Source organism: Cnephaeus nilssonii (assembly GCF_951640355.1).
Source record: "Cnephaeus nilssonii genome assembly, chromosome: 13".
NCBI classification, from domain to species: domain Eukaryota; kingdom Metazoa; phylum Chordata; class Mammalia; order Chiroptera; family Vespertilionidae; genus Cnephaeus; species Cnephaeus nilssonii.
Window position 1 is genome coordinate 32,269,555 of NC_137084.1, and position 144,179 is coordinate 32,413,733.

Sequence of the window (144,179 nt, forward strand, 5' to 3'; positions counted from 1 at the left end):
AATCTCAGGAAAGAGCTGAGTGAGGAATCTCAGCAGGCACATTCACAAATTCCCCAGGAGAAAACTGAAAGACCCTCATGACTCCCTTATAAATGGTGGTGGGTGGTCATCTGCCCCAACATTTTGATTAGCACTAGTCTCTCCATGTGATTTTTCCTTTCTTGAGATAAGAACAAAAATGTGTCCTTTATTTATCAACATTTGGTTAATACTGTATTTATTAAACCATTTAAAGAAGTCACTATATATTTTAGTTGCTTGTTTTTAGGTATGTTGTATAATTCATTAGTAGCAAATGCTTGGAGGATGAAGCTGTTACAGACTCAAGAGAAATGTGTTAGGATAAAGAACCAGACAACCTTTGCAACTAGAAGTTTCTAGGAGACTTCCTAGACTGGGCCTCGGAAGCCAGACGTGTCTATAGAATATACCTTCATAGCCCTCTCCACCAATCTATTTCCACTTTACACAGATAGATGAAGTTTTAGATACAGTTTTCTGGCTGGTTTCTGGTGATACCTAATACATTCTGTTTTATCCAATATGCTCATTAAATTATCATTAGGAATGCTCAGTGAGATGAGAGGAATCGAAGGGACATGCTTGTCTGACAATTTCCATCACATGGAAGAATAGGAGCACAGGCTTGTTTTGTGTGGTCCCCAAAGATGGAACCACCACTGGTGGGCAGAAGCTGCCTGGGGGCAGATTTCAGCTTATCCTCAGGCTGACTGGGGAACAAAGAATCTGTCAAGCAAGGAATGAATGGTGCAGCCCTGAAAAATAGGCTGCACTTTTATTGAGCACCTACTGTATTCCAGGTACTATGCTGGGACTCTCGTAGCCATCATCACTTTGAAACCTCATACCTCCTCTATGGGTTCGGGATGCTATTCCACTTCTCAGATGAGTCATCCAATGCTCCCAGGGATTAAATGACTTGCCCACAGCAGCTAAACAACAGGTCTGGGAGGCAAGTCCAACCCCGGACCTCAAACAGGCTGTCTGCTTGTCAGCCTGATGCTTCCCTGATGGAGGTATGGGTGGCCTGTCCCTGGAACTATACAAACAAAGGCAGAATGACCAAATGCCTGGGAAGCTGTAGAAGGGATTTGGCCTCAGACAGGGTATCAGCCCAGATGAATCCAAACCTTCCTCCTAACTCTGAGTATCTCTGATTCTCAAACAGCAAAATGTAACTGCAATGAATACACTGTGGAGTCCCCATATGCAATAAATGGCAACAGTAACTTGTGTAAAGGGAACGTATCTGAAACATAAATGATTTTTCCCCTTAAAAACATGAGAAAAAAAGCAGAAACTATAACAGGAAGCAAACACATATTTTATAAAACATTTAAGTTCTGTTTTAGGTATTCTTGCATGTTTTCATGTTAAACCGATTTGCGAATTATTTTCTCACTCCTTTTTTTTCACATGAAATGTACCCTCGATTATATGACAAGAAATTATATGGTGCTAATAATTTATTTAAAACCTGATCCATGTCTCACATTCATTCTGCGTTATGAAATCAAGTAGATGCAGAAGGGGAATTTTTTTGCTCTGAACTTTCTGACCACCTCTATTGTGGAAGAAAGAGTAATAGCAGGTATCGAGGGTGCCAATTACATGGTGATGTACAAACCCGCTGAAGAAAAATCTATATGGTATTTTAATGCTAGTCAAACAGAACGATGAAGTTTAAATTAGCTTGAAGCTACTGAAAATTCTAACTATGGCTCTGCCTTCATTGTATGGGAGGATGAAAAATAGCTTTACAGAAAAATATATGTCTATCTTGACTGTGGATGGGCAGCCTAAAGCCTCTCTTTTATTGATGCTCAAGGTCCCAGTTTTTGTTTGTTCATTGCTCTATTTCTCCTTCCATTTCTTCTTTCACTTATTTTTCTCTCTTGCTTATTTTTTCTTACTGGTCACCTCTCTTCCCTTCTTTCAAACATCTTCTCTTCTACTTCGTTTTATATTAAACCATCTATTAGGTTTATAAGCTCATAGAATCAGAGAGTGTTAGAACTCAGAGAGCTCTTATTTTTAATAAAAGGGGGGGGGCTTTGGAAGAAAAATCAAATGCAACCACTGCTTGGTACAAATGGGTGGATGGTAGGAAGGAAGGGTTGAGGTCTAGAGAGAGGATATAGCCTGTTCAAGGCCCCCCAACAATATGTTAAGAGAGTTGTCTAGTCAGGAGTGAGTCACAGAGAAAAGGGTTTGGGCTAAAGTAGGAAACTAGAATTCTCACCACCACAGACCCTGTCCATTATCCAGAAAATCCAGGTGGCATAATCACACTTCCAAAAGACTTTTATGTATGTGGTGGGCAAAAGTAGGTTTACAGTTGTGAGTATGTGAAACACAGAGTTTATCCTTGTATTAATATTTATTTCTTAATTATTGTATTACTTACTATTATTAACCTACTTTTGCCCACCCCACTATACACTCCTCATGCAGCCCAGTCAGAAGGTGAGGCAGGTAGAAACAACTCTATTATATGGGTGAGGAGACAGGGTGGGGCAGGAAATGATGTTTAATGACTACTTCCCGTGGATCAGGCACTGTCACATGTTATTATTATTACTAGAGGCCCGATGCACAAAATTTGTGCAAGGGACTCAGCCCTCACAGCCCTGGCTTCATGCGGAAGGTCGTCCGGAAGGATGTCCAGAAGGTCGTTCAGCTGTCCGTTCTAATTAGCATATTACACTTTTATTATTATAGATTATTGTTATTATTTTAGATATATTTTTTATTGATTTCAGAGAGGAAGGGAGAGGGAGAGAGAGATAGAAACATCAATGATGAGAGAGGATCACTGATCAGCTGCCTCCTGCACACCCCACACTGGGGACCGAGCTGAAAACCCAAAACCCGAGCATGTGCCCTGACCAGGAATCGAACTGTGACCTCCTGGTTTATAGGTTGATGCTCAACCACTGAACCACACCAGCCAGGCATTTCACATGTCATTTAATCTTTATTCCAGATATTAAGTATTTATAATAGTTTTCTATAGACAGGAACCTCTCCAGCTGTGTGGGCAAAAATTTACTGGCCACACAGCTGGAGAGTGACTGAGCTGAAATCAAGCATTTTCGAAAGCTCCATGCTCCATGAGATGTGGTCCATACCCTCAGGTGTCGCAACATGCCCAGGGAGGAGTGAAGGCAGGAGATCCCGCCTTCCAGCCCAGAAAAATTCCCAGAGCTTCTCAGAAAATAAGCGCAGATGGTTGGTGTAACCTCACCAAGGGGCAGAGGAGTTGGCATTGATTCATGATTGATACTGATGCACATGACCAGCAGGACAGAGCTGAGGACAGAGGAGGAAAAGTCAAGTTGAACCAGGGAATTACTGGTAGATATTGTTCACTTTGAAAAATTATCTGTGTGAAGAAAAATCACAAGAATTAGGGTAAAAGTGTTTTGCTGCCCTAGCTGGTTTTGCTCAGTGGATAGAGCATTGGCCTGCAAACTGAAGGGTCCTGGGTTTGATTCAAGCCAAGGGCACATGCCCAGATTGCAGGGTCCATCCCCAGTAGGAGGTATGCTGGAGGCAGTCAATCAATGATTCTCTCTCATTCTTGATGTTTCTAGCTTTTTCTCCCTCTCCCTTCCCCTTAAATCAATAAAAATATATACTTTTTAAAAAGTTAGTTTTGTTTCTTTGTTCTGGTTGGTAGGATTGTAGATGATTTTTTTCACAGAAAATATCACTGTTCATTAAAAAAATCTAACAATATAGAAAAGTTCAAATAAAATGGTTAAAATCACCCAGGATGCCACCACTAAGCAATCTTATACAATAAAGAGGTAATATGCAAATTGACCCTCATGCCATCACAAGATGGCTGAGCCCACAGTGGAGGCGGGGTTTCCATAACGAGCCATAACGAGGGATCAGCAGAGACCTGGCCAGGTCGGGGGACCTGAGGCTGCGCACCCCCCCAAGCCCAGTGGGTCTTGATGGGGGACCTCAGGCTGCACCCCCTGCCTAGCGGGGCTTGATAGGGGACCTCAAGGCACACTTCCTGACCCGATGCTGGGCCAGGGGACCTCAGGCCACGCCCCCCACCCAGTGGGGCTTGATGGGGGACCTCAGGCTGTGCCTTTCACCCCAGGCCGGGGGACCTGAGGCCGTGCCCCCCACCCCGGCGCCCAGCTGGGAAACCTCAGGCCGCACCCCCGGCCCCAGCACCGGGCTGGGGGACTTCAGGCCACGTCCCCCATTCAGCAGGACTTGATGGGGGACCTCAAGGCACACCCCCAGCCCCAGTGCCGGGCCAGGGGACCTCAGGCCACGCCCCCCGCTCTGGTGCCAGGACAGGGGACCTGAGGCTGTACCCCTTGCCCGGCGGGGCTTGAAAGGGAACCTGAGGCTGCACCCTCCACCAGCGCCAGGCAAGGGAACCTGAGGTTGTGCCCCCCGCCTGGCGGGGCTTGAGGGGGATGGGGCAAGCCGGGTCTGGATCTCACCCAATGGGGGTGGGGCCGGCCAGGTCTGGGTCTCGCATGATTTTGAGGTGCATGTGGGTGGGCAGGGACTTGACTCTGGGTCCCAAGGCACACCCCAGACTCTGACATTTTACTAATTTTCTTTCATCTCTGACTCTTCTATTGTAGAGAAAGGGCAAATAGCAATATTAAAATATTTCCTCTAATTAATTCCCTTTTAATGTGCACAAATTTTGTGCACCGGGCCACTAGTAGTTATTAATAATGGCCATATGTCTGTCTTTCCAGATTTTTTTCTTTGCCAGGAAACATACTCATGTTTTCTTCTTTGCATTTTCCAAAATTTATATACACTCCATGTATTAATTTTATAGTACACTAAAAAGTTTTAATTAGAAAAGTCATTTAGATGATGAAAATCTTTGGAATGGCAGGATCAGGGATTTGGTTATCTATCTGGCATGTCTGTCTGTCTTTTCCCAAATTCTGCTCCCTTCCAAGAAAGATGAAAAGCTGAGACATGGACTTGACTCTGTAATGACTGGGAAACAGTGGAGAACTTTGAGCAGTCCGTCAGGACTTTGAAACAGGATCACATGAACAAATCAGAAAGTTTCCTCTAGCATAGCATGCTCAAAATTTAACTCCTGTACCACCAGGACCAGGGACTTTCTAGAAATAAAAAGTCTCAGGCCCCACTCAGACTTAATGCAAGACTCTGGGAGTGGGGGAACCACCCATCTAATTCTTCAGTGACTCTGATGCAGGCTAGAGCTTGAGAACCTCTGCATTCTCCTATATTTAAAGAACATATTCAGTGAGCAAGAGGTGGTGGTGAGAGTAAAAGTCCCATCAATCATCAAGGTGAGATATGAGGAAGGGCCAAACTCACGTGGGAATCATAGCTCCTGGAAAGGTACAGCTGTCAGAAGCCCAGTCCTGCCATGCCCAGTGTGTGGGTTCAGTTAAGCTGGCAGTCCTGGGCCTCCAAATTATCACCCGCAGATCTATATTTATGTATTAGTGTAGCAGGACTCTGAATCAATTACTTTTTGCATCAGTGTAAATCTTTCTTGGAACAAGGCAGAGTAGGTTAAAATGAATAAGTTCATTTTAAAAACTGGGTTTGCCTATTAATTCCTAAATCAAAGTGCTTGCCTTCTTGTGAACATTAATATTAAAAAATAAAAACCTCCCCAGCTTGTCATCCAATCTGCATATGTTCCAGAAAGAGAATGCTTCTATGTGGCCATGCACTTTAGTGTGTTTTTTTTTTTTCTAATCCTCTAAATAAGGAAGTGTCTGCAGATCAAGTCCAAGTCCTTCATCAGCTCTGATCCCAGAGCCCTGATTTTGTTGGAGTTCAGTTCCCCAGGCCCCCTCCCCCAAGTTGAAAGATGACATTGTTCACCACAACGATTCCCTCAGGATTCTCCCACGTCATGCCTGCCAAGTCCCAATGACAAGATATAGGGGACAGTTAGACTATTACATACTCTCCCTGCCACTTTCAATCAAGCCTAATGCAATCAGAAACACATGACTACATCAACACATCTCCTTTAATCAAATGTGATTAAGTCAGTCATTAGTTTTTCAAGACAAATAAAGAATACTAGTGCTTGTATTCTAAACGTAACCGCCCCCTTCTTATGTGATTTGTTAAGAAAGGAAGCCCTCCTACCTCGGAATTTAAGGCCTTCAGAGGTCTTTGTACTTTCTCCGTTGGTGTTTATTATAATAAAGCATCCTGAGTTTGTATGCTCAATTCCTCCTTCCCTGTCCCCCTCACAAAGCCCCCCTGTTGTCAAGCAGAATTTGGCTTCAGCTTGATCAGGATGATTTCATTATCCCATTGTTACCATTATGACTCGGGCAATTAGTAGTTTATAAGTATAAATTTATGGCAATCTGTGATCCAGGCGCATTGGCAGTAGTCAGGGCATAATAAAAACCCAATCAATTTCTTTCATTTAATATGTAGGTTGTGACCCTAGTTTTGATTAGAACTCTTAGCTATTTCATCTTTAAATAAAAAAAGAATGTCTGCAAGCAATTATATGGTGTGTTAATTGGATATTCCTTTTTATCTCTAATGCTACTGAATGCATTGCATTGCTAACGAAATCCTTGTTTTCTCTTTCTGTCTCTTTCTCAATGTCTCTCTGCCTCCCTCTCTGTGTCACTGTCTTTGTCTCTCTGCTTCTCTGTCTACCCCATTTTTTCCCTCTCCTCTCCACTGTAAATGCTCCCTGGCCATACACAGCTTGGCTAAAATTAACAGGGGGCTCCACGTGCCCATCTTTCCTCTTCCCTCCCCCACCTGGGAAGCCACCATTCTCATGGTGTACCCCTTTCCATCAAGCCGTTCAGGCATTGTGGAGCTGAAGTCACCAGGTTACCTAGAAGGTCTAGCATGCAGCAGGTGCTCAATAATTAGCAAAAGAATGAATAGGGCCACAACATTCCCTGTGTTTCAATCATGTTGTCACTCTGTCTCAGGACACTTTGTTGAGACCTGCTCTGTTTTTCCAGAGTAATAGTTCCTTGCAGCATCTATACTTTTAGGTCTATACCCTAAAAGGTGGAAGCACAGGGGATTAAAGAGGACTCTATAATCCCCAAATGGGGAGCCCAGGTGGGGCAGAGTCTCTGCCATGCAGAAACGGAGCTTCTTATCTGGGTCACGTGGATGATTTTCTAAGCCGGGATGAGCCAGTACCTGGAAAGTGGGCTCCAGAGTTTTTGCTTGATTTTTAAATTTCATGAACGGATAAATCTGTAGTGCTTAAGATCCCTCATTCATCTAGAGAACGACTGAGTTCTAAAACTCTTTGCCTATTGAGACATCAGAAAAGGTATTGTTTTGGTTTTCTCTTGGTGTCATCCCTCCTGAGGACTTCCCACTTCCTTCCCAAGCTGTACCTACGGCTCTCCAATTCCTTCCTTACAAGACTTTGTTCCCTGTATCCCATGTTTTCTTCCTTTTCTGTTTTATTCCTTTGCAAAGAACATTCTTCTATAGCATCATGAGAAAGGGCACGTGGGAGACAATTTGTTTTGGAGACCTGGTTTGTCTGAAAACACCCTTGTGCTATCCTCGTATACAATGACCATTTGGTGTGATTAGAATTTGAAGTCATTTTTCTTCAGGATTTTCAATGCATCGCTGCAAGTTTTCCAGCCCCCCATGCTGCTGTGGCGATGCCTGGTGCCCTGATTTCCAGTCCTTAGTGTGTGAATTTCTTCCCCTTCTCCCATAAGCCCTGTAGCTTCTAGAATCTTCTTATCCTGTGTCCTGAGATTTCATAATGATGTGCTGTCCTCAAATAGGTCTTTTTGTTCATTCTCTTTCTCAACCCTCAGTGAACCTTTGCAACCTGGAAAGGTATTCAATTGTGGGAAATGTTTCCTGTACTATTTTTCTGATAATTTCCTCTTCTTTCTTTTCTCTATTTTCATTATTTGCAAGTCATATTAACCAAGTGCTAGACTCCTATTTTCGATCTCTAATTTAATTGTCTTTTTTCCACTAATTTCCATCTCTTTGTTTTGTCTTTTCCTTTTAGTTTTCACTTTTATCTTCCAACACTTCTAATGATTTTTTCACTAACCTGACTATATTTTTAATTTCTTTGATGACCACGCTTATTCATGACATCTTGTTCCTGTTCCAGATGCAATAACTTCTCCTTTCTCGCCAAGAGGACTGCTACAGACCTGCCTGACTCCAAAGACAATGTTCTGATGATGCCATTCTGCCTCAACAACCACCTCTTCTTGGTTTTCATAGTCCATTCCTTTGAGAATCCTGGAACCTACTGAAATTGCTTCCTCAGGTCGATTATAAACTAAAGTGTGTGCTACGTGAGGGCAGGGGCCACATCTCCCTGCAGTCACAATTCCCTGCATGAAAAGGTGTTCTAAAACTATTTGGTGAATGAATGAATGGTGCAAGAACTGAGTTCCCTGACTTTAATGAAACAGCCAAACAAGAGTAAAATGGATGCTTTCTAGTTTTTCTGTAGTCACAGACATTCAGCAGCTCTTGACATGATAAAACAATTTCTGAGTGAGTGTGGCCCTGTCCTCCCATCGCCTAATGGAAATGGGATCTTCTAAGAAATTGCAGAAGCAGGAGGTGCGAGGTGTTTAACAGGGCTGTCCAATGAGCTCATTTATAATGTTAACAAACCAAATTCCAAAACAAGCTCAAAGGCCCTGACTGGACCTGTCAGCCAGGAGAGGCAGCTGTCGGTCAGGATTCATGGCCGCAGCCCCTGCCCTGAGGGCCGGCCTGGCAAGGGGGGCCTGGTTGGGAGGGAGTGGGAAGATAACAGAGATAAATCTAAATTCATTCGGGAAGCAGTCATACTCAATGACATATTCACTGACTTCTTCAACAGCTCATTTGATAATGTTCTCTCTGCACTATTCATTTTTCTGAAAGATGAAAGCTGGCTGAGGATCTCATCTGCTCACTGATGCAAAGAAAGGATTTGAAATTAACACACACACACACACACACACACACACACACACACACACACGAAAGGGGGGAGCTAGTGAGGGAAAGAGGACACATTCTGATGACCAGTTTTATGGTTGCTCTGACACAGGAGACCCAGCAGCCTGGAGTGAGGTCACCTTTAATTAGTTATGCATTCTAATTCAACAATATGCCAAAGGGCAGATACAAGGCTCAGTAGGGAGGGGGACATCCATCATGATAATGAATAGCTTGAAGAATGTGATCTGCCTGGTGAGGGGCAGGTCAGGACTTGCAGTGGGAGGGGAGCGAGGTCAGAACCTCACCTCGGGGCCAGGTGCTGCTTTCTCAGCCTGTCCTGTCTCATGGTGCCTAAGGCATCCATCAGTGGGTGTTTCCTGAGTGCCAGTCCCTATGCAGGGTCCAGGGGAACAAGATTAACTGAGACAGAGGTCAGGTACTATCTTCCAGGGAGGAAGACAACACATGAACGTTGAACTTGAATGTGTACACTCGCTGTTCTGCGGTGCGGGCTCTCCTCCGACAGCACCCAGTGGCAGGGAGGACCAGCTCTTCATTGTTAACGTGAGGCTCTCAGGGGGCTTCTTAAACAAATGGATGTTTCGTGCTGCAGTATGAAGAGTATGGGCTTTGGAATCAGGCAAATCTGGGTTTAAATCCTGACCCTTGTATTGTATAGCAGTGTGACCATGAGCAATTGATTTTGTATGTCTAGATCACATTTTTGTTCTTGGTAAAACGAGGGTAATAAAATCTACCTTTTAGGATTCAATATTATGAGGATCAAAATCTTAGGGGCAGATGCCATGGTGCCCATTCCCCTGTCCTGGCAGGCAGAGGCCTTGCTGGGAGGGGGAGGAGTTTACCCAAAGTTTGGGGCAGGATATGGAAGGAGAGTCCGTCTTCCTCATTATAGTGGCAGTGCTTGGCACTATAAGGTTTTGCTGAAAAAATAATGCACCAAAGGTTCATGGCATATATAGTAGTTACTTGTTCATGTTTGTTCAATGAATAGAATGTTTTTCAGCAAAATCTGAGTAAATGCTCTTATAAAGGGTCATCAATCCATATGAAGCCAGAGAGAGAGAGAGAGAGAGAGAGAGAGAGAGAGAGAGAGAGAGAGAGAGAGAGAGAGAGAGAGAGAGAGAGGCACAAAAGCAAACAAGACAGACAAAATAGAGTCAAGACGAAATTTAAGAGGCTTAAAGCCAACAGATAGGATCCCTTAGCAGTTCTTGAGCCAAAGTTTAGATGGCTGCAGCAACCTTTTATCTGATTCCTAAAACCCCTACCAGGGACTAGTTAGAAGTGTTTAAAAGGCCACACAAGGAGCCTAGGTTAATAGGCACTCTGGACAATGTTACCTCCTTTTCCAAGTTCACTTGGCAACCCAGGAGCTGACTCGGGATTCTCTTCAAGAGCACAGGGAAAAGCCATCACTGTATTTCCAAGATAAAATACATCAACAAGTATTCAGTTTTCCCTTCTTGCTCTTCACAATGATCTTCATTGTCTTATAAGATTCTGTTTACTAAATGATACCAACTTCATTAGGGGTCAGGAAGAAGGAAGCATATCAGGAAAATGTTTATTGTGTAACAAAATACAAGCATCAGAACTTAACAATATCAATAAAAGCACCAAATAGACTGGAAGTAAGTTCCAGCTCTCTCAGAGTGCAGGAGCCAATTAATTTCAAAAGTCATTTCTTTGTTAATCTTATAATCAGATGGTTCTTCACCTCATAGGTGAGTGAGGGAGCAACCTGAGAATTGTTATTTATGCTGTCATCTTATTAGGAACGTTTAGCCCATTTATATCTGATGTCAGGACTAAGTTTTATATCACCAATGTTATATTTGTTGCTTTTGTGTTTCCTTGCTTTTTCCTTTGCTAAAGGTGATGTTTTTGTCTTACGAGTCTTATTTATAAGGAACAGAAGAAGCCTCTCTACTTTCTCAGAGGTGACATCGTTTTATTTTACAGGTATAGAAAAATGGCACCTCTGGCCACGTAGGCCCTCGTCCCTTATTTCTGTGTGCCTGCTCCATTTATGCCTCTCATGGAAAACCACCTGTCCTACTTACACACAGCCTTCCGACCTCTTAATTCCCAGCTCACTGGAGGCTTGGGCCATCCATAGAGCTAGTCCAGCATAAGTACTGCGCAGATTCTTCACCTTATTGTTCAAATTCCCAAGCAGACGAATGCCAGTGGTTCAGGCCAGCCTCTGAGCAACACCCCTTGGGTTCCTTATTCACCCTGGTGTGTGAGTCAAATGGTACATTCTGGCTGCTGCCACTCTGGGCAGGCAACTCAGTCTCATAGCAGGAATATGTACAGGGATGCTGTGGTTGATGATTATTGTTTCTAATAATGTCTTTTTAAAATTCATTTGAAAGGAATAGATTACTTTTTATTCTATTAAAAATTATCTTCAAGCTACATTTTATTTAAAAGGGTTTTATGCACATTTATTTATTTATTTTAAATCTTTTTACATATGCCCCCTTCTTCCCCCATTGACCTCTCCCAGTACACTCCCCCCCCCAACACACACACACACACACACCTCAGACCTTCACCTCCCTATTGTCTGTGTCCAGAGGTTATACATATATGCATACAAGTTCATTAGTTGATCTCTTCCCGCCCACCCACCCACCCTCCCTTGCCTTTAAAAGTTTTCATCAGCTTTGAGAACGAATCAGTACTCTTGGTTCCTGCCCATATTTGATGAAGAATGAAAGTGCAAATTACATCCCTTCTCAGATTAAAACTTTCTGTGACCTCCCCTTATCCTCAGGATATAGCCAAACTCAGTATGGTCTGCTAGGCCCTGCTTTCTGTGGCTCCTCAGTCACCTCAATCTCTCTCTGTGGCCCCCATTTCTCTTCCTTTTTCTCCCAATGGCCGCCATCTCTCATCCTTGCCTCCAGGCCTTGTCATAACCTGTTTCCCCTACCAAAGTCATTCCCTCGCCCATCTTTCTAAGTGCAACCACAGCTCTTTGTTGACCTTTAGCTTTTTGTAAAAGACACCTCTTGCTCATCTTCGTCCCACAGGTAATTCTCCTAAAGAACTTCCACAGGGTGAACCAAAGGTGAAATGGACTGTAGTGGGTTGAATAGTGACCCCCCCGCCCCGCTAAAAAGATATGTCTATATACTAATTCCCATGATTGGGGGAAGGATCTTTGCAAATATGATTAAGTTGGGGTATTGAGCTAATCCTGGATTGTCTGGGTAGGCCCCAAATCCAATGACAAGTATCCTCATAAAGTAGATAGAAGAGGAGAAGACACATACACACTCACACAGATGCAATCACAGAGGCAGAGATGGGTGATGCAGCCACAAGCGGAGGAAGCTGGCAATACCAAAGCTGGAAGAGAAGCAGATTCCTCCCTAAAGCCTCTGCTTGTGTTTTGCATTTCTGGCCTATAAAACTCTGAAAGAATACCTTTCTATTGTTTTAAGTCACAATAATGGAGCAATTTGTTACAGCAGCTCTTGGAAACTAATGCAAGGGTGTTTGGGTCATGGGCATGCATGGACTTGCCTTATCTGTGATGACATTCGTTCTGAATTTCATTTCATGCTGGTCTTTAAAGGGAAGAAGCTAGAGCCCAGTATCTGACATTTTCTCCTCTCCTCATCTCCTCATCCTCTCTCTTTCTCTCTCTCTCTCTCTCTCTGTGTGTGTGTGTGTGTGTGTGTGTTCTCTGTCTCTTCCTCTTCTCCTTCTCCCTTTCCCTCTCCCCCCTTCCCTTCTCTCTCTGTCTTATCTCCACTCTTCTCACACTTCAGAAGTTTCCCTGAAATTAAAGCACACAGCCAGTGTGCCCTGTCTCAAGTGGAGAGCCAAATTTCATTACCACTTGGAGCACTTTAAATCAATATTTGGGCATTTAATGATTTTGCTCATTTTATTTGAATACATTAGAGAAGTCTGATAGGCCTATTAGGGTCCCTATGATTAACATCTTTGAATCAGCAAAAGGTGCCAATTTAAAAAAATCGGCTTATTTCAAGCCCACCATAAAAATCTGCATAATTTAGCAATTATTTTATAATTTTGAATATATATTAAAAAGTAGTTTTCAGTGTTTAATTAGAAGATATAGTCAACATATTTTAAAGCGAGCTACTTCCTTTAAATACTTAGAGTTGAAAGCAAGAAATATTTGGGGCCGGCTCCAATTTGTAAAGCTCTCTCACTTCATATTTCTGCCCAAGGCACACATGACCCTAAGTCATCCTGTATGTCCCTCATTAGAATCAAATTTACAACTAATCTCCTAGTATCTCCCCTAGAGGCTCTGTAGTGAAACCACCACAATTAATGAAGAGGCTGTGTCCTCAAAATTCAGTAACTTCTTTAAAACCTTAACCCCAGAGGCAAAAATCCTAGAGGCTTTCTGGAATATATTTCTAAGGAAGCCCAGGCTTAGATGTAGTTCTGCTGGCTTCATGCAATAATTAGAGTTTGGGAAGATAGATGGAACCTACCTGTTTCCCCTGTCCTAGCCTCCCTCACCCAGCGCCCATGATGTAGCCATGTCTATCAAGTACAAACTCATAACTAAGTGAGTGTGAGTGTGTGTGTGTGTGTGTGTGTGTGTGTCACTGAATCACTGACACTAGCAGCTGGTTGTACTTTGTTCAGAGAGGCATGGATAGGTCTGGTTAGGACATCAACAAAGCCAGCTGGCCAACTGACAGTGGGAAGGTTTGGATCCGGCCTTAAAGATAGAACAGGGCACTGACCTGGTGAGACATAGATGTCGAGAACCAGAAAATATCGTAAATAAATACAAAGGGGTTACATAATCATTTAATGTTTGGGGGAAACAATACAGGACTGCAAACAGGAAACAGACCCTGGCAGAACTTGAGTTGAACATCAAGGCTGGGAGGAGTGGTAGCAGAATCTGAACAATGCCATCTCACCAACAATGGGCACACAATGTATGGGTTGGCTATGCTTACATAACAATCTGGGCAGATAACAGAAGCAGGGAAATTTCACTCAGATGGTTTATCTCAGACCTAGTCCTCCTTTACCATCTCCATTATTCCCCTAACTCTGGCCTCTCAGAATTCACCCACAACACCTGGCCCTCCTTTCTTTGCCTACCCTTCTGGTTTGTTTCAGCAGCAGCTTCCTTGTTTCTTCTGTTATTTGATTTATGCTCCTGAGCCTCCTGGACCTTAGCCTCTTCTTCTGAGATTCAACGCTTGTCAGCTATGAAAGTATAGAAGAGTGATGCTTTCATATAACCACTCAGGGTAACAGGAAAACAGAATTAGAAGCTGCCATGATGTCATTCTAAGAGGAAGAGGAAATAATCCTATCTAATAAAAGAGTAATATGCAAATTGACCATCACTTCCAACACACAAGATGGCCACCCCCATGTGGTCAAAGATGGCTGCCCCCATGTGGACACGAGATGGCCACCACAAGATGGCTGGCAGGGGAGGGCAGTTGTGGGTGATCAGGCCAGCAGGAGAGGGCAGTTAGGGGTGACCAGGCCGGCAGAGGAGGGCAGTTGGGGGTGACCAGGCCTGCAGGGAAGGGCAGTTGGGGGGAACCAGGCCTGCAGGGGAGGGAAGTTGGGGGGAACCAGGCCAGCAGGGGAGAGCAGTTAGGGGTGACCAGGCCAGCAGGTGAGGGCAGTTAGGGGTAACCAGGCCTGCAGGGGAGGACAGTTAGGGGCAACCAGGCTGGCAGGGGAGGGCAGTTAGGGGCAATCGGGCCGGCAGGGGAGCAGTTAGGCGTCAATCAGGCTGGCATGGGAGTGGTTAGGGGGTGATCAGGCTGGTAGGCAGAAGTGGTTAGGGGCAATCAGGCAGGCAGGCAGGCTAGTGGTTGGGAGCCAGCAGTCCTGGATTGTGAGAGGGATGTCCCAGATTGGAGAGGGTGCAGGCTTGGCTGAGGGACACACAACACAACCACCCCCCCCCTCCCACTGTGCACAAATTTTGTGCACCAGGCCTCTAGTTAGTAGATAGACCCAGTAGGCAGATATGCTTTAGGAAAGCAGGTGAGGCAATGTCCACAGGTTTTGTGTCTGGCTCAGTTATTGGTGTCAATGTGCTAATAACAGATTGAGTTAGACAGGAATGCAATACAAATTTCACCTCAGAAGGCTACAAGCATTAACAGAATAGAACAGAGCAGTTAGGATGACAGGCGAGTAGCCAAGGAGTCTTCTGGGAGAGAAAGGGAGATGAAAGATAAGGCTGAGAAGGAGAAGTCATAGAACTCCTACAGTAAAGAGAAGACCTAGAGTTGTGATACCTCTAACTTCCCTTGACCTGCGGTTCCCTCACTAGCTAACTGTCCTTTGCCCACATCTTGGCAGAGGACACATCAGCCAGTGCTTATTCGCCTAAATCATGAAGACCACTTGAAGCACAGGAACAAGACAAACAATTGTAAGCTTTGATAGCAGTACAGACTCTAGCCATTGTGCAGACTGACCCAACTCTGAAAATCTCTTCTATCAAACACTGTTTCCTAATCTTAACTACACTTTCCAAGCATCTCATATGAATCACTGAAACCAACCTGTAAAGTATAAAGCTGAAGTTTGATATTACCTGAGTCTGCTGATCCAATTCGAACTTCTGGATATTGAATCCTAGGCGCATACCCTGACCATATATCTACCTCTACCATAGGCTGCAAGCACAGGCAGAGGAAACACTCTCATTTGTGTTTCCCTTACATTTTTTGAGGCAATGAGTCTGAACTTGAATGCCTAGTGAGCACCAGCCACAATCTGGGCACTGGTACCAAGAGATAAACAAGAAGTAGCCATTCACTTTCAAAGTGAATAATCTTCATCCTAGCAGCATTATAGGTCCTATAATTGTTTCTGTCTTTATCACTAGAATGTGTCCACCTCAAATTCAGAGACAGTGTCATTCTCCTCACATAGTACAGGTCTTAGTCATGATCTAAGACAGAACTGGGTTCAAATTTCAATGCTGCTGACCATGTGATCATGGAGAAATTGCTTATGTCCACTAGTTGGGACTATTCTTCCCCACTCTTTTTTTTTTAAATATATATTGGTATTGATTTCAGAGATGAAGGAGAGGAAGTGAGAGATAGAAACATCAATGATGAGAGGGAACCATCGATCAGCTGTCTCCCGCATGCCCCACACTGGGGATCAAGTCCGCAACCCAGGCATATGCCCTGACTGGGAATTGAACCAGTGACCTCCTGGTTCATCGGTCGACACTCAACCACTGAGCCACTCTGGCTGGGCTTTCCCCACTCTTTACTAAGTCATTCTCAAGCATCCTTCAACATGCAGACCAGGGAGACTTATTCTTCCTTCAGTGAAGGATTGATTGCTATGAAAATTATGCTCCCACATATATAGAAAAAACAAGAAAAGAAAATGAGAAAAATATATACAACAGTGGTTTTCAGACATTAGACAACAGGTGATGTGAGGCTGTGATTCCTGAGAGAAGAGAAACAAAGATTAGCTCTATAACTACACCATCTTAGTGTTTGGAAGTGTTTGCATGCCATAAGGCAAAGAGAGAAAATCCAACGCAAAACTCATCAGTCTCTCTGAATTGAGGAGACAGAGATCAGAATTTGAGGATGGCCAAAATGTCTAGAATTTTCAGGGCAGACTACTGGAAAGAGGGAGCTACATAGAGAGACAAGTTCTAAAGCACTTCAGTGGGTTCCCCACAATCTTCAGCTTAGTGCTGACTGATCAATAAAAGCATGGGCAAGAACAACCCAAGGTTGAGAAAATAAACACTATAAGGCTATAGGTAAAAAAAATCCCTACCTTTTATAGGTCTGAGAAGAGTTTGGTCTCCTCCGAGCCAGAGTAGAAAGGCATTGGGTAGTGTTTTCCTGGACTTAAAAAGACTGTGCTGGACCTACAATAACAAATCTAAAAAGCAAGCCTCAAAAGTACCAAACTCATCTACACTTTACTGCAGTGTCTGTCAGAACAAATTTGAACATCCTTTAAGTAAATACGTAAAAATCTATTGATCAAAATGTAAAATCATAATATCTGATAGCAATAAAAAACTATCAGGCATAGCCCAGCCAGCATGGCTCAGTGGTTGAGAGTTGGCCTGTGAACCAGGAGGTCATGGTTCAATTCCCAGTCAGAGCACATGCCCAGGTTGTGGGCTCAGTCCCCAGTGTGGGGGTATGCAGGAGGCAGCCAATCTGTGATTCTTTCTCATCATTGATGTTTCTTTCTCTCTCTCCCTCTCCCTCCCTCTCTGAAATCAATAATAAAAATATTTTTTAAAATATATTAAAAATAAAATAAAATTTCTTCTACCCTAGCCAGTTTGGCTCAGTGGATAGAATGTCAGCCTGTGGACTAAAGGGTCCCAGGTTCGATTCTAGTCAAGAGCAAATACCTCAGTTGCAGGCTCCTCCCCAGCCTCGGCCTTATTCAGGGCTCATGCAGGAGGCAACTAATTGATGTGTTTCTCTCAGATTGATATTTCTCTCTCTTTCCCTCTCTCTTCCACTCTCTCTAAAAATCAATGGAAAAATATCCTCAGGTGAAGATTAAAAAAAAAAAATTACCAGGCATGTAAAAAACCATAAAGTATGACTCACAGACCAAGAAATAACAGAGAAGATAGAATTAGTAAACAATTACCTTAAAGCAATTATTATTATTCATATGCTTAAATATGTAAAGTAAAACCTGAACATAATGAAGAGAAAACTTAAAAATGTATAAAAGGGCCAAAATGGAGTCTTTGGTGATTTTAAAAAATGGGGAGTATAAAACATATACTGAATGAGATTAATAGCAGATTAAATACTGAAAAAGAAAAGATCAGTGAATTTGAAATCACAGCAACAGGAACTACCCACATGAAGCACAGAAAATAAATCATTCTCATGTTTTAAACCATTCTATTTTGGGGTTTCTTTTTTTAAATGTATTTTTATTAATTTTAGAGAGGAAGGGAAAGGGAGAGAGGGAGACAGAAACATCAAAGATGAAAGAGAATCATTGATTGGCTGCCTCCTGAATGATCTCTACTGGGGATGGAGCCCACAACCCAGGCATGTGCCCTGACCGTGACCTCCAGCCAGGCTACTTTTGGGTTTCTAATATTTGTACTCAGAAGCATCTTGATAAACTATATGTCTTTAAGTAAGTTAATTGCTCTGTGCTTCAGTTTCCTTGCTTCTAAATTAGAAATAACAACAATAATATAATAATAATATTTACCTAATAGAGTTTTTAGGCAGATTAAATGAGATTATGCAAGTAAAGTATATAATACAATGTCTAGTAAGCACTCAATACATGTTGGCTGCTATTATTATTATTAAACTAATATATTGTCTTTCTCCCCTGAAAATGAGGAAAATTCATGGCTGAAATAGATTTAGTTCAATCAACAAATACCTGCTGGCTGCCTGCTGTATGTCAAGCCCTTTCACAATATCTGTGAATGAGTCCATCTCTCAAAGCTCACAGACTACAGGAGAGTCAAGAAAATAGTCAATTATGATACTAGATTTTAGCAATTTACAATTTCTTTGACTTGTTAAGTATAGGGTGTCAAAGTTGCACAGAGAAAGGGACTTTAACCATGACTTGGTAGAGTGTCAAGTCAATAAGAGCTATTGAAGGAAGTAACATATAAGCTGGGGCCTTGAAAACACGAATGATTTATCCAGATGAAGGGGATCCAGTAGAGCATTTGGAAGGTGTTCCAGACAGAGGGGAGAAAAAGCATAATCAAAGGCTAAGAAGCAAAGAAGAACACAGGCCATGTAGGGACCTTCAAACTGTTCAGTGTGGCTAAGCCATAGGTTGTCAGGCTATGAGATAGATAGGCAAGTTGAGGGCACTCATGTAGAGATTTTCTAACTCATGAAAAGGAGGAACCTACAGGCTTCTTGGAAGAGCTTCTTCTAATTTAGAATCCAACATAAAGTAGGTCTTAGTAATGAAAAGTGTGCTGCTCCTGGTTCATGTCTCTAAATATGAATTTGACCTGTTATTTATTTAAGATGCGAAGCTCTTGCCTATACATCAAAGACCTCAGCTTTAAAAAAAAACACATAAAATCTGGCTCAAGTTAAGATTGGAACTTTTAAAGTGGGACAAGTTATAAATTAATGTTTCCCACTGTATGCATGAATTGGAGGCTTATTCTGATCTAGGTCACAGACCTGGGTTAGACTAATTGGCCTTGATTTTTGGGTCTCCCCAAGCTGTGATATTTTGGGAAAGGCAGAGAGGGAAATTGGGGAAACTGGACAAGAAGTAAGATTCAGAATAACCAAAGTAACCAAATTTAGATACAATCAGTTTGGAAGTGGTCTGAGAGACTTTCTGGTCAGAGCTGTCAAACTTTTAAAAATTATACCCTTTCTTTAAATGTTCAAGTTTATCTTGGTAGATTGCAAAAATGGCCCCAAATTTCTCCAATCAATTCCTGTATGCATTCCTTTTGCATTGTGCCTTTGCAACCTTTCCTATCAAGGTACAGAGTCCGTGTTTCCACTCTTTAAATCTCAGTTTGGCCATTACTTATTTCGACCAATGGGATGTTGGCAGATGTGATACAAGCAGATGCCTGGAATTGACTTGCTCAAAAACACTTGTTCATTGCAGCTTGTCCTATTTTTCTTCTTCTTCTTTTTAATTGGTCAAACAACAATGTTTAGTTATACAACACATAAGTCTAGCAATATTGATGCCCTAAATGGGAAGTAAACCAGCAACCTTTAGGTACATGGGATGACGCCCAAATAAACTGAGCCACACTGGCAAGGGCCTCTTTTTCTTCTCCTCCTCCTCCTCCTCCTCCTCCTCCTCCTCCTCCTCCTCCTCCTCCTCCTCCTCCTCCTCCTTCGGTGTGTGAGAATGACATGTTTATTTTTTTAATTTATCTTTATTGTTGAAAGTATTACAGATATCTCCCTGTTCCCCTTTTTTGGAACCCTAAGATCACCATGTAAATAAGCCCATGCTAACCTATTGGCAGAAAATAAACCATGTAAAGAGAGGTCTGATACTCTAGCCATCCAGTCATAAACTGACCAACCAGCTGCCCTCAGTCCCATGAGTGAGCCCTGCTGAGATAAGCAGAAATACCACAAAGCTGAGCTCAGCCCAAGTAGCTGACATTTAGAATCATGATCTAAACAAATTGTTCCTGTTTTAAGCCACGATGCTTTGGCATAGTTTGTTATACAGCAAAAGCTAACTGATACAGTCACTAAAAATCTCAACATAAAAAACAGCCAAAATAAGGGTTGAAAATTAAAACAGTGCGAAGGAAAGGGAGTCTTTACCATTCTCTTCCTGAAAGCCAGGATCATATCCCTCTCCCCTGGTGGTTCCTAAAAGGACTCTGCAAAATCACTAAATCCATAAATAAGAGTTTGACCTATTTGTTAAAGCCCAGTTCCTATTTTTTAAAATATATTTTTATTGATTTCAGAGAGGAAAGGAGAGGGAGAGAGAGATCGAAACATCAATGATGAGAGAGAATCGTTGATCGGCTGCCTCCTGCACGCCCCCCATCAGGGACTGAGCCTGCAACCTAGGCATGTGCCCTTGGCCAGAATCGAACCTGGGACCCTTTAGTCCATAGGCCAACGCTCTATGCACTGAACCAAACCAGCTAGGGCCCCAATGCCTATTTTATAGATTAGGGCACTCAGGCCCAGAGGTGACCCTGGTTGGCCTAAGTCAATCAGTACACTGTGAATGTCTGACCATGGTTTATAGATGGATACATAAAAATGAATTAGACCCATGAAACACTTACACTGAGAGGATATAAGGTGAGGAGCAATTTCAGCCATTCATGAGAGACAAGCTTTCCTGAGAATGAAGTCATCGTAGCATATGACAGAGAGAAAAGATAAGAAGTCAAATCCCAATGACATCAGATGGACCCAGCTGAAGCCAAGCTACATCTACTTTTAGACTTTCCAGTTTTGTAATGAAAATGTTTCCCTTTGTTTCTTAAGCCAATATGAGCCATATTTCCTGTCACTTATAATCAGGATTCCTAACTGATTCACTTACTAATATGCTGATATACTCATTCAAGTTCACTTGGATGGTCAGTGCCCAGCTGAGATTCTACCCACTTGATTCCAAATCTCTCCCACTCTGTCCCAAACACTTTCATCTCTCCTGTGTCTTCCTGAAAAGAATAGGAATCTATAAACTTTCATACAAAGAAGGTAGAAGTAGAGATCAATCAGGAAGAATCTTATTTGGTGCACCTGGAATCAGAAATAGATGGAAACTCACTAGGGTAGACTGGCAGTATAAGGAAAAACTTACTCTAAACAGTTATCCTGAGCCATTAAATTATGGTTCTTTAAATATCTCTCTTCTGGGATCAGAATTGGTCTCAGGATGTGGGTGGAAGAAAAGGGAGCTTTGCTCCTAGTGGAGTTGAGGTGATCTTGGGAATGAGGAGAGTGGCTTCATGGGGCAGGAAGCCAGACTGACTAATACCACAAGGTAGATATGAACCATGACATGCAGAACAATGTCACCAGCCTGAGATGTCGAGACTCAGAGCAGAACCCTGTCTCTCTGATGTGAACCCACACCACAGTTGAACAAATGTATGCTCTATCTAATCATCAGAAAGTAAAAATAAGCTGCTCCTTCTTCTACTTGTTTGCAAATTGAAAGTCTAACAACTTTACCACTCAACTGCTTGATGATTAGTAGGCGGTAATTTAAACTATACACATTATGCTAAGTATCCTTATATTAATTCAGTCTGAGTGAGTTTTTATGAAATGCTTTGTTCTGCTCAATAAAGTTAATTATATGTTCTATGTTTCATAACTGAATGTCTTGATTTTTTTTAAAAAAAACATAATGGCAGCTTCAATTGCATTTCCTTATAAACTCGGGTGTGTTACACAAAGCAATCCATATAAGGAAGCAGAGCTGTCCACTCCCCACCACCCTTCCCCTCACAGAGGTGGAGAATGTCCTTATGTTTATAAGGCTGTACCTCAAAGATCTAGGAACCAAAGTCCTGAGCAAATAGGTCCCTGGGAAACCCCTCTCATGTGGAAGGGGAAGGGGAGATCTGGTCTAGGAGCTATGAGCATAAGCACCCAGGGTCCATTCAAAGCACCCAGTGCACTTTGAAAACAAGAGGTTAAGTGATGGCACTTAACCAATACATGAGCAATTCCACAACACACAGGCACATTCCAGAAAGTGCAGCTCATGGGTCCTGTGCAGATTCCCTCTCAGATAACCAGGGGTGTGTGCTGTACCCAGCCTGGGTCTAGGGTCTAAGAGCCCAGGAAGGCAGGCATGAGGAGAGTTAGAGTTAAAACAAACATATGAATGACTAACATTTATGGAGTATGTATTCTAAGCAGTTTATAGACATCAACCATTTAATCCTCCTTAGAATCCTGTGAGGTAGGTAGTATTACCCCCAATGTAGAAAAGAGGAAAACTGAGGTTTGGAAATGTTAGGTAGTTTGGGCACAGAGCCAGGTAACTAAGTCATGTAGTCAGGAGATACGATCAGGCATCAGCGTCCTGAGGAGATAGTAACATCAAGGCCAGGCCATTATCCTGAAGGGACTAGACAGAAACAACACAGTTAGACAGTGACCAGGGGAACAGGGAATTGGGGGGTTAGAGGCAGAGGTGGGAGAAGCAGAACCTAAATGGGTTTCCAAAATGGATCATCTCTCTTTGCATTGAGCATCAGTGGCTTCAAGCACCTGCAGGATGGAAGCCAGTAAGGAGTCAACAGATAATGCCAAAGAACAAGAAAACTTGAGATCTAGCAAATGAAAGGGGAGAACTAGCTGTTGTCTTATTTTTACAAAAATAACCTGAAGAATTTTTATTTAATAAATATAATTTACATATTTAGTGATTAGCTTATTTGATGATTTTGTCATACTTCCACTGAGCATAGTATTTGGTACATGGTAGGAAGTAAATAAATATTTATTAAAATAACTTTATTGATGGTTATTACTAAAAATTATGTACAGGTACATTGCTGGCAGCAGTTTGGTTTATTGGAAAGATGAGAGAATTGACAGAACAGTGTTCAAGTCTAGACTCCAACTTTTTTGTCCCTGTACTCTTGGAGAAGTCAAGAATGAGTCTCATTTTTCACAAGAGTAAATGGGAACAATATTTTAACAGTAAACTTACCCTCAGGCCTATTTCTAAGATCAAGTAAGGTAATGCATGTGAAAGCATTTTAGAAACTATAATATACCATCTTCACATTAGGTTCCTTTAACCTAGCTAACCTTCCTTTTTACAAATTCATTACATTCTACCATTACTATTTCACTTGATTTGTCTATTGGCAATGACATTCAGAGCAGAGCTAGCTTCTGTTTCCTGATCCATTTATGGTGGAAAGGCCCCTAGAGATTTATGCAAGAACTTACATTTTAGCTTCTAGCTCTTCCATTAAATTGCTGTGTGATGATAAGTAAGTTAACAAAATGTCTGAATCTCAATTTCATCCCTGAAAAAATAAGGGTAAGAATGATATTTGCCCTACTCACCTTACAGGGTTGTGGTGAGGAAACTAGGACTGTAGAAAACCCAAGTGTGGAAAGATATCTTTAATCCCCTCTGCTTCAGCCAATACCTTCTGGACATGACCAACCAGTAGTGAACAAGCCATAACATATCTAAGGTCAGCTGCGGACACTAGAAGAAGCAGGGTGAGTAATCCAGGGAACTCAAACAATCATTAAATGTTCTAAGCACCGCCCTACCCGGTTTGGCTCAGCGGATAGAGCATCGGCCTGCGGACTGAAGAGTCCCAGGTTCGATTTCAGTCAAGGACACATGCCCAGGTTGTGGGCTTGATCCCCAGTGGGGGTCGTGCAGGAGGCAGCCAATCAATGACTCTCTCTCATCATTGATGTTTCTATCTCTCTCTCCCTCTTCCTTCCTCTCTGAAATTAATAAAAAATATTTTTAAAAAGTGTTCTAAGCACCTGTGAGCCCCCAAAATCCAATTTTGAACATGAAGATGAATTTAATAGAGGGGAGAGGTACCATAAACAATCCAGAATATTAGCCAATTTGCTTCACCACTAATAAAACAACAACAACAACAAACAAACAAAACCCTGCTTTATCTAGATTCAACAGACATCTCCTATCACCTTATGAAGTGCTGGTGTCAGATTGTCTTTGGCACATTTCCATTTGGTTTTCAGTAATCCTCCCAATAGCCCAGGGAGATCAATGTTCTGGACCTATTCACAAAGAAGGAAACAGCTTCATAAAATGTAAGTGCTACATGTTTCCAGGGTGATGGGGCAAATATAGGACAGTGCCAAGATTCCTCGCCTAGGAATGGAGGGAGCCACACAGGGCAGCTGGCTCTTCCTCCCTAAGCCTCAGTCTACCCATCTGTAACACCAGGAGTGAGGGGGCCGTGGTGGCCCATGATTCTGATAATGTGGCAGCCTTGTTTCTATTCTGCTCATGTAAAGAGTCCTGTGAATGATTTATGGACAAAGTCTTTCCTTTGTTCTATCCCTCTTTGAACTTATTCTTAGATATTTGTTAGTTTGGTTATGGGTTTTATTGAGACTTACAGGTCAATCACGCCTTGAAAACCCAGGGGGGGAAATGCTGACTGAATATTCCACTCAATTCTCTTCTCCAAGGAGAAACATCTTTTCCTTCACTTTCTAAGTAAAAAAAATGGAGTAGTTTTAACCACTAATCACAGCTAATGGAAGATGCACTCTGTTATTCTTGACTACAATGACTTGAGGTAGACCCCAGGGAAGTCAATATTAGATCAATTTGTGGGCAGAGGCTGAGGAAGTGTAAAAAGCTCCCACCTTGGGTCCATTGTAGAGCCCTGTGGGGGCTGCACTTGACTGGGAAACATTTAAATCTATTTTCTTTTGACCTCTGAGGACTCTTAAGTGAAAGGGTAAAAGAGCCCTTTGCAACAGGTCTGGTGTTTTGACTTTCATTTCCCAGGGCACAGGGATTTTCTGGAGGAGAGGCAAACACTTACAGTTAATGGAAGCCATGCTGGGCAACTGGTGTCATCAGAATTCCAGACTGAGCTCAGAGACAGGGCCAGAAAATTTGAGGAGACAATGAGGGACAGTTTAAGGCTGCACCCCATGGTAAGCCAGGGGAAGAAGACGAGAGGAATGGATGGCCTCAACCAAAGACAATGCCCCAGAGAGTAGAAAGAGCCTCGATGGCCAATGAGGACACTTGAATTCTAATTGCTGCTAGCATTTAATAAGCACTAATCATGTACCTGGCACTAAGGGAAAGACCATGTGTTTTACTTTGATCAATCTTTCCAATAATCCCTTTTGGTAGATAATGCTATTTCTATTTTAAAGATAAGAAAACTGAGACCTAGAAAATTGAGGTATCTTGAGTTTACACAACCAGAAAATAGCAGAACTAGAACTCCAATATGGACCTGAATGTAACATCCACATTTGTAATCATTCCATTATCCTGCTTTCCTGCTTTTTCACTAACTCATTGTGCACATGGAGCAAGAATTAGCTTCTCTGACCTTCATTTTCCTAGGTTTTATGTAACCTACAGGTCTGTGATGGTTAATTTTTATGTCAACTTGACTGGGCCATGGAATGTCAAAATTAAACATTATTTCTGTGTGTGTCTATAAGGATATGACCCAATAAGATCAACATTTGAATTGGTGGACTCAGTAGATTGCCCTCCCCAATGTGGCTGAGCATCACTCAATCCTTTAGATAGAAGGGTCTGAGTTGAACAAAAAGAGGAGCAAGGGAGGATTTGCTCCCTTCCCTGCTTGTCTATGTGAGTGTGAACATCAGTCTTATGCCCTTGCACTGGGATTTATACCATCAGCCTCCCAGGTTCATAAGGCTTTAAACTCAGACTGGAATTATACCACTAGCTTTCCTGCTCTCCAGTTTGCAGAGGGCAGACAGTGTGATTTCTCAGCCTGTATAATCACATGATCGAATTCCTCATAACAAATATCTCTCTATATTTATATATTCTATACTAGTATATTCTATATCTATTTATTCTGTGTAGATATATATATAGACATATAGATGAGATAGAGACAGAGGTAATAGATAGAGATAGGGATAGAGATAGAGATAGAGATAGAGATAGAGATAGAGATAGAGATAGAGATAGAGATACAGAGATAGAGACAGAGGCAGAGGCAGAGGCAGAGACAAAGATGAGATAGTGATGCACATTTCTGTTTCTCTGGAGAACCTGACTTGCCTCAGCCATCTGCCTGTAGGTTAAATGCTGGAAACCTACCCAGGACCCACTGGGCTGGGATTTCTCTCCTGATAAAAGATGGGAATATTGGGATATGAATGAGGATCGACACTGGAGAACTATTATTTAGTAACTCTAAGGACTACTTCTGGTCAACTGTTTCCCCCTCATTTAGTTGTCTATAAATTAAGGTTTCCAAAGGTATAGTTTAGTTCTAGCTCAAAAGAGTAACCTATTTTGCCTGAACACCCTTGAAGCCTGGTGAGAAGACAATGTCAGAACCCAACAGAAAAGGATGAGACGGCTATGAGTCTAGTTTCCTAGCTTCCTTGAGGGACTGAGAAATTGAAAGAAACTAGGTAGGATCCAGAATATCTAGGAGACAATTGCTTTTGTGGACAGAAACAAGAAGAAACAACAATAGGGTATAATAATGGTTATGTAGTCAGCACTGTGGATTTAGCTAGACCAACAAATCCTTGTTGCATCCCATTACTAAATACTGGCCATTCAGAAAATGATTAAATCTAGCTAGGCCTTAATTCTTCATCTTTAAAATGGGTGTCTGTGAATAAAACTTAACCTCTTAGAGATTTGTGAAGATTAGGAGATAAGGCATAAATATGCTTAGCCTAGAATATAACAAATATTAGTCGCTATTGACATCTCCATAAGAGAATGGGAACTGTGATTTTGGAGAAGGAAACAGAGTTTGAATGTGTGAGAGTGTTGGCAGCAAAGTTGTGGCAAACTTGGTAGAGCTCTACTGGAGCATTTATGGTAGCTTGGTATCTGTAGAGCCATCCTGCAAGGGAAAGGCTGGGTGACTCAGCCCTGTCTGTCTTACTTTCAACAGGCACTTCCTGGCACTTGAACAGGGCAGTTTAGAGTAACAAAGACCCAGAGAAGAAAACAACACTGGGAGAGGATGGGAGGGAGGTGGGGTAGTTGTGAAACATGGTAGGAGATAAACTGAATCCCAACTACGACTGTAGCATGAGAGAACCTTGGAACACAGACCATTCTATGGTGGTGAGAAAAGGCAGCATGAAGTGGACTTGAAGGATGGTCTGTCAATGCAAACATCCGAAAAGAAATTACTCTTCTAATGGGTTGAAGAATGCAAGAGGTTTTCATCACTGTATCCACTCACCGTGTTCTATAGCAGCTTTAAGGTTTAGATAGGATTAACTCTATCCCAGCTCAAGAGGTGGGACCTGATGAACCTGAGCCAGGGATCAGCAAACTTTTCTGTAATGTGCCAGATAGTAAATATCTTAGGCTTTGTGAGCCAGATGGTTGCAACTACTCCATTCTGCTGCTATATCATGAATGCAGCCATAGGCATTAAGTAAGCCAAACGGTCTGGCTATGTTCCAATAAAACTTCATTTACAAAAACAGGCAGCAAGATCAATTTGACCTGTGACCATAGTCAGCTAGACTAAGCCAATCAAAGTAACCCCATCCACACTTTTCCAAAATGATACCTGAAACAAATGATGCATGACATTCCAATGGCTACAGTGATTGGTTCTGGGATAGTCTAATCAGAGTTAATATTGGGAATTCTGTTTGATGGTTGGCATGGAGGCAGGGTGGTAGGTACAGAGGCAATGCATTATTTCTCCCTGAATGCAAGAAAATGATCATAAGGAGAGGCACGCTGAGAAAGAAGCCAGTAAAATGGAGAAGAAAAAAGCTAAGGGCATATTAGGGAAACCAAACACTAGGCCTCATTGAACAGTACCTGGAGCCTGACTCACATCCTGGCTTCATAATTATGAAGAGAAAAAACAATCCCATCAGATAAGACATTTTGAGTTAGAGTTCCTGGTACTATCAATCTAAAACATCCTAAACAATAGAAATTGGAGATTATGTTGACTAATGGAAGGGAAAGAATGCTGTGCTTTTGTACAATTAAAACAAAATGTGTGTGATGGTTAATTTTATGTGTCTATTTAAATGGGCCACATAGTGCCCAGATAGTCAGTTAAACATGATTTCCAGATGTGTCTGTGAGGGTTTTTTGGATGAGATTAACATTTGAATTCATAGACTGAGTAAAGCAGATTGCCTACCTCAGTGTGGGCAAGGCCTTAATCAACATGAATAAATGGCTGAGGAAGAAAACATTCTCTCTCTCTGCATGACTAGCTTCAAGTTGGAACACTGGTCTTCTCCTGCCTTCAGACTTGGACTGAGACTGGAATGTAAACCATTTGGCTATCCTGGTTCTCAGGCGTTCAGACTTGGACAGCAATTTACATCATCAGCACTCTGGCTGCTAAGGATATAGGACTCAGACTGGGTCTATACCATTGGTTCTCCTGGGTCTAGACTTCTTGGTCATCTGAGCCAATTCTGTATAATAAATAATATATGTATGCTTGATGGTCCAGGGGAGGAGGATAGTGGCATATGTATATGTTTGTTTGTTTGTTTGTTTGTTTGTTTGTTTGGAGGACACTGACTAATACAAAATGGAACTGCTTTTGTTGCTCCGGGTAGGGAATAAAAGTAGACCAGGCTCCCCTGCCACCTCAAGTTTAAAAGCACACTTTGAAAACCACAAGCTGAAATTATCTATATTGGGCATTTTGTTATTTCAGAAAACATATTTGAGAGAAGGAAACTTTGTTCGATCACAGAAGTTCTGCAATGCATTTCTTCCATATGCTCTGACTTGCTCTGTGAGTCCCTCTGCGGACCTTTAATTGTAAAATAAGCTTCTTGAATGATAGGAGCATAAGAAACACTCTCCTCCCACCTAATATGAGAGTAAGAACAGGATGATGATCTCTCTGGCAGAATGAGACTGTGGATAACTACAATTATTTTTATCCCTTACACAAAAGTAATACAAATTCATTCCCTGGAAATACTTAGAAATAAACATAAAGAAAAAAAAGTAGAAAATATAAATTACTCATAATACCTCTCCTGAAAATAACCACTGTGAGCATTTTGATATGTTCAAGCTTTCTCTCTCTCTCTCTCTCTTTCTCTCTCTCTCTCTCTCTCTCTCCTCACACACACACACAAACAAATATAAAATATCATACTATGTATGCTATTTAAAACCTGTTGAATTATCTTAACATTATAATAGTATTTCTGTATCAATAAATATTCTTCCATTCTATAATGTTTTAATAGCTGTAAAGAATTTCAGTTGCACAGATATACCAAAATTTATTCGACTAATCTCTTTCTGTTGGAAATTTAGGTTTATCCAATTTTCTGCTATTTTAATAGTATGATGAACATTATTGTAGCTAAATCTCTACACATTTGCATTATTATATCCTTAGGATTTATTTTTAGAAATGAAATTACTAATTCAAAGAGTATAAACATTTTTAAATTGTTTGATGCATTTTACCAAATTATCCAGAAAGTTTATGCAAATTTAAACACCCCTTCCCTGTATATGGGAAAGCCTACTCACTCATACTCTCACCACTACTTGGCCATTATGTTTTAAATCTTAATAAGTCAGAGGAAGTGCAAAAAATGGGACTCTGGATTCCTTATGAGATGATACTTTGGACTTTAATGTGTGTGTGTGTGTGTGTGTGTGTGTGTGTGTGTGTGTGTGTGTGTTGAGGAAGGCAATCTCCCCTCCCAGGTTTGGCTATACAATAAAGAATGGCGGCACATGAGGGATAATCTGATTCCTCTTTCAAAATCTAAAAATAGAGCAGAAAGAGCCTCATGGTACAAGAAGGAAAGGAAGCTTGATGGGCCACGGGATGACAGTGGCTAATGGATATTAAGAATAATGTCCAGTTTTCTGAATCCTCCATCATATTCCCCTTTAACTGCTGGAGCCTCAGTCTTTACTAATCAGTGTATTTTAACTGTGACACAAGAGCTGATCCACATCCAATTGATGGAGCCATCTTTAATTTGCCTATCTGTCCTGTGATTCTTCAAGATAATTTTTAAAAATACAGCCATATAATTCTCCCAAGTAAATCTGGGGGTAGTGTATAACTGTGCTTAAAAAAAAAAAAGATGTGAGCCAAAATATTTAGGATTTGGCATGTCATAATCTTTCATTAAGCAATGCAGTCCTTTCTGAAGTGGCCATTCCATTCCAATGTCATGAATTCCGTTTGGCTGCTGTGTGACAGCAGCAAGATGGTCTTCAAAGTCTTGCCCTTAGTGGCTACATCACTGCAGAGGATTACAGGTGCCCGTGAGGTGACCCTCTAGGTTTTCCATCTTTGAATGTAAAGAAAAGGTGTTTTTTTCAATATGTTTTTATTGATTCAGAGAGGAAGGGAAAGGGAGAGAGAAACGTCAATGATGAGAGAGAATCATTGACCAGCTGCCTCTTGCACACCCCATACTGGGGATCGAGCCCACAACAAGGGCATGTGCCCTGACCAGGAATCAAATCATGACCTCCTGGTTCATAGGTCACTGCTAAACCACTGAGCCATGCTGGCTGGGCAACAAAAGTTTTAATGCTTTCAATCCTAGCCAAGCCTGATGGCCAAAAGCATCTTCCCTACTGTGACAGACAGATCCCAATGATCATGTCCCAGTGTTCTCATTTTTTTTTTTTTTTTGGTAACTTTGGTTGTGGGCAAAAAGCTGTGACTGACTTCTAACATTTGCCAATAGACCAAGGCAAAAGTGACGAGATGCCATTCCAATGATAAGGTTACCGTATATGGCAAAGATGATGGGCTATCACCTCATAATTATGTTACAATATACTATACATACTATATGCATGTAGGACTTGCAGCAAGCAGTCTCTATACCCACCACCACCTCTTTCTTTCTGGCCTTAAAGAAGCCATGAGTTCCATAGCTACAAGAAAATAAACTCTGTCAATAACCTTAATATGAGTTTGGAAGCAGTTTCTTTCCCAGTTGAGCCTCTGATAAGACCACAGCCCTGGCCAACATTTGGATTACAACTTGTTGAGATCTTGAAGCAAACAAAAACAAACAAACAAAAAAACAGATAAGCCATGCTCAGACTCTTGACCTATAGAAACTATAAGATAACAAATGTGCTCTTTGAAATTGCAAAGTTTGTAGGAATTATTGTGTAGCAATAGAAAACAAATATACCCACATATACACTGAGTGGCCAGATTATTATGACCACCTGACGTTGGTAGGCAAATTAGCCGTACACTGCATTGTATGGGATATGGAAGCCAAAGGCCTGTTCAAACACCTTTGCTGTCTGCAGTTACCAAGCTAAAACGTTTCCAATTCACACAGGAATACAAGGATTGGACAGTCGAGCATTGGAAAAAAGTCATGTGGTCCAATGAATCATGTTTCCAGTTGCATCATGCACATGGCAGAGTGAGAATTTCGAGGAAACAGCATGAAAGCATGCACCCCACATGCATGAGTACAACCCTTCAAGCTGGTGGGGGCAGTGTTATGGTTTGGGGAATGTTTTCCTGGCATGATTTGGGCCCTTTAATTCATGTGGAACAACATCTGAATAGCACAACATACCTAAGTATCATTGCTGACCAAGTTCATCCTATCATGTTGATGGCGTATCCCAATGGAGATGGCTTCTTCCAACAAGACAATGCGCCATGCCACGGTGCTCATATTGTGCAGGAGTGGTTTCAAGAACATGAGGGAGACTTTACCTTGCTTAGGTGGCCCCCACAATCACCAGATCTCAATCCAATTGAGCATTTGTGCAACGAAGTTGAAAGAGCCATCAGGCAGCTGGTTCCACAACCATCAAATCTCACAGAACTGGACAGTGCTATTCATCAGGCATGGTGTCAGATTCCTCGCATCACCTTTCAACATCTTGTGGAGTCAATGCCAAGAAGAATTGCCACAGTATTGAAGGCAAAAGGTGGCCCAACCAAGTACTGATGGGGTGGTCATAATAATCTGGCCACTCAGTATATATTCTTTCTGTTAGCCATTTCTGTATCAAGGTTCTCAACTGAAAACCAAGTCTGATTTAGACATAAAGTAATTCATTGACAGATAAACCAGATAGGACACAGAATCAATAGAAAGTCTATAGAACTGGCCTTGCCCAATGACCAGGGACTAAAGGAGACCAGCAGCAGGAACCATAGCTAAGGTGTTCCAGCATCAGTCTTGTTAAGATACCACCACTGACACATCTGCCAGTTACCACCCCTGTTAGACAACACTGCCACTGGCCCCTCCTGCTACTGCTATATCCTGTGCCAATACTGCCACCACTGGGTGTAGTTACCATACAATTACACCATTGCATTCTGTACTTCCTTGCATCACTTTGTTGAGATTCAAAGTATTAGGTGAGAGCATACTATTAGCCCCAGTTAAGGCACACTTCCATACACTGGTTGCCAGAAAGCAGTGTGTTAGAATGTCTTCTCAGGGCCACAGAATTGCTCAAATCTAGAGTACATGTTCACGTTTTATGTTGATGGTACTTTAGTCTGTTTGGGCAGTTATACCAAAAATAGCATAGATTAGGTGACTTATAAACAACTAGAGGCCCGGTGCATGAAATTCGTGTGGGGGGGGGGGATGGTGTCCCTCAGCCCAGCCTGCACCCTCTCCAATCTGGGATCCCTCTCACAATCCAGGACTGCTGGCTCCCAACTCTCGCCTGCTTGCCTTCCTGATTGCCCCTAACCGCTTCTGCCTGCCAGCCTGATCACCCCCTAACCACTCCCCTGCTGGCCTGATTGATGCCTAACTGCTCCCCTGTCAGCCTGTTTGCGCCTAACTGCCCTCCCCTGCAGGCCTGGTCACCCCTAACTGCCCTCCCCTGCAGGCCTGGTCCCCCCCAACTGCTTTCCCCTGCAGGCCTAGGTCCCTCCCAGCTGCCCTCTCTTGCAGGCCTGGTCTCTCCCAACTGCCATCCCTTGCTGGCAATCTTGTGGTGGTCATCTTGTGTTCACATGGGGGCAGGATCTTTGACCACATGGGGGCAGCCATCTTGTGTTGGAGTGATGGTCAATCTGCATATTACTCTTTTATTAGATAGGATAGATGCCTTGTGCACGGGTGGGGGCCGGCTGGTTTGCCCTGAAGGGTGTCCCAGATCAGGGTGGGGGTTCCCTTGGGGCATGGAGCAGCCTGGGCGAGGGGTCTGTGGTGGTTTGCAGGCCAGCCATGCCCCCTGGGGTTTATTTATCTTCTACAATTGAAACTTTGTAGCCTGGAGCGGAGCCAAGCCTTCTGCTTGGAATTTATGCAGCCATTTCTGTTGGAACTTATGTATCTTCTAAATTGAAACTTTGTAGCCTTAAGCGGAGGCCTGGGCCTGCCAGGGTGTGTGGAAAGCTTGGCTTCCTCCATTGCCGGGGGCAACCCTAGCCTCCTGCTCTTTCCAGCTCCATGGGTGCCGCCATTTCTGTTTGGATTTATGTATCTTCTATCATTGAAACTTTGTAGCCTTGAGTGGAGGCCTAGGCCAGCAAGGGCAGGTGGAAATCTTGGCTTCCTCCATTGCTGGGGAAACCCAAGCCTCCCTCCTGCTCTCTGTGGCCGTAGCCATCTTGGTTGGGTTTATTTTCATATTCGCTCCTGATTGGCTTGTGGGCATGGCTTGTGGGTATAGCAGAGTGATGGTTAATTTACATATTACTCTTTTATTAGATAGGATAGGATGATTTTTTTTTCTCAAAGTTCTGAAGGTTGAAAAGTCTAAGATCAAAGCACCGGCAGATTTGGTGTCTAGTGAGAGCTCACTTCCTAGTTCATAGATGGCTGTATTATTATATGGTGGAAGAGGCAAGAGAGCTCTCTGGAGTCTCTTTTATAGAGGCACTAATCCCATTCATGGAGGCTCTACTCTCATGACCTAATCACCTCCCAAATGTCCCCTCCTCCAAATACTATAAATGGGGATTAGATTTTAACATGTGAATTTGGGGCAGGGGGACAAAAACATTCAGTCTTCAGCAAATGGCATGCCATGGAGTTTTACAGAACCCAACTCTTCACAGACCACAGTGTAACTGGTGCTCTCTAGAGATATGCAGTACAGAGCTAGTCATAGATATTACTATGAGAATGAGAACCCCTTGGACTTGCACAGTGTGGAACTCTAATGCTCTCATCCAGTTTCTGTTGTAGAAGTAGAAAGTTCCATCCTATGAAGACTTTGACTATGGAATGCCTCCCTCCCATAGGAAGGTGCAGGGCAATCATGGAAAATAAATAAAGATAAATGACTCTTATATGAGTAAATAGATGGTAACTGAAGCCATATGTGTGGATAAGATTGCTTAGACCAGAAATAAAGAGTAAGGATAAAAGAGAACCATGCAAAAAGCCTCAAGGAACTCCAGCTTTGCAAGACTGGGGACAGAATAATAAGCATGCAGAAGTGGATAGTGATGCGTGCATCTCCCTGTATAATCCTGAGGAAAAACTGCCCAGGCGGGCTTCAATTTCATATAACAATTAAGTAAAGATCAATTTCATGTAAACTAAAGATCAATTATAAGTGTTTAATTAAACAATTTTATTTTAAATGAAAATAACTATAAAAAACATGAGCAACAATGTATTTTCTTTTAATATATTTTTATTGATTTTAGAGAGGGAGAGAGAGTCAGAAACATCAATGATGACAGAGTTATTGATTGGCTGCCTCCTGCACACCCCCCACTGGGGATTGAGCCTGCAACCCTGGGCACATGCCCCCAACAAGAATCGAACCCCGGAGTCCCCAGTGCACAGGCTGACGCTCCATACATTGAGCCAAACCAGTCAGGGCTGTCTTTTCTTTTTGACTTTGTGTCATGATTTGGTATTCAGAAGTGATGGTTACTTCAGAGACAATGTTCAAACTTCTATTTGTAGTCTGGAGCTGGGTTCAGGTCCAGGATTTGTAACCAAAAAAAACCTTTGTTTCAATCATATTGCAGCCTATCCAGTCCCCTAATTCCTAGCATATTGAAAAATGCTATGTATTTGTAAAGTTGAATGAAAAGTTTCCTCAAATACAAAATAAATCTTCTTTAATCATTGAGAACAGGATGTAGTCATGATATAAAACTAAAAAATTAATCAAGAAAAGTTGCAGAACTTAACAAATTGGGCATGGCAGGCAATCACATTTCTCTACAAAAAAAAAAAAAAGCAAAGTAATATAAAATTTTAATCAACCATGTCTGACTTTTCTGGTTCATAGAGAGTGGGGAAAATCTCCCTTCAAAAGTTCATGATGAAGAAGAGCACATAAATAAAGTAGATATTTATGCATGTGTAGGGAGATCATTCTTGCTAGAGGATGGATCGAAAAAAATAGTGAAGAAATTCAAGAGAAGGTAAGGAAAGGTTGCAGAGAAAAAGGGCTTCTTGACTGACCAGGCATGATGGGATCCAGGGAAATGAACCAGCAGACAGAATGGAGAAAGTGAAGCAAGTGCGCTAGCCAGCTACTTGGCTCTGGGGTAAGCTACAGGGACAGACTATTTTTATAAGATAAATTATTTTAGAGCATCTCTGTATTGGAAAACATGGATATTCAAGGCCAAAATATTTCCTTTGTCTAGGAGTAAATCCAAACATCTTTGTATGACCTTTAAAACTCTCTAAACAGACTGTCTCTATTCTCTCTACTCTGACTACACTTCGGCCAAATATGCTGTTTTCCTTCCAGACCACTGCTCACAAAAGGACCCTGTCTTTTTTTTAAGTATTTACAAATAGTATTACATATGTCTCCTTTTTCCCCCATTGACCTCTCCCAGGCCACACCCACCCCCCAGCACATGCCCTCACCCCCCTAGTGTCTGTGTCCATTGGTTATGCTTATATGCATGCATAGAAGTCCTTTGGTTGATCTCTTACACCCCCCACCCCACAACTCTCCCCTGCCTTCCTGCTGAAGTTTGACAGTCTGTTCAATGTTTCTTTGTCTCTGCATTTATTTTTGTTCATCAGTTTATGATGTTCATTATATTCCACAAATGAGTGAGATCATGTGATATTTATCTTTCTCTAACTGGCTTATTTTGCTTAGCATAATGCTCTCCAGTTCCATCTATGCTGTTGCAAATGACAAGGAACCTGTCTTGATGTACTTGTCCAAACCTCCATGGACAACTCCCTCTCCTTGGAATTTCTGTTCCTGCCTAGCTTTCTTCCAAAGGTGACCACTATCCAGCCTTTTGTGTCTCTGCCCTGGCAGTTGGCATAGACTTTCTTGAATTATTTTCCAAAACCACATAGGCTGTGTCATGAAGAAGGGAAGGGTCTTGACAACAGGAATAAGTAAGTAAGGGCTGAATACAAAACCAAGTAAGATCATTTGAGGAGAACCACGCCAACTATTAGGCTGGTCCTCAGCGGAGTTATCCAAGAGAACTGAACAAGATGTCCAAGGAGGCACAGTGAATTCAGATTGATTAAGACTAGCGTTGACCATCAAGTAGGAGCAGAGTTGATGTGCTGATTGGTCTATTAGAAGAGGAAGTCAAATTCTACCCAAAGAAGATATATCTGGCCATAATGAGAAAAAGCTTGGAAAACCATAGACCTGGTAATAGACATTACTCACTAGAGAAGGAATCCATTCCTTGTAGAAAAACAATGACAACTATTTTGGAAGCAGCTACTACTACTACTACTACTACCACCACCAGCAGCAGCAGCATTAATAGTTACCATCAGCTGGATCTCTTTACTGTTTTAGTCTCTGAATCCAATTTCTTGTTAATTCCTCACAACATCCTTGAAGTGGCATATTATCATTGCCTTTCTGCAGAAAGGATTATATAATTAGATTAACACTAGATTAACACAGCTAGAAAATGGCAAAGGCAGGATTCAAACCAGGACCACCAGATTCCAAAACCTATACATTGTCCTGTAAGTCACTCAGCTCTGCAGAAACTGTCAAGCTGAAATGGAAGCTGAGGCTAAGTTGCGCTCTGAGGAGGAGTTGGGAATAATTTTCAATGAAAGGACAAATGATGGTCTGGATCAAACACACCAGATCTTGGGTTGTTGGTAGCACAATTAATTCCTTTCCCTGCATGCTGGGGAGGTTCAGCCTTTACCCATAATTCCTGTCCAGTAGGGACTGGGTCAGGAACTGAGTGAGCATGGTTGAATCTGTAGTTAATAGTGGCTGAGGAAGACAAGGGATGGCATATTCTACTCATCTTTCCAGCTGGAGAATGAGTCATTGATCAGAGGAACCATGGCTTGGATATATTCTATATTCATTCTAAGGCTGGCCCATAGTAGGTCTTCAGTGTGTGCTTGCTGATGGATTGATTGGTCAATTGATTGACAGACCAACTGACTAAATAAAAAGGCATCAGGGAAAGCAACAATGGGCTTAGTTCTTTCATTATCCATTATCCATCCATGCTTGCTCAGACCTGCCTTGCAGAGATGTGACTTATTGCTTCCCTCTCTCCCCTCCTTCCCAGAGAACATGACATGACCTTTCTAGTTCCATAGAATACATTTATTTCCCCCCTGGGTACTTTCGATTTGCAATAAGTGAAACAATGCTTACTTTGCTTTCTCCTCTGTCCTTAATAAGTGGGAACCAAGACTATCTTCAGTATCCCAGACAAATAAATTGTCAAAATCACATGACTTCTGAGCATGCCTGCTGGCACAGCTCAGCAGAGGCAATTGGTGCACACACATCCCATCCCCCATCTCTCATCCCTCCACCCCTATCCCATAATGCAATCCTTTAGCTAATTTGTTTAAGACAGGAAGGATGGTACACACTAAGCAGAGGGCCTACAGGATCACCTGCAATCTCTTATACTGGCCAGTGAACTGGTCAGGCATCAGTGTACAGGAAGCCAGAGGTCTAATGGGACAGACCTTCATCACAAGGGTTTGTCACCAATGGTCCTGGGAATCGAGTACCTGAACTCATATCAGAGAAAGTCAAGTCCTTGTTGGTTAAATGCTACACAACCCTGACCACTGGACTATCTCAGGCACTAGGATGCTGCCAGTCCTCTCCCAGGCATCCCAATCTTCCCAAAACAGAAGCATGACTTCTTGTTCCAAGCCCTTGGAACATTTTGTATTCTTATCTTCCTTCAGAGTATTTGTTTATGAATACCTGAATACCTTCTTACTACTGTTAACATTAATTTATTTTCTGAATCAATAAAGTTTTAAAATGAAAGAGATAACTATTAATAAGTATACAGGGATAAGAGGCATTGAGACTGTCCTAGACAAACCAGGATGTATGGTAACCCTACTATTGGCTTCTCAAATTACATTGAGAGCTCCCTCTGAGCAAGGTCAGTGGTCCTTCCTCCTCTGCTCCCCCCTCTCCCCTTACCTCCGTCCTTATTCAGGGTGGAGTTACAGAGCTCACTAGACACTATTTCTAGTGGTCCTTGCTTGGCAGGTTTAGGTGAATAGAAGTATCATCTTCAATCTCAGGATCACTTATTCCTATAAAGCATGAACATGAATGTTCCAAAGAATATCAAACACAGTTGTTTCTCTTTTTCCTAAGCTCTTGGCCAACTCAGGTGGGCTTTTTTTTCTTACTTCATAAGCAGTTTGTCTGCGGCCAGGGAGTCCTGACAGCTCCATGAATCCCATAGTGGGTATGAGAACTGGGACAGTTGGCAGGTGGGCTGCCAAAGCACCAAGCTGGGCCTTTCTGAAGTATCAATCCCGAGCAGCAAATGCCAAAGTCAGACAAGGTCCAGGGCCTGCCAAGTAAAAATGCCCCAAGTCTCTACCTCCCCCTACCAGAGTTGTGTGTGGGCATCTCCTAGAATTGTGGGTATATTATACAGTTCCTGGCCCTCCTCTCATAATCCTCAAGACTGATTCACAGCTCTTCTCTATTTCACACTCAGAGCCAAATCTTCTGCACCCAGTTTCTGGGGCCCTTGTACAGAGCAGGGGGTTATAAGATCACATGGTGCTCTCACTTGGCTTCCTGGCCTCAGCAGAGCCAGCTCTGGCTGTCCTGCTCCAAATCCTCACAGGTGCCCTCAGTGCCGGATCTGGAGGGAGTGGTCCTCCCCACCCATCTTCTGAAACTCCACTCTATCCCTCTTTCATCCCATCTTCAAAACAAAAACAGCTGTTGGCAGGCAGAAGGTATCCATTATCTCTTCATCCCCTGGATTCTATGGGGAGCTTGGTACCCTGGGGTTTCCTGAGTTGTTAAGGGAACTAGGAGCAGAGATTGAGTCTTCTTTTAGTAATCTATCCGGACATTGTTGTACCCACATTATCTTATGATTCCTCCTGTCAGTCTGTTAAGTATTGCTAGTAGTACCTCCTTTGTGTACACGTGGGGAAACTAAGGCTGTGGGAGTTTAGTATTTTGCTCAGAGTCATAGGGCTTTCCGCTACTCTGCAGATAAACAGGAGTACTTGCTGGAAAGAGAATGAACATTCTTGCTGAGACACAAAGTAAAACAACACTAGGTTTTACTCAAGAAATCCAGTGAAGAGGCCTGTGCAGGAGTCACAGTTTGGGAATCCTTGCCAGGACACATGACAGTATTACTTCACTATGGAAACATTTTTCCTTATCCTGTAGTCATTATTATGCAAACAACTCCCCAGAGTCTGCTAGGACCTGGGAGTCAAAAGGGCTCCAGGTACAGTCTCCTTAACTATTGTCCTGCATTCCATAAGTAGAGGCAAACCATTTAATTCCAACAACTCTGACAAAACTGTATCCAAGAAAATATGTCTTCAAGGATTTGCAGTTTCATGCTTCAAACTGTACAATTTCAAAACTGTAACCAAAACATGCAAATGGAAAAGGACAGCAGGAAAATACATTAGAAAGCTAATGTGACACTTTGGCTCAGTGGAGAAAGTGTAGGCCTGTGGTTTGAAGAGTCCCAGGTTTGATTCTGGTCAAGGGCACCGCCCCTGCCAGGGCCCTGCTAGGGACACGTGTAGAAGGCAATCAAGCAATGTGTTTCTCTCATATCGATATTTCTCTCTGTCTTTCCCTCTCTCTTCCACTCTCTCTAAAAATCAATGGAAAAATATCCTCAGGTGATGATTTAAATAATAATAATAATAATAATAATGATAATAATAATAATAATAAAGAATAAAGAAAGCTAATGTGGCAATCCGAATTACTTCAAATTAATTTAAAATACAAATCTAAGGTTTTACAAAATTATTCTCATCTAATTTTTTTAAGTGTGGTGGAGATAAAAGTACGTGAGACTTGAACAAAAGCTCCACTCTTTACTAGGTGTGTGTTTTTTACTTCTCTGAGCCTCAGTTTCCTCATTTTCCAGATAGAACGCCTAATGGCAATGTAATTCTAGATATAAACAGTCTACCTCTTTGTCGGATGCTTAGAGTTACTCTCCTTCCCTCCCCAATACTAAGTGAAAAGTATTCTCTTCCTAAGAAAAGTTCCCCCGAAGTCAGGAGGCTGACGTTAGGGCCGAGCTCAGTGCCCACAGATCCATCTCCCTCCACCACATGCACAGCATCAAAAGAGCAGCTCTGTCCGTGAAAATCACAGCACCAGGAGGAGGGAAATCAAACCCAAAATTAATCAAACAGGATGGAATTCCCAGAGTAAGCATGCATCAATTAGGGGAAATGTTACCGTCAGGTACCGGGCTTGGAATTTCACAGGGGACTCATAAGGTGAATAAACTACGCTCTGGCATTGATTATGGAAAGCAGTGGCTGTATGATGTCAGGGCTGCTGTGATCAGTTCAGCCAGAAATTCACGTTCCAGTGTCTTGATTTCTGGGATTACCTTTGTGCTGACTGACAGTCAGAAAAAGAAAAACGGCACTGCTTAATGGGAAACTTGCTCTGATCTGTTCATCTAACAGCCGGCTGATACACCGATGCTGACTTTCTTTGCCTGCTTTTCAGCCATATGTGTTGTTTAAATGGGAGCAAGCCAAAGGAAGATGTTCTTCATTGCCCCGTCTATGTACAAGGCACTATATGGACACAGTGAGGGGTACAGAGACCTGGCTCTATGCCAGGTACCATGACCCAGGCTTTAGGTCTATCATTATCTCTCTCTCTTTTTTTTTATTTGACAATCATATGATGTAGGTATATTGTTCCATTCTCTGGATGAGAAAACTGAGGCTCAAAGAAGCCATTGATTTGAGTCCTCACTTGTTGGACTCTGAAGTCTCTATATTTCATGTCCTCATAATCTATCCCTAGATCTATGTCCCAAAATCATCTTTTCTCTGCACCAACCATAGAATGGAGCAGAAGATAGGGAGTATCGAAGTGTTATGTCAGATTCAATTGCACTTCCTGGAAACCCAGGCATCTGCCTCCACAGAGACTGAACAGAGAGTCAGAGGACTTGCTCTACTCATCTGTCCAAGTCTGGGCAACGTGACCCATTCCCTGAGAAAGTGCTCCCTTCTCTCCAGTGGGAATCAATCACTCCTTCTCACTGCATTTTGTTTGAACTTCTCTTAGGAAAGTTATTCTTTTGCTGAACCACGAAAAACCCTGGTTGATTACATGTCTATTCCTTTGCCAACCATTCTGCTATTTTGAATCCTATTTATCCTCTAAGATTAACCCAAATGATGGATTTAGCAACTAATCATTCTCTACCTATGCGCGCGCGCACACACACATACACACCTTTATTCCCACTTCTTAAATCAGATGTGAATTTCAATCGACCAAATCAACTGTGATGTAACTTTTTTTCCAACTATCCTTTGAGATCCTCCTCATCTCATCTAGTCCACATTAATCTCTCCCTGCCGGTCACTGCCAAACTGTCCCCCATTTCCTTTGCATGGACTCTTGCATTGTTGAGTCCCTCCTTTACTCCTGTGTCATGGTGGGGTCAGGAGTTTTCTTTGATACTCTTCTCCTCACTCATATCTCTCCAGATGCACCTTGCAGCCATTTCCTCTCTGCTCCCTGGAACTCTGCCAGAAGTGGGGACCTCTGCTCTCAGGTCCCACAAACCCATCTGGAATCTGAGCTCTTTGAGGTTCCCTCTACCTGGAAGTCAGAGTCCAGAAACTCCCTTTCCAGGACCTGCCATTGCCTTTATTCACAAAGCTTTTCCCTCCAATTGTCAACACTGCCGAGACCAGGAGCACCTTATCTAGTTGGGAGTCAGAATCTTTTTCCTCGCATCATCTAACATTTAGGCTATACCTGGAGTCTCTCCTTTCTCCTAGCTGCCACCAGCATTTGGAAACTAAGGACAGTCACGCCTTCTCCTTAAGGAAATAAACAATAAGGAATGGCCGATACAATTAAACAGGTCAAGAGAAGTTTAAGGGGAGGAAGTGAGAGAACTGGCAGCAAAAAGCAAAATGCTATCCTATATAATTAAAGGCTAATTAATATGCAAATCGACCAAACAGTGGAACGACCCGTCTCTATGACGTACACTGACCACCAGGGGGCAGACGCTCAATGCAGGAACTGCCCCCTGGTGGTCAGGGCACTCCCACAGGTGGAGCGCCACTCAGCCAGAAGCCTAGCTCATGGCTGGTGAGCACAGCGGCAGTGGCGGGAGCCTTTCCCACCTCCGCAGCAGCACTAAGGATGTCCAACTGAAGGCTTAGGCCTGCTCCAGAGGGAGCAGGCCTAAGCCTTCAGACATCCCTCGAAGGCTCCCAGACTGTAAGAGGTGCAGGCTGGGCTGAGGGACCAACCCCCTCCCCCGAGTGCACAAATTTTATGCACTGGTCCTCTAGTTGTTTCATATGTCAAAATAACCTGCTATCCTCTTTTATTGGCATTTAGCTCAGGGGATTATGGTATAACTACTTTTGGCTCTGCCTTTCCCATGACATTGAAGTTAAGGGACACAGCCTCAGATGATGGAAAGAGCTATGGATATTGGGTATTGGGAGACTTGGGTTGTATTTCCTGTCCGAATACTAATAATATGTATGATCTTAGGAATGTAATTTCCTCTCTATTTCTCCTTTGCATGAGCCATAAAATCACAGGATCATGCCAGATTAATATTCCTAATTCTTAATCATACTACTTTCATAATTGTGCCATATCTAATTGTCATTCGTATTATTTTTTATTTAATGAGTAAATTGACTCCTCTTTCCTTAAATTGACTCACTTTTATTTTTATTTAAATTTACTGTCAAAGGAAACCTTTTGGTACTGGCATATTATTTAATGAACCTAAAAAGTAACCAAAAGAATCATCAATGAAAACAAAACAATGTCATTCAATTTTAGCTGAGCATTTGCCTGTCAAATGTTCTTTTCTTTGTTAAAAAGTGAAAATAGCGCCTGTCAGAGAGGTGTTAAAGGCACAGTAACAGAAACCCTACAGCGTTCTTCTTGGTAAATATGTGACCTGAAAAAGATCCGAAAATGAAGTAACTTTCTCATTAGAGGTTCAATGTTACTTAAACATATGCCCTGTGCTAGACAAAAGTCACCAGAGGTAGCAGTCCTGGGGTGAGAGCACTAGACTGGAGGGTACTTTAGTCTCTTTACAGCTCTAACAGTCTGCTAATCCTGCTGTCTGCATTCTTGGGTTATTTGCCCAAAATCTGTTCTTGTCCAGATCTTCATATTTCACTTCTATTCTCAGTCCAACTGTCTTGCTTCCCTTTTCCTGCCCCTTGGAGTGTTAGGGAGGTCCCATTTCTACCTCCTAGGTCTCACAGCATCCTCACTTCAGCTCTGCAGGGTTCGTGGTGCTCTCCCTCTGCGCCCACTCCACCCCATTTCCCGCAGGAGGAGGCCAGCCCTGTGAGGCCCAGCAGCCAAATGAGCTCCTGACACACCTAGCCATGCTACTAAAGCCTGTATTTTTCATATCTCACACTTGTCTGCCTCTATCACTCACACCTGTGGTCAGCACTATCTTGAAACATACCTGCTCTAGAGCCAAACCGGCCGAGAAGGTGTGTCGAGCATGGCTGATGCCCCAACAGGCTCTGGGCCATAGCTTACAGGAATCTTGGGTGAATTGGTTTTGTTACTTTCCTTCCCACGGCCAGCCTGAACTCAGCCCCCAAAGGAAGTAGGGAAAATGGTCCCGCATATTCCTCATGGCAGATAAGAGAACACAAACTCACCCTTTAAATCCATATCTAGAATGGAATCAAAGTTATATTTTGCCATCTCTTAAAGGTCCTCTTTGGCCACTGTAATTCTCACCCTGTCCAGTTTTGAAAAAGAACAGATAGAGCAATTTCTGCTCCTGAGAGTATGGTAATCAGATACTCAGAAGTGCTCTCCCACTGCACACCAACTATGTGCTGCATAAGACATACTGTTGAATGCATTGCTGGGCTTTCAGAAAATACAAGAAATCTCCAAGTACCAACCCTCCCCTTCCAAAGAAAAAAGGATAAAAACCATGAATGTGACCTGTAAGCAGATATGGTAGACAGGTTGTTTTTTTTTCCCCTGAAGTAAATTCTGATATTAACACTGTATTCTGGCAAACATGCCTTGGGCCAGCTGCACAGTGGAGTCATTTACCCTTAGCCATGTACACTAACCTGGAAAACCAGGAAGATGTTTAAAGAGGTCCCAGGTAGTTAGCAACCCTTTGGCACCTGGCAGGAGCATATAAAAATTGTCTCTGGAAGAAAGCATCCTTGACTTAGATCATACAAGATTCCTCAAATTTAAAATCAAACAACCAGGAACTTATAATAAAATAGCATAAAGTATACAAAAAAGTAAATTGTCATGGGTAAAGGGGAAAGGAGCCAATGGACTAATGCTTTCTCATACCTCCCTCTGGATAGATGATCCTGGAGGTAGTTTATATGGCTGCTTGAGAGGACAATGCATAGCACAGTCCTGTGCTATGGAATAATCAGCTGCATTTAGTGGTAGCCAGCTAATACTCATCCTCATTTAGACTATCTCTCCTTCCCTGCCTCACTCCCTTTGTCCTTGCTCTTGCTCCCTAGGATTGTACTCCCCCACCCCAAAAAAGTCACATATAACCTCTGATTTCTGGACAATCTAGGCTAAGTAGGAACTTTAGATATTGCAGTTATCCGATAAAATATATAACAACTATGTGTAAATTTTTTAAAAATATTTTTGTTCATTTCAGAGAGGAATGGAGAGGGAGAGAGAGAAACATCAATGATGAGAGAGAATCATTGATCAGCTGCCTCCTGCATGCCCCACCCTGGGGATTGAGCCTGCAACCCAGACATGTGCCCTGATGCAGAATCGAACCGTGACCCCTGGTTCATAGGTTCAACCACTGAACCATGCTGGCTGGGCTATATGTAAAATATTTGTCAAGCCAGCAGCTAAACACTATAAAAATAGCCAGGCAGATTAGAAAAGATTTTTTTTTAATGGAAGTGAAAAATTTAATTGTTGAAGTAAATGTTTTAGTAACTCACTGGATATGATAAATAGAAGATATGAAAAAGCTGAAGGGAGGATTAGTGAAGTGAGAATGAATAAAGAGAGAATTTGTGAAGATATAGCTAAAATGTTTATCCAAAGTGTAGCCCCAAGAACAAGAAAATATGGAAATTTACACGTTATGGTGCACAGAATGGAAGGTCTAACATATATTTAATCATTGTACCATAAAGACAGAATAGAGAAAATAATGGGAAATAAATATTTAAAAAGTGGATGAGAATTAAGTATAATTAATGAAAGACATAAATCCATAGATGCAGAAAGCACTACATTTCCCAACTAAGACAAATACAAATAAATCTACACTAGGTACAGAAGAGTGCCTTAGGAAAAAAACAAAGCTTATCAAAATCATCAGGAGGGGAGGTCACTCACACACAGACAAAAATGACAATTACACTAACTTTATAGTCAGTGTTCTCCAGAGAATCATAGATTGATGATGGATGGATAGATGGATAGATAGATGATAGATAGATAGATAGATAGATAGATAGATAGATAGATAGATAATTATAAGGAATTGGCTCACATGGTTATAGAAACTGACCTAAAATCAGTAGGGTGAGTAAGCAGCAAGCTGGAGACCCTGGACTGACAGCAGCCTGTGGGAGATAGTAAAGTGTGGCCTCAGTAAGCCACACTCCATGGAAACTGAGATAATGGATGTTGTTTTAAGTTGCGGGGTTATTTGTTACTCAGCAAAGATAACTAATACCCTAGAAGCATTATTAGATATGGAAGCATTATTAGATATGGAAGCATTATTATAAATCACTACTTAGAATAAAGGTTCAATTCACCAGAAAGACATAGAAATTCTAAACTTTAATGAATCTAATGTAATAGACGCAAGGTACATAAATATAATTAGAACTTCGGGGAAATGCAGGTGCATTGCAAAGAGAACTGGGTCAAGAATGACAAACCAGGTCGCATACTTAACTCTGATGCTAATTCTCTGTAGAATCTTGTGCGACTTCTCTGAACCTAAAATTCCTACTTTTCTGCGACTGTGTGTCCAGTATAGTTTACATTTCCTTTCTTTCCAAGTTATTCTTAAGTCGTAAGCATTTACCAAATGAGAGAACTTTTAAATGTTATTACAAATGCAAGTGTTTCCCTATCATTATCTAACGCTGGTTTGAAAACTCTGAGGTTCCTGAACTCGTCTAAGCAACTACCCCATCTTGTTAGCTAGAGTACACTGAATAGCAGGCCAAGTATGATTGTAGAAATCCAGGATAGTTTAGCTCACAAAGAATAAAACAGGCCACTTTGGGACATGTCCCACTCCTCCACCCCAAATATCACAAGAGCTTTGTGCAATTGGCTCCCTTCCCTTTTAATCAATAGGTTAAGTCGTCCTGATTGAAGAACCCAAGCCAGATGAGTAGCAAGTAAAAACGCCAGTTCTCGGTAGGGCAACTTACCCCAGAGAATTTGCTTTCAGAAGTCAAGTAAAAGAATTCTCTGCAGGAAGTTAAAGACCACGGAAATATGATCACATTGAGGTTGATAGTACCTGTTCCTCCCAATAGGTAAGGACATTAAATAATGCAAAAGTCAGTCCGCCAGGTATTGATCTGGCATAAAAAGTCTGACTGGTGTAACTATATATTTATGTATAAAATATATATTAAAAGCTCCAGTATGAACAAATATATATATGTATATTGCCTTATCCTTCTGCTTAGTAAATGTAAGCCCTGATTCTATGTCTTCAGGCAGAAACTTAGCCATATTTTCCAGCAGGTAAGTCATCTACAAATTCTAGCCTGAGGGTAGACTTTTTTACTTTGTATTTAATGCTGTTTGAAGAAGCCTGAGTGGAACTTATGAAATTCCCAGCATCACAGAAGAGGTTTGTATTTTCCATTTAACCCCTGAGTTTTGCCTCCTTTTCACAAATTGTCTCCATGCTGCAGGCAGCCCCCTTCAGCCTAGAGCTGCCTGAGCCGAGACAGGCCTATCTGAATCTTTCAGGATAGCTTTAAATTGGCATAAATATTTTCACCACATCCAATCCCAGGCAGATGTGAATTTTGGAAATATTTGTATGAAGTCAGTTGCACCTTTCTGGCCCAGAAATAGAAGCTTATCCTTACATCCAGAGCAAGGAAACGAACAGTTTATTAGTGCCGTCATCAAGCAGTCTTGTTCTCAAATCCTGCCTTAGCCACTTACTATTTAACTTTGGTCAATTTCTTAATCTCTTGTAACTTCAGTTGCCTTCTCTGTAATGTGGGAGTGATGGTAGCACCAGTTTTAGATGTTTTCTCTGAAAATAACTAATACTAAGATGTATCGAAAGTACTTATCGTGGAACCTGGTATACAAAACTTTTAATACATTCTGGCTATTAATAATATAATTATCAGGAAAAAAAAGAAAAGGATGTGAGTTTTAATATGTCAGAACTCCCCAACTAGTCGTAAATGAGCTAATACAGCACTGCAGCATGATAAACTCCAAATGATAAACTCCTCACCCAATTATTTCATAGACCAGAAACCTGAGTCTCAGAGAAGTCAAGCAAATTGCTCAAGTTCATACAGTAAGGTCATGTACAGTATTACAGAAAAAATAGTAGGATTCATATTAACCAAAGCAGAGCCAGTAGGGACCCTGTAAAGTTAATTCATATAGCTCACCCCTAAAGTTAATATATTTTTAGGACTGATAAAGAGCATGTAATGGGGAATGCTCGGAACACAGATCTACTTGGCATTCTCAGAAGCGTCCTTGGGATGCTTGAAGATTCGCAGCCTATAGCTTTTGGCAGTCCCCAAAGAGGGAGCTCTTTCCACTAACAAAATACAAAATGCAAAATTAATAAAAAGACCCTTTGAAACTGAAAAATGTGCCTCAGGCAAACTATCTGCCCAGCAGCTGGTTAAAATTTAATCAGTTTTTTTTTTAATTTTTTTTTAGGCCTGTACATCTTTTGTATAGATCTCCCCCATCTGAGTGTGGTCAAAGTTTGTTAAACAAGAAATAATAGCTAAGGCTTTCTAATTCTGCAAACAAGCAGTGGAAGCTTTCAATGGCTCTGCAACATTCAAGAAACTAATTGTCCAGGTCTCAACAAAGCTGGATAATTCTTTAATAATTTCTGTTCTTTCTCTTACTAGTAAATTGGCAACTATATACTGTGCAGTGAATCCTAACATTGATTTAGGCTTAAAGTTCCATTGTAGCTTTTTCTGGGAAGTTGATCCAGCCCTAGATAGGGAAGAGAGGTAGAAGAAGAGAGGAGGGGAAAATGAGAATGAATCAACTGGCTTAATGTTTAGAATATATATATATATATATATATATATATATATATATATATATACCTTAATATGCAAATAGACCGAACAGCAACTGGTCACTATGATGTGGTCTGACCACCAGGGGGCATGCGCAGAATATGGTGGGCATTGGCCACAGCGGGATGGTGGAGCAGGTGAGCAGGGGTGCCAGAACAAGGCAGGATGGCCGGTTTCTGTCATCGGGGCGAGCCTCTGGTGGTTACTGAAAATTCTTTGCTCCCACACACCGCGTCCCACCTGGCGCTCACACCTGCTGCCGGTGCCCGCCTCTGGCCACAATCCTTTGGTGCCATCAGCAGGTGCAAGTGATGGCTGCAGGCCCCGATCACCCCTCAGGGCTTCTTTACCTCCCCCTGCTCCTGAGGGGCGATCAGGGATGACAGCCGCCTCTAGTACCTGCTGCCGGCAACGGCCTCGCTCACACCCATTGCTGGCGCCAGAGCTGCTGCTTGCATCCGCTGCCAGTGCCAACCCCAATTGCTCTGCACTGACAGCTGGCGCCGTCAGCACATGGGAGTGGCGGTGGCAGGAGCAGGGCTGCTGGTAGACAGGGGACTGGGGCCATGGCAGGCGGGGCAGGGTGGGGCATGGAGGATGGGCCCAGACCTGTCCCTGTGCCCGCGGCAGCCTTGCGACCCACAGTTCCTTTCAAGGTGCATGAATTTGTGCACTGGGCCCCTAGTTTTGTATAAAAGCTAAGCAGAGTCTACTGCTATCACTGTCACTAGGCTATTGGGAACCAGAGGATTTTTGACTCTTGGCCAATCACCTGTGTTCTCCTATAGAAAGTACCAGACTAAAGGGTCTAGCCCTAATTTGATTGGTTTTACCTACTCTTCTCCCATAAATGTATATACAATTGAAAACTACAGTGAAGCCCAGGTAAACAACTATCTAAGATGGAAACTGTCTACCAAGAAGTCAATTAGACAAGTCCCCACTTGTCCTCAAACTGTAGCAATAATCACACAGCTTCTTCAATTCCAAATGTCATTTTATTCATAAATAAGGAGAATGAGGGTTGGAAGAGAGTTACGGTTGATGGTGAACAAGGGAACTCATGTTTGCAGTATAGCCTTAGCCTTGCAAGACATGAACTTGAGTCTAAAATACCAAGACCTTGGGAGTGAATTCCTAGGGTATAGGGGGAGAGTTAAGGGATGGGTCAGGTTGGAATGTCCTCTCGGTGCTGCTGTGGCCTGGCTGAGACAATCTCGTATCTTGGAGGTAGGCACAATGAGCTTCCTGAAGAGAAGTGGCTTTTTCCTCTCAATTAAACATAGTGAATAATTGCTAATAAATGCTTTATTCTATTATAAGAACCCAGGTCATTTGTATATTTGTGACCATAATAAATCCCACAATGCCCCATTTCCAGATAAGATCTGGTCCAGCTGGTGTGGCTCAGTGTTTGAGCATCAACCTATGAACCAGGAGGTCATGGTTCAATTCTGGTCAGGGCATGTGCCCTGGTTGTGGGTTCAATCCACAGTGTGGGTCATGCAGGAAGCAGCTGATGAATGATTCTCTCTCACCATTGATGTTTCTATCTCTCTGTCCCTCTTCCTTCCTCTCTAAAATCAATAAAAATACATTTTAAAAAAAGATAAGATCTGGTGACTCTGTTAAAAAGGAGGGATTAATAAACACAATGCTCAGCTCTCAGCACTTTGGGGGGCAGGCTAGTGGAGAATTATTGGCTGGAGAGTTCCATTTCAATTTCAGTCCCCCACTGACCAACTACTTTACCTAAGCAATTGACTTTACCTCCTTGAAGCTTGTTGTTTTTATTTTAAATCGAAATAATAACACTTGCCCTCCAGGGTTATTGGGAAGATTGAATTAGATAATGGTTAGAAAATGAATAACACAGTGAAAGGCCTATTATAGAAGAAAAGTAAATGTTAGTTTCTTACACACATTTATATATACACTAGAGGCCCAGCACACGAAATTGTGCAGGTAGGGTCCCTAGGGCCTAGCCTCCTGTGATCAGGGCCATCTTCTGCCTGTTCTCCAGTCCCCAGCCGAATGCCGCCTCCGCCACAGGGCTGTCAGACCATTGAGATCACCAGCTCATCCCTGGCTGCGCGGGGACTCAGGCCTGTGGGAAAGCAGGCGCCAATGACTTCACCTCCATGCGCATGCACGGGGCTGACAACTGATGGAACACGCTGCCTACTCAGGGCCGCTCATGCGGGCACCACTGCCACCGCCGCTGCAGCTGCTGCTCGGCTTGAGGTGTTGACGGAAGTTGTGGGGCATGCCAGCGACCTACCTGCCCTGGCGTGAGCGGCCCCAAGCAGGCAGCACATTCCATCAGCGGCCGGCTGGGCACCCGCGCATGGAGGTGAAGTCACCGGCACCTGCTTTCCTGCAAGCAGCTAGGGATGAGCTGGTGAGTCCAATGCCCTGACAGCCAGCCCAGTCCTCCCGCCGCCCACCCCAATTCCCCCATTCACCATCGCTGATTCATCGGAGCCTGCGGGCCAGGGGCAAGGACCAAGAGGTCAGCCGTTCAGCTTGTTCACCAGTCCCCAGTCCCCAGTCCTGCCCTGCCCCGCTTGTGGGCCGAGGGGGAGGGACCAAGAACAGTTCAATGCACCTCATGGTGACTGGTCGTTTGGTCATCACGGTCATCACAGACACTGGCTTTTTATATATATAGATATTAACCGTACACCCAGATCATTGTTGTTCTCCTGTCAAGTTTTGAGTTTGGCTAACTCACCTACTTCCCTGGTTCCAAATCCTTGTGTCCTACTTCATTCCAGTTCCGGATTCATCTGGCATTTGCGCTCACTGCAAAGCCTAGTAATTAATTCATGGCTTCACTCTGTGATCTGCTCTTTGTTTCTAAAGTTATACTTGACAAAACTCTGGAAAACTCTAATAGTAAAATTACAACAAAAATAATTTCTGACACTTACTTGATGCCAAATATACCAGGTACCATTTTATCTCCATTTTGCAAATAAAAAACATAAGTAACAAGAAATGAAATGACTGGAATAAGTTCAGGTGAGCAAGAATTTGAATTCAGGCAGTTCAGCTCCAGAAGTTTGACTTAAAACTAGAGCTAAAGTTAAAACTAAAGTCCTAACCAGTTTGGCTCAGTGGATAGAGCATTGCCCTGCGGACTCAAGGGTCCCAGGTTCAATTCTGGTCAAGGGCATGTACCTTGGTTGTAGGCACATACCCAGTGGGGAGTGTGCAGGAGGCAGCTGATTGATGTTTCTCTCTCATCGATGTTTCTAGCTCTCTATCCCTCTCCCTTTCTCTCTGTAAAAAATTAATAAAACATATTTTTTTTAAAATTAAAGTTGTTCTGCAGTGGTTAGATAGGTGACATTGGTTGAGCACTTAGTAAATTTAATGTTTGACATTTTTTATATATTTAGATCTTGACAATGACCCTATGAAATGGGTGACATTACTAACTTTATTTTCAGATGAGAAAATGGAAGCTGGTATACATTCAGTGATTTATCCAAGTCCATCTGACTTCAGACCTACTTAACTGAAATCGCAATACTACCTACAAATGCATCATCTAATTTGTCCTCTAAGGAAAGTCTTCATATGTTAAGACCCAAAAATTGAGTTAACATTTCATATTCAAAGACTTTCATCCCAAATCCTAATTCTCCAGTTTGGCTGAACCAAACAAATAAGCAAAAGAAACAAAAAGGTATCCAAATCAGAAAGGAAGAAGTAAAATTGCCTCTGTAGGTGACATGATATTATATAGAGAAAACTCTAAAGGCTACACACACACACACACACACACACACACACACACACACAAATTGTTTAAACCTAGTAGAACTAATAAACCAATTTAGTAAAGTTGCTGAATTCAAAATCAATATACAAAAATCAGTTCCATTTCTATACACTAACAACAATCTACAGATTGGGGCAAAGATTAAGAAAATAAACCCATTTATAATTGCATCAAAAAGAATAAAATACTTAGAAATAAATGTAATAAAGGAGGTAAAAGGTATGTACACTGAAACTATAAAACACTGATTTTAAAAAATGAGGATGAAAATAAATGGAAAGATAATCCATGTTTGTGGATTAGAAGAATTAATGTTAAAATGTCCATACCCAACGCAATCTACAGATTCAATGAAATCCCTACCAAAAGTCCAATGACATTTTTAAAAATATATCTTTATTGTTGAAAGTATTACAGGTGTTCACTTCTCCCCACCCCCCATCCCATTGACCACCTCCATCCTGATCCTTCCTTCTCCCCAGGCCTTCAAGGCCCTATTGTCTGTGTCAATGGGTTATGCAAATATGCATATAAGTTCTTTGATTAATCTTTTCCTACCCACCTCCCAAAATATTTTACAGAAATAGAAAAATAATCCTAAAATTATATGGAACCACAAAGACCCTGATTAGCCAAAGCAATATTAAGAAAGAGCAAAGCAGGAGACATCACACTTCTTGATTTCATATTATATTACAAAGCCATAGTAATCAAAACAATATGGCATTGGCATAAGAACAGACACATAGATCAATGGAACATAAATAACCCCATTGCTGGTCAACTGATTTTAACAAAGGAGTCCAACAATATGCAATGGGGAAAAGATAGTCTCTTCAATATATGGTGCTTTGAAAAACTGATACCCACATGCAAAAGAATGAAATAGGACCTCTCTCTATCTTACACCATGCACACAAAAAATCAACTACAAACAGATTATGGAACTGAATGTAAGACCTGAAACTGTAAAACTATAAGAAATTAGCTCCTTGACATTGGTCTTGGCAATGTGCTTTTGGAGTGATACCAAAAGCAAAAACAAACAAGTTAAACTAAAATTTAACTAAAAAAAGACTCTGTACAGCAAAATAAATAGATAAATAAACAAAATGAAAAGACAGCTTATGGAATGGGAGAAAACATTTACAAATCACATATCTGATAATGGGTTAATGAAACAAATGAACAAAAACCAGACCACATAACACAAACAGTGGAGAAGAAAATCTGAAAAGACATTTTTCTTTATAGAAGTGAAGCCATACAGTATGTACATTTCCATCTCTTTTGCCCAACATTATGCTTGTGGGATTCATTCATTTTATTGTACACTGTGGTTTATTCATTTCTATGGCTGTAACTATTCCATTGTATGAATAATACCACAATTAATTTATCAATTCTACTGTTGATATACTTTTGGGTTTAGTCCATATTTTGGCTATTATGAAGAGTGCCACAATGAAAGTATTTCCACATACCTTTTGGTATGGAAAATGCATGCATTGCTGTCAAGTGTCAATCAAATTCCTTTCAAAACCTTGTAACTGTCTCTTTTTTAGAATGCTGATATGCCTTCTGGAACAATATTGCTGGGGATTCTGAAAGGTGCTTTTCTTTTTTTTTGTGCATGTGGAGAAAGCGCAAGGATTCTGTATCACACAAGCTGTGGCTGAGGTTCAAACAGCAAGAGGTCCCCATTAGCCCACTAATCTTCACATTTACCAGAAACAGTCATCACAGTGTGAATATTTCCAGAGGGAAAGCCCCATTTTCTCGGTGTTGCATCCATAAGGATCAGAAGCACATATGAGGTGCTAATGATTGCCGGTCGTTAATCATGTGAGTTTAGTGATAACAGGGCTGCCAGTTTGGGGTTGTTCTGCCTAGATTTCGTGGTACCCAGACCTCCCTGGCTACCCTCCAGAGTTCTAATGGTTTTGCTCCTGCTTCTGTACAAGGCTGGGTTTTAAAATTCACAGGAAATGCGCTCTCATGGGCTCCTTTTTTTTTTTTTCCAGTTCCCCCACCCATCCTATTCCATTCACCTACTTCAGTGCCAAGAAAGGAAAGTGTGAAATTCTACCCAGCTGGAGTTTTTCTAACTACACATATCAGATGTCATTAGATGGAAAAATAAGTCCTTGGGGACCTACAAGTCTACAGAAAATTTCTAGTCTGGTGTTTGAGCCTCTCTACAATTTGGTTCCCACATAATTTTCAAATCCTTTCCCATTGGTTCCAATATGCCCTTGCTGACCCAATTGTGCTGCTTTCCTCACTGTTTCCCATCCACAGAAGACACATTCCCACCCCCCTGATTTCTTCGTACAATTCTTCTTCCTAGAAAGTCTTAGTACATCCCTCCCCCTATTCTGTTTAAATATTTCAACTTTGATTTTATCTATTGTCCCTGTGCTTGAGGCACTCTGCTAGGTGTTGGGATAAAAAATGAGTAAAACATAGACCTACTTTTAAGGCACTTTTATTTTGATGGAGGAACAGGAGAAAGATAAAGGTAAGTCCTATGATAGGTGAAGGGAGATATTTAGGTAATACTCAGATGAGTGCTGTGTATCTGTTTAGACTGAAGCTAATCAGAAAGCTCTAGTCAACAGGACTGACTACATAATTTGGAGGGTGCAGTGCAAAATAAAAATATGACGCTTCTTTTTAAAAAATTATTAAGAATTTAAAGATGATGACAACAGAGCATTAAACCAAGCAGAGGGTCTTGTGTGACTGCCCAGGTTGTCCATGAAACTGTCCCATTGTTAGAGACTAATTCAGAAAGATGAAATCAAGAGATTACCTCATGCATTTGCCTGTCTCAAGAGGAGACTTAGATTTATTTTAAGGAATTGGCTCACACAATTGTGGGGCTTGGCAAGTCCAAAATCTGTAGGGCAGGTAAGCAGACTGGAGACCCAGGGGTGACCTGATGTTGCAGCTCAGTCCAAAGGCAGTTGGAGACAGAATTTCCTCTCCCTCAGGAGATGCCAATCTTTTTTCTATTAAGGTTTTCAACTGATTGGGTGAGGCCCACCACATTAGGAAAGATAGTTGCTTTACCCAAAGTCTGATGATTTAAATGTTAATATCACCTTTAAAAAAAACCTTTATAGTGACATCCAGACTTGTGTTTGACCAAATAGCCTAGCCAAGTAGATGCATAAAATTCACTGCTCCACATAGTTATAATAATTTAAACACTAGATACTGATCTAGCCAAAGTTATGACGAATTATATTGGAAGGATGGGGAAGACAGGAAGTGTGTCTGTGTATCTAGTTTTAGGGCTGGGGGAGTAATAAAGCAAAACCTCATCTTCCACACAACACAAGGGGGAGCCAAGCCATAATGACAACACTGACAAATCAAGAGGAAGCAATACGGCCATGTTTTTTAGAGACAGGGAAGCAGATGTCAACATGATCAGCTAGAAGAGGTAAAAAGAGCTGCCTCCGGAGAGAGGAAAAAGGGTAGGAGGCTGTGAGAAAGTGCTATTTTGCATAACACACCATGTAGATAAATCTGGCTTTTTAAAGTATGGGAATGTGTAACTTTGATTTAAAAAGGTAAACACTTAAGGGAAAAAGGAGAAAAAATCCAGGAGTAAAAAAAAAATAAGTCAATGAGATGCTGACATAGAATGAGGCTTATCTTATGAGAATAAGGAAAGGTCCAGTGAAGACTGACTGAGAGGGAAGTTTCCTTAAAGGATTCACCGAACACCTTGCTGACCAGTCACAAGATAACGTGTGTCTGCACTTACATTCATTTAAATTTAAGTAATTTTAAGTTCTGAAAGCAATGTAGGGTTTTTAATTACTTAAATTAACACAAGTGCAGAAACACGCTGTCTCGTGACTGGTCAGCAAGGGGTTAAAATGAATAAGAATTTATATGGAGAACAAACACTTAGAAAAGGCACTCCAGGCAGATGCAGGGCCCACCTCCCATAAGTCCCATTTTGCTCCTGCATGGAAACTTATTGAGAGCCCTGCTTAATCTCTCCTCATCCTTGACACCTTTCTGTGTCTTTCTAGAAAGCAGATCCTATCTTCTTCTGGACTCCTACAGCATATGATGTTCACCTGACATCCAATGAATTAATTCTTTATTGTTCAAAGTATTACATATGTCTCCTTTTCCCCCATTGACCTCTTCCAGGCCACTCCTACCCCCATCCCCCAGCACATGCCCTCACCCCTTTAGTGTCTGTGTCCATTGGTTATGCTTATATGCAAGCATACAAGTCCTTTGGTTGATCTTTTACCTCCCACATACACCCTCCTCGCCTTCCCTTTGAGGTTTGATGGTCTGTTCGATGCTTCTCTGTCTCTGGATCTATTTTTGTTCATCAGTTTATGTTGTTCATTATATTCCACAAATGAGTGAGATCATGTGATATTTATCTTTCTCTGACTGGCTTATTTCACTTAGCATAATGCTCTCCAGGTCCATCCATGCTGTTGCTAATGCTGAGAGTTCTTTCTTTTTTATAGTAACACTAGTAGCCCATTTGCAGGAAGAATCCTGCAAGCAGCCATTGGGGCCACGTGCGCTGCCGCCACCGCAGCCTTTGCGGCTGCCGCGCCTGCACCCACTCGCCACTGCTGCCCGCCAAGCTCCGCCCCGCACTGCCCCGTTCTGCCCCACTCCGCCCGGGCTTTCCCTCTGGCAGCCACCTTGCTTTCCGCTTTTCCTCCCTCTTCCTTCTAAGTTGTCTTCAGTCTTCACTCCTCCCTCCCTCACCTTATGCAAATTAGCCGCCATCTTTGTTGGGTAATTTGCATACTCGCCCTGATTGGCTGGTGGGTGTGGCTTTGGTTGGTGGGCGTGGCTTTGGCATAGCGAAGGTGCGGTCAATTTGCATATTACTATTTTATTAGGTAAGATAGAATTCCATTGTGTAGATGTACCACCATTTTTTAATCCACTCATCTGCTGATGGGCAATTAGGCTGTTTCCAAATCTTAGCTATTGTAAATTGTGTTGCTGTGAACATAGGAATGCATATGTCCTTTCTGATTGGTGTTTCTGGTTTCTTGGGATATATTCCTAGAAATGGGATTACTGGGTCACATGGGAGTTCCATTTTTAATTTTTTGAGGAAACTCAGTACTGTTATCCACTGTGGGTGCACCAGTCTGCATTTCCACCAGCAGTGCACAAAGATTCCTTTTTCTCCGCATCCTTGCCAGTACTTGTTGATTTGTTGATGATAGCCATTGTGACAGGTATGAGATGGCACCTCATTGTTGTTTTGATTTGCATCTCTCAGATGATTAGTGACTTTGAGCATGTTTTCATACGTCTCTTGGCCTTCCATATGTCCACTTTTAAAAAGTGTCTATTTAGGTCCTTTGCCCATTTTTTGATTGGATTGTTTATCTTCCTTCTGTTAAGGTGTATGAGTTCCCTATAGGACAGTGGTCGGCAAACTCATTAGTCAACAGAGCGGCAAACCACCGCTCACGAGCCGCAGTTTGCCGACCACTGCTATAGGAGATTAGACCCTTATCAGATACAACATTGGCAAATATGGAAAAAGCTTCTGCACAGCAAAAGAAACCATCAACAAAACAACAAGAAAGCCCACTGGATCTTCTTTTCTTGACAAGATCCCAAAGGCTTTGGGGTCAGGATCTTGTCTGATATGAATAATATCCATGGTCACCATTTAGTGAGCATATACTCTTGTCTGGTCCTGGCCTAAGTGCTCTGAATACATATCACTTCATGTAACAGTTGCCCTGTAAGTGCAGTGTTGTAGTTATCTTTGTTTTATGGAAAAAGGAAATTGAAGCTTAGAGAATCGACTTGACTTCTGGCAAGGAAGTAGCAGAGACAGAATTCAGAATCTGAACTTTCATGCTTCCAACCTCTTTGCCATATTCTTTTTTAAAAAATATATTTTTATTGATTTCAGAGAGGAAGGGAAGGGAGAGAGAGATAAAATCAAAACATCCATGATGAGAGAGAATCATCGAATGGCTGCCTCCTGCGTGCTCCCTACCGGGGATCAAGCCCGCAACCCAGGCATGTGCCCTGACCGGGAATTGAACCAGCGACCTCTTGGTTCATGGGTCAATGCTCAACCACTGAGCCACGCTGGTCAGCACTGCCATATTCTTTACCACTACCTCAAATTGCCTGTTTTATTGCATGTGTTTAGGATAGTATCAAGCATATAGCAGGTGTGTGGAAACTCATGGTTGCTTGGGAGAGGAAGAGGAACAGAGAGAGCAGCCATTTGGAAGGTAACTTGCTGCCCCCTTGCAGAAACACATGGAGTCAAATTTCCAGAAGCTAACTAAGCTGCCGTGGTGACGAACACAGCTCTTCTGACCTTACATATGCATCTAATGACAGCTCACTGTATGTAAACAGATGTCAGATTTAAATCAATCTTGCTTCTGACACCTTACTTAAAAACAGTAATTATGTGCTCATTTTTGAATATGCAGCCCTAGGTAAATTGTCTATCTCCACCCTCCTCCCCAAGTTTTAATTTTTTAATATCAATTAAGGGTGTTTTGTCGCCCCCCCCACTCTGCCTCTGAAACTCACAGCAGGAGGCATACACAATGAATTCTAAACAAAAGAGTGTGCATCTGCAGAGAGTGGGCAAGAAGAGAGGGTCCTGAGGCAGCAACAGAGCAGAGTGATGTGAAAAACAGAGGTCATCTAGAAAATAAGCAAGCTCAGGTGTCAAGGTAAGAGGACAAGGACCAGCAGGGCTCAGTGCAGGTACCCAGGCTTGGTCAGATGCAGAAATAGGAGAGACTACAGCAGGAACTGGCATGATGCTACGTGGAGAACCTAGGACAAGTTGTTCAGTAATGCTTTGACCTCTGCAGACTTACAGATTCCAGACCTGACAATTTGAGACTCCTCAGTAGCCCATGCCTGAAACAGGGGTCAGCCCCCTCATGATAATGATACCTCCTCCTCTCCTTCCCACCAAAAGATGCCAGGATCCTCTCATCTCCTGGAAGGGAGCAAGGGCTTTTGAATCCAGATCTGGGTTTGAATCTCAGTTCTTATTAGCTGTGTGATCTCAGACAAACACTTAAGCTCTCTGAACTATGAAAAATTAATGGTGGAGACTGTGAATAAGTATTTTAACTAAATGCTGTGTAACTTTAAGTTGCTTAGTATTTCTAAGCTTTAGTTCCTTCAGATGTAAAATTGATGTATTAATTGTTCAGCATATAAACATAAGGCATATACATCTCTTAGCATATGGTCTACTACTAATGGCAAAATAATTTTCATAGGACTTTTGATGAGTATTCAGTTAGATAACAATGTATTTCAAGAATCTTGCTCAATAAATCCTTCTCCCTTTTCTAGGTTAATTATTGTTTAATTGTGAATTTGAGGTACCCTTTAACCTCTATAAGCTGAGTCAAGAGGAAGGGTATCTAATCTTGGTCATCAGTGTTTTGTCCTTGGTAATAAGAGCCAACATTGAAGGAAGGTGTTCTAAAAGACACAAATGCAATAGGACAGACTCACCAACAGTTGGATGAGATAGATCCAAAGCCATATGCCATATGCCAACCTAAAGATTAAAGGTCACAGGAAAGGCAGAGATTGTGATCTAGTTGTACCTGAATCACACTGGGATTCCTATCACTTCCTCTGTTCCAGTAGTTTCCATTTAGCAAATTTGACTCCATCTCTGCCTTCCCAAATTCCATCAATCCAGCCTGGATGGTGGGAGGGTCTCCTACTACCCTAGCCACACTTACCTCACTAAAAGTCTAAGCTAGCAGATGTGCAGGTCCCTCAGGAGGCAACTTCCTCTCTCACCTCTGCCTGATCCTGTGCATTACTATGCACCAGCCGCCCCCTAGGTTCCAGGACTGGCATCTCAGGCTGAACTATTTGCCAAGACCTAGACCACCTTTCTCCCTTGTAATTTGTGCTGCTCCCCCCTTCCTAGCTTCTGACCTAGTTACCTTTTCCCACTTTCAACCCTAATTCAACTCCCAGATGAAGTTTGAGCACTGGTTTAGGAGCTACACCTTGGCTTCTCCAACCTCGACTACTGCAAAGCTCCCCTCTCTCCATTGCTACAGGCTGCCTTAGCTAAGAACCCCTCTTGTCTCGTCCAGGGTTTTGTATCCTCTTTTCATCATCCCTGGGGTTCACACAATCTCCAGCTCCAAGAGAGAGCTCTCCCTGCACATCAGATGCATCCCAAACTCTAAAAATCCTCTGGATGATGGGAGATGCTACTCTTCTGCTCCTCAGAGCAATACAACCATTCTTTGGGGTCCAACATTTTTGTGTATTAGTATATCGGCTTTGTTTTTGCTTTATTTACTAAGGGAGAGAAGCCCTGAGACATTATTTTAACATAAAAAAGCTATTGTGGCAACCAAAAAAAAATTAAATGTAGGAGTGAGCACAAGAGTATTTGTCTAGAGACCTCAATATCTCTCAGCTAGAAGTGTCTTTGGGTCTATCTTTCTAGACTACTCATTGTATAGAAAGGGGAGGATGGTCATTACACTGACGCCCAGAGTGTAGTGGGATACAGCTAGGCTACAACTCTGAACTCCTATTTTCTGGCTCACTACTTATCCCATCACATGTATCCACTTCTACCTGGTGCGTTTTAAACAAATGGACACATTCATTCGCCTCTAATAGGAAACTGGGCTCCAACAGTGTGTAGAGTACTCATCGGGAATCTGTACTGGTTTGCAGACTGCCCCTTGCTCCAGTCCAGATCCATCCACCAAATTAGGCCCCATCTCTCATTGGTGATCTACTTGGCCCTTTGAACTGGAATTTCATTCCTGGTTTTGGCTCCTCCCACAATGCTCTGCAGCACTTTCTCACCTAGACTCGCTCTCCTTGGGCTCCCTGGGACTCTAACTTCCAACTTGACCAACTGACCAATGTGCAGTTGGGGCCCATGTGCTCCCTCAGGAAGTGGACATTTTAATACCTCTTTAAATGATGCTCCACAGGTGTTTACCCAACAGCCCTTTAAGACCTCAACTAATGGCAATAGCAGTAACCTGAGCAGGAGGAGGGGACTGTGCCCAGAGTCACACTTAATTTGAGGTGTGTGAACATGGGAAGTGTTCTCATCAGTGTCAGGTAGCTGTGAGTTTCCCTGATATTTTGCTCTTCCTTCACTCTCTGAAATGCCTCGGAATAGCCAAGACTAGTTTCCTGCCTAAAGAATCCTCAGGAAACTAGGAATTGCCCTGCAGATGACCACAGAGAGATGAGGTATCCTGGACTCTCCCATCAAGCACATGATGCCCTCCAGATACTGAAGGGACAGTTTCATAAATACCTCCCCAACCCCTCAAATACTTGATGGAGACTCCAGCTCAGAGCCAGCTTCTCCATTCTGCAATGAGAAAGCCATTATCACTTCATAACCCTCTCTCAGTGCCTCCCTGGAAACCACTGCCTGAATGTTGTACTTCGACCAGGCAACCCCAGCCCCTTCCTTCACACATTTCTGGACAGAAATGAGAGAGAAGCTGCTAAAAACGTTCTGAGAGTCAGGTAACTGATACCTGCTCTGGGAACCATTTTCTTTCTCCCCACCTTCACAGGGCCACAACACCATGGCCTAGGGCTTTCCTCTAAAGGCCACCCTGGGGCCTGAGAGCAAGAGGCACAGAGGTCTCTATTGTTCTTTCCTGGCAAAGAAGGTTCCTGATGAAGTGCATGAGGTCATGGCTGCAGAGGCAGGGTATCTCCTAGAGTTTTTGCTCCAGTTCAGTTTTGCTTTCAGAAAAGGTTTACTTTAGAGATTTGGCAGATATCAAGGTGTCCTGAGACCAGAGCAAACACAGATCTGTACTCAATAGCGCCCTCTTCCTGTCTTCTGTCATGTCTCTGATTTATTTGGGAGAGCTCTGAGTCTGGGGCGTCAAAACTGTGTGTAAGCCCAGCTCTCTGGAGTGGTTGCACTACTCCAGTACCTCACACAGCAGGAAGCATGCAGCCTACTCTTGACCCATAGCTGATCCTCCAATGGAGCTTTAAGTGCTAGTACCTAACACAGTTGGTGCCTGCCACATGGTGTCTTCATTCATTCAGTGAGTCAGTCATTTGGCATCTGTTAATTGAACCTGTGGGCAATGGAGAGCAAAGTATCCTCCTCCTCATGGACCATGTAGTCAACACAATCATCACTGTGCTACTAGTAAGTATCATGAAGTTGTGCTGTGAAAGAATAAAACATGACTATTATTGAGCCCATAGAACCCACCATCCCCAACTCAATTTGTGAAATTGATATGTTATCATGATCTATCAGATTTTACTAAATTCTATCATTTAGCAGATACAAAATGTAGGTCCTCTTTACCAGGCGCTTCTCCAATCAGAGATAGTGATCACCTGTCCTGTGGGCCATCTCTTCCCTTGTCCAAGGACATTGCAGACAATGTCAAGTGATCACCACTCTCTCACCCACTGAGCTGCATAGTTGGCTCAAAATAGAGCTACAAGTGGCCAGCACTAGCACCAATCAGGTGAACATAGATGCATCTACTGGCGATCCAGTGATCTGTAACATTAACTCCAATCTTTGGCTGTACATTCTGCTGATGGGGAACAAAAACAGGTCCTCAGGTCTCTCATGCTAGTGGCAAAACTTGGAGATACCATTATTTGCTGACTACCAACCTCACAGCTCAAACTGACCTTTCCATACATACATACATACATACATACATACATACATATATACCTTCCTTCTTACCCTATGATGCATCCACAGCATATACACTACCTTTGGGTTATGCAGTCTCGCCTTTCCTGGCTTCTTGAAGGGCAGGCGTTTCCTGCCTTATAAACACTTGTGTTCATTGGCAACTGCTCCTGATCTGCTTCCTGTCAGGTCACTCCTGGCCTACCAATGGCCCCACTGCTGGGAATGCCTTCCTCCCCATGACTTACAATCCACAGCCTCTGGCTCCCTCCTCAGGGAGGAAGAGATAGGTCTTCCTTCATATCTTACTTCTCATATCATACATTTCTAAAGAAGTCAGGTCCTCCTTCTTCTATACATGTTATGATTAAAATGTTTTATACATTAAAACAGTATATGGTTTGGACCACTATTACTAATCTTTTTTATAAGTAGTTTTCCTCCCCAATCTGAAAACCTCACAGAGATGAAGTATGTGTCCAGGGAGTTTATTCTGTTGGTTCAACATGCAAACAAAGCAGAGAAGTGAGAGTTGTCAACTGAGATCACATATGAAGTCTGGGCAAGAATGGCTTATCAGGTATAAAGTCTATGATTCTACCTTTTAGACTTCTGTCCCCTCTACTCCTTACTGCCTTGCACACTGGCCTCACCAGTGGCTTCCTGAATTGCTACCAATATTTCCTTGCTCATCCTACCACCTTGAGTCTTCCACCTCCAATTCATCCTGCATACAGCTGTCAAAATACTGTCTCTAAAGCAGAACTGTCCTCAACAATGTTATTAGCAAAAGTATCCTTCCTCAAGCAAAATAAAAAAAAAAAAAGCTAATCAATTATTGTGCAATCCTACACAGCCTTGTGTGGCCAAGTTGAGGGCATGAATCAGCTTCCAAAGTGAGTAGGCTTGAGAAACAACCTCAAGGGACATCTAGAGAATGACTTGCCTAGGGCATAGCCGTGGGCACATGTGAGTGCTAGTAAATATATTCATGGTCTTGGGGCCAGTGTAAGTTTATGTAGAAGGGGCTCTCCATTGTTGCTCTAGGGTTGAGCAGAGAGGCTTAGAGTCTCTGTTCCCTCTCTCTGTTCCTTCTCTCAGGCACTCACCCAAGTTAATTCTAGATGTGAATGATGGCCCTATACTCATGGCATCTCTGTGCAAGACACAACCTGAACATAAGATATGGTGGCTCTGGTCAATGGCTTCCCACTGCCTTCTAAATAGAGTCCAATCTCCAAGTAAGACTCTTCTCAATTGGTCCCACCTACTTAGTCCCCACTTCATGTACCTTCTTTTCCAATAAATCTGAATTCTGAATCTCTCTACCTTTCTAGAATTTTTACTCATCACGTCCTGCTCAAGTTGTTCCCTCTGCATGACACATCCATGCCCTAGTCTTCACTCGCCCTAACACCTCCTGCTCCAATGCCACAGCAGCGAGAAGGGGCCCCCAGACCCCTCTAAACTCCCTCAGCATTTGCTCCTATAGTACTGATTCAGCCCTTTCTGGTATCTAAGATGTATTCTCCTTAACTCTTGAACATACATTCTTGAGCTCCTTAAAAATAGACTTCACGTCTTATACAAATTTACAACACCCAAAGTCTCATGCTCAGACTATAAACTGCCAAGACAATTAATTTGGCCTTACCCTCTGTTCTACAAGCTCTCACCTGGTCTCTACCTTCTGACTTTGCTGATGCCTTATCATTCTCTCCAACCTCTGACATGCTTTGTGCTCTGATCTGACATCTGCCTTCTAATTCTGGTGAGTTCCTACCTAACCTCTATCCTGATTTTTTTTTTCTCTGTGACTTCCAAGCCACCTCCCAGCTCAAGTGTCCTCCATCCTCACTTGTTCAGTCTTAGAGCTAAGAGATCTGGGTCCTAGACTGGCTCTGTCATGCTCCAGCCACATGGTCCTGAGCATGTCACTTATCCTCCATAGACTTCATTGTCTTCATCTATAAAAGGAGCCAGTTAACCCAGATGACTTCTACAGTCCTCCTCAACACTTAACATTTTCTGGTTCTAAAATCTAAATGGTGTATATATGTTAATCTTCTCTATACACACATTTGCACTATTATTATATTTATATTAAAAGGGACATTCAACATACAAGTAGCAGTGCTTACAGATACCAGTGATATTTTTTCTGACCTCCCTTTTCCAATGGGCCTTTTCCTCAGGGAGTGCTTGCTTTTCCCGCAGTCTTTGAACCTCTTACAGGCCTGCTCATTATCTTGTTGTCTGAAGAGGCAGAACGTTTCTGTCATTAATTAAGCAAAAGGCCTCAGTGCTGATTGTGCAAGAACCATCAGATAATCACGCCTTTGGGTTACTCACCAGGCCTGGGGAGTGGCCAGACTGGGGTCCTCAGAGGGCTGATTAACTATGGGAATCTTTGGCCTGTCTTAGACACGTGGCTGCCGTAGACACCACCGCACCTTATAGAAATAGTCAAAGGCTCGCCTTGCAAGGTGTTGCTGGTATTGAATGGTTGGGGCTACAAGGTTCCCCAGGGAGTTGGTGGGTCCAGTGGTGGACCTAGGGGACTGTTGAATCTGAAAACTTTAAAACAAGGATTTTCACACTTTTCCTGAGGAGTTCCACAGAAGCATCTCAGCAGCTGCCTGAGTTTGGGGGATTAGATGAGAGCAAGTGGTGGGGCTCTAACCCAATGCAGCTCAGTCTGACACGTGTATCCGTTTCCTAGGGCTGCTGTAATGACACCACGATCTAGACGGCTTAAACACAACAGAAGTGCCCTGGCTGGTTTGGCTCAGTGGATAGAGCATCGGCCTGTGGACTGAAAGGTCCCAGGTTCGATTCAGTCAACGGCATGTACCTTGGTTGCAGGCACATCCCCAGTAGGAGATGTGCAGGAGGCAGCTGATCAATGTTTCTCTCCCATCGATGTTTCTAACTCTCTATCCCTCACCCTTCCTCTCTGTAAAAAATCAATAAAATATATATTTTAAAAGTCTAAACACAACAGAAGTGTATTGTCTTGCATCTCGAGGCTGGAAGTCTGAAATCAAGGTGCTGACTATATTGGCTCTTTCTGGAGGCTCTGAGGGAGAATCTATCCCATGCCTCTCTCTTTGCTTCTGGTGGTTACCAACAACCCTTGGAATTCCTTGGCTTGTAGAAAATCACTCCAGTCTCTGCCTCTGTCTTCAGCTGGCCTTCTTATGCCTCTGTATCCAATCTTCCTGTCCTTTCTTTCATAAAACACCATTCACTGGATAAAGGCCCACCTACTTCAGTCCGACTTTATCATAAATTCATTACATCTGCAAGGACCCTATTTCCAAATAAGGACACAGTCACACGTTCTGGGGGTTAGGACTTGAACATATCATTTTCAGAGACACATTCAAAGCCCCTACAATCTGCCTTTTACATTGAGCCTCTGCATAAGATTTCACTTAACAAGAGCATTCTACAACTAAACTTAAGCTAAATCAAGGTTGTAAAATAAGAGAGGGGTTGTGATAGGAATCTTCCTGCTCCCAGAATCCCCTCTGAGCCTGAAGGCCAGTCTCATCAGGGTTCTGTGGGCAGAAAATTGCCCCTCTAACAACTCTTCCCCTTAGACCTGTCCCAAATTGTGGCCTGATGTGTAAGTTACTGTTCAATCAGAGCAGAAGAACCTGTGGGAGCTAGCTCAGCAGTCTGTCAGGCTGCCCTCTTCACGCCTGATGCTGGAGCTTGAACACTATGGGGCAGACAGAAAGGGAAGTCCTATGTAAAGTGGGGAAAAGCAAGAACAAAACAGAACCCACAGACGCAAGCTGGAGCCTCTGATAGCAGACCAAAACCAGTACAGATTTGTGACCTTCAACCTTGTTGGTGTAGGTGTCCTGCAGAAGTCAGGACCTTAGTCATAGAGCTAGACCCACATACCTGCCCCAGAGATCTGAGAAGCTGACGTTGGATCCTAGGAAGGTGGATAGAGCTGGGGCCATTCTGCCTGTTGCCTTACATGCAGGAGGTGAGCTAGCAGATAAGTGACTATCGGTAGGAGCTACAAAATGGCTGCTTCCTCATAAGAATTTCTCTGATGGCCCACCCTAACTGGAAACATAAAGGCAAACAAATTCTGAGGAATATAGTGTAGCCTCACCAAGAAGGCACATTACAAAACTACCGTATGTAAAACTCCCTCTGTCAGACCCTTAACACTCCCTGTTCCTTTCTCACTGGATTGTGAATTCAAGGGCAGAGAGCAGTCTTACTCATCCCCATAACTCCATGCTGTGCACAGTACCTAGGATTCATTATTATATACTCACTGAATTAGGTAATCACTGAATTGCACAGAATTCCTAAACCACAAGGAGACAGACCTCCAAAACAGATCCCAAAACAATACTTAGCACTCCCACTATACTATACTCAGTACACATCTGTTGCATACACTGTGTGCTAGGAACTGTACCACCATAGACATAGCCTATTTAATTCAATGGCAATGCTATCGGGAAAGTCATGCATCAATCCTTATTCAGATAAAGAAGTTAAGCTTCATGGAAGTTAAGTCACTTGTTTGAGGCCACATATTTAGACAAAGGCAGGCTTAGATTTAAATCCAAATCATCTGATGCCATGTCCACTTCTGGCCCAGAATTGGCTAAGAAACCTAGGCCTTCAGCCCCACCTTCAGGCAATATTAACATCAGGAGCATAACTCAAAGAGGAGAAAATCTAATTTGACCCCTGCTGTCAGTGGTGCCCTGAAGAAAGTGGAAAGTGTGGTGCCAGAGGCAATTAACTCTGAGTAATAAGAACTTTTAGCAAGCCAAATGGGCCACGCGCTAGAGCGGGAGTGGCTGCTTCCAAGGGTACATGATGAACTTGCAAATGAGTCCTGCCACCCTTCTAAGCTCTTCAGACATGGCTATGGCCCTCCTTGAAGCAATCTGTTGACTAAATTAAATAATAAGAGTTGTCTAGAGGACTTAGCCAGAACGTGGTGACAAGCATCCAAAAATGGAGTTGGGGAGAGATAGGAAAACGAGCCAGAGGAACAGTTCTGTCCCTGAAAGGCTTCCTTCCAGGTGGGGACACTGGATTAAATTCAGGAAAGAGAAAGATTGGCCATTATGAGCCACATGGATAAGGTAGGTGGGCTTGAGAGGGGGTCTGAAATGTTAATTGCAAAACTGTACTTCCTATTCCCCTCAGCAAACAAAGGAGGTAGAGGGTCACCGGGAAATGTGGGTGTGGGGACTAAGAGGACCTGTGAAAGTAACAGGTCTAATCTTAAAATTAAGTTCAGTTAGAAGAAATGATAAAGTAGAAGGTAAAACAAGGAGGGCATGCCAGAATGCTAAAATCATCTATGAGAAAAGATACATTTCTCTGGCAAGACCAATTCAAAAAATCAAAGAAGAACGTGCAAATAAATGCAATAGGAAAACTGGCTAACTACATGGGGGGTTGGGGGGAGAAGATAAAATGATTCTAGCCTTTTTCGGTCCTGTTTGTAGAGGCATCTTTGGACACCAATCCACAGAGGCCCTCAGCCCTTCTGAGCCTCTAAATAAGATTCTGAAGCTATGCCCCCTTCTGATGAGAACCCACAAGCCTCCTGCATTTCACAAGCCAAGCACAGGGAGCCAGGAACTGCCTGTGCTCACCTATCTCCTATCTCCCACTAATCCCACTGCACCAGCATCCCACACTGTGGGGGCAGGTGTCACAATAAAAGGCTTTTCTGAAAGGCTCTTGGAAGGTGCACCTTCTAAGGATGCCTACAGAAAGGTGACACTTGTGCTGATGTCCTCAGGAACAACTCTGGGTGCTCCTCTGTCCCCCTTCCCCACTCTGAGGTTGCATATTGCAGGGCCTGGATAGGGAAATAAGAAACCTAAGCACCCTTCCTCTTCTTCATTCCCACAAAACTTTCAGGATGGACTAAGGAAGTATTTCCTCTTTTTCTTGCTGTCAGCTCAAGATCTCTCCCAGATAAACCACGATCTAGTCCACCCAGACCCACCTTTCATTTATTAAAGAAAAAGATACAGGAAGTGAGAAATCTCTTTTCTGGCTTAATCATTTCTGTACTTCTATTTTCTTGAAGCATGTTGAAAGCCAAGTATTAACTCTTTGAATGCCTATTCTTGGAAGAATATTAACCACATCATTTCATCACCTTCCTGAAAACTAGAAAAATGCCTGGGGAATACCAGAGGAAAACAATCGTATACATGACAACGTAAAAGAAAAAGACATTCACATTTTTAAATAAGGCCAAACCGGTTTAAATTAGAATGTAATTAGCATTGATTTGGGAAAAGCTGACACTTTTACAGTGATTCTTCCCATTTAAAACTTTGATATAATTCTCCACTTACTCAGTTTTATTCACCTCCCTTGATAAATTCTAATTTTTAAATAAAAAAATATATTTTAAATAAATGATTGCTGTCTGCACCCTGCTCCTTTCTTCTACATTTAATTCCTTCTTCCTGAAGTTACTTCTGAATGTCTGTGAGTGTCAAAATCTGTTTTTATTTTTCCTGAGGATATTTTTACATTGCTCTCACTTTACTTTTGAATGGTAATTTAGATGTGCATAGAATTCTATGGTGATGCATAATTTTCCTCAATATTTTGAAAATAGTATTTCACCATCTTCTGGTCTCTATTTTTGCAGTTGAAAGGTTTGATGTTCAAATTATCATATATTTGTTTCCACAGTCTTTCTTCATAATTACTTCTAAGATCTTCTTCTTGATTTTGCTGATCCACAGTTTTTATTAGCATGTGGTGAGGGTGATTTATTTCTACTTATTTTGATCAGAACTTCTTTTAAACCCAAGGTTCCATGCCTTTCATCAATTCTGGTAAATTTTACCATTATCTCTTTGGACTTTGCCATCCCACAAGCTCTTTCTAGAACACCTATTAGTTGCCTGCTGTGTGTTTTAAATTATAACTCTTAAATATTCATTTGTATTTTCCATTTTTGTTTCTTCTGTGAATGCCTTACCCAGATTAATCAACCAGTACACTCATTCTTTTGCATTAGTATCTAACCTGCTCTTTTTATTGTCAATGGGGTTTTTGATGTCTAGAATTACATTTTGATGTCTAGAATTACATTTTTTAATGTCTTTAAGTTACAGTGGATACTCTAAAAGAAATGGTTTGGGTTTTTCTCAGTATCTTATTATTTTTTTAATCTAACACATATTTCTATCTATTTTAAGCATACTTTTAATGGTCTTTCTTCAGATTGTTTTATTTTAATTTCTTGGAATTCTAATCTTCCTGTTGCTTGCTGACTATAACTCACAGTAAACCATCTATTTGTGTGTGTGTGTGTGTGTGTGTGTGTGTGTGTGTGTGTGTGTGTGTTTTATTTTTTATTTTGAACTCATCTTCGATGGCTTTGGGAATAATGTCACGCGGGCTGAGGTATGGAAGTATTTTTTCAGAGAGTTCTTGAATTTACTTTTGCCAGGCATCTAAGAGATATCTTAGCTAGGAAATAATTTCTCAATGTCATAGTTACAGACCTCATGAGTAGTGTAAATTTCAACCCCAAGTCCACACAAGGAACAAAATCAATATTTAGATTTCTCAGGGAGTTTTCTTTTCCTCCAAGGACTCAAAGACAGCTTTCTTTGAATTCTCAAAATGTGTCCCTTAGTTAGCAACAGTTTCATCTTTTCTAGTCCACCCCTGGCACTAAGGGAGATGTCCTTCAAGGATCCCTGCTTCCTACAGGATTCTCACTCTCTCTGCCTTACTGCACCTAGGTATCAATCCTCATTGCCTGGGCTGCAAGTGTATTAAAAGCCAACCCCACTGCTACAGGACCCATAGCTCTGAATTCATTCACTTACCACAGGGCAGCAACAAAATCAGCTTATCCACTTATCACAAACTCCCGATTTTCAGTTTCTTAGTTTTGTCTGCCTCCTGGTGATTTTTCTTTTTTGAAAATTCAGCTAAGAATTTACATTTCCCCCTTATATTGAATCCAGCATTTCCAAGGGTTTGTAGCATAAAGGGCTTCAAGTATCTTGATGTACCATTTTCTTAATGAAAACTTTATACTTTTCTTGGTTAATGTTTTTCTCTTTGCTTGTTTTTGTTAGCATTTAGTTGCTTTGAGAATTTAGATCTTTATTATTATTACTATTATTTACTATATATTGCTGATATGTAGAAAGAATACTGATTTTTAAACACTTTTCTTTTTTCCTTCTTTATTTTTATTGTTGATACTGTTAAACATGTCCCCATTCTCTGCTCCCCACCCCCCACCCCCGCCCCCGATTTGCTCACCTCCTCTCAGCTCCTGCCCCACTTCCCTCTGGCCATCACCATACTGTTGTCTATGTCAATGTGTTACACATATATGTTCTTTCACTAATAGCTTCATCTTCTTTCATTCAGTCCCCCCTCCCATCACCCCTCTGACAGCTGTCAGTCTGTTCCATGTATCCATGCTTCCGGTTCCATTTTGTTCATCAGTTTATCTTGTTCATTAGATTCCACATATCAGTGAGATCATATTGGTATTTGTCTTTCTCTGACTGGCTTATTTCACTTAGCACAATAATCTCCAGGTCCATCCCTGTGATTTTTATACATTTTTAAGCAATTAACATTATTGAATATAACTAGCTTAAATAGATTACCAAGTAATTACCAGGGAGATAAATGTATTTAATACAAAAATGAAAAGGGTATATTCTTTATTTTTCAATTATTACAGTGTGTATTATTTTCAATTTTGCATTGTGAGGCTAGCGGTTACATAAAAATATTTTAAAATAATAAAAATAACGGGGATTCATGTCTTCATTTTGAGTATAATACTTCTGCTTTTTTCAAAGTTTTCCATGTTACTTGTTTGAGAGAGTGTTTTTGTCATTTTAAGGATAAAATCTCCCATTGCTTGTAGAGGGAGTTTAAAAGTAAAAAATGAGTATTGAACCAACCTTACATTTTTATAATAGATTTTTCTTAGTCTTGGTATATATGTCTTAAAATAGTATGCTGCCAGATTTGATTGGTAGGAATTGTATTTTGAGATTTTTACTTTTAGATTATAAATTGCTATAATCAGATATAATCTGATATTTCCTTTCTTCCTTCTCTCTTTTCTTCTTTCCAACTGACCTACTGATAAGCTTTCATTTTTTCTTCCTGTCATATTTAATTTGAGGCCCTGTGCATGAAATTCGTGCATTGGTAGGGTCCCTAGGCCTGGCCAGCAATCAGGGCCAATCAGGGTCTTCTGGCTGCTGGCCAGGGTCTTCCTTCATTTCCTGCCACCCCCTGGTGGTCAGCACATGTCATAGTGAGTGATCAAACTCCCAGTCTCCCAGTCGAACTTTGCATATTAGACTTTTATATATCTAGAAGGGCTTCAAACAGTGCCTGACCAAAATAAATTCAACAGTATTCATTTACTTCCTTGTGTCTTTTATTTAAGCTTTTTACTTTGAAACCATAATTATTTAAATAAATCAGTTTGTAAATGTGTCAATTTTTCTACATTCTAGAATGATCTTTTGGAATAATTTGTTTGACAATTAGAAAAATAATCAGAAAAGTTATATTGCCCCAGTGAAATATTTTTACTAAAGCTAAAACTTTCACATTTATTAAAATTTTTTATCTTCAGTTATTTTTTTCAGATTTTATTTATTACTTTTTAAATAAATTCTGGTAATTTATATTTTCCCCAAAATAGCAAAATAATAATGTAGATCTCAATGTATTATTCCCTTTTTATTTCAGATATTACATGACTGAAGGTGAAATTTCTAACCTGACCCAAGCCCACTTCTTTTTTTTTGTTTGTTTTCATATAGTCACTGTTCTGAACTTTATTATTCACCTTTAATCAATTTTGGCAAATGTCTCATATTTTCCTTTTGTCTCTATCAGTTTTATTTTTCTTCACATAATTTTTAAACTGATAATCATAATTTTTTGTATCTTAAAAACTATAAAATACTTTTCATCCTATCTTTTCTTGAATTATTTTGATTATTAAAAATAATATAATTTATGATTTTCTTTTATTTGCATTTGTATAAATTTTATTTTATTCAACCATTTTTTCCTTCTTTCTGAGTCACTTATCTTTTCACAATTGAGACTTGCTCAATATAACATTTAACCAATTTGCATTTGTTGCAATAACTGATATACTTCTGTTTTTTAAATGTTTTATAGGCAGTTCTTATAATCTCTAAGAAGTTATAATAGTCACTTACTCTATGTAGATTATATTACCATCACACTAACTCTTTTAAACGTCTATATTTACTTTTTATATTATTTGCAACTATCCTAACTTATAATGAAAATTTATAATATCAAGTTACTATAGGTGAGGACATTTTAGACAGTAAGCAAATTAAAAATAAAGACCATTGGGCTTCATAATAAAATGAATGTCTAAGAATGTATTTCTGTTGCACCTACAGTAAATAACAACTTAGCTAGATATAAAATTTCTGACTCATGTTGTCCTTCATAATATTACAGTTACTGCTCCATTACCATCTCAAGTTTAGTTTTGTGGTAAAGAAATGTGATCAGGCTCATCCATGACAGGGAATTCTATTTTGTTCATTTTCTACATGGATACATGTAGAAATTTTTCTTTCCCTCAAAATTAAATTTTTAATAGAACAAATTTGTCCATCATGTTTTAAATTAATTTTTCTTGAAGTTCTGTTACATTTAAAAATTGAGTGTTAGTTTTTAAATGTTGTGTCTTTTTTATGGTTTCAGATCCATTTTTCTGGTGCCTATTTTTGAAGCCCAAAATATCTGTCCATGAAACTTCTATTCTCTGCCCTCCATATCTCTCAACTTTGAGGGTTATTTTTGTGTGTTTTTTTTAAATATATTTTATTGATTTTTTACAGAGAGGAAAGGAGAGGGATAGAGAGTTAGAAACATTGATCAGCTGCCTCCTGCACACCCCCTACTGGGGATGTGCCCGCAACCAAGGTACATGCCCTTGACCGGAATCGAACCTGGGACCTTTCAGTCCGCAGGCCAACACTCTATCCACTGAGCCAAACCGGTTTCAGCTGAGTTTATGGTTTTAATTCCTTTATCCTATTATTTCAAGTTTTAGGGGAGATTCTCAAAATTTTCCTCTTCATCGACAATTTAATTTTCTACAGTGTTTATTTTGTTCTTTAAGGCTTCCAATACAATTTAGACTTTGCCGTGGCATTTCAGCATTGTTTCTTTATCTTCTCCAAATCCCTTTTGTACTTTTGCCTTTCTCTCAGCCAGTTTCATTCGTTTCTCAATCTGTGTCTTATGACATTGAGTTTTATTAAGAACTCAAAGCAGAAAGAGAAAAACATTTACTCTGGCTTCTGCTTTTCCTCTGCCCATCCAGAGCTATGTTCTTTTTTTATGTTGTAGATCATTTTAAATAGATGTTTTCTGTTATTGTTTTCTATATTCTCATTCTTGAATGATAACAGCTCTTTCAAGACCAGACTTTCTCAAAAGTGGGTAGTTGAAGATATTCCCTCTAGATGGACTCACGGTCCACCTAACGTGGTTAGAAGTTTCCTGTCCAATTGCAAAAGGCAGGTCTGGTAGACATAATTTTGTATGACTTGTTCAGAGCAGCCTGGGAGGCATAGGGTGAGGGCCCCACCTGAAAGCACTCCCAGTGAGAGGAAGTGTCTCTGCACATCCTTGTGTTTGTTGGAAGGTGCTGCGGGGCCACCAGTCCAAACAGGTTTTCTGTCTGAGTTGATCAATATTTCAAGCACCCCTTGGCTCTGAACCAAAGAAGCCCTGGCACCTACCAGCGTTCCGTGTGGGAGCATCTTGCGTCGTATTCGTATGCGGGTGACCTACCTTAGGAAATGGGACTGCCTGTCAGTGCTTCCCAACCGTCATGAACATCACCCTCACAGTCAACCACCGCCCTTCTCAATTAGGAGGCAGCAGAAGTTCCCTCAGTCCTCTTGCATACCCCTCTGTCACTTCCTCAAGGGAAAATGTAGGGGTCAGACTGCCCTCCTTCAATCTGGCCCCAGCGATAGCATAGGCAGCAGTGATTTTTTGAAACGTCTGTGGATGACACTCTCTCTAGTTTCTAGGTACAAGCTTGTATGTTATCTTTTTTAACGATTAAAAATATTTCTCAAACATGTAATCCAGGACTGAAAAATGGAGGATTCAATGTCTACTTTCAAAACTCTCTCCAACTCAGAAATCTGCTTATTCTTTTAAGCATGGGTAATTGAAAGGTTAGGTGAAAAACAGAAGAGAAAATAGTGACCAGGTGAGAACGTGGAAGCACTGCTATAACTGTGACAAAAATGTAACGTGATGTTGAAAAGAGCTACTCAGACCCCCATGTGTAAAGTGCTTTTCTCTGTCTTCCGCACAACTGACTCACTGGATTCCTATACCATCGAGTCCCTCAGAAAAACATTGACTGATTCCCTCCAACCCTGAGTTCCTGTAGCTTGTAACTGCTCTCCTCACTTAGGTGTGCTTGTACACAAACCTATTTATGCCAATTCCACTTACATTTTATTATATGCCTAATAAAGTATCACACAATCAAGTAAATACAAACATAACAAAAGAAAGTTCTGTTTCTATGAAAACTAAGTTAAATGCTTTGAAAAACTTTAGAAGGATTGTTGCTAAAATATATTGTGAATTAAAAGTAAGCAAGACAATTTTAATGAATCAAATAAGTTTAATAGTAAAAAAATAGAAGGATTCCTTTTTTGAATTGCTTCAAATGTATCATTAAGTTATAGATCCACTTTTAATAGAATCAAAACTAAAAGTCAGAACCAACGAATTATGGAAATGTTTATGTGAGAAAGATGATTCAGAAATCTAGTAAATGAATACATGAAAGAAAGGCATTGTCGTTAAAACTTATGAACTAACTGTCTTAGTCCATGCAGGCTGCTCTAACAAAATGCCACAGACTGGGTGGTTTATAAACAACAGAAATTTACTGCTCACGGTGCTGGAGGCTGGGAAGTCCAACATCATGGTGCGAGCAGATTCACTGTGATGGCTAGCGGGAGCCCATTTCTTAGTTCATAGATATGCTTTCTTTCTGTGCCTTCCCATGGTGGGAGCAATGAGGGATCTCTTTGGAACCTCTTTTACAAGGGCACTAATCCAATTCATGAGGGCTCCACCCTCATAACTTAAGCACCTCCCAAAGGCCTACCTCCTACTAATATCACCTTTGAAGGCTAGCATTTCAACTTATGACTTTTGAGGAGATACAAACATTCAGACCATATCACTACATTTATTTTTCTGGCTATCATTATTGCAGAAGACAAAAGTGCAAAGGCAGTTCTCTCTTTGCCAGCCTTTCACTTTTACTCCCTAGTTCATACTCTCTCTCCCTCTCTCTCCTTTCCTCTCTCCTGCTGCCTCCCTCTTAACTCCATCTGTCTTTCATAGTCTCTCTTTCTGTCACTGATTTTGTTACCTTTGCTCCCTGTTTCTCTGGATTTGACTTTTAGGTTTTCCCTTCTCCCACTTTGTCCCTCAGAACCACGAGGGACATGATTTTCCCTGTTCCAGACACTACAGAAGAACTGATGAAGTATGAGTAGCAGACTGACAACGTGATCTTTGAGGAACCACAAGCTTTAGTCAAAGCCCACAGGCATTTGCTGGTGAGCCACTGTTAAGCCAGGCTCCACCACCTCTCTATCTGATATTCCAGCTTTCTTAATCAAAATTAGACCTTCATCTTTGGCCAATACCTGGAATTCAGGCCTGGAAGGTTTTTTTCTTTTGTTTTGTTTTTTAATACAGTTTATTGATTTTTTACATAGAGGAAGGGAGAGGGATAGAGAGTTAGAAACATCCATGAGAGAGAAACAAAGATCAGCTGTCTCCTGCACACTCCTTACTGGGTATGTGCCTGCAACCAAGGTACATGCACTTGACCGGAATTGAACCTGTGACCCTTGATTCCACAGGCTGATGCTCTATCCACTGAGCCAAACCAGTTAGGGCAGGCCTGAAAGTTTTGAAGAACAGACTCAGAAGAAACATACACTAGAAACTCTGTTATCAGAATCCACATTGGTTGACAAAAAGTCTATTTAAGTATGGAATCATAAGAAAATACATATCTACTTCAAACTCTCCATTTCATTGCTGTGTTCAACCTGGTGAATGGTGTTCTTAAGGAAACACTGCCCTTCCTCCAGGGCCCTAGATGGAAACAGAATCCTCAGCTGGACAGACCAGGCTCTGATTTATACCTGCATTTCTAATGCAGTTCTATCCTAGCTCAAGCATCCAAACACACGGTCTCCCCATCAAGGTGTCTGGTTTTGTGGACAAAGCATAGGATGTGGAATAAGACAAAATTTCAAATTAAGACTCTACTTTCTCATCTATAAAATGGACATACCTTACCTCACAGGGTGGCTGTGAGGGTAAAATGAGATTAGGATATACATCATGCTCAACCAATTGGTTTGGCCATCCAATAAAATCTTTGCAATAGATCCTGGGAGAATTTTCCTCTCTCCAAGGTTATGACTACTCTAGATCCTACGCCATATGATCACAAAACTCAAAACATTGAGATTCACTGCATACAGACATCAGCACTATTAAAATGTACCGTGTGTAGGGAGGTACTGCAATTGAGTCCAGGTTATTGTTGAGCCTGTGTTATGTGGAGGCACCTGGACTGACCATGTAATAGTAAGAGTTTTCCTTACGAATCCTTTCAGAGTCAGGTAGAGTAAAATGAATGCCACATCCCTTAGACAGTGGTAGGGGTCTGAGATGGAATCTTCCCCTTCCTCCCTACACAACTCTACACAAAGATGATGCCTCAGAAGAAGAAAAATCATTCTCCTGTCAAGGACATGTGTGTCACTGTGATGCCTTGATGGAAAATTCCAGCCCCTTTTTCCCCCCAGTACATACACACTACACACAGCATCTTTTCAGCTGTGAAAACAAAAGTGCCTCTTCAAGATGAATTTATGTGATAGCATAGGTAAGAGTATGGGCTTTTGAGTCAGACACATTTGGGTTCTGCCACTGAACTAGCTGTGTGATGTTGGGTAAGTCACTCAATCTCTCTGAGCCTTAGTCGAGTGTCAGTTAAGACTAAAAATGTCATCTTTGCAGGGTATTATTTAAATGAAGTGATGGTATAACATTTGGTTCACAGTTCCTGGCACACTTAGCAAATGACCAATAAGGAGATGCGGTGGTAGTAGTCCTACAGTACATGCAGTGACTGCTGCTGTTACTGCTGTCACTGCCTGACCTGGGATTCAGGGGCCACTGCCCTAGGATCCCAGGGGCCACTGCCCTAGGAGGAAAAAATAGGCAGCTCTCAATATGACTTTGCCCAAGAATGAAGGCTCACTGGGCTTTCTCTCCTTTCCCCTCCTCTTTCAAAAAAGGGGTAGTGAATATTTGCATGGGCTCCGCAGAATGGGGATGAAATCTGCACCAGACTCTGCGCCTACCACCCTCCCCGGGGAGACCTGGCAACCTCAGATGCTTTGTGAGCCTCACACCAGCATTTGGGATTTTGAAATGGAAATGATGGATGACTTTATTCTGCACCCTGGCAATCTCAGCCCTTCCAACACTTCCAACGGCTTCTAGCCATAACCCTGTGATTTGAGAACAATGAATCTTAATATAATTGAGTTAACTGTATCATTTTTAATGTAAGACAATCTTGATTACAGCCAAAGGGCACCATTAATACGCTGAAGGAATGGCCGAGATTTTAGCATGTGAATGTTGTACAGAAAATAGAACTAATTAGCACTAATTTAATTCGAAGATTAAAGAAAATTCTGCTCTTAATTTTTAATTTAAGACAAACCATTTTACTCTGAACAAAGAAAGAATAATAAGTACATTTTTTTCCCATCTGAAAGGCAATTTTTACTTTTGCATTATTACACTAATATGGGACTGTGGGAATCCTGACCCCATTAGAGATCAAATAATCAGCATTTAATTATTGACAGCAAATTAATATTTAATAAAGACACAAGGGTTCTGGTATGTGAAAGAAACGCACCAAGGTTCTGCTGACCCAGAAACGTCCAGAAGGGCCCTTAGTCAGGATGTGATCTCCTTGCTGAGGGTAACAAGTCGGGATCCCCAAAGGGTTGTGGCAGTTTATTTCCATCCCAACTACCAAGATGAGGAGCAGGAAGACCAGAGTCTGAGCAATTGCCCCTTTCAGTTCCTACTCCACCCCCCACCAGTTCTTCCTTAATCAAGCACTTAAGCTAAATAATACATCGAATGTCATAACCAAAAGGAGGACAGTCATAATAAAATAAAATAAAAATAAAAGAAGTGGCCAACCCCCCTTTTTATTCTGCAAAATAATACTGACTTTTCTTTGCTGTGGGACTGCTTGTCAGGGATAATTTCTAACCAAAGAAGACATAATGGATTTACAATGAAACTCCGATGCTTTCCTACAGCCTCCGGAAGATTCTGAAAATAAGCACTATTACATTAGCAGTCCAAAGAAAGCCAAGGAAAAGCTGTTAGCCGATTTCCCGAGAAAGCTGGAGCTGTGTGCAGAAAATGGCCTAAAAACAGCTCTAAAAACCTGCTGCCATCCCTTCGCATCTCAGCAAGGGGAATCTGACCAGCCCCTCTCTGGACCTGTTGAACTGCTGGCAGCTGCCCTGAAGTAGGATGTCCTTGAACCAGGACAGGAGGCTGAAGATTCACCAGGGGCTGCCTGGCTCCAGGCCTCAGACTCTCAAATTATTTTTCAGGTAGCCACCTTCAGGGCTTACCATTTGAGCACAGAAGGCAAAGCCAGCCTAACTACTTGGAGATACCAAGTTAGACTGACACGCTGGGTCTGTGATAAGATAGAGGAGCTTTCTCATGGCCGCATTCCAGCCAGGCTTCTGGTTGCACTCAACCAGTTGCACTCAACATTGCCAAGCTGCAATGTTCCTGAGCTCCACACCATGGACGCCCCACCCACTGAGATGTCCATCTGGGTGAGCCCTGGGCTCCTCGCGCTTTTCCATGTCCAAACTTGGCTCCTCCATAGGAAGAGTAAACTGAAAACATAAGAATCATATTCTCTCCCCTCCTTTTGAAACACTTCAATCCCTGCCTATGGGGATTACGTATTTAAAACAATTAAAAGTCTTCATATTGCCTCCCTTCCACGGTGTGGGATGTTGTCTAAAAATGAGGTTTATTCTAAGATATACAGTGTCGTCATTTCAAGACTTCTTCTGCGTGAAGTCTGCATGTCCTTGAAAGGGTAGAGTCTCTGTAAAGAACCATTGACAGAGTTAACACATGGTGGACCAGTAGTTTTATTGCTAGCTTTACCCAGTGGCCAGATAAGTTTCTATTGAACGAGTACAAAAAATGTTTTATGTAAATGATAAAGGCACACCTTAAAATTAAGTACCCATTGCATTTTGAAGTTATTTATTACATGTCCTTACAAGCTAATATCTTTTTAAAGTGTGATATTTTGTAAAACACTGTGTAATATGAAAACATGAGAATTCTCGTGATCTGTCCACTTAATATAGTGTTGTGCACATCATGCTTCACCACTACTTAATAGCTGGGTGACTTATACAATGACTTGTTCAAGTCATTGAACCTCTCTAAAGCCTCACTTGTTTCATCTGGGAAGTGGAGATAGTCATAGGTAGACTGAGTTAGTCCAGGTAAAGTGATGGCACACAGCAGTGCTGAAGTTCATACCTGCAAGTATACCAGAGACCCAAAATATATTCTGTAAACCAAAAACCAAAGAAAAGAGGGCCTCACAGTGGTTGGCATAGCTACGTAAGTTCTACTTCATGTAGAGCAGGAGTCTTTGTGGACTGTGTCTCATTTAGAAGATTGTTTCCCCTTATTAGTTGGGATCGAGACTTCCTCTCTGGGAACTAAGGTCAGTCTTCAGGACATATTGGCTTGAATCTGAGTCAATAGTAACTTACTGGGTAATTAATGGATTATCCTAACAAAACTTCCCCAGGCCTTACTCTAAAATATTCATAGAAGGAAAATGTACAATTTAAGATCACTGCATCCCAAGTATCAGCTGTTGGGGGAAAAGGGATGGATTCTAGCCCAAACCTAACTCCATTAGTATGAATGGGGCTTTACCTCAAAGGAATGACCATTCACATGGAAAGAGTTTAAGAAACGAGGTACCATCTGAGAGCAGGGAAATCTTAAAGACAGAGAACAAGCCAGATTGTGCCCACAAGGGGACCCTCCATGGAGGACTTTTCTTCTTCTGTGGTCAGATTTAGGTGGGAGGGGGAATGGAGCCAGAAAGGGAGACAACTTCATGATATTAAGATAGAATGAATGTGTTCAATGGATAAGCAAGAGAAGTAGTCACATGAATGGTAAAATTTACAATACTTCTCATCAGGAGTTTCAGTTCCATTTACTGCTTCTAACTCCTCAGTAAAATCTGAGATGACCATACAGCAGTGTGTCAGTTTAGTGCTGATAACAATGGGTTTGTACCAAACAAGGAAGGGTAACCTAGTCCCACTCACCCCTGTGAGAGATGTAGGATTCTAGTTAGGAGAAGGGTTTGTAAGCAGCCTGGTACCAGGTGGAATAGAGAGCAGTTGCAGGAACCTATGAAAGGAAGTGGCCATCAGAGGGACAATTCAAACAACTCAGTTCTGTGTGAGTGTACAACACACAGCTCTCCCAGTGTATGCCAGAGAAAGGGATTTCAAGGAAGGGAAGGAGAAGATGCTTTGGGACTCCACCTCTCCTGTGTTTCACATCTTAATGAATGGGAACCCAATCTACATGTCAAATAGCTGGAAGTCATCTATGATACCATTCTCGCCCCTCACATCCACATCTAATCATTAGCCAAGCGCCATTGGCTGTTCTATCTTAGCATCATGCATTTGTCCCTCTTTTCTCAATTCTCCTCTGATCAGAATCAGACCTCATCATCTTTTACTTCAATTTTATCAACAGCTTCTTAATTGATCATCCAATCTCCAGCCTTACACTGTGAGCCCACCTTACCATAAATTTGTAATCATTAAGCTGGAGTCAAATGTGACTGCCCATGCCTCACTCCCTCATTCTCCACAAAAAACCAAATCCTGATTCTGAGCTGGTGACATGGCAGTGGTTGGATAGGGAATGGGAGGGAGCAAACCCATATGTAAAGCTCTCTGAGAGCTGTTTGCCCATATACAAGGTACAGCTTCCAACACACCGAGAGAATTAATCTACCGTGACAGAAAGGGTTGGATGACTTTCAGCAAGTCAGTGAACTAAGCCTCAGTTGCTTCATTTCTGAAAATGGGATAATAATGTTATTTACTTAATGCTACTATGAGGTACTGAAATGGACCTAGCAGACAGAGGGGACAGCACAAAACTTTGGGTATGTGTCAAAACCCACAAGCCTTAAAATTGATATGCTTATTCTTGCCAAACTTTAGATACCCTGTATCTTATTTTTACCATTTCCTCATTGATAAGCTATACAAGGAAATTTAACATCAGGCAATATTTTAATTTAATTTAAAATACTCTCTACCAGGCCTAATTCCTTTTTGTAGGGATTAAGCAAGGAATTTCAGAAGCACACAGCAGGTGAGCTTAAGCAGTGTACATATTCTGAGTATTGGAATTGGGGGATGAAAGCTGAATGCCTGATTGTATTTTGTCTGCCTCTCAGTGTGTTGACTTTATCATGTTTGAATAAAGCAAGCATGGGTTTAGAAAAAGAAAGCAATTGGACCTGAAATCCTGGGGTGCTTTGATGGATCCAGAAGCTGAGAGTGGCTAGCAATAGAGGTACTATCTACAACAGGCAGCTGCAAACAAGATCACACAACATAGGAGAGTCTCCTGGATCAAGACTAAAAGCAACAATGCATGAACACAAGTGTGCTCAATAAATTATAGCTATTGATATCATTTTTATTCATCAAAATCTTTCTTCCATTTCTTTATTGGGTTGACGCAGAGTTAGAAAAACCCATAGTTGTGATGTAAGCCAACTCCCTCATAACAGAGATATGGAGGTCCACAGAGACCAACCATTGTCTTGGTCTGATGCTGACTCCTGCAAGCTATCTTCCCAGGCTCCTTTATCATCTAGCTTCCAGATGGATTCAGCCAAAGGGAAGCATTGGAGGGAGATTGGAGGGCAGGAGGGGCAGGTGTTTCTCTGCCTCAGGATGTTTCTCTTTTGGTAGCTGCATTTCCTCTTTGGCTCCAGCTCACACAGGACAGGCCTGTCTTGGTTCCACATTCCACTGGGTGGCCCATAATGCTGCCTTCTCTCTCTGTCACCCCAGATCCAAAGCAGTGGTGCCTTCCTGTTAATCTCAGGTTACTACCCTGACCTCTGGCTTCTGATCTTTTCCACAATTTCCTACATTAAAACTCATGCAGGATAAATACTTGAATAATTTTTTCTAACTAGGCCATGATTGATACACACAGTGCCTGGCATATGGCATTTCCACAATATAATTGTTAGGATCACTGAAGGAGGATGCAGGAGGCCAAAAGGGTAAAGAATTGTAAATTTATTGTTACACCTGCTAGCAGAATGGCTGAGACCAAAATGGCATCAGCGAGGCAGAGTAGGGGGAGCAGGATATTTATGTCTCTTGTAAAGGTCAGTCTGAGTAACCAGTCAAACCAGGTAGAGGGTGAGGCAAGGTGTAGGCGGTCCACTGGAAAGGTGGTGAGGCGGTTTACTGGAAGCCAAAAGCCATTAATCATGAGACCTATAATGAAAATAATAGAACAACCGCCCCAAGTAGAGCATAATGGAGCACAATAATGTACCTAACAATAATATTTGTATTTGTACTCATTTAAGTATATAGGTATCTATGATACCCAACAAAATTATTATAATTACCAGCTGGCATGACTCAGTGGTTGAGCATCAATTTATGAATCAGGAGGTCACGGTTAGATTCTGGTCAGGGCATATGACTGGGTTGTGGTCTTGATCCCCTGTGTGGGAGTGAAGGAGGCAGCCGACTAATGATTCTCTCTCATCATTGATGTTTCTATCTCTCTCTCCCTCTCACTTCCTCTCTGAAATCAATTTAAAAAATTTATTATAATTGCCCAGCCCCCCCCCTCCCTAAGGAAATGGAGACAGGAAATGAACATTTGTTTAGTGTCTGTCTTATGCCAGGTCCTGTGGTAATTTTTCCATTCATCATATTATTTAGTCCTTATAATAACATCATGCAGTAGGTTTTAGTATCCCAATTTTTAAGAATGAGACAATGATTCAGGAGCTTGGCAAACACTGTCACTGGTAGGTCTAGCAGGATTTAAATGCCAGACCTGCTGAACTTCCAAGTAAGCCAGTCTCCTTTCACCTACACCAGAATTCTTAAGGTGTTCTTGTTTTTGCTATGTTTTTATTGTTGTTGTAGTTGGCAGTCCAAACCACTGTACAAATACAGCCTCACTGTAACCCCCATGTGATAAAATGAATAAAGCTCAGTTGCTCTGAGGGCTCTGGTTAGAGCAGGAATTGACCTCAGACTTCACCAGCTCATCTCCCATCACCCCCACAAGGGCTTCTTGAACCACTTTGGGACCACATGCTCCTCTGCACTAACCTGGCATCTGTTTGGCTCCCTTGAATGAAGTTTCTTTCTTCCTCAGCCCATCTTATAATCAACTGCCCAATTAATGTTCCTAAACCTGATAGCATTGATCCTGGCTCAAAGAAGGCTTCCCTTTGCCTGCCAAATTGAGAACAAATTCCTGTTACTGGCATTGATGGTCTAGAACAGGCCTATCTTACCATAGCCTAACCCTACATCTCACTCAAGGAAGAACTATTCCTGCATTCCAAACATTCCCACGTTTTTCTGATTAATACTTTTCCACATGATGTTTCTTCCCCCTGGAATACTTTTTTGTGTCCTTCCCTTGGCACCTGTCATACTACCATCTAGGCTTTTGTCAACTATAATCCACCTTTTCCATGAAGTCCCCCAGCCTAGAGTAACTTTCCCTTTATTTTGGTCCTAATCGCTCTGTGTGATAATCTCATGATAGTCTAACTCATAGTTATTCATACGCATGTCATGTCCTCACTTGAGAATTAAGAATGATCTGTGTTCCCTACTGCACCTATTTCATATTTTAGGCAATCGGTAAGAGGTTGTTGAATTAAACAGAGTTGACAATATCTAATTTAATTTAGCACCAGGTCAGAAAACTACTCTCCCCTATATTGTAAACTACATAAAGCTTGACATCCCTCCATCCCATCAGTGTCTTCTTTCCCTCCTTGATGCCTCTCTCTCTCAAAGATCATTTGTTCCCCTACAGTCGGTCATTAACATCCCGGGCAGAAGGGGGGAAAATAAGTTTAGAAATATCTCAAACCTTCAAACTAGGAAGAGCCTTTCTCCAGTCTCCCCAAGGAAGGTGCCACCTGAGTCTTCCAGCCCCTAATGAAGAGCAGCTGGCTCCCCACTTCCCCCTTCCCACACCAGAGGCAGTGAGCTAATACCGTCTTGCTACCTCCCAATGGCAGTCACCCTCACTCTTTGTAAATGAGTAAAGTGGTCCTAGATGCTGGCCTCGGGCAATCCAAGCCCAGGGCCTATCATGCTGCTCCCCCGTTCATGTTCATTGGAATCACCCTTAAAAGTCTGAGTGTTCCTACTGTCCTTTTGCAATCTTCATATTCCTGAATAAGAAGTCCCTTCCCATAACCCTTCTATCTGTCTCTGCCTAATTTCCAGAGTTTGCTCAATCAGGAACATTTTAGTTGCTTTGGTAAAAGGACACTTAGGCTTAATGGAGGCCAGAATTCATTGGGCAGGTTTTTGTCTCTCTTTCTTTCTCTCTCCACATGGTCTCTCATCACTGCTGGGGTCTGCTTCTCACAGCATCATGCCTTCCTCTGATATTGCAATCCCTGTTCTCCCATCACGGTGACAGATAACATTACCTTTGGTTTGCCCTGGTACCAGCTCTCCCTCTGACCTTTTGTGACCTTTTAGCTTTAGATCCCACCACAGTCTAGTCTCCTTCTCTTAGTACAGAATCTCACAACAGAGAATTTGATTGGCTTGACCCAGTTCCTGAACTGATTCTCAATGGACCAATCACCTGTTGTCAGGGGCCTGTGGCATACTCCCATCCCTTGGTAGGGTGGGACAGGGAAAGGCTGGCTAAACTGTCATTTCAAAGATGGGTATATAGTTTGAGATACTTGTAGGGATCTCTGATGGGACTATTAGGCTTATAAAACAGACTAGAAAGTGAAAGAAGGAAGTGAGGGAGGAAAGAAGGCAGGAAAAGAGAGTGGGTTTTGGGGGAGAAAGATAATAAAATGAAAAAATGTTGAACCTCTGCTATGTGCTAAGCATAGGTTAAGCTCTTAAGCTTACATCATCCTATTTTAGCCTCACAATAATTCTTCCAAGTAACTATTATTACTTTCTCTTTTTATATTAAAGGATTCAGTCACAGAAGAGTAAACTGAGACATCCTCTAGTTAGGGAAAAAAAAACAACTTGAATTGGGAAATAGCTGACTTCAGAGATCAGGCCTGATGGCAGTTTCATCAGAGGTGGCAGTTCTATGTGATGAGTTTGAAGGAATACCATAAAAAACAGTCTTCCTTAAAACAATCAAAACATGGGGGTCAGGGGGAGTGATCAACCAAAGGACTTGTATACATGCATATAAGCATAACCAATGGATACAGACACCAGGTGGGTGAGGGAATGAACGAGAGTGGGGTAGGGGGGGGCAGTGGGGGAATAAGGACACATGTAATACTGTAATCAATAAAGAAAAAAATAATCAAAACAAAAGAGTATTGAAGAATGTTAATTGATATCTCACTGCACTGGTTACTTGTGCTTGATGGTTTAATTATTAGTAGCTCAGTGAGTTTCATTAGAGACCTATTGTGCTGCTGTTGGCAAAACAACTTTTGCATTGCATGTTCAATAATTAAAAGCAGGAAAAACAAACATCTCTTTGGAGCCCTGAGTGTATAACTAGCAGTGGTATGTGATTTCTTTAATCAGTAACTAAGCTATCTAGGCTGGTTGGGATGGTGGAGACGATGGGCCTCCTTGTCTCCTAATTCCCCTTGCCTGACCTAAACTTACAAAATCCAACTGGACAGAAACTCGACTTCTTGGTAGCATCTATCTGTAACCCTGCCTTTTGGTCACAGGGCTATTAAAAAAAATTGTTTTCTAAAAAGGCAAAATCATGACTTTTGTATATAAATGAATATCCTATATAATAAAAGGGTAATACGCAAATTGACCGAATGGCGGAACGACCGGTCGCTATGATGCACACTGACCACCAGGGGGCAGACGCTCAATGCAGGAGCTGCCCCCTGGTGGTCAGTGCGCTCCCACAGGGGGAGCGCCACTCAGCCACAGCCGGGCTGACGGCTGGCGAGCGCAGCAGCAGTGGCGGGAGCCTCTCCAGCCTCTGTGGCAATGCTAAGGATGTCCGACTGCAGACATCCCCTGAGGGCTCCCAGACTGCTAAAGGGTGCAGGCTGGGTTGAGGGACCTTCCCTCCCCCCAGTGCATGAATGTCATGCACCGGGCCTCTAGTAATATATATAAGATGAACATGTGTGAAAGAACTGGAAAAGATGCTGCAACCTATTCAAAGGAGAACTTAGACAACCATAGAGTTTTACTGAATAAATGAATGTTTAAATAAGTTTACAAAATGTTTTGGTTTTCTTAGGGGATGGGAGGGGAGAGTCAATTAAAACTATAGAGGACAGAATTTATTTGCATCTGTATAGATAAAAATTATTTTGCATTGCTATCATTTATAACTTACATTGTAAAATAGCTCAAGGACAATGAAAAGCTAAAGTCAAATAAACCTTAAAAGTGTGCAGTTTTCCACTGGATACATCCAATAATCTTCCTTGCTTATTCCTTATGCGGTACAGAGAAAAATATGTGCTTTCGGGTCAAATCTAGGTTCAAATGAACTCTACTGCTCATTTGCCTTTGACAGGTGATTAAATCTCTCTGAAACTCAGTTTCCTTATCACTTCATAGGCTTAAGTTAAGGATCAAGTTAATAACTAAGAGCTTAACATGGAACACAGTAATATCCAGTAAGAATTAATTGCCATAGGCCTTTCACCCAACTCAGCATTCCAGGGACTCCAGAAATCACCAGGAGGGCTGTGTTAATAAAGTGGACACTGAACACACCCTCAGATCCACATGTCTCTCTGGACTTTTGAAAAATGATACAGAACTATCACATCACCATAAATGTCTTCCTCAGCCTGGAGCTGAGCTGAGACTTAACAGTAAGCATGTAATCAAATGCTACCAGAGGCTGTGATTCTCAGAGAGCAAGAGGGGAAAGAGAGACAACATCTCTGCTTGAGGTCCTCCAAGTCCTCAAAGCCAGCACATAAGGGATTCAGACCTGGGAGGAAAAATATGGAAGAGCATGGAAGCTCACCTGATATAGCAACCTGTCATTTCTGGCAGTGCTGATTGCAAATGGTCATAAGTCTATTTCCTCCAACAAATGTAGTGTTTATCTATTCTATGACCAAAGCAACAGGGCACTGTGGGAGGTGGTGTGGCCAGTGGTTCTGATCACAGCCATTGAAATCGGGCTGACATGGGACTGAATCCTAGCTCTGCCACTCACTAGCTCTGTGATCTTAGATGACTTCATTCATGTCGTTGGCCTCAAGTTCCTCCTTTGTAAAAAGAGAATAACAATGGCAACCTACCTTAAGTATTATTTTCAGGATTAATGAAAAAATATTGCAATGAGCTTAGCAAGTAGATGAACAATATAGGGCAGTTATAATAAACTAGAGGCCCGGTGCACAAAATTCGTGCACTGGGGGGGGGGGTCCCTCAGCCCAGCCTGCACCCTCTCCAATCTGGGACCCCTTGAGGGATGTCTGACTGCCCGTTTAGGCCCGATCCCACGGGCAGTCAAACATCCCTCTCACAATCCAGGACTGCTGGCTCCCAACTGCTCATCTGCCTGCCTGCCTGATTGCCCCTAACCACTTCTGACTGCCAGCCTGATCACCCCCTAACCATTCCCCTGCCAACCTGATCAATGCATAACTGCTCCCCTGCTGGCCCGATTGCCCATAACTGCCCTCCCCTGCCAGCCTGATCTCCCCCAATTGCCCTCCCCTGACAGCCCGGTTGCCCCCAACTGCCCTCCCCTGCAGGTCTGGTTTCCCCCAACTGCCCTCCCCTGCTGGCCTGATCACCCACAACTGCCCTCCCCTGCCGACCATCTTGTGGTGGTTATCTTGTGGTGGCCATCTTGTGATGACATGGGGAAGCCATCTTGTGATGACATGGAGGCGGCCATCTTGTGATGATGCGAGGGCGAGATGCCACCTAGGCTTTTATTAGTATAGATAAAGGTGGAAAGGGAGCCTATGTCTGCATTTACACTCATTTAGGAGTACTTTCCAACAAAGCTGATGACAGGACTTTAAAATCTAAGGTAAGGAGAACTAAGAAAAGGAGAACCTCCACCACCTAGAATGTTTCATCTGTACACATGCAGTGAGTTGTTCATGTGTCTTAGAAACAGTCTCTCAGCCACTCAGAGGGGGTATGACTAGAGATGCACAGCCTGTACCCACCCTGGTCCAGCCTGAGTATTCCACAGGTGCCTATAGGAGCTGTAGGCCTCATCTTTCTTCTACAATCATTGAATGGGTATAAAGGCTTGTTCCCAGTCAGAAAGGATGCACCCTTAGAGGTAGTGCTAGTGGCTTGTGTCCATGTGTGGACCTTAAGCCATCAGTATCCTCTGAGAAATCCTAGCTTTATCCTCACTAGACCACTAACATTGAGAAGCATCAGCTGGCTGGGGCTTCCTTGCTCTGATCTTAGCATTGGGGACTTTGAAAAGAAGGCATAACCTCCTCCTGTGCCTGCCTCTCACTTGCATGTCAATCACTTCCTGCTGGGACTTGATCTGTACATGCCATTCTTTTACTTAAGGCCTGTATCCCCTGTCCAGCTACCCCACAATTACTGGTGAGCAAGTCTGTGTAACAAACCCCCTGACAGTTCATTGACACTGACCTTCTAGGCAGCTTTGCCTCTCCTTCTCATGGACAACTTGGAGTCTGTGTTCTCTTAGAGAAGACACCAAGGAGAGACTCCCCAAATATGTCTAGGGCAGATATGAGAGCTGTTCCCTTAGACACCTGCTCTCTGACAAACTGAGTGTCCTCATTTTCTCCATGGTCCAAGAGCCTCGAGTGCCAAGGTGAAGTGTGTACCCTAATTCAGCAAGTCCTGAGGAGACAGGGTTTCCCACCTGGAGATTGGCACAATCTGAATAGGTCATTGGGTGTGTCCATGAAAGTGACCTGTTCCAAATCAAAAGAAAGAAAGAAATCTGCATACTAAAAGGGAATGAGAAGACTCTGCATGGGGCTTACTTGTTTATTCTAGAAAGAAACCACTGAAATGTAAACAAAGGATATTCTCCACAAGGTGAAAGGAAAATACTTTCAGAGATAGGTGGGTGAGTATAACTTATTATTTTCTTGTGTATGTAACAAAAACCTACCCAGAGATCCAATGATGGATCAATCATTTTCTTAAACCAGTGGTCTGCAAACTGCAGCTCACGAGCCACATGAGGTTCTTTGGCCCCTTGAGTGTGGCTCTTCCACAAAATACCATGGCCTGGGTGAGTCTATTTTGAAGAAGTGGCGTTAGAAGAAGTTAAGTTTAAAAACTTTGGCTCTCAAAAGAAATTTCAATCGTTGTACTGTTGATATTTGGCTCTGTTGACTAATGAGTTTGCCAACCACTGTCTTAAACAAAAGAGCCAGGGAGAAAAACAGGCAATAGATTGCAGAATAGAGATCTTCCCCAGGAACTGAGTCCTGAAACCTCTGGTCCAAAAGGCCAGATAACTCACTCTACTCCTCCCTGAGCCCTGAGGCTGCTCCTGGTCTCACTTTGCTGCCCAGCCTAGTGGGTGCCTGTAGATGGGTGATAAGTTAAGCAAGGCTAATGTCAGATCAGGTATGATGGAGAGTGTATATCCCTTCTTGAGATTCTTTATCACTCAGAGTGAGTGTTTTATAGCCCTGCATAGAGGTTGCCATAAAACACCATTTTAAGGAGCTTGAGGCCATATTTCATCCATTAATGTCCTCTTGCCCCAAGAGGCAAAACAAACTAGCAGGTGGCTCAGGATTAACATCTTTATTACAGATGACCTCACTATTGTGTTCTCTATAAAGAAAAAATATTACAAAGCATTAACGCACTTTAACTATTAAATTAATACAGATTTATGGCTCATATCCGGATCTAAATTTCTTGGCTTGCCGAGTCGTTATTTTTCTGTGATTTTTTTGACAATATTGCTAATGGGGACCAGAGCAAAATTGATATGAACTCTGATGGTGGATTCAGAGAGGCAGCAGGTTATGTCTCTTCACAAATCACTCTGATGTCAGTTTTGCACTAGAACTTACACTAGTATTTTTAGTATTTGAGCAATAGCCACAGAAGGATATTTAGCCGAGGGGATGCAAGTGTTAAGATTCCAATATTTACTTTGTTCTGACAAACGGCAAAACATGAAGACTGTGCTTTCATTACCTGGAGAGGCTTTGGTGCATAATTCCCCCCTTCCCCCACTCTATCTCTAATGCTTAAAGTAGCCATTACTTATTTTATCTCGATAGGTTGCTATTGAATGTTATTTGTGCTCCTATATGTTATGAATGGAAGTTGCCTTCATTCCTACTCAGATATTTGGGTTTCTGAATGATGATATACTCTGGTCACTATTAAATAAGATGCAAATTATTTATTATATTGTTAATTACCAATAAGTACCCTAAGCCCCAAAGCTTGGTAAAAATGGGTCATAGAACAGGTCTTAGGACTAAGGATGAACATAGTCTTCCTTCTTCCTCCCAGATCTAAAATTTGGGGACCCCACAATCATTCACGCTTTAAGGGAGTGAAAGAGAGAAATGACCTATATGCCAGTCTACTGATTTTACCACATGGGTGAGAAAAAGGCAGGAAACTCAAGATAAGATGAGAGGTTAAGTAGGCATTTGACCTTGAACACAGAGGCCCCCTTCCCCGGGGTAATATGGCCCTCAAATGTAAGGTTTTTTTAATACTTGGGTGAGCAATTTCTCCTCTCTGGGAAAATGTGGGTATGCCACAGTGGTCCCTGGGGGAGGAGAGAAAAGGGTCATTGAAAATAAGTCTTTGCTCCCTGTGAGCTTGCGGGGGGAGCAGGGGCCCCTACTAAAAAGTAAAACATGGAGCCTCATTTCAGAGGATTTGCAGTACCATCCAGCCCAAGTTTCATGTATCATTTAGGGTGAGATAATATCTTGACAAGTGGGTCCTGAATATACATAAACCATGCCTTGGCTCAGTAACTTTCACCCTGCAAAGTCTTGAAAGAAATATATGTATGTGAAATAACGGCAAAGCATCTTAAGAGCAAATCTGCTCTTTTGTAACAGCTATGGCCCCACATTCTAACACTGAACTCCAGCCAGCTAGGCTGGCCTGGGAGGAAGAACACTTGGGTTAATCTCAGACCCCCACTGACTGTCAAGAGAAAAGGAACATCACAATGGGAGCAGAGAGCCCATGTGTCTTGGAGGTGAGGTTGAGGAGGGAACTTCACCAGATCCTTCTATAAGTCATAGAAGCCCCTTTGAAATTGCCACTTTTGGAAAACAATGAAGGGCATTTTAAAAATAGGATATAAGAAGGAGACAGGATTTGTTTAGCCATGAATTGACTTCTAGAAAGGAAACAACAGGTGGGATTTCATCAAAAGCCACCACTGGTATAGCTGCCATCTAAAGAGCCTAAATCTCAGCTTGGGTAGTTTCTGAGCAAGAACTTCTCCTCGTTCAACTAAGATCAAGAAGCCCTCTCTTCTTCTTCCCTTTTTCAACCTCACCATGAAAGTCTAGAGACCAGTCAGAAGAGAGAGCTCCAGAAAACATCCTGCCTATCGAAAGAAAACTCAAGTCTCAGCAGGAGAGGTGGACAGGAGCATGTCCCTGCTATGTCCTCATGGCTTTGGTCCCTGGAATAAGGAGGCCAACTGAAAAAGAAACTTTTAAAAAGCCTTAGTGAGAGACAATGTGGAAAGCCACTGGTACCAGTGTTTCTTGATCTCTTCCAAAAATATAATCCCAAGAAACATAAGAGACAGTTCTCTTTCTCTCTCCCTCTAATACATAGGTATCCATTGGCACCTATTCAGTGTGAGCATGTATGTGTACACTCTGTGTGTGAACATATACCATCTTCTATATTTTGGGCATGCAATAGGTAATCAGATGCATACATGTTGGTGTGCTTGTATGTACACCCCTTACCCCTGTATGTATGCATGTGTGTCTATGCATATCTTGCACACAATTTTGTATGTGTACACACCCAGGTGTGTTGTACATAACCTGGAAGGCATGTCAAGTGCATGTACAAGTGCACGTGTGAGTTGTGTGTCTGTGTGTGTGTGAGTCTGGGTTCTTAAGCCCTACCATGCACCAGGCTGTTTGCAGCCAATGTTGAGTCGCTAATGATTTTAATGAGAGTGCCTTCTGGATTCATATTTTTTTAATAAAATACATCACACTAAAACCAAATCAATGAGAAACATTAATTAGGGCCTTTGTAGATGCCTTCTGTGGGGGTGTTTTTCTTTTGAAAAGCACCAGACGAAGAATGCTGGGCTTTATTTAAGCTAAGTTGTTTGACATTTAGATGAGAGAAAAAAGGGGAAGAAACTAGCCAGCCCAGGAACCATTTTTGACAGCTCTTTGTCATGCAAGGGAGAAAAAAAGACACTGGCTGTGAGAGTCTACTTTGAAGCCCTAGAAATTTGTAATGAAAAATTTAAGATACAAGAGAGGCAGAAAGATGAGCTATTCACAGGGCTCTGCATATATTAACACTTGTAATGCAAACTAAAGGTTTGCTATGTGTTTTTGTAATTTGGCCACTAATAAATATCTTCCAGAAGCACTTTGATTTCCTGAGCTCCAGTATGGAGTTCGAATCCATTAAAAAGTAAAAGCAACAATTGGCATTGGACTCTGGGCCCTGATTAGGGAACCATGCACATCAATTATTACAGGCAGACCACTGACCGATTTCAAAGGATGCTGGAAGCCCTTGTGTGCTTGGACGAAGCCATGCATCTGCAGACATCTCCACCACAATCATCCTTCATGCCAACCTCCAGATCAACTCATCCAGAAGACCTGATCCCTTCTCTTCCTCAACCACCTTGGCATGATTACTGACACTTCTCCCCAGAGCCAGGAAGGAGCTGAGGATCTACTGAGGATGTTCTCAAAAACAACATCTTCATTACTGAAAGGGCAGAGTTTCTGTGATGTAGAGACAACTTCTGCAGATTTTGTGATACTATAGGCCTAGATCAGTGGTCGACAAACTGCAGCTCTGTTGACTAATGAGTTTGCCGACCACTGGGATAGGGGCTTAATCACAAAGAACAACAACAGCCTGTAATTATTGGAATCAAAAGTCTAGGTCAGTGGTCGGCAAACTCATTAGTCAACAGAGTCGCAGTTTGCCAACCACTGGCCTAGATCATGCTCCTCCTGCCCAGGTCCATCAATTACTGAGCCTTCAGCCATGGTCAGCCTGAGGTGTCTTTGCTTCCTCTTTCTAGATCTTCCAGCGTCCTGCCCAATCCTTTTTTTCTTTCTTCTGGAACTTCTATTTCCTAGCTAACAAAAACCCAACACTTCTCCTCAATATTATCTCCTTTTTGCCTTATGAGTAGACATGCTATGCTACCAGGAATGTGTTCTTGGAAGTCAGATGGACTTATGCTCCAACCCCACATGAAAATTTGAGGGAGATGGGGCACAGAGGCCAAGGAGTGTGGGCGACTCCAGTCTGAGCTCTAAGCTTTGACCCCCATGCTGAAGCATCGACATTCAGTGCCCAGGTCTAACTAATACTCAGTGCCATGTCTGAATTTGGTCTCTCTTAGAAAAATTTTCACCCAGGATACTCTGAGTTACTGAACTTTACAGATAAATCCCAGAAGATTACCCCTATGGGTTTCCTCTCATCCTTCCAGTAGTAACAATATACGAGATCCAGGTTTTTCAATCTCTGTTCTATTGACATTTGGGACCAGATAATATTTTATTGTGGGGGACTGTCCTGTGCATTATAAGATGTTTATCAGCATCCCTAGCCTATTTATTCATCTTCAAAATGTACAACATCAAGTGAATTGCAGACCCATGAGACCCAATGTGGGGATCCAGGGTCCAGGCAATGTCCCTCTAAACCAGAGTCATGGTTTGTGAGGCTGGAGAAAAATTACCAAAGGGCATGAACTGGAGGGTGTGGCATCTGCCAGGTACCTGGGAGCAGAAAGCATATTTGAACTGGCGATTTAATGAGAGTTTAACAAAAGAACTATGTATAAGGGTGTGAGCATGATTTAAGGAGACAGTACTCTTAGACTAATAACAGTTAGCAACCACTCTCACCACTATGCCATAATGGGAAGGGAAGGGAGAGATTAATCAAAAAGCTGTATGGAAAGGGTTTTCTGAGAAGAATTCTGGAAAATAGCCACCCACAGTGGCCCAGGAGGGAAAGAGCAGAGAAGAAGCTCCCTGACCCTATTCTTCTTCCAACTTCATTCTTTCCTCCAGAAGCAATGGAGCCACTGAGGCCATTCTGATAGGTAAGACTCCAAGAGAACAGAATAGAGTGTAGGGAGAGTGAGGTATTGAAGGCAACAGAAAATATCCAGCACAGGTGAAAAGAAGAAAAGATGAAAGGTGTCCAACAGAGGATTTCTGGGCTGTGACTATGGCCATGACACCGTCAAGGAAGTTAGGAAAACAATCAGAGACAAAGCCCAGAGCAAGAAAGGGAAAGGCTAGATAATTACCCTAAAGCAAGCTGTGAAAAGTGACCTGGTCGAATCCTGAATGCCTAGTGATGGCAGTGGTGGCTTTGTGCTAGCTGCAAAGCTCACTTCTGAAGCCAGAAGGTTTGAAGGAGACCACAATGGAGGAAACTATGTCCAACCAAAACTCTTGGGCTGTTGGCTCCAACTTTCCTGTTCATATTTTATAAATGTCCAGCCAAACCTGAATTTATACCAGATTATATACCTCCTGAGGGCAGAACTCTTGTCTGATTTGTCTGTGTATTCCCCAGTGTCTGACATGGTTCAAGCTCTGGGATGCCCTCATCTGCCCGACATTGTCCTACGGCCATCATGTGTGAGAAGAGTTCAAAACATCAAGTTGTACACCTTAAAATATATACAATTTTTATCAGTCAATTATTCCTCAATACAGATGTGCAAAAAAGAAAAAAGAGTTCCCAGAGTCACTGTCAAAGCCAAGGGCCCTGCCTTCTTCCTTTCCCTTCGGCAGAGGGGAGAGTCCTTCCCACAGAATGAGTGCAGCGCAAGAAGGGCCCCAGCAACCTGCCCACACATCACCTATTTCTCAGGGCACCTGGAAGCAGGGCAAGGAGTAGGAACTTGAGGGTACAATATGTACAATATTTCTTGTCCCCCAACCCGGACAAACCATCAACTGGGCCCAGATTTGGGGAAAGCCACTTGGCCACCCTCCCAGAAGCAGGCATTACAATCCTGGCCTATTGCAGCTGGCAGAAGGAGAGAAAGAGATGTGCTCCTCCATGGTCCCAGCACCTCGTTCCTCAGACACATTCAGTCTATGGCACCAGGTCACCTGACTTCCTGGGAGTGACCAGCGTTCCTTGGTTCTGACTCTGGCAACAAGCCTGGCCACGGGCTGAACCCGCCCCCTGGGAAAGGTGCAAATTGTCCAGAGACCAGATCCTTAGGAATCCCCCTCTCCAGACCTTCTTTTCCTGGGCAAAGGGGCTAAGGCCCTAGCATAAATTGCCTCCACAAAGTCCTCGGAGATCTGGAATCCCAGATTAAAAACATTTATTGTGCCTTTACCCTGAGCTTGGTATGATGAGGTCATTCAGAGACCTTAAAAATAATGTTACCTCAAAAGAATTATAGTCCAGCAGGATAGATTTTTTAAAAGTCACACACATATACACATGTTTAAATTGATTTCCAATAGAAAGGGACCAGTGGGGGTATTCAGAAGAGAGATATCCCTTGCTGATAGGTGTAAGCCATCATGGGGTGGAGAAGGTTGATGTGGGCAGGTGAGGAAGAGGTGAAGAAGGGGTACTTAAGCCATACCTTGCTTATAGCAGATCTCATCAACTGGGATATCCACACCTTTTGAGTCATATCTATTATGTAAGACCTTCCCACTCCCTTCCTGCTGTCCCTCCTATGTGTGATCACTAGAAAATTTTTAGGAAGGAAGATGTTCTATCAATGTTGGTTAAATAGCTCTGTCTCTTGTTCTCCATTTAAAACTAACTTCTTAATTAAGACACCATCTCCTGGACATAAATGCATTTATGTGTATTAATTTTTGCTCCACTCAGTAGAGTGGTCACTTAATTAAATGTCTTCAGTTGTTTTATTGAGGAAAAAAAATTCTCTCCCCACAAGGCATCCCTCCTTCCCACTTAGCTCCTCTGTTGTGCTGTGAATTTGAACATACTATTTGTTGCTTTCCATTCAGTTCATTTGTAACCCCAATGCCACCGCATTTGTAGGAACTGATATTAAAAAGTAATATCTGAGGCTAAAGTCGCTAGACTGTTTAGTAGATTTTTAAATTGAAACCAAAATTATACAGATTTTTCATTCTGATAATTCCACCAATTCACTAATTCTTTAATCTTTACAGGTCATTGAACAGTTCCACATTAATGAGATGTAGTTAAGAACAAATTTTACACTTTTTCCTTTTTTTCTTGAAAAATGTTTCCTATCATTTGTAAATTAGAAAGAACTTGTTCCATTTATGGTCCATTTATTTAAAATAATCGAATGCATGGGATCTGGCTGAACACTGTGTGTAATGATGCTTTTAAACAAATTACCATTTATTTATAAGCAAGAAATAGACTTTTAAAAAGCACCCAGACTTGGTTACATTATTAATGGTGTTCTCCAAGCCCAACAGCTCTGGGGTGCGTGGGTGTATGTGTGTATGTGTGTGTGCATGTGCACACACTCACATGAATGTGGATTTTATTCCAGTGAGAAGGCTGAGGATTGCAGAGTAAAACCAAAAGAAGAAAAAAGACTTCTAGAAAAGCAGCATGTTTTGCTTTTCAGAAAGTTGCAAACGTTGGTGATATATACCCAGATGATTCATCCCCAAATCTTCACTGAAAATGTGTGGCTCTCATCACAAAAGACCCAAAGCTAAAATGAGAGTGAGCTGTAACCCAGCCTGTTCGGTGTGCTGAGGATATGCAACAAACAGAAAAGGCCCTTAGTCCCAGCTAAGGCAGAAGTGTGTGCAACTGTGCAAAGCCCATCTCTTCCAGCAGTGGCCCAGGAGTTCCTACTTAGAGAATAATTGCATTTTTATAAAATGCTGTGGAGTTAATTGCTTGGATTCAAGTACTGTAAATTACTATTATTCCTTGTCACACACTATTGCAGAGATGAAAGTGTTTATCCTGTTAAGTGATAGTTAAGGAGCGTGCGTTGTAGAGAACCAATGGAGGTGGCTGATGATGCTAGGAATTAATGGGGAGGAAATTATTCTGGCTTCATCAGCTTTGGTTCTATTCATTCATAAGACTGCCCTCCTTCCCTTTATCCTATCTCTTTTCTTCAATACTGATCAATTGAAGAATAAATAAATAATAAGTAGTGCCTAGGACTTTTGATATTCAATCCCAACCCCATCCTCCCAACTTCCAACTAGTGCAATCCCCAGTGAAATCAACTGAAATAGCCCTGTTCACAAATTTTTTTTTTCTTCTTTTGAGAGGGGAATCTACAAGCCAGTGATTTCTGAAAAATAATGAAAAAAGTAATCAAAAGGAAAGATGCTTAAAAAGAAGATGAATGCATATAAAGATAACTCTTGTGTTGCCAGAACCAAGAACAGTGTCTGACATGCAAGGAACACTCACTGAGTATTTGTTGAATGAGTGAATCAATGAATGATGATGTGTTGGTTTTCACAAAAGGCCGAGGCAGATCCAGACACTAGAGACTGGTTATTTCAACCATTAGCAAAGCAATAATAATTAAATGAGTGGTTTTGAAAGCTTAGAAAGTAAGCAATAATGGCTAGGTCCCATAAGGACAAATCTTACTAAATAAACCCAGTGGGGATTTTGTTTGAGTTGTCAGTAGATCAGTTATATTCTGTTTTCAGTCAGGTATTTGACAAAGTATATAGTGATAAGTCTGAAATCAGAAAAATATGGGAATTTGCTGAATAACTGGTTGAACATTTATATAGAAGTGATGACTATTAGATAAAAATCTCTAGTGGAATACTGTAGACTCATTGACTATTTGTTGTACCAATAATTGAAGATTATAGAAGAGAGTATTTGTGATTAAGACCATCATAAAAAAATTCTGGAGTTATGATCACCCTTAGTAAGAGAGGTGTCCTTGCTCTAAACTATTTAATAGTTTTCTCAGAATTTTGTTTAGATGTAGGCAGCATGCCCATCAAAATATGCAGATGACAAAAAGTTGGAAGAATAGTCAGATAAGTGAATGAAATATAGGCAGGTATCCACTTGACAAGGAATAAATATAATATTTTCAATTGTTAAAAAAGTCAACTTCTCATAGATAGACATAGAGAATACCTAGCTAAACAGTAGTCGTTATGTGGTGAAAATATAAGCTTAAGATGTGTTTATTAGTTATGAGTTTGATATGAAAAAGCTCTGTGATGTGATTGCCAAATAACCCAAATTGTTGGTGTTTGTACCAACAGAGACTACCACTGCATGGTGACAATCGGTTGAAGGAAATGGGAGAGGGTGTGATAAATAGCATGGAGATGACAAAATATAAATTACAAAAAATTAGAAATAAAATCAGGGAAATTAGAATAGATAGAGGGGAATTTTTTTAATTATAAAAAAATATATTTTTTCTATATGAGGCAAACATCTTTGAAAACACAGAGCTCTTTTGACGCCTAAACTCCCCACTTGGTGTGACATTCTTTGGACCCTTCCTAACCACTGGCTCTCCGTGGACTTCATTCTTCTCTGTGGTCCCTGGGCCTGTCTCTGCAATATGGACCCCTGAGGGAGCTCCGTGAAGCAGCTGCCTTTGGATAGGTGATACACGATCTGAGCATACCACTCAGGCTCTTGAGTCAGACCATCTACACTCTGCCACTAACTAACTGTATAACTTGTGTCTCCAAATCTTAGTATCCTCATCAATAAATGGAGAAGGTGTGAATATGTGGGTGATGCAGGTAGTGTTGTGCACAAAAGTGCTCATTAAATGTTAGCTGGAAGACAAATACTGTATGATATCACTTATATGTGGATTCTAAATGAGTTAAAACCTATAAAAAACACACACAGTAATATGGTGGTTACCAAGACATGGGGTGCAGGGTGGGGGATAAGAGTGATGGTATTTAAGGGTACAAACTTGTAAGAAGTAATAATTAGCCATAGGGATCTAATACACAGTATAATGAATACAGACAATAACATTGTATTATAATTACATAATGTGATAAATATTGCCACATCGACAATTATTATCATGTATAAATGTGGACACTTACACAATGTTATATATCAAATTTCCTCAATAAAATGTATCTTTAATCTAAAAAATAAAGATAAAAATGAAAGCCTAAATGTTAGTTGGTATTCAGTTGCAGGTGGGTTCTGAGTCTGGATGGGGAGGTCTGACCACTGAACCATCTAGGGGAGGTGTGAATAGGCTGAATCACCATTCTTTCCTGGTGTTCTAATATGCAGTTAGCATCAGCTAGACGGCAACTGCAAACTCATCCAGGGGGTGCTGAAGAGACACAGGCCTTGGTTTGAGCTAAAGAAGGCCTCATTAGCCAGGGCCTCTGCTCCACAATTTGCAGAATGCATTTACGAAGATGTTTTCTGGTGTAAGCTATACCACCAGCTGCCTCTCTTGAATGGACAGGAAGAAACAGTCCAAAGAAAAAGCTAGAAGGAAGGCTGCCTCAATGTATACCCCTGGCTGCCTCAGCTCAGCAGTCCACATCTACTCTGGGCAAATGCAAGCACACATAAACATGGAATAGGCAGTCAGCATCCCTCGGAGCTGCACAGTATTCATTTGTGCAGTGATGGGGTCTGTGCAGAAACTGGAGAAGATGCTCATCAAAGCTTTTAGAGATTATTTCCAATCACATCCGAGGAGTAAATAGTTGCATCCCGAGTCAGACTCACAGGCCCCCCAAGTCCTCCAAGGCCTGAACTAGATGAGACAGGCAAGGGAAATGCTTTTTCCATCCCAAGGAGTTTGCTGCTGTGAGGTTCCAAGTAGAACTGGGGTGACTGGGCCTCAATAAATTAAGAACTGCAGCCTATCAGAGGTGGAAGGATCCTCAAAAATCACCTCATCCACACCCCTCCTTTCATAGAATTCTTCCAATAATTTCTGTTTAGTTTAACTTTTTAAATCTGATTTATACATCACTCATATGGAGATAGTATGGGTTATCTGGGCACGAAACTAAGGGTCATTGCTTTTTGTTTGTTTGTTTGTTTGTTTGATTTCCTCTTTATACTTTAAACATTGTAGCAACATTTAGATTTAATATTTCTTTATTCAATAAGCATTCACTGAGTTCCTCCCATGTGTCAGGCACTGTACTAAGTATTTGGGCTACAGAATTTGCAGGATAAATACACAATTGGGCCTAAACAATGTGCTTTGTAAATTAAATATAATTCAACCTTGTACATGATCAGCTATCAATGTTTCTATTTTCTTTAGAGTGTCTCGGGTTGAAAGAGGTCCTCCAGGTGGCTGGGCTGAGACCTTAGGACAAAGTGAGGCCAGTTGACCTAGGAGCCAAAGGTGAACATACCAGGTGAACATACCCTGCCTTAAACAATGACATGCAGAAAAGGGCTTATTCTTTCCTGCTATATTGTATGTTATTCATATAGTAGAGTAGAACCAAAATAACTGAACTTATAGACTTTTGGCCTTGGAACTTATTAAACCAAATAAAATGAAATTGAAATGGGATAGTGAACAAATAGCTTGAGAGGCAAGAGTCCTAATTTTTCTTCCCTTTTTTTCTCCGGGTTAGACATTGTTCATTTTATTTTCTTTAGAGACAGGGAGCAATGATAGAAGGTGAGTGGGAAAGTTCCCAATGGTAAGCAATCCCCTCTTGCCACTGCACACCCACCTTCAAAACCACATATCAACTTCCCTGAAGCATGTGTTTTGCATTAAAAGAAATAATTTACAGGGTCTTCTTACAAAATACTATATGCAGAGTTCTCAGAAATACAGGTTTTAAAATGAAATAATAGTTATGAGTGAACTGAGCTCCCAGAAATATTATTTTTATTACTATTACCAATGATACCAATGATTATAGCTAGTTGCTGTAATAAGTGGATATATTTCATCCTATTTGGCCATCACAATCTTAGGAAATAAATGTTATCATCTCCATCTTTTGGAAGAGGAGATTTACAACAGGTCCAAGATCACTCAAGGACACTCACTATCAACCCAACATCCTCTGTGCCTATGTTCCTCTGTAGTAATAAACCCAGACCATACATTAATGTATGTCCCATAGACATACAACATAGAACAACAACAACAAAAGGTGAATAAACTCACATGGAAAAGGAGAAAAAAGACCCAACCATCAGTGTCCCCTATCCTGGCCACAGCCAATTGAATCAATAAACTTCAAGCAACCCTTTTCAAGATACAGCCACTCTGTGGACAACCTCTATCAGTGGGTTCCATGAGAAGCCTCTAGATGTCAATTTATCTACTAGCCAGGCCCAGAGCAGTAGGAATTTTTTCTGCATGCCAAAGGACTGTCACTTTTCCCATCTCAAGCATCTCTTTCTCACTCTCTCTCTTTCAAGAATCAAAATATATAGGTTAGCAAAAGCTTGCAACAGAGCTTAAATTGTAGATTTAACTTTTTCAAGTTGAATTTAATGAGAAGGCTAAAAAAAGGGCTAATTCCAATGTAACCCTGATATTTGGGGGATAGTGATCTGAATCCATGCCAGCAAGCTCAGTGTACATTCTTGATAACCTATAATTAAGTCACTACCTCCTTCCCAGATACTGGTCTTACAGAACCGGTTACAGAGGCCATTGGGCTGTGGACAGTGCACTGCCCCAGAGGGAGGGTTATTAACGCTGGCGCCAGGCCAGACCATCAGATATGGCCTGGAGACCCCCAACACCTGGGGGCCTTCTTGCAAGGCCCGCGAAAAGGACTGGAAGCATAATCCATGTTTGCAGAACAAGGACCACGGGGAGATATAAGGGAGGGCCCCATTCATGTTCTTTCACTCAGATTTGGAAGGCTGTTCCCTGAGTCCACTGGTGTATTAAACAGTGTCCCTCCTCTTCTTTGAAGTGTCCTTGGTTTTCTTTGGTCTTCTGCAACAATACCACCTGTACTTTCTTTTGCCTGGGAAATGTTTATCTGTTATTTTAATTTAATTCAACATTTCCCAAATTGTCGTTAATGAAACACTGTTCCAGTAGATGCTAAGAGATGTGCCCTAGGGCAGTGGTCAGCAAACTCATTAGTCAGCAGAGCCAAATATCAATAATACAACGACTGAAATTTCTTTTGAGAGCCAAATTTTTAAAACTTAAGCTTCTTCTAATGCCACTTCTTCAAAATAGACTCGCCCATGACGTGGTATTTTGTGGAAGAGCCACACACAAGGGGCCAAAGAGCCACATGTGGCTCTCGAGTCGCGGTTTGCCGACCACTGCCCTAGGGTAACCAAGTTTGGAAAGTAAGGCATATTAGGACCTCCTCTTGAAGCTGTTCTATGTACATAAGCATAATACGACTCTGAGAAGTCATGCCATAAAGAAACCTATTTAAGTTGAACACATTTAACTCAAAAATAAATATATTTGGTGCCATGTGCAAGGCTTCACTTTAATGCTGGAAACACAACAGTAAACAAGACAAAGTCCCTCTTTTCATGGATCTTCTTTTAGAGTAAATGTAACAATCATGCACTAAATACTTTTGTGACATATTAATATCTTGAAAAATGTGTTCCCTTGGTCACCAGTTTTGTAAATGCCTTTTTACAAACATGTAGTATTGATGTAATTTGAGTTTTACTTTCATCTACTGATGCTCTGATGGGGAAGGACATTCCTGGATTCAGGAGTGACCGTTGGTCTAAGATTTACCTGGAAGATTTTCACATGCTCATGGATAAACATTATATTTCACAAAATTCAAAAAGCTCACCCAAAAAATTGAGAATTGTTTTCTAATAAATTAAAATTATTTCTTAAAAATAAAATTTATCAACTAAGACTTCACTGAACAAAAATCTTCAGATTAAGGACAAAACACATTAGTAGCCTTGCTTCATTTGTCTCTCATAATGCTTTCTCTAGCTAGTATGGAGGTGTCTTATAACCTTTTTCCTAAAGCAGGGGTGGGGAACATCCAGCCCACAGGCCTATAAGGCCCACAAAATCATTTGGACTTGCCCTGCCAAGGCATTAGGGATGAGTTAATTAAACATTTGACCAAATATAGCAGGCTAATTTTTAAGTTGATAATTTTGTATGACCCGGGAATCTACACTAATAAAAGAGAAACATGTAAATTGACCATCACTCTGCTATGCCCACCAGCCAATCAGAGCGAGTATGCAAATTAACCCAAATAAGATGGCTGCTGCCACAGAGCTGGAGCAAACAGGAGGCTTGGGTTGCCCCCGGCAATGGAGGAAGCCAAGCTTCCTGCCCGCCCTGGCTGGCCCTGGCCTCCACTCAAGGCTACAAAGTTTCAATTATAGAAGATAAATAAATACCAGACACCTGCTTCCAGCCAGCCCTGGCCTATGCTTGGGTCTCTGGGGGGCATGGCTGGCCTGCAAACCACCACAGGCCCCTCTCAGGCCACCCCACGCCCCAAGGGAACCCCCACCATGATCCGGGACACCCTTCAGGGCAAACCAGCCAGCCCCTACCTGTGCACCAGGCCTCTATCCTGTCTAATAAAAGAGTAATATATAAATTGACTGTCACTCCAACACACAAGATGGCTGCCCCCATGTGGACACAAGATGGCTGCCACAAGATGGCCAGCAGGGGAGGGCAGTTGGAAGCAACCAGGCCTGCAACAGAGAGCAGTTGTGGGTAATCAGGCCAGCAGGGGAGGGCAGTTGGGAGGGACCAGGCCTGCAAGGGCAGTTGGGGGCGATCAAGCTTGCAGGGGAGGGCAGTTAGGGGTGACCAGGCTGGCAGAGGAGGGAAGTTGGGGGTGACCAGGCTGGCAGAGGAGGGAAGTTGGGGGTGACCGGGCCTGCAGGGGAGGGTAGTTGGGGGCGACCGGGCCTGCAGGGGAGGGCAGTTGGGAGGGGCCCAGGCCTGCAGGGGAGAGCAGTTGGGGGGGGACCAGACCTGCAAGGGAGGGCAGTTGGGTGTGATCAAGCCTGCATGGGAGGGCAGTTGGGGGGAGCAGGGGGGACCAGACCAGCAGTGGAAAGCAGTTAGGGGCAATGAGTCTGGCAGGGGAGGGCAGCTTTGGGGGATAAGGCCTGCAGGGGAGGGCAGTTAGGGGTGACCAGGCCGGCAGGGGAAGGCAGTTAGGGGCAATTGGGCTGGCAGGGGAGCAGTTAGGCATCAATCAGGCTGGCAGGGGAGTGGTTAGGGGGTGATCAGGCTGGCAGGCAGAAGCAGTTAGGGGCAATCAGGAAGGCAGGCAGGCGAGCAGTTGGGAGCCAGCAGTCCTGGATTGTGAGAGGGATGTCTGACTGCCCATTTAGGCCCAATCCTACTGGGATCAGGCCTAAACGGGCAATCAGACATCCCTTGAGGGGTCCCAGATTGGAGAGTGTGCAGGCTGGGTTGAAGGACACATTCCTCTGTGCACGAATTTCGTGCACCGGGCCTCTAGTGATGTTATAAATATCCAAATGGCCCTTGGCAGAAAAAAGGTTCCCCACTTCTGTTCTAAAGGAACTCCTTGGAGTGAGACATGACATTGAGTTCTTGCACCAAGATTCCTACAAAAACGTCTTCAGATTCTAGGTTAAATCATGAGGAACACTTTTCTCTCTGTTACTCTCTTCTGATTGGTAAAAAATGGTAAATGTAGAACTTTGGGCAGGGGAGGTGGGTGTACAAATGAACTGTATTTGGCAACTAGGAATAAAAGAGGGTCAATGTCTACAAGGAGAATGACCACAAAGGATTGAAACTGATTAACAACCAGGCAGTAAACACCCTTTCACCTCCATCTGATGGTAACTGATGTGCAATCCCCACAGCCTCAGGCTGGGATCCCTGTCTTGAGGGGCAAGCAGGGGATTTTCATGGTTGCATTAGCCTTTAAGAAAGATCCTCAGAATCTCCTTCAGAAGAGGGAAAAGTAAACCTTAACTAGGTCAGTACAGTAGAAACAGAAGTTTCAGAATAGAGGTAGAAGGTATTTTAGAAATTTAATTAATGGGCTTATTTGCTAAAGGAAGCTCTCTGAAGCCCCTATGTTCATGGCATCATTCATTCAGTTTGGAAAGCATCATTGTATAACTTTTGACTGTCCAGCAAACATTTCTTTCAGTAAACTCCCTGACACCCAAGTCTCAAACTTGAGGATGAGACTTTCATATCACAGCCCCTGAGTCCTAAATACCTGTTCTAATCTGATTCATCAAGGTTTGGCCAGTTTCTGAGCCAGATCTCCACAACCCACAGAGCACTCACTCTTACTTGGTGAGCTGACTGGAACTTCCTCCAATGCTTAATTAGAACACAAACAGAAACACTAGACCAGGAGCAGCACAGCGGATAGCGGTGGCAGCCAAGTTTTACATTCATTAATTGTCAGTCAGTCATTCAAAAACATTTAGGGGCAGCTGTTAGTGTCCAGGTACTCTGCCAGGTGCTGGGACACTGTGGTGGGTAAGAGTGATGAGATTCCTCTCTTATGTAGCTTATGTTGAGGGGAGGGTAGACACTAAACACAGAAACAAAGGACAATTTCAAAAAGTGATAAATGCTCTAAAGACCATCATACAAGGAAAAGCAAGGCAGAGTGAGCAGATGGGCGGTTCCTGCTTCCAAACAGCAGGACCAGCAGGTGCAAGAGCTCTGAGAGGAGCATGGGCTCAGAGTGGTTAAAGACCTGAGAAGGACAGTGAGCCAGAGCCCAGGCGAGACTGGCTCAGAGCAAGCTGGAAAGGGGGGCAGAGGCCAGATCCTGCAGGGCCTTGAAGGCCATGGTGAGGCTCAAGTTCAGATTTTATTCTAAGTGCCATGAGATATCATGGGGAGAATTTTAAGGAAGGACAGGTTATGATCCGTTTTATGTTTCAAAAGACCACTCTGGTTGCCATGAGGATAAGAGATAGTAGTATTGCAAGAATGAACTGTAAGAGAAGTTAGTGGACCAAGTTTTTGTTTTTTATTCTCACATAATTCTGTAACAAGATGAAGGCTGGCCTTAAAGTGAAATTAATTCATTAATATTAATACCGATAAGACTTTTAAAGCATATGCAGTCAGACACACTCAAAAACATAACACAACTTTACCTCTAAAGAGAAAAAAAAAATCTCTGTTTTCTCCAAAGTGTGTTTTCTCATTTGTTAGTAGATCTGATAAAAACTGTCATTAGTTATCTTTTCTCCTTGGATCTTTCATGAATACTTCACTGGTAATTGCTTAGGTCCCTTCACAACAGGAAGAGGATTACCCAGCATGACAACCATTGCTGTCAGAAACACACAGAAATTGCTGATATTGAAGAGATAAATGGGGTGAAAATCGCTCCCACCACTGCCCATCTCCTGGGGTGAGTCTAGGCCTTCCCATCTGTGAGGGTGAAGACAGCCTTCTAAAAACAGTTGTGTTCATTATGAGACCTTCAGGAAGTCTAAGTTCATGATAGGGAGGCCAGAGATTGTAGCCTCCAGATTTCATTCATTGCCTCTAATATCATCAATTGCCACTGTTCTTTAATATGTTTTATTGATTTTTTTTTTAGAGATAGAGAGCAAGGGATAGGGAGAGATAGAGACATCAATGAGACAGAAACATTAATTGGCTGCCTCTTGCACACCGCCTCCTGGGGATCAAGCCTGAAACCTGGGCATGTGCCCTGACAGGGAATCGAACCAGGTGACCTCCTGGTGCATGGGACAACACTCAACCAACTGAACCACACCAGCAGGGTGCCACTGTTCTTTACTTCAGGTGAAATTGCAATAAAAGAGGCACCAGGAAATATATATATTATTTGTAATAATAAATTATTAATATGTTATTAATAAATATTATTATTATTTATTTTAAGAATTTAGAGGAACTCCAGGCTAGAATAAGGCTTGCTTAGCCTGGGTCCTTTCAAAACCTACTTTGATGAATAAAAGGCACATTTAATAAGTTCATTGATTTGATTTCATTATATCCTCACTCTTTTTCAAATAAGAATTTTAAGTGGCTCAAATACAAAAAAAATAAAACTTTAAAATTTTGCATTTGAATCCCATCTACCTTGCTTAAAAGTTCTGTGAACATATCCTCTGCATGTCTCAATTTCCTCTCTGTAAAATGGGAATAATAATGTTATTAATTCCATAAAGTGGTCATGAATGTAAACAAATGAGTTCATGTAAAGTAGTTAGGAAAACGCCCGATGCGTGGTAAGTGCCTGTGAATGCTGTGATTATTATTGTACATATCACAGATGCATCTGAACCCCAGTCTGTATAATGCCAAAGCCTGTGTTACTAATCACCCTTCTAGGCCACTTCCCTTTAGGGACACTCAGAGGTAATTTGTACTATGGGTCCCATAGATTTTCTATCCACAGCACACTGGCTCTCTGCAACCAGCAGGAAGTGGACCTCAAGGCATCTGAGCCACCACCTCCTCTAGCCCAGCCCACCTCTTCAGCTTCTCTCCAGCCCCTCCTTCCCTCACTATCCAGCAGCTCCTGTTCTAGCTTCAGTGGGATCACCTACCTTGGATCAACAGGCTTCATATTTTCACAACCTGTGCTTTTTTTCAAGAGACCCCCTCTGCCTGGAGTTCCCTGTCCATCTTTTCCGCCTGAAAAACTCCCATTTATTCCACTCTTTCTAACAAACTGCACACCCACCTCCTCCATCCAAAACAGAATGAGTCACTCCCTGGGCAAGGGCAGATTGGCAATGAGAAGAGAGCTTCTGGGGTCAGCAGGACGAGGGTTCAAGCTCCATTCCTGAGATTTCACCTCTCAGAGACTCAGTTTTAGCATCTATAAATAAGGTACTGTACATAAAACTATCTGGCAAATAATAGATTCTCAAAAAGTAGTAGGCATTATGAGCATGGTTTGCCCAAGCGCCTATTAGAGACTTAACATGTTGTTCAATTATATGTTTTCATACTGTTTCACTCACTAGATGATAAACTTCTCAAGCTCAGGATAGTAATATCTCCAGGACAAAGAACAATGCTTGGCATAGACTGAACACTCCATACATGTTGATTAAATCGACTTAAACAATCAGCCAGTTTATTCATTCAGCCACAGAAGAGTCATTCATGACTGCAGGAAAGATAGTAGTTTCAATGGGACTTGTGTCCCTATATAGCATTAGAATATACCAGTACACACAGTTAATTACTAAAGAACCCCCTACATCAGTGGTGGGCATTGGAATCACCCAGAGGGCCTTAAAACACAGGTTGCTGAGCCCCACCCCTACAGCTTCTAACTGAATTGGTGTGGAATGGGACTTGATAATTTGCATTCCCAACAAGTTCCCGGGTGATACTCCTGCCCCTGGAACCACAGCCCAGCCATCTATCATGATCTTTAAACATCATCTGATAAAATTGATTCCATTCAGCTCAATTGAACAAAGTTTCATTGCGAACCTAAAGGCTGCAGGCGGAGTGCAGGCTTTGCTCATTCAATAAAAAGAACAAATCACTACACAAATGAGGTTAACACCATAATGTTAAAGGCCCCTCTTAAAATAAAAGATCACCATTCGAACACCACCAACACCTTGGTAATAATTGCTGCAGACAAGATCCATTGATGAATGCTAAAATTAGCAGCTGAAACATTAAAGAAAAATAGGATATTTGCAGACTCTCAAAGTGTCTCCTCCAAATATTTATTTATTGCTGGGTGGTTGAAACATTTGTTCACAAGTTGTTAGATATTCCTCCCACCAGGAGGTGGGGCTTAATTCCCTTCCAGCTGGAATTAGTTATTCCATTCGAACAGATAAGAGTATGGGGCAGGAAATATAGTAACTTCATAGTTGGGAAACCTGGCAGACACCACCCTCATCAAGTGGACATGATAAGTCACATTGAGGAAATTTGACCTCTGTGGTATTTTCCCCAAAAAATCTGTAACCTCGGTCTAATCAAGAGAACACATCAGGCCAACACAAACTGTGGAACATTCTACAAAGTTAACTTGTTAGGAGGACTCTTCCAAAGTTTCCAGGTGAAAGACAAAGAAAGACCAAAGAAATGTTGCAGATTAAGAGGAGACTGGGAGACAGGACAACTAAATATCATATGGTATCCTGATTCTGGAACACAAAAGGATATTTGCAGAAAAACTGGTAAAATCCAAACAAAGTCTGTAGTTTAGCTAACAGTGCTATACCAATCAATGTTAATTTCTCAGTTGCCATAAATGTACCATGGCTATGTAAAATGTTAACATTAGGGCAGGACCAACCACATCATTTGGTAGGCCCAGTGTAACATGAAAAGGTGGGGCCACTTGTTCAAAATTATTAAGATCTCAAGACAGCAAGCACAGAGAATAAAATCAAGCACGGACCCAGGCCCATGAAGCCAAGCCTGCATTGGGGGAGCAGATCCAAGGGTTTTGTCAGGAGCCCAGCCGAGTTGGGAGAGAGAGCTCAGCTGTCTGTCAAGGGTCAGAGTAGCCTAGTAAAGCAACAAACCAAAAATGAAAGCCTTTAATCACTCACTGTGCCGGTGTGAGAGGAGAAAATGCAGATTCGCCCTGTTCCGTGTCCTCCATGGACTGGTGTACCGGGTGAATCGGAGCAGACCTGGGGGTCATCTCACCGCCGAGTGGGGTCCAGGAAAGTCAGGAGCAAAAAGTACAGCAGGTCCTCAGATAACATGATTCCCTTCAATGTCCTTACGTTTCACGTCATTATGTTATAATATTGATGAGAAAAAAAAATCGACTTCCCACTGGAGCCTCATAATCTACTTTCTAAAAAGTAGTTTCTTTGTTCCTCTTTGCGCAGATCTTCGACCTGAATCACTGAGGCTGGACCAGGTTCCGTGGCAAACCTGGAACAGGTCCGCTCTGCCCCTTCTCCTCTTCCTACAAGCAGGCTTCTTTCCCAAGTGCAAAGAATGAGCTTGTGCAAATAGATGCCATGAGCCGGCTGCCCCTCCACGTAGTTCATCAGACACACCTGGGCGAGTTGAGCTCCACCTGAAAGTCCCCTCCCAGGTGTTTACTGAGGGGCTGCTCTTGCTTCTCTCCACTCAAATGCTTTTCTCCATCTCTCACATCTCCCCCAAGTCCCCTGAGTACCTCAATGTAGGAAATTCACCAACACCTCAAAGCCATTATGTCCAGAAAGGAAGTTATTCCATCACCACACACACAGCTTCCTTCCTAACATCTGATTTTTAATGACAATTTCATCTTCTGAGTCGCCTGTATTTTAGAACCTTGGCTGCACTTTGACTTCATTCTCCTTCCCACTGCATTCAATCTGTTTTCTCAATAGTTTCCACTCCATCAGTCTCTCTGATCCACTAAAGTCCGATATCCATTTCTCTGTCACAGTTTTTGATAGCTCTTTCTTGGCCCATTATAATAGCTTTGCTATTTATTCTATCATCAAACCTTTATGCTATACATTTTATGTGCATATCCTCTCTTGCCCCTGAGCCTTTGTACAGACTGTTTCTATTATTTGTCACACTCTTCCTGCTCTCCCCACAAACTAAGTCATTCTCATTCATCCTGTATACACAGTTGAGTCATCACTTTTTTTCTTGCTCCTTCCAGGGTCTGGTTTAGGTGACATTCACAGCCCTTAAGCTCCCCCTAACATCCTGTATTGTAACAACCTAGAGTGTTTGTCTCTAACTTTAGCCTTGAAGCTCTAAGACAGCAGGGGCTATGACAGGACATGTAGCCTTAGCAACCAGCATGGAGTATGGCATATAGTACATCTCAGTTAAAACTTATTGACTGGAGAAATGAATGAAGACATGAATGAAGGAATGAATGCTAGGCACTGTCCTAGAATAAACCATAATTCTTGTTTTCAATGAATCCACACTCCAGTGGGAAGACAAAAGTACAACAATTTTAATAATAGCATTTATTAAGTGCTCGCTATATGCCAGGGACTAAGCAATTCACATGTATTAACTCATTTGGTCATCATCATCACAATCCTATATAATAAAAGCCTAATATCCAAATCGACCAAACGGCAGAATGACCAGTGGAATGACCGGTTGTTATGATGCACACTGACCATCAGGGGGCAGATGCCCAATGCAAGAGCTGCCCCCAGCCCGCAGGCCCCAGGCCAGCCAAGGCGGGTGCCAGTGGGGGCCCCCTGATTGCCCCACCAGTCGCCCCACAGATTGGCCCTGATCGCCAGCCAGGCCTACGGACCCTACCCATGCACAAATTTCGTGCACTGGACCTCTAGTAACTTTTAAGCTAGGTACTGTTATTATTCCATTTTCACATAGAAAAACTGAAACAAAAGAAAGTTAAGCAAATTTTCAGAGAGCATACACCTAAAAAGTGGCAGGCTGGGGATTCATAATGATTAAAAGCAGGAAATTACACAAATGTTCACCAATAGAAACCTGGGTGAACAAATTTTGGTACATACCTATAATAGACTACTACTTAGCAACTTAAAGCAACAAGTACAACATGGATACAATAATATAAATTAATCTCTAAAACTCCATGATGAGTAAAAGAAGCCAGACAGAAAAGAGCACATACAATATGATGTGTTCTATATGAAATTTTAGGGAAGAAAAAGAAACAGAAATCTAATAGTATAAGAAAGCAGAGCAGTGTTTACCTAGGGCTAGGGAACTGGGTGAACATTGACTAGGACATGGAAACTTGCAGGTGATGAAAATATTCAATATATAGACTGTAGTAGTAGTTACATTGATATAGATATAGATATATAGATATATAGATATAGATATAGATATAGATATATTTGTCAAAAGTCACCATACTATCTACAAAATGAGTGAGTTTTATTTTATGTAAATTATATACCACCATAAAGTTTATTTAACATTTTTAAAGTAAAAGTAAAAAATCCATCAGTCTAACTTTAGAGTCCTTATTTTTAACCACTAACAAATATGACATACATTTGTAGAGATCATATCAAGTATTATAAAATACTAGAGGCCCAGTGCATGAAATTTGTGCACGGGGATGTGTGTCCCTCAGCCCAGCCTGCAACCTCTCCAATCTGCGACCCCTCCCCAATCCAGGACTGCTGACTCCCAACCGCTCGCATGCCTGCCTTCCTGATTGCCCCTAACCGCTACTGCCTGCCAGCCTGATCACCCCCTAACCACTCCTCTGCCAACCTGATTGATGCCTAACTGCTCCCTTGCCAGCCTGTTTGCCCCTAACTGCCCTCCCCTGCAGACCTGGTCCCCCGTCCCCAACTGCTCTCCTCTGCAGGCCTGGGTCCCCCCCCAACTGCCTTTCCTTGCAGGCCCAGTCGCCCCCAACTTCCCTCCTCTGCCAACCTGGTCACCCCTAACTGCCCTCCCCTGCAGGCTTGATCACCCCCAACTGCCTTCCCTTGCAGGCCTGGTCCCTCCCAACTGCCCTCCCCTGCTGGCCTGATCGCCCACAACTGCCCTCCCTTGCAGGCCTGGTCCCTCCCAACTGCCCTCCCCTGCTGGCCTGATTGCCCACAACTGCCCTCCCTTGCAGGCTTGATCACCCCAACTGCCTTCTCTTGCAGGCCTGGTCCCTCCCAACTGCCCTCCCCTGCAGGCTTGATCACCCCCAACTGCCTTCCCTTGCAGGCCTGGTCCCTCCCAACTGCCCTCCCCTGCTGGCCTGATCGCCCACAACTGCCCTCCCTTGCAGGCCTGGTCCCTCCCAACTGCCCTCCCCTGCTGGCCATCTTGTGGTGGCCATCTTGTGTCCACATGGGGGCAGCCATCTTGTGTGTTGGAGTGGTGGTCAATTTGCATATTACTCTTTTATTAGATAGGATAGAGGCCTGTTGCATGAGTGGGGCCAGCTGGTTTGCCCTGAAGGGTGTCCCAGATCAGGGTGGGGGTTCCCTTGGGACATGGGGCAGCCCGGGCGAGGGGCCTGTGGTGTTTTGCAGGCCAGCCACGCTCCCCTGGCAATCCAAGCGGAGGCCCTGTTATCTGGTATTTATTTATCTTCTATAATTGAAACTTTGTAGCCTTGAGTGGAGCCAAGACTTCTGCTTGCTCCATAGCCACAGCCATTTTTGTTGGGATTTATTTATCTTCTATAATTGAAACTTTGTAACCTTGAGTGGAGGCCTTGGCCGGCCAGGGTGTGTGGAAACTTGGCTTCCTCCATTGCTGGGGCAACCCAAGCCTCCTGTTCGCTTGGTGGCCGCAGCCATCTTGGTTGGGTTAATTTGCATACTTGCTCCTGATTGGCTGGTGGGTGTGGCTTGTGAGTGTAGCGGAGTGATGGTTAATTTGAATATTACTCTTTTATTAGATAGGATAAAATTTTGGTTTCTGCCAAGACACTTGATTATTTTTCTCTCCTTCCTCTTAAATCAACACTTAAAAAAATGTAGAAGCAATAGCAAAATATAGGTTCCAAGAACCACTTTCCCCAATACACATTGCCAATGTGGTTGACAGATAGTTTCAGGAAAACACAACTTCACAAACCAAAATAAATAGATTTGAGGATATAATTACTATAAAAAAGGCAACACAGAGAACAATATCTGGAGCAGATTTATTAAGATTAATGATTCAATTCTCATCATTTGCAGCAACCTGGATGGAATTGGAGAACATTATGCTAAGTGAAATAAGCCAGTCAATGAAAGAAAAATACCACATGATCTCACTCATTTATGGATAATAAAGAACATTATAAACTGATGAACAAGAAGATAGATACAGAGACAGTAAAGCAACAAACAGACTTTCAAATTACAGGGGGAAAGTTAGGGAGGGGGGGAGATAAGAAATCAAACGAAGGACTTGTATGCATGCATATAAGCATAAACAATGGACGCAAAACTCTGGGGGGTGAGGGCATGTATGGGTGTGGGGTGGGGGGTAATGGTAAGATATGTACACATATAATACCTCAATAATAAAAAAAAAGATTAATGATTCAAAATGTAAAATAAACATGCCATATACACTTAAGAACATATGAGTTGGGGGGGTAGGGACATTATCAATATGATGCAAGAACAATAAATTGATAAGAGATACCAAGTATAAGTATTAAGCATAAAAAAGATAAATTGCTGAAGGAAACAATGCAGGCTATGAGATAAATTTTTAAAGAAAAATGAAGTAGTGAATTGGAAAGTCAGATTGAGGAAATGATAGAAACTATTTTTTAAAAAGCTAAAAGATATTAAAGATAAAATAGAATATTTGGAGTGATAAAATAGAATATTTGGAGTATAGGAGTCCCCGAGAGAGAAATAAAGTATTCTGAAAGAGTAAACAACAGAGTCCCCAGCTCTGACTGAGAAACCAAGAAAATTTTAGGAACATTAACTCGTAAGTTGAGACATAAGAATGGCAGGAGCTTGCCGTTGGGCATGGGAAGGAAAAGCATTTCGGACAGAAAACAATATGTGCCAATGCATGAAAGCATGAGGGAAAATGCTTGCTGTGATCTGGGAGGAGTAGGTAGTCTGGTGTGTCTTGAGCAAAGGCTACTTGAGGGAAAGTTGAAAGGCAAGCAAGAGTCAGATGAGAAAAGCAGTGTAATCAAACCCCATTTTAAATATATGGGAACTAAGCTCAGATAAGTTAAGCAATTTGCCCAAGTCGGGCTTCCAGCTGGAGATCGCCTACTCTTTCACTGCATCACATGTCCTCCCACTCTAAGGCAGCTCTGAGGTTCCTTAGCTTGGATGTCAGTGTTTGGCAAAGTCAGTCAAAAATTTAAAAAGTAAATGAAGCCCAGCCAGCATGGCTCAGTGGTTGAGCATCAACCTATGAACCAGGAGGTCAGGGCACATGCCCAGGGGTTTCGGGCTCAGTCTCCAGTAGGGGGCATGCGGGAGGCAGCCAATCAATGATTCTCTCTCATCATTGATGTTTCTATCTCTCACTCCCTCTCCCTTCCTCTCTGAAATCAATGAAAAATATTTTTTTAATAAAAAGTAAATGAAGGTGGAAAGTAGATGAACTATAAGTTTAGGATCAGGTGGGTTGTTCTGAAGTGCCCGAGTTTCCAGTTGACAATTAGAAATTCACGTTAAATGTAGAAGACCAAGTCTAAAGATACTAATTTTGGAATCCACAGCATATGGAGGTAGGTGCGTTCATGGGAGTGAATGAAGCTGCAGCAACAATGCCCCTCATAATGTTGGCAAACACTTTCTCAGGACAGAGACATTTCCCTGGAGTAGATCACTGGCCCAGAGAGGACACTGTAAAGCTCATGATCACAGTGGCTTGGTGCTTTCTCCGTTAGTCACATCCCAGTTCAGTTGTGGCATCTTCCACCAACCAGACTGGGCTGGCTCATCAGATACCCCAGAATAGGATCTGAATCGGATGTCAATCTTCTGGTAAAGAAGGTAAATCATCCCCACACTCAGATTGTCAAAAGTCTGAATTCTTTTGAGTTACACCTCATACTGTGATACAGGAATACAGGAGTTTTCGGGTCGCTTGGGAAACCTAAATTGGAAAGAGGTGTCTCTGAATTGCATGAACAGAGAAGAGTCCCTTTATCCAGAAGATATGCATTATTACTCCTATCTTGTAGGTAAAGAAACTAAATCTGAGAGAGATTAAGTGACTTGCCCAAGGTCATACAATTATTCAGGGGTAGAGCTGCGATTCAAATGGAGAGTAGGTTGGCTTCAGAGCCTACAGGGTGGAAATGAAATGAGATTGAATGCTGAGTATCCCCAGAACTCATTCTCACTTTCCCAAAGCCCAACACACAGAGTGGATCTGAAGGGAGAGGTTCATATCTTGGTCCTAAAAAGCTTGAGAACTGAGGTCACCATTTAATGAAAAAGAATGAGCTTTGGGCTTCAAGCCAGAAGAACTGGGCCAAGCTTTGCCACCCTTGCTGTGTGACTGCGACCAAGTCACTTCAGACCAAGCTTTGCCACACTTGCTGTATGATCGCGACCAAGTCACTTCCACTCTGTGGTTCCCCATTCTCTCTGAATACGGAAGATTCTGGAATCCCAGATTTCTGTGACTGGCAGGGGCCTTCCCTTAGAGACCCTAAGCCCCACCCACCAAGGTTGGCGGCATGCAATTCTCTCCTCCCAGTGACTTCCCTGCTCTTCATTCATACCAGCCATTCCAGCTCAGGCTTCCCAGCTGAAGGCCGGGTGTGGATTGTTTGAAAAGACATATGGCATCCCAGTGCATCTGAGAGTCCAATCTCAGGGGGGAACCATTGTTCATTCATCTGGACCGAGTGACATTCTTTATGCAAGAATAACTCTTGATTAAAGGGTGAGTTTTAATGGAAACTAATTAGGCAAACTCTTTAGCCTGGGCATAATGATCAAATGAGCTGTCACACCATACCTGATACAATGATCTCACTTGCTACAAGATTTTATTCCTTAGCAATTACACTCCCACATGGCACTGCGTGCCGTTATTGCCTGGAGCACACATGTCAAATTAAAGAGCAACTTATGCACCTGATATTTAATTATTGCCTAGTACTACAGACACCCGGGGAATGTCAAAGTGAGCAGTCCTGCTTGGGAGAAACGAAAACTGAAATCTTCAGCAAGGGAGCGAAAAAAATAGAGATAAAATATGTATAGGTTACTATAGATTCTTATTCAGCCCTCTTACAATTCACGGTTACAAACCTGCTCTCCCCACCTTGAATAATTTACCAATTTTTTTTCTTCATCTAGAAAAGTCAGCAGAAGGAGAGTTGTATTTGTATTTGTTTACCTACGTGATTGATGGATGTGGTCTGGCTCTGGTCAAAGTTGAGCTCTTCATGCAAGTTATTCTTTCCCTAACAGGCTCTGACAGGAAAGAGGGTGCCTCACATGCCTCTCTAGCCCAAAGGGAAATGTTTACCCTCAAGGCTGAACACTCAAGAAGCCCCATCTTGCACTTTTGTCACACTCAGGGACAAATTTAAACAGTTGACCAAAGTTTCTCACTAATACATTTGTCCATAAGTTGGGACAATGAGAGGCCATGGTGATGTAAGGATCAATCTATACTTTGGCTGTATATTAGAATAATCTGGAGAACTTTTCAAACACACAGATGTTCGAATCCCCTCCCAGACTGATTAAATTAAGATCTAGGGAGGAGGACTAAGTCATTATTTTAAGCTCCTCTGATGATTCTAATATTCAAGTAGGGCTGAGAACCATTGGTCTGGATAGCAACCAGCCAGACACTAACAAGTGCATGGTGTTATGGGAGCTGATTTCTATCCTCAAAAAGACAGACTTCCATGCCCCAGTGCCTTTGCACATGCTGTTGTCTCCCCTGAAATTCTCTTCTCCGTCTCTTCTTTCTACCTGGGGGAGGAGGAGGACGTATTCTTTAATGTCAAGAGCAAATGTCACTTTCCTCTAAAGTCTCCCCTGATTTTCCCAGGAAGAGTTGCATCAGCATCTACCAGGAGCCAGACACATGCTCAGAATACCATTAAAACAAACGGCTCTCCTCACTGGGGGTTCAGGAACCATCTATGTGCCCCAGTTGAGCAAATTCAAGGAATGCCTTGGTGCCTTTTGCACCAGATGAAGAAATTCAGTTACCTATTATCAGAACTGCACTGCCTAATACTAAAACTCCTTAATATGAGTGCTTTTGTATTTACTAAACTGCACAGCTTGTGAAAACCCCCTCCAAACATCTGGCAGGAGGCCCAGCAGAAGTAAGGCTGGAACCTCTAATGATGGCAACATGTAAACAAGTGTTTTGTTTCAACTGATAATCATTAACTTCTAGTGTCAGCCTTACCCCCAGAGGTCTGGTTCCTCAGCCTTGCAAAGGCCTCTGGGAAAAGAGCAGCTGGGCTGGGGCCTGTGCACATCCAAAAGGGGAGGGAGAGGGCAGGCAAACATGTCACTATCAACCTGGAGAGGCAGGAGGTGACAGGAGCAGCCGGGAGCAGATGCCTCTGTTGAAATGGAATAGAATCGAACTGGGAAGTCCTACCCTCCTTTCAGGGACTTCGATGCTGGACAGGGTTGACTCTCAGCTATGCCATTCTCTGCTGTGTGCCATTGGCAAGGAAGCCTCAGTTTCTCTATCTGTCAAATGAAGTGAACAAGGGTTCCTACTTTATGGAGCATTTGTGAGAAACATGTGAGAAAATACGTGCCAACAAGACTTCAGGAGTAGCACTAACTTACAGAAAGCTGTCAGTAAAGGAAATTTCTTTCTCCGTTCTTCCTTTGAGACATTCCTAACTGGGACCCAGCCAGTCTGAATAACCCTTTCCTACCTCAGTAAGTAAAGGCTATTTGACCCCAGGATCACTGGGCTGAAGTCTGTGGTGTTTGTACACACGAATATTAAATAAAAACCCACCGTACCCATATCCACAGCAGGTGTCCAAGGTGAACAGCCTCTGACATGTTGGAACAAATCATAAATAAAAACCCATAAGGAAACAGCTGGATTTTTATTCTTTCTGACCATTAGCAATTAATGGTGCCGAGTAATCCTTCACACTGGAACTCAAATCCAAATATCAATTCATTCAGTCAACGTTTATTGAGTACTACTCTGTTCCAAGCACTATGTGCCCTGGGATGGTTTAAAAGTGTGTTTACAACTTGAGTTTTCTGGAAAACAGACACTGAGACACACATCAGTTGGGAAAGGTTATTAAGAAGTATGTTTAGGATCCACATCCATAAAAAGGAGATATGGACTGAATTGTGTCCCTCCAAAATTCATATGTGAAGCCCTAAATTCCCAATGTGACTGTACTTGGGGATAGAGACTTTAAGGGGGTAATTAAGGTTAAATAAAGTCATAGGATGAGGCTCTAATTTTATAGGACTGGTGTCTTTATGAGAAGAGAGAGAGCAGAGCTCTCTGTATGTACACAGAGGAAAAACCAAAGGAGGACACCGCAAAAAGGTAGCCATCTGTAAGCCAGGGGTCTCCACCAAAAACCAACCCTGCCAGCTCCTTGATCTTATACTTTAGCCTCCAAAACTGTAAGCTAACAGATTTCTGTAGTCTGAGGCACCCGCTGTGTGATATTTTGTTATGGCAGCCTGAGCTAATTCAAAGATGAAGGAAGCAAGAAGGGTCAGATGCAGAAACTGAGCTCTAATGCAGGCCAAGTGAAGACCCAAGGTGCCCATGGGGAGTTCTGGGGCTACAATGGCCTTCAGCGTCATGTCCAGTGAGGGCAAGGGACTGGACCTTGATGCCGCAAGGTCATCAGGCTTTGGAAGCTGGCAGCCCTTGAAAGCTGGAAGCCCTTGAAAAGAGACATGACCCTGGAAGAGTCATGATCTTGGAAGAGTTGCAATTTCTTTCAATCGAGGCAAAAAAAGAAAATACTTTGACTTGATTATATGGACAAAGCCTAGAAGAAAAGGCAAATTAGACCTCTTTGCTCTGTTGAGATATTGTGATCATGGGTTAATTTTTATTCTTTTCATATCTGGATGTAGCCAGAATACTGGTTTTTAGGAGTTCCAAATGGATGATGGCAAACTTTCTCTGCATTTCCCAACACTGTTATAGAGCAATCTATGACATTTCTCATGCATCACTGCTGGAATGCAGACTTCTCCTGGTCCATGAGGATCTGACCCAGACCACATCTCCAGTGTCACAGTTATGGTAATGTCTTTCCAAGGACTTCATAACCAATCCAATAAGAAAAGACCAAGACTCCCATCACCACAACTCAGAAGTTATTGATACCCAGAAGTTATATAAGGAATATCTCAGTGGCCATGTAAGCCTGATTCTAAGTTAACTCTGCTGACTGGGCATATTCCCCAAGTATTCAGACCTCTACCCACTGGGATGCTTAGATGACACCTTTGTGTACACCATGCAACTGACAGATCAGCCAAATGAGCCAATGGCAGGGGGAGGCTCTGACAGAAATTACACTGAGTTCTCTCATCTCACTCCCATAACTGGCTGTTCACTTTCTATTCCTTCCTTCCTTCATTCATTCATTCATTCATTCAACAAATGTGGTTGGGTTCCTACTGTGTGTCAGGCAGTGTTCTAGGCTCTAAAAATAGAGCAATGAACAAACCAGATGAGTTCCTTTCTTTTGCGGAATGTATAGTCTAGTGGGAGGAGACACACAATAAACAAGTGGTAAAATTCCAACTTTCAGAGGTAGCCAGATTTCAGAAAACCTGGGAGAATAGCATTTCAGGCAGAGAAAAAAGTGAGTGCAGAGTCCCTGAGTTTGGACTCAGTGTTCCAGGGACAGAAAGCAGGCCGGTGTGGGTAGAGCAGATGAGCAGGAGGGAGAATGGTAAGATATCAGGCCTGAGAGCCCTGAGAAGCAGGCAGGGAACCGACTATCCAGGCCCTTACAGGCCAAAGTAGGAAGTTTGGATCATATTCCTAGCATAACGGGGAACCACTGGAGAGCTTTAATGGAGAGAAATACAATATGACTTAAGTGTTTAAAAGATCACTCCAGCTGCCAAATGAAGAATGAACTGTAGGCAACAAAAATGGAATTTTGGAGACTCTGTTCACTTTCTCCTGTATGTCTGGCCTGCTGATTTGGCTCCTGTTTCCAACCCCAACGTTTCTGCTGAACAATTTAGATTTCCTGGTTTCTTCCACCCCCACCCCCAGCTCCCTAGTACTCAGCTGTTGCTGCTAGACACTTCAGCATCTCACCTGCCCACCTGGCTCTGCACAAGTGGGGATCAGATAGGTCCCCTGGATCCCAAAAGGCATTGGTTTCGTTCATAAATGCCAATAGTAAAATCCAAATGTGTCATTTGCAAGATCCACAAAAACAGAGAAAAGAGTTGCTATTGTTCATCAAGTTTTCTCCATTGCTAGGCAGAGCGGGTGCTCCAAAGACATTGGTTGGATAAACGGATGGGAATAGATGTGCTGGGTGCTCATTGTCAGGCTGGGATGGAGGGAGCCTCCACTGATGGAGGAATCCTGAGGAGAAGTTGCAAGGAAGCTGGAGCCCAGGAAATAGCGTCTTATCTTAAACGTTCCACGCTGGCTGGGGTGAAGCTGCCCAGAGGCCCCTCGTTGGATCAGGTGGGACCTGTGAGGCTGCCAGCCTGACTCATTAGAGGCCTGACATCACACATCTGCAATTGTGTAATTTCTATGTTAACTACTACCTCCCACCATAATGAGTGCCCATAACTATGTTTTATATAAAACCGATTATGCATTTGCACAGAGCCCATAAAGGGGCAGTGATTATGAACTGTGCTGGGAGTCTTTGGTGCACCCATCATCTACTACCCAGTCCATAGCCCCTGTGGGATGCATTTCAATGACAGAGGATGGGTAGATTGGGAAGGGAGGGAGCTGTAGGAGCAGGATTCCTGGCAGACTAGGAAGGATTTCTTGGATATGTCCCTCCCCTAAAGTACCCTGGTTCCAATCTATTTGAATTCAAGACAGACCTGGAGCTTAATGAAAACATTAGGTCTAGGAGAGTGTCGCTTTTAAGCTCTTTTTTATTTTCTTAATTTTTCTCTTCCACTTTCATATTTATATATAAATGTATAAATGCATAAAATCTTTGATTCCGCTTTTATTGAAAAAAATTTTTTAGAAAGTCCATGTGTCTTGCCTTGGTGATGGGACAATAAAGAATTGTAGAGACGTGGCGTCAGTTCTGACCTACAGACTTGGGTTCTGTTATCAGCTCCACACTTACTAGCTTGTATTACCTTGAACCATACACATCACTTCCCTGAGTCTCCATTTCCTCACTCATAAAATGGGATCACCATACCTCACACTTTGGGCAGGGCTGTTTTGAAAATTAAAACATAATAGCATGTATTGAGACTTATGTGATTCAGGTACTTTCTATGTGTTAATGCATTTAAACCTCTCAACAAGCCTTTGTGGTGGGCACTAGTAACATCTGCAGTTTTAAAATGTAGAAGTTGAGAGGTTGTCTTAAGGTCACAGAGCTGGTGAGTGATGGAGCCAAATTTCAAGCCCAGGCAGTCTGACTCCAGAGCCAAGTAACTCAACACAGTGCCTGGAGCAGAGTAAACACTCCAGAAATAAAAGACAGTTCCTGTCATCATTTTTGCCAGCTTTGGGCCCATTCCATACACAGATCTTTGTTAGCATCATCAGACCTTGAGAATAGCTCTAGATCCTCATTAAATGGGATAGAGACACATTGAGGCGCCTTGGCAAGGCACAGCCAGAGTTGCCTGGTGTCCCCAGAGGGTTGATCCCTGGGCTACTGGGGACAGAGCCCCAGGAGTGAGACAGACATAAGGATGGCAGGAAAAGGACACAGGTAGAAGACCTGATATCTGGATTCTGGTCCCCGACTGTCCCCTGCCTGCCATGGGACCCTGAGGAAAGTGAGCTCCCCTCAAGTTTCTGCCCAGGGCATGGCAACAGCTGGCTGGGCTGGCTCAGGGACCAGCTGTGAGCACCAAAGCACACGGCAGAGAAGCCAGGATGCTCACCTGAAACATGGCTTAAGACTAAGCAAGGACCTTGGGCTCCATCTTGCCTATTTACCTGCTGGAAGTCATCTATCTTATTTGATGATCCAGCCTCATTGACCTGAGGTAGCTAGAAGCTCAAATGTGGAGACTTTGATAGACAGGGTTGGGGAGCCATATGTCTGGCCCTGCCAACCAAGGATCTGTGGCACACCCCAGCCAAGGTATAGCTCCTCTGGCCTCAGTTTTTCCCATCTGAAAAATGAGACTGTGGACTAGACAAATTTTAGTAGCTCTAATATCTTGAAAATTCCATATGCCTAAGCCTGACTTCATCCACAACGCTACACTAATATCCTTGGGGCAGAGCCATTTCATTTAGGTCAAATGATTTCCTTGCACATAAACAGGAGTGAAACAAAGACCCCCTTTCTCTGAGTTGTTAGCTCGCTCTCTCTCACACAGGCACACACACTCACACACATGCACGCACAACCTCATAATGCTTATACAGCCCACCCCCCACCCCAGTCAAGCACAAAGGCACACACACACACAGGCGCGCAGAGGCACAAACACCTGGACTCTCTAAGCTGCTCCTTCCTCCACCCCACTCCTGCTCACTCCCGCCCCCCATCCCTTTCCAACTCCCCTGCTGGGAAGCTGAGCAGCCTGGCAGCCTTGTGAGTTATCTAACCTGATGGGCTGGTGCCACCCAATGGTCAGCATCAGAAATGCAGCCCTGGTTCAAGAACCAAAAGGATTTGCAAAGGGTCCAGAGTCATTGGGTCCATCCCTCTCCTCTCCCTCTAACAAAGCTGTATCCAGAGCTGCCTTAAACAGATGAGGCTTTATATGGTTTTAACACTTTTCAAATAATGGTTTCCTCATATGATTCCCCTAATTCTTTTCCAAAGATCAGGGAATTACGTTTGATATTATGAACAGCCTTGCACTAGAGCCTAAAATTATTGAGTGCAAACTGTGTGTTTAGCACCATTGTAGGTGATTTATATGTGATAACTTTCTAATCTTAATAACAGCCATCTTTGCAGGGCATGTATTATTTTCTTAATTTTAAAGAACTACAACCAAGAAGAAATGGCACTGAGATAGATTCTAGCTAACTCAGAAGCCACTTGGCCATTCTGGACCTCAGTTCCATCATTTGTACATGACTGGTTCCAATCATTCATTCAACCGTTCATTCTTTCAATGAACATTGACTGAGCACCTATTATAGACCAGGTTCTGTGTTAGAGGCTGAGAATTCAGCAAGTACCAATGCATGACCTTTGCCCTTCAGAAGATCTCAGTTTTCTGGAATCAAGGATGGTTCCTATCCTCCCAGAATCCTCACTCTATGATGTTAATGATTCTTATTTTCCAAATTGTGCTAAGGCCCTAAGGAGAGACCAAGAGGAGGGAAATGACCAATCTGTAGGCTAGAGGGATGAGGCAGCCAGTCTATAGAGCAGGGGGAGGTCAGTGTCCTTGTCCAAAAGTCCCAGATCCACACCCTGCTAGTCTAGGACTTGTGAGTCTGGAACTGCCTCAAGCCTGTATAGGGTCCTGACCTACTCAAGAAGGAAGAGGAAGGAACTGTGGTTATCTGGCTTCAAAGCAGGTACCCTTTGTGCTACACCAGAGACTTCTGGGAGTATACCAGAGAGGTGAGAGCCAGAAGTGGGAAGCATGTCAGGAGCTGGAAGATGAAGTGATGAAAAAAGCTTTCATAATAATCTGATTCCAGCCTGCCTTCCTTGTGGGATATCTCTCCATCCAGTTCCTCACAGATTCACGCTGCCCCAGACTTACTTCCTATGCCCCAAATATTCCAGAGTTCACCAGTTCTTAAACTTTGCTCTTTCTCTTAATAATTAATGGACAAGTAATAGAATCCTAGAATGTCAACACTAGAAGAAATCATCTAGTCCCAACTTTGTAAACAAGAAAAGTAGGACCAGAGAGGTGTTAGGATTTGTGCAAGGTCACACAGCCAATGAGAAGTATGTTGGACCTAGAATTCAGGCATCCCTTTCCAATGTAAATCTTTTTCTATGTTCTCTCTTCTTTTTCATTCACCTGCAATTAGACACTGGTGAGAGTCTACTTTCATTCTGAAATATTTTTTACCCTCTTCTCCTCTCCATTTCCCCATTCAACCCTAGTAGATAATAAGCCTCTTAAAGATAGAAATTATATTTTTCCTAAATCCTTAACACTAAATACATAGCACAATGATTAGCATGTAAATGCTTAAGATTGGATGAAAAGAGGGAAGAAAAAGAGGGAGGAAAGAAGAGAGGGAAGGATGGAGGAAGGAAGGTAAGCAGGAAGGAAGGACTGAAGGAAGGAAGGAAACATAAGTGAATGTCTTTCCCACGGAATTTCTACCTCTTTCCTACTCTCCCTGTCTCCAATTTCCCCACAATGTAGCCTGTTCTCCACAGTGGTATTAGAGTGACCCTTTTAAAAATTTAACTGTCTTTCTCTTCCCTTGTTCAAAAGCATTTGAAGACTTTCTATTATCTAATGCATAATTCAAGACCAGTTTTCCAATAATATAATCTAAATGGGTCCTTCTTTTACCATATTGGCTTCATGTGCTTATTAACACACACACACACACACACACACACACACACACACACACACACACACCCTAAACTCTAGAAACACCTAACAACTTTCCATTCCCTGAATGAGGCTGCATGCATAGGACTTTCTTGTGCCATTCCCGTATTCTCAGATCCCTTTCCTGCAGGTACCAGAATCTGCTAAAATCCCAACCAACCTTCAAAACGCAAATGCCACCTCCATGAAGTCTTCCCTAATTCCCTTGATGAAATTACTATGCTCAAAGCATGTAGTCCTTCAGGCTTTGGTAAGCATGGCACACCTCATTCTGCCCTTCCTATAATGATCTTTTGAGACCTTTATCTTGGCCATTGTAGTTGACTGTTTCTATTTCCATTGCTCCCAACAGACGCTTGGCCAGGGATCTGAGGAGCTAACACAAAGTAAGTGCTTATTTGGCATTTGTTGAATGGACGTTCTTCTCACTACACCATATGCTGTAATTGTCCCTGAGGGTACAGTTATATTTTATTCTAAAACCACTTAAGTGACTTCCTAGGCCATTATAAGCAGGAGTTCTACAGGAGCAGAGCACAGTATCTCCAAAGAGCCCTAGCTAGTTCTAGGGCAGGGACAGGGTGCAATTGTAGAGTTGAAAATATTGTATAAGCAAAAGCAGATCCCTTGGGGAGAATGGACAGTCCAAGGAAAAGAACAATATCCCATTTGACTCCTGAAAAACCTAAGGGTCTTACTCGTGATGAACACTGTGCAGCAATGGATCAGGCTGCATCAGGAAGCAGTGAGCCCTCTAGTCCTGCAAGAATATAATCAGTGGCTATAGATGGGCACTGAGGGCAAATCTGAGAATATATAGAGTATTGTGCAGGGGACCACAGCAATGGGAGTGAGGTCAGACCACACGATTTGTATGTAAGGTTCATTTCAACACTGAACCTAAGCTCCCAAGATTGGCCATGCAGAGTTATCAAAAGTAAAAATTGGCTTCTGTTGCCTTTAATGTCAGCACCTCCTCTCACTTTTACCTACAAAAACTCTGCCCTACAAAGTTGCTAGTGATAGGAGATGCTTTAGGGGCACTCTCATATCCCCCTTAGCCCATATGAATCCTAAGGAAGCCACAGTGGGATTGAGGCCCAAGTGCCTACAGTGGTACCCCACTCATTTATGCACTTTCCTTCTCTCCTTTCCTGTTCATGTCCCCACTATCTCAGTGCTTCTGGAATCACTTTGTAAATAATCTACTTCTACCCTATTCTTTGCATCAGGTTCTGCATTGGGGGATACAGTTCATTCTTCATGGTGAGGGGCCAAAACACAGACTTTGTAGTTACTCAGCATGGGATAGGAAACACAGTTTGATGACTTTGGGGAAAGTCATCTCTGAGCCTACTTCAACATGTAAAAAGAGTTTAATAAGACCTTTTCAGACTTCAGAGCATCGTGTGTGACACAGCTCTCTACAGTTACATTCACTGAGTATTTACTATGTGCCAGAAATTGTGCTAAGATGATGTCATATGTGTGTTGTGCATAAAATTTTCACCAACAAAAACTAGAAAGAAGGTTGTAGTGGGCTGATGGTGGTGGCCCCCCAAAAGATATATCCATGCCCTAACCCCTGAAAGCTTTGACTTTATTTGGAAAAGGGGTCTTTGCAGATATAATTAGGTTAATGATATGGAGATGAGAACATTCTGGTTCATCTGATTCCTCCATTGGACCCTAAATTCAATGGAGAATGACCTTAAATGGGACAGCAGAGGAGAAGACAGAGGCAGAAGGCCACGTGAAGGCAGAGGCAGAGACTGGAGTCGGCATCTGAAGGCCAAGGGATGCCTGGAGTCACCAGGGGCTGGAAGAAGCAAGGCAGAATCTTCCCCTCGATCTCTTAGTGGGAGCTTGACCCTGCTGATACCTTAATTTTTTATTTGTCAAAATACATTTCTGCCATTTTAAGCCACCAAGTTTGTTGTAATTTGTTATGGAATCCCTGAGAAAGAAAGAAATAAGTATTATTGTTCCTGCTTTACAGATAAGAAAACAGAAAGGCTCATAGAAAAGTGACCTACCCAAAATCATCCAGCCAGAATACGGCTTGAACTCTGAGCAATCACACCAAGTTGTGTAATGTGACTAGCACTGGGCCAGGCATGTTAGATATGTGCAGAGAGTATTAATTTGCTTGTTCTAGCTAAACTTTCCCTTCCTGTTGCCCATTACTAGGTAGTCAAGAGTTAATCAGATAACCTTGTTCCTGCTAATCCGTGAGCTCTCTTTCTCTCTCATGGAGCAGGCTTCTGCCTAGGATACAATTACACATGTCTGGAAGGTCCTTAAGAATCTACTTGTCTGGTAAGCAATTCAGCTCCATGGCAGCTGGTGGGAAAGATAGATTGGGGCCTGTGCCTCGAGTTAATGTCAGTCTGACTTGAAGATGTGCCAGCATCATCAGGGTAGATTCTTTAATTAACCTGCTAATCCTGTCAGGGATTGGGTTCACTCTCTTTCTCCAGAAATGTGTTATGTGTCTCTTCTTTCACCACTTTGTCATTTGCTCTATTTTAGATTCAAGGTGTCCTTTAAGCTATGCTTTAAAAGACTCTCTGTCCTCTAAGTCAACAGCTGTTGGAAAGTGGCCCCTCAAACAGTATCTCATTGCTTAACCATCATGACTCTTTCCACAGTGTCTGTAAGAAGCAGATATTCAGCAATTTTGATGTAATGGTACATTTTGAGCAATTATTCTGGGCTTGGATCTGACCTGTGCATTGAAGATGACAAGTGAGTATGACCCAAGTCCTGCCTTTAGGCACCTGTTTTCAGGGGAGGATAAAATAAAGCAGGTCACTGTAGTGTTTCCCAGTTTCTTTACTTCCTGATTGACACAGAAAATAGTAATAATCTTAAGGGAAAACTGGGAGAAATTCATAAAGCTGCTAGTGGTCAGAGGTAATCGGCCTAGGGGTTCTAGCTCCCCAGACCCCACCAAATCCCCACAGGATTGGGTGGCCAGTATCTCCACACAGTATTAACCCATTCACCATGTACCCTTTGAGAACATATGCTGGTAGAAAATCATAGTTCCTATCTTTGCTCTTTGCAGGCATTTGTATTCCACCAGTTGAACATGGATTCTGCAGTTAAAATCCAACATCTCCACTACTTACCCAATTTGTAGAATACATTATATTAACAAGGAACATTTCCTTAGCTACAACCTTTTTTCCCCACAACTTTTCCTTTAAAACTTCTGATCCAGCTACCTCTAAACTGCTAGATTGAGATCACAGGAAACAGAATGAATGGACAAGAAATGAGGTATGAACAGGAAAACTCAGACAAATGATAATGTTTGGTCCAATAGTTTGTTTTGCTTCATGTTTTGTGTGAGGACATGGGAGTGCTTTTAAAGTTTGTTTTCTGATATGTGCATCTAGAAAGAAGTTCCTTTTAAAAACTTGGGGGAAAGGCCCTGATTTTCAGGAATTCTACAGCCTGACCTGTTTTTGAAAAACATTGAAACAAAGCAAAAATTAATGAATCTGTCCTCAAAAAAAATACAAATAAGGTGCTCTGGAGATTATAAAATTCTGTGTGTGACGAATTAATGGATGAAGGCATGAACTTTACTCTCAAAACTTATCCTTAGTGGTACTTATATTACCCTGGTTTTTTTTAAATCCACATAGTAAAATATATGGAGGAGGGAGGAGCTGGTGAGACAAACCGTAATTAGAGGTGATATACTTAGAATATACCAGAATCTCTTAGAAACGTGACAATATCTTTAGACTTAGGCAATCTTTCCAGATAAAAAGAGACTAAAAATTCATGAAAATTACATATAATGTATGATCCCAAGCCAAAAACAAAAGGCACACTAGAATACTTAGGAAGAAAGGAATATAGATATAATTGTGGCAAAGGCTGACAATTTGTGAACCTGGGTGTAAGGTATATGAGAGCTCTTCACTATTATTAAAAATTTGGGGTAAGATTATAAAATTATTTCAAGTTAGAAAGTTAAAAAATTAAAGGCTTGGTACATAAATCATGAAAAATTATTCATTGTATTTACTTGCATTCCTTTCCATTTCCTATATTCTTTGCCTCTTTCCTCTATTGCTTTCAAAACTTCCACCAAATAAAGAAAAAAAACAATCACTGAAAATAGTAGGGAAAGTAAATCTAACATTTCCTAATATTTGGTGGTAGAAAAAGTTCCCTGATGTTCTTCAAATTTGTTGGTGGAGTGAAAAACAGAGAATTACAGTAGAAAGAGCTTGGCTCTTTGAAGAAGAGTTCACACATGGAGAAGACTGAAGGATCATCTGAAAATACCATCTAGTGATAAGATTCTTCATATTTAACCAAGCCTGGCCAAAATCATCAACTACCTTGCTTAACCACAAGGGGTCTGGGAACTGGTCTAGGTTTAGGCTTCAGTTTACACACTTTGTTAATCTTCCAGAGCTGTCATAACAAAATGCCCCAGAATGGGCTTTAAAAAACAAAGTTATAGTCTCACAGTTCTGGAGACTACAGGTCCAAAGTCAAGCAGGGTTGGTCCTTTCTAAGGGCTGTAAGGGGAGGATCTTCCAGGTCTCTCTCCTTGACTTGTAGATGGCCATCTTCTACCTGTGTCTTCTCACATTTTTTACTCTTTATGAGTCTTGGGTCCAAGGTTCCCCTTTTTAGTATAAGGATACCAGTCATATTGTTTTAGAGCTCACCCTAATGACTCCACTTTAACTTGATTATCTCTGTAAAGGCTGAATCTCCAAATAAGATCACATTCTGAGGTCTGAGAGGCTAGGACTTTCACATGTAATGTTTGGGTGGCATAATTAAACCTGTAACACCCACCTGTGAGGTTAGAGTCCTGGACTCCATTACCTCTAAGAGCCCTCGTAGCATTAACATCTTACATTTCTAGAAGTCCAAAACTCCCAATATCCAATCGGTGCAAATTGACTGGCCAAATGAAACTCCAATCCATTCCAAACACAATCATTAACTTTTCATTCCAAAGCTGCAATGAGGAAACGAATCAAACTTTGGAGAAAACACATCTCTATCATCTTTTGAATTTTTGAAGTAGTAAGCTGGAGATGTTGAACAAGATCATAGGGGCTTGATATCCAACATAGTCATTCTAGCAAATCCTTTCAATCATTCTTTACATAAATACTTACCAGTGCCTACTTACTATGTGTAAGGCACAGTGCTAGTGCTGAAAGGTGAACAAGACCAACACTCCATGGGAGCTTATGTTCTAGGGGAAGTAAATGAGGGTTATGCTTATTGCCAACCAAATTTTTGTGTTGAAATGGAATGGAGATGAAGAGAGGGTGAGATGGGGATCTTGAGAGATAAGTACTTCAACATGATGCCATTTCACTCACAATTAGGTTGTGGCCTGGAGGGAAATTGTGTGGATCTACTGCTTCCTCAATTGGCTCAGTCCCCATTGACCTCTCATACTGGAGCTTCTCAAATTTCTTGAGTGTAATTCTGTGGGATTTTTCAAGGCTCATTTTGATTCTGGGGTTTTTGCATTACACTTTGGAACCATACTCACACACTCCCTAGGCGAAGTCAACTAATGTGCCCATTTATGAACCTATTGTCAGTCACCAAGTGTGGTGGTGAAGGGTAAGAAAAAGAGAGGAAGTGAACAGTTTACAAAAGATAGCAAACTAATAAACTCTCCTATCTAGTCCTCAATCCCCTAAAATGGTGTTTTCTGTATTAAAGAATAAAAGATGTGCTTAGAGCAGAAACTCCAGATATTATGACAGCCCCAAGTATAAATTACAAGGTGTATGAAATGTAAGCCTGGGCTGTAAATCCATACAAATTCTGGACTAAAATAAAGTCCAGACTTTTATCTCTAAGGCATAAGAATTCTGTCCCAGTTCTCAATCCACAGTAGGCCCTTGATTAAAATATGTTGGTTAAAAAAAAAAATTACCTTTCATTATGATGCATTTCCTCATTTTTCTTCCGTATTGAGAGTGACAATTTCCATTTGTGATGATCAGCCACAACATAGATGCAAATGTGCTAAGTAAAATTAGGTGTATCAGAGCAACTGGCTTATAAAAGACCATTTTACATGCTAACCCAGCAAGCGGAGAATTACTCCTGCTCTATGTACTATATGCAAATGCTCAGATTATAGCTAATTATTTTGTTGTAAAGCAGAGCCAAGAAACTGCTACAATACTCCTAGTCTCCTTGGGGAACACACCATGAAAAGAACTTTTTTCTCTCCTTTGTAAATTACACTATGATATAATTGGGTCTCACTGTTCATGTAACACTCCGCTCAGGGATAGCGCAAGAGAAACGAACAATGTCTTCCTAAGTCCCTGTTAAGATGATTAAATGTAGATCACAACAGACTAGCAGGCGCCCAAATCTTAATGGATCACAGTAACAAAACTGGGAAAAGAAAAAAGTGATAAGTTGCGTCGTTTTTCTCTTACAATGGAGTTCAAGGTAATAAAGTGTTAATGTATTCGGCCCTGTGTGGTTGGCATTGTGAGAGAACTTTTTTTTAAAACATGTTTTACTACATTGTAGGAGAAATTGTCATATTCTGTTAGGCAGCTGTTTAGAGAAAAGCTTTGACAGTGTATAATTGACTCTATTTTTGCTGCATTTTTATTCAGCATTGTTAGGATTATATACTATTTGAGTTCTGCTTTTCGGTTTTTACATACTACGAAATTTTCCCCTTAGACAAAATTTTCACTAGGGATGAACTAGAGCCCAGCCAGCCAGTCAAAAGTTACACATCTCCAGCTTCTCCCATTTGGATGCCTTGACAGGGGTAATTGAATTATTGTCAGAATGCTTTCCCAGGGAAGGGACCTCTAAGATCAAAGCCCTCAGCCCACAGCTGGCGTAATATATAAATGTATTTCTAAAATTACATACAGTGCACTAAAGTGCTAACAATAGTTCTCAAACGTTTTTTCTTAGGAGATAAGGATTTGAGAATTGTGGGTGATTGATTGATTGACATTCTCTCTCTCTCTCTCTCTCTCTCTCTCTCTCTCTCTCTCTCTCTCTCTCTCAGTAACATCTTTCTCCTGGGGAGGAAAGAGTGTTTTTAATAAGTCAGCTCCCTGACTCCCATCACAGTGCCCTTTGCCTTTGACCATGCTGATTAAGTGTTGCAAACACACTTGATAACCACTTTATTCCTAAGTGCATTTTAAAGTGAAGTTTTATTACCCTTTCGATTCAAATTCATGTGTCATAGGTTCTAAGAAGATAATCCACATTGGTCTCTTTTTCTTCTTACTTCCAATTATAACAATGCAATATTGCCTTGCAGTTGAGAAGGGGGCCTACCCATCAGAAAGAACAGCAGCTAAAACCTTCCTGTGCTGCCAACCTGACATGTCCTGACTGGACATCAGCCCCAGTGAAGACCATGACCTTTGGAGTCAGAAAGTCTTCTGTTTTAATCCTGGCTTGACCATATATTGACCATATGACCTCAGGCCAGCTAATCTCTTAAAGTTCTTCCAAATGTTACCATAGAAATACCACTAGGATATTATGAAGCTTAAATGAGATAATACATTTGTAAAGTGTTCAGCAACATGCCTGACACATAGTGATATTCAATGTGTGATTTCTATAGCTGTTATGATCCATGCCAGACAAAGACCCAGTGCATTAATTTTTTTATAAAAAGGAGGCATTAATACTCTTGTCTTGACAAACTGTAAATTGATTTTCTGACTCTCCCACTCCCACCCTCATTTGTTCACTTTCCCCTTGTCTATTCATATTTTTCCATGAACTTGTGGTGGCTGCCAAACGAGTAGAGTGAAATGGGAACTCAATTTAATTGAAAATGCATGCGTCAATGTCACAACGTGAGAAAGGTGCTGTCGTTCGGGCCATCACTCCCCATCACACACACATATGGTGGGGGGGAGAGAGGGAGGGGGGAGAGAGAGAGAGAGAGAGAGAGAGAGAGAGAGAGAGAGAGAGAAGAATAAAATGTACTGCATGTGTCTGAATTATTCTGTGGATCCCCAAGAAAGGAAATGCCACTGATTTTCAGTGTAGAAGTGATCATGTGTGGAGGTGAAATGATTACTTTTCTAATAGTGATAATAACAGCTACAACTTTACATAGCACTGCTACATGCTCTTTATACATATTAATGGATGTACCACTCATTGCAACCCTACAAGATAGTCAGTCTCATGATATCTGTATCACAGATGAAAAAAATCTGAGGCCCAGAGAGGTTAAGTAACTTACCCAAAACACACAGAAAGCAAAAGACTGCACTGCGATTCACATCCAAGAAGTCTGGCCTCAGGGCATATACATTTACCATTCTCTTACAATATAATATCTACCACTTACTGAGCCTTTTCTCTGTGCCAGGCACTCTGTGTTTATGGTATCTCACTTACCCACCCTTACTTGATATCATAGAGTTAGTAAGGGATTAAACCCAATCCAAATGTAGGCCCATCTGACTCCAAAGTTATGATGTGAGCGCTGGAATATACAAGTGAATGGTGGTTTTTGAGGAAACTCTAGGAGACTCAATTCAAACACCACCTCCTTCATCAGAAATGTTTCCATCAGCACCTGCCTATACTTGTCTTACCTTGCTGGGAACATACACAATCCTAAGCACCTGTATCTCAAGATTTTGATGCCTTTGAGTTCCATAATTGTGTCACATGACTTACTTGAAGCTCCCTGAAGAAAAATTTAAGTCACTTGACAGCCAGGCTCACATCTTTCCCCTCTCATATTCCCAGAGCATCTGGCATACTAGCAGCACGTAATGGGCAATTTCTCATTGTGGTGAGGACTTCATCTGAAATTTAAAGAATGGAAGTACTACAGAAAAGATCTAGGCAATTTCTGTGCCTCCAAACTCACCTTTTATCCATGCTCCAATTACCCCTTTAGCAAGACAGAACCTTGTCATTTTGTATCAGCAAAACTCACAGAGCAGCAGAGACAATGCCATCCTCAGAATAATGACAAATGATGAAGCAAGAGCAGTCAGAAGTCATCTCTGTATCAAGTTTCATGGTAATTTTATTAAAGGACTCACCAAACTAGTGCATCATTATGTGACTTGAACTGAATATGATAATAGTCTTGTCCAATTCTCTTACAACCACTATGGCCACTGCTATTACCTTCATACCTGTTCTCAGGAATTCTTCTAAGTTGTCTCCGTGTCTTAGTCCATGACCTCTCCCTTCCATCTCATTTATGGCAAAGACAAAAAGCTCTGTGATCACCAAATTCACTTTCTTTTCCTTCTGGCACTTAGATGTAGCTTTTGGCATTAGTTGGGGCCATATGACTGGGCTCTGACCAGTGAAATGTAGACCAGCATCATGCATGTCACTTCCGGTATTGCCCATAAAAACCCCCCACTTGTGATCATTTACTCTCCTCCTATTTCACAGTGACCATATATTGATGCTGAAAATGGGATCATAGAATGGAAGATCCCAGGTTCCCAAGTCAACATTTGGCCAAGAGCTGCCTGATCCTCATTGAACTGTGAAGAGAGAAAAATAGAATTTTATTGGATTATATCACTGATCTTTGGGGTTGTTTGTTACAGTTAGTGGTTGCTTACTGTCGCCATGATGGCAGATGAGTCAGCCTCAAGTGGAGTTCCAATTGTATCATTTCCAGAAATTGCCAGAAATATCCTATCCCACATAGAACATTAATCCAATTTCAGATACTTGTAACTATTGTGAAGGAAATTAAATGAAGCAATGGTATAAAGGTCAACTTGGAATACAGGGCTATTGTCCATAAGTTGGTCAGAAAGAATCTAGTCCAAGGAGATGACAATTAAGCTAAGACTCAAATTTATTTATCCACATATTCATTTAACAAATATTTTTGAGAATTTTATATGTTACTCACTGTGTAAGGAACTAAAAAGTGATAGATATTTGCTGAGTATTTTAATGGATACATTTAACATGAAATCTAATTCTTTAATTTGGCATTCACGACCTGGCTTCAACCCACTTTCAACAAAGAAAGAGGATCAAGGCAGTAAGAAGGGGGGAAAAGACAAGGGCAAAAGGTCGGAGAGATAGAAAAGGGAAACAGAGAGGGGACACAGACAGGCGGGAGTTTGATCCTGTATCATTCCATTCTCTTTGATCTGCTGCATTTGCAGCCCCAGGTAACAGGTGCCTCCAAAAAAAATAGAGGTTTCTATACTGGATTGTCCCATTCGACTCAGTAAGGGGATATCCTGGGATCACCTTCCTATTGACCCCCTTCAGGCTAGACCAGCATTCTCAGCAAAGGGCTCCTTAGGCTCCTCCAACTCTTGGGGTCCAAGCGGGCCCCCTTTATCTGGTCCTACATTCTCCAGGTCTCTTCTGAGAACTAGATGCTTCTGGATCCATCTTAGGCATTCCCAGAAGGCCCAGGCCCAGCTCCCAACAACCCTTGTTGAGGAAATAGAATTCAACATTACCCTAGAGAAATTCTCAAACCTCCAGACAAGGTCCAGGCAATAGCCTTGAAATATGTAGTGCCTAGTAAGGGTTTTCATACCAGAGCTTCCTCTATGCCCTGTAGGGTCCCACTGACAGTTATGGGCTATGACTCTTGAGGATCTGACTTCTAACTATCCTAGTAACACACGATCCATTTCACAAGCAATTGAAATAGCCTAAAAATTCTATTGTGTAAGAGTCTAGACCACACACCTCAGCCTTCTTTTTATACCCTGAGAGTTAAATATTCCTCTCAGACCATATATTACTATTATTCTGTCCTACTCTCTTATTTGTCTCTGTCTGATACTTTATGTTCTCACTATATTAATACTCCCAGAACAATACTAGTCTTCTCCCACCCCCTCTCTTTCTTTCTCCCCTGCCTTTCCTGGCTCTTGCTTTGCTTTCTTGCACTCTCTCCTGTTTCCAGGTATTTAAATATGGTGTTTGCCTACAAGAAAGGAAAGAGTCAAGAATTGAGAGCCATACTTGAAGTGAGAAATTGACAAGCTTGATTTGTCTAAGGAAGACAAGATAGGGAGGGGGCTTAGGATAAAGTCAGAGGAGGAAGGGTTGAAACTATAGGGTCTGGATAAGATTCCACTCTGGGGGTCACAACCCCTAAGTTCACACCTCTGCAGGGTAATCCCACAGGAAAAGCTTTGGGCTTGTTTTTGTTTTTTTAATTAACCCAAGAAAATAACATAGAACAAAAGACACAAGTTGAGGATAAGTAATAATAAAGAGATGTTTATAGTTAGCACTGATTGGGGGTGGGGGCAATGGGAGGAGAGGAAAGAGGAAGGAGTGGTAGGAGAGAAGAAGGAGAGGAAAAGAAGGAAGAAGGGAGGGAGGGAGGAGAGGAGGGAGAGGAGAGGAGAGGAGAGGAGAGGAGAGGAGAGGAGAGGAGAGGAGAGGAGAGGAGAGGAGAGGAGAGGAGAGGAGAGGAGAGGAGAGGAGAGGAGAGGAGAGGAGACATGAGACACCTTGGGTGGGTCTCTATTCCCTGCAACCTATCGAGCCTGACTAGAACAACTTCCTGTGATGCTGGTAGGAGCTCAATATAGTCACTATTATTATAGTCATTACAATTAATATTTATAAAGAGAATTTGAGCCTAGGGGTAGAGTTGGACCAGCTGATCTTCAAAGTTCCTTCAAGCCCCAGGAGCCCCCGATTCTCACTCAGAAAGCCCCCAAGTGTGATGCTTCCCTTCTCTGTAGCAATCTTGCCATCTCACCTCCTCTGCCCTTCACTGCTGTCTCTTTAATATTTCCACCTCACCAATTCAAAATATTTTCCTAACACATGACAATAAAGTGCAAATAGCAAAAATCAAGTCCCAAGTTTCTGTCAAACCACCTAATCATAAAACTGATAGAGTCAAACATGGAAAGTCTGTTGATTAAAATCCTCTGTAATAACAACGAACACCTGACCCAAAGCTCCAGTAGAGGAATGGGTGTGACATTAGCCATCCTGACTGCACCTCAGTGATCCTGTCAGGAATGCCTCCTGAAACCTGGCCTTTCCTGGGCCTGCGCAGTGGCTGTCCCAGCACCACCATAGACCAGCTAGGTGGGACTGGGCTGTTTTATTATCTTTCTCAAGTGATCAAGGTAGGCTGAAGTCCAGCCAAAAAGAAACCCAAGGGGCCCGGCCAGCATGGCTCAGTGGTTGAGCCTCGATCTATGAACCAGGAGGTCATGGTTTGATTCCTGGTCAGGGCACATGGCTGGGTTGCAGGCTTGATTCCCAGTAGGGGGCATGCAGGAGGCAGCCAATCAATGATTCTCTCTCATCATTGATGGTTCTATCTCTCTCCCCCTCTCCCTTCCTCTCTGAAATCAATATATATATATATATATATATATATATATATATATATATATATACTTTATTTAAAAAAAAAACAAGAAACCTAAGGGACAACCTGTGATGCAATGTGTAAACCTTTTGAAAGGAACAGAAGTATGAGAGGATTCCCCACCCAGAGTTCAAGTACAGCCAGGAGTTGTCCCAGCAGAATACTGCCATGTATTACTAACTCCTCTTCCTCACAGCATTCTAAGTCACGGGTTGTGCAAAAAAAAGAGTACACTTTCTATTGTAATGCAGTATACATATTTTTTAAATATTTATTGAACACTACTATGTGCCAGGCAAATGCAGGCACATACATATATACCATAAACACATGTACATGGCTGCATAGGATTACCAGAACACACACACAAATGCACAAGGATACACAGACACATATTTCACAAATGTCAACATATACTTGAATGCACACAAATACACATGCAAACACATAGCAGTGCCCATGTATATAGTCACACAAATCAGGCATATTACATTTACCAGGAATCTTGGTAAAAGTGACAGAAACCAACTCACATAGGCTTTAATTAGAAGGGGGATTTATTGTGAACCAAGATGAGCTGGGGCAATGAAGCTAGGTTCAGAGCAAGGATGCAGCTGGGTCTGAGGAATAAGTGAACTCAGAACCATGGACTTTATCAATTTCATAACCCACTTGGTCTCTATTTCTCTCTGTGCTGGCTTCACACAAAAAGCATATGTGTGGCCAAATGTGGGAACTATGACATTTATCCATGTATGACAAACATGGCCATACATTTCCTGATCTCTAGACACAGGTCACAAAAGATAGAAATTACTACAAGTGCTTTCTGATTTCAAGAAAAAAAAAAGTCCAAGTGATAGGACAATTGATCCTAGTGTCCATTTAGGTTAGTCAGCTTAAGATAGGTTCTGTTACGGTAACAAAACAAAACAAAAAAGTCCTAAAATCTCTACGATTTACTCCCACAAAGTTGATTTCTTACATGTGATACATGTTTATCGTGTGCTGGCTCTGGCTCTGGGACTCAGGGTGACAAAACAGCCTTTATCTAAATACTACAAGTCTCACAGCAGAGGGAAAGGAGAAGAGGTGGCAAGCCATGCAAGGGCTCTGAGAACATCTGCTCAAGTGTGCCATGTGTCACCTGGGCTCTCCTTCCACTGGCCAAAAGAAGTCATTCAACCATTCCTAACATGAATAAGGGAAAGGAGACAGTGAAAGTTTTGAAGAGTAATCCAATCTACCATATCATCTCATGACTGTCTGTGTCCAGGTGAGTGGATACTAGAATGATTCATCGCTTGACAAATTAAATTGGGCAGGAAGCAAGACCAGCTACTATGGTGGGTTCATCAGCAATGCTGGGAGTGAGTTGCCCCAAGTGGGGATTGCTGGGTAGATAATATCACTATATTACAGATAAACTAATGTGCAGACATGTGCTCAGCCCAACAAACCACATGGCATACATATGTACACATACTTAACTCCCATGTGGAGATACAAGCACATACTAGTATATGCAGACATGTACACACACATATGAACCTGTAGCAGTGCTTCCACATGCAGACATCCATGCACCATGTACATGTTGGGGTCCAGTCTACCCTCATTTACATGTCAACCCACACCCACATGCCTGGGTGCACACACAAACTCCAGCTCAGCGGGGAGTGGCTGTGTCTGCTGCCTAAGAGATCAAAGGCAGATGCGCCCTCTGCATATTTAAGGATCCCCTGCTGCTTCCCTGTAGCTCTTAGCTGAGCCCCCTGCCTAGCCAAAGACCCACTCTGGGAAATGTTACCTACCCCAGGAGAATGGCTTTGGAATCTAATCACTTATTTCTCAAGCCTTTTAGGAAGGACCCAGAGAGGACCCCTGGAGGAGCAGTCTGGCCCCCTGCTCCGAAGCCCACTGCTTTGGTCAAAGTGGATGATCCCCCTGAGGCAGCCAAGCTCAGTCCCAGGGACGGGAGGACTGACATTGCCCATTCACCCAGAATTTGTATTTCCTCTTGAGGAACACTCATAGTACCCAGACTTGGTGTTGGACTTGAGTCTTTGTGGAACAAGTCCCAAACAGGGAGTGGAGCCCCAGGACACAATCCTGGCTTTGGCATAACTCATTTGGACCAGTCACTTTCCCCTATGAGCTTCAGTTTCCTAGAACTTCTAGAAACCATTCAATCCAGGAATGACAAACACCTAGCACACCTACCACTGCTGCAACCTCTCCATGCCTTCGGGGGACATCACTAATCCACATAGCACCCCTCTAGCCTAGTCTGAATGCAACCTCTGAATAGTTTTGCACAAAATCAACCTCTGAATCATTCTGCACAAAATACTCTTTGTAGAGATACCAATTCGTCAAAATACTCATGAAAGGAACTTATCACCAGCCCTGATCTAGTCCTAAGACTTCATTGAATCAATGAAGAAAATGAGGTGCAGAAGAGGAAGAATTCTTCTAACCTCCCAGAAGTAAATTATGAGGTTGAAATAGATGAATTCTCAACACCCCCACCATCTCCCCAACCTAGCTCTCATCCAAAAGAGGCAAATGGGTTTCATTTAGTTTGCAACTTCTGATTAAATGGCAAGAGTTGCAAGAAACACTGTGTTGGGAACAGTCCCTAAGACTGTGCCTAGGCTGGGTAAGAAAGAACATCATGGTCAATTACCAACATCTGCCATCAGAACAGGCATTCAGTGCTAAGTGGAGCACCAGGCCCCATTCTAGGCTGTCACATTTATAATGAGAGAGAATGGTGCACTTTCCTACACATGACCTAACTGTAAAAGGAAATATGCTTTTCCCCAGGGTGGAGATGCTTTGAGTTGAGCCCTGGGAAATGTGTAGGAGCCTGTTTAAAATGCACTGCCAAGGAGGAGACAAGTTCTGGGCTCAACAGTCAACCAGCATTTCTTTACTGTGCTTGGGACCTTGCACATGTCCATTTATATTGTTGCTTCAATCTTTCCACCAGAAAAAAAAAATGGGTATAGTATTCATCCTCTCTGGTTCCTCTATGCAGTAATAATGATATCAGAACAAAAATAATATAATAACAGTTTATTGAGCACCTATTATATGTCAAAAACTATGCTTGCCTCTTTATACACACTGTGTCTAATTCTCTCAACATTGCTGCAAGCTAGGTTGTATATTCACACTTTATAGATAAAGAAATGAACACACAGAGAAGTTCTGTGACTTGTCCAATATCACTTGGTAGTAAGAGGGTAGGATTGAGCCCATATCTGTGTGATACCAAAGCCTCTTCTTTTTGTCCTAAATAGTGGTCAGTCTGTTTTGAATCAAAATAAGAGACTACATGAGCTCTGTGAATAAGAAACCCAGATAGGTTTGGGGTAGGGGCAGAAAGAATTGGACTCTGTTTCACAAATCTTGTTAATGTTTCCCCCAGCTCTTGCTTCTTAAATTCTGCAACTATTTTTCAGTGAGTTAAAATGATGCAGTAGAGGTCATAAAGAGAAAAGGCAGGTTATAAAAATAATGTTGCAGTATGAATTCATGTAAACAAAGTACAAGAAAATTCTGGAAGGCTATGCACTAAAGCAGTAACGATGGCTAATTCTGGTGGAGAGATTAGGACGTTAGGATTATTTCTTATTTTCTTCTGTATGTTTGTAGTTTTGAAATTTTCTTCATTGGTGGTAATACCTATGTTTTAGTTTTTAGTTATTTTCAATGAAATGTCATCATCATTAAAAAATAGTGTAACTAGCCTGGCCAGTGTGGTTCAGTGGTTGAGAGTCAACCTATGAACCAGGAGGTCATAGTTCGATTCCCCATCAAGGCACATCCCCCTGGTTGCGGGATCAATCCCCAATAGGGAGTGCACAGGAGGCAGCCGATAAATGATTCTCTCCCTTCCTCTCTGAAATCAATAAAAATATTATTTTTTAAAAAAAAACAGTGTAACTAAATCTTTATGGTAGGTAATTTCCTTAGATTAATTCCTAGAATTTTGAGGGTAAAATGTCACCTAATCCAAACTGCCCTCCAGAAAAATTTATATCAATTTACAAATCGTATCAACTTCTCCAAATCTTTGCCAATACTGGACATTTCAGTTTTAAACCTCCGACGGCTTCTTCACACTTGTGAACATGAAAACAGAGTCATGCACTTTGGAGAGGTCTCATGGGACACCCCTGGGTCACAGGCATTGACTGTGAAAGTGGACATTTTGACTTATTTAAGTGGACAGGTGTTAGCATCCCTTAAAAAAGGAAGAGGTGCCCTAACTGATTTGGCTCAGTGGATAGAGCATCGGCCTATGGACTCAAGGGTCCCAGGTTCAATTCCAGTCAAGGGCATGTACCTTGGTTGCAGGCACATCCCCAGTGGGGGGTGTGCAGGAGGCAGCTGAATGATGTTTCTCTCTCATCATTGATGTTTCTAACTCTCTCTCCCTCTCCTTTCCTCTCTGTAAAAATCAATAAAATATATTTTTTTAAAAAAGGAGGAGGTGATACAACAAATCCTGTGACGACACTCCACCACACAGCAGCACTACATAGACCCAGGTATTCCACACTGCAGACTGTTGTCTCTCCAGCCAGAGAGAAAGCTCTGTGAGGGCAGGGACTAAGCCATGTTTGTT